The sequence below is a fragment of the Coenobita brevimanus genome, chromosome 94 (assembly GCF_032717465.1).
Source record: "Coenobita brevimanus isolate Jiangsu-jjx chromosome 94, ASM3271746v2, whole genome shotgun sequence".
NCBI classification, from domain to species: domain Eukaryota; kingdom Metazoa; phylum Arthropoda; class Malacostraca; order Decapoda; family Coenobitidae; genus Coenobita; species Coenobita brevimanus.
In genome coordinates, this window is record NC_137047.1 from 37,908,997 (window position 1) to 38,053,175 (window position 144,179).

At 45.8% G+C, this 144,179-nt stretch overlaps 2 protein-coding genes across 2 annotated transcripts in view; one reads left to right on the plus strand and one right to left on the minus strand.

The window, feature by feature from the left end:
- LOC145412792 (omega-amidase NIT2) overlaps positions 1-18,305 on the plus strand; it is a 144,327-nt gene extending 126,022 nt beyond the window's left edge. The window contains exon 7 of the mRNA XM_080282572.1: positions 18,167-18,305. Within this exon, the coding sequence (XP_080138698.1) occupies positions 18,167-18,252 (86 nt within the window). The 3' untranslated portion in view covers positions 18,253-18,305. The remainder of the gene's footprint in view (positions 1-18,166) is intronic.
- A 16,437-nt stretch (positions 18,306-34,742) lies between these two features.
- On the minus strand, positions 34,743-98,474 carry Fip1 (Factor interacting with poly(A) polymerase 1). The gene is made up of 9 exons (XM_080282780.1): positions 98,359-98,474; positions 92,195-92,315; positions 68,859-69,007; positions 63,746-63,858; positions 52,970-53,111; positions 47,374-47,547; positions 40,864-40,952; positions 37,196-37,450; positions 34,743-35,920 (listed from the first exon to the last, which is right to left on the minus strand). Exons 1-9 carry the CDS (start codon positions 98,470-98,472, stop codon positions 35,779-35,781), a joined length of 1,299 nt encoding a protein of 432 aa, XP_080138906.1. The 5' UTR covers positions 98,473-98,474; the 3' UTR covers positions 34,743-35,778.
- Positions 98,475-144,179: the final 45,705 nt, after the last annotated feature.

The window sequence follows — 144,179 nt, forward strand, 5'->3', positions numbered from 1 at the left end:
AAATGATGATTTCTACCAAGAACTGGTTGAAGTGGAGACTCACAATAGACTGGTTGAACGTGTAAACAAACTAGAAATGGCTTTCAAAAATGAAATTGATGAAATAAAGAAGCAGATGCACTTGCAAAAGGAAGAAATAGAAAAACTAGGAAGGGAGGCCAATAAGAAAGACACAACCATCAGTGAACTAACAGTGGAATTGAGTACGCTTAGGAAGAAAGTGAGTGAAATGGCAAGTACAGTAGTCAGTCACGAGTGTTATGGAAGATTTAAAAAAAGACACAGAGACAATTAGGCAAGTAAGCAGTCTTATTGACCAGAGCAGTGATACTGAGGAGAAGATAACACAGGTGAATGAAGCTGTGCAAAGCTACAAAAATGATGTGGAAACCACGTATGCTGAAATAGTGAAAGTAAAGAAAGACTTAGAAACAAGGGTGGAGGAAAAAAGCATTAAAAAGGAAGTCAAAAGAATAATCCAAAACAATCCAAAGTTAGTCAGAGATTCAGTAGATATAAACAAATCTATAGTAATCACTGGTATAGAAGAGGAAGATCTAAAAAACAAGATCACAAGAGACAAAAAGGAGATGGCAAATGTAATGAGCTTACTGGAGGAAGTATCAGAGGAAATCTGTAGTAAAGACACAGAGGAACACAAAAGGTTAGGGAAATATGAGAAAAGAAAGACAAGACCTCTAAAGGTGACTTTCCAAAGTGTAAACACTGTGGAAGAGATACTAAAAAAATGCAAAAAATCTTATAGAAAAAGAGGAGTTCAAAAATGTATGGATAAAAAGATGCCTAACACAAGAGGAACTGGAATTACTGAAAGAGAAAAGGGAGGAAGCGAAAACAAAAAATGAGGGAAGATCGGAAGAGGAGAAGAAGAAGTTTTTTTACAAAGTAATAGGATTGCAGGTATGAAAGTGGTACACAAACAGGATGGAATAAAAAGGAGGAAAGTAGTAGAACCACGTCATGACACGTATATAAACAAGAAGATAAAGTTGATGTACTCATATATGGATGGAATGGTATCTAAATTACTAGAGATGAATGATGATGTCAGAGAAAATGAACCACAAATAATATGCCTAACTGAAACAAAATTAACACCAAGGATATCCAATGACATACTAAACTTAGAGGAATACAATATATGGAGAAGAGACAGAAATTTAAAAAAAGGAGGAGGAACTATAATATTAACTAAGAAAAATCTAAAAGTCAAGGAAATAAAACTAGATATACCATTACAAGTAGAACTGATTGCAGTAGAGATCAACACATCTGAAGGTAAAGTAATTGTAGCCAATTTGTACATGCCACCCAGATCAAACACATGGGAAAGAGATGAATATGAGGACCTGGCAGAGAGTACAATTCAGAGTTTAAGATCATTACTACATAAAATGGAAGAGAAATCAGAAAGAATTATACTAACTGGGGATTTCAATACAAATATAAATTGGAATACTCTAGATATAATTAGCCAAGAAAGCTGTTGGGACCAAAAGCTCCTGGATCTCCTACAAGAGTTCTTCCTAACCCAACATGTGAGGGAAACCACCAGAAAAAGAGGACTTGATGTACATTCAGTGCTAGATCTAATATTTACTAGGCAAGAAAATGATATTGACAGTTTAATATATCACCCTCCACTCGGCAAAAGCGATCATGCAGTACTAAATTATAACTTCAGGATAGCATATGACATAGTAAACAGCAATGACAGTTACAAAAAGAGCCTAAACTATAAAAAGGGAAATTATCAAGACCTAAAGAAGTATTTCTTAGAAGTTGATTGGGAAAATGAGCTTAGAGGACAAGATTTAAATGCTGTATATAAAAAATTTTGTGAATTTTATGAAATAGGAGTCCAGAAGTACATCCCACAGCACAAAGAAGCAGATAAGAAAATACAGAAATGGTTCAATACAGAATGTAAAGAATCAAAAGAAAGAAGAGATTTGTTGTGGAATAGATATAGAAGACATAATAGTGAAAGAGCGTATAATAATTACAAACAGGCAAGAAACGATTATACAAGAATAAGGAGGGAAGCCCAAAAACAGTTTGAGGAGGATATAATAAATAAAAATAGTGATCAACCAAAGCTGTTTTACAGCTATATCAGAAGCAAATCCAAAGTAAAAGATATAATACAATCCATTACGGACGAGGGAATCACTTATACACAAGAGAAGGATATTTGTGAAGCACTAAATAAGAATTTCCAATTAGTTTTTACAGAAGAAAAAAATTTTGAGAGGGACTATGTGGAACATGCATGTCCACACATACTACCAGATATACAAATAGCAGAAAAAGTAATACAGGAGAAGTTAAGTAGATTAGACAGAGGAAAAGCAAGTGGTCCTGATGAAATTTCATGTTGGGTACTACAAGAATGTGCAAAGGAATTAAGTAAACCATTATTTTTAATTTTCAAGAAATCCTTGAGTCAAGGTAAACTACCTGATAATTGGAAAAAAGCAAATATAGTCCCCTTATTCAAGAAAGGAAATAGACAAAATCCACTCAACTACCGACCAGTATCACTGACCAGTGTTGTAAGCAAGGTATTAGAAAAGCTTATAAGAAAAGCTTGGGTAAACCATCTAGAAGAACACAGTATGATAACAGAAAGACAGTTTGGTTTCAGAAAAGGAAAATCATGTGTTACTAATCTGTTGAGCTACTATGACAGAGTAACAAACACAATACAGGAAAGGGAAGGATGGGTGGACAGTATCTATTTAGATTTCAAGAAAGCTTTTGACACAGTACCACACCAAAGACTTTTATGGAAACTGTACCATCAAGGAGGAATTTGAGGCAAACTTTTTTGTTGGATGCAAGAATTTCTCATAAAAAGAGAAATGAGAACAGTACTAAGAGGAAACTACTCATCATGGAAAGAAGTGACTAGTGGAGTACCACAGGGTTCAGTGCTGGCACCAATTTTTTTTTTTAGTGTATATAAATGATATAAACAGTAACACTGGAAATGAGAGCTATCTGAATATGTTTGCAGATGATGCAAAAATACAAAGGAGAATTACTAACACAGACTCTTGTAAAGAGCTACGAGAAGAATTAAATAAACTTCATGAATGGAGTAGTACATGGCAAATGGAATTCAATGTGGACAAGTGTCATGTAATCTATCTATCTATCTATCTATTGCCAGACGCCTCAGTCCCGTTTGGGGTGGCCACAAACAAATCGCCTCCAAGTCGCCCTGTCCCCCGCCATTTCACTGCCCTGCTCCCAACTCACACCCCCCTCTCTCATATACCTCTCCACCCCATCCCTCCATCTCATCCTCGGCCTCCCCCTCCCTCTTTCCCCCTCCACCTCACTCACATACACTCTCTTCATCAGTCTTTCACCCTCCATCCTCTCCACATGGCCAAACCACCTCAGTGTGTTCCTCATAACGCTTCCTATCACATCCACATCAACACCACAACGCTCCTTTATATCCTCATTCGTCAGCCTGTCTCTCCATGTGACTCCACAGGCTCCTCTTAAATAACTCATTTCCACTGCTCTCACTCTTGATTTGTGTCCTTCCAACAACGTCCAAGCTTCACTTCCGTACGTTAGAGTTGGTATCACAATACTGTCATGTAGTAACTTTTTCACTTCCATGCTCACTTCCCTGTTTCTTATCACTGCTTTCAAAGAACCAGCAACCTTTCTTCCCTGCTGTACCCTTTCAAGCACTTCACCCTCCAAACCTCCATCCTTACTCATCACACTACCCAAGTACTTAAACGTACTCACATTTTCCAATTCCTCACCATCCAACCTCGCTGTACATTCACTGACTTCACCTCTCTCAAAGACCATCACTTTACTCTTCCCTACATTCACCTTTAGATTCCGTTTCTTACACACTCTCCCAAACTCATCCACCAAGCCTTGCAGCTCCCCTTCGTCTTCACTCAACAACACAGTATCATCTGCAAACAACAACACAGGGAGTTTCCAAACACTATCCTCTCTCACCAGGGCCACTCCAACATCCACTACCCTACCTTGTACCTCTTTTATTACCCTATCCATGTACAGATTGAACAACCATGGAGACATGACATATCCCTGTTTCAACCCAACTTTCAAAGAGAAAAATTCACTTAGTTCACCATCCACACGCACTGCAGCCTTCGCACCATCGTACATACTCTTCACAGCATTCAACAACTTCCCATCTACTCCATATATTCTTAACACTTTCCACAATCCTAGTCTATCCACCCTGTCATATGCTTTCTCCAAATCCATGAAAGCCGCATACAACTTCTTTCCCTTCTCTAGAAACTTTTCCACTAAAGATCTGAGAATGAATATCTGATCTACACAACCTTTTCCCTTCCTAAAGCCTCCCTGTTCTTCTCCAACTAATTCCTCTGTTCTTTCTCTAACTCTGTAATCAAGTTTGGTAAAAGTGGAAAAAGACCTGATTGGGATTATAAGTTAGGAAATAAAACCCTATACACATCAGAAAGAGAGAAAGACCTAGGTGTGATCATCAATAACAGACTATCTCCGGCTGACCACATCAGCGAGAAGGTACGGAACATGTATACACGCTTGCAAATATGAGAATAGCATTCACATACATAAATGAAGACATGCTAAGAAGGATAATAACATCATTCATTAGACCAACCCTGGAATATGCATCAGTAGTCTGGAGTCCTCATCTCAAAAATCACATAGACAAGATTGAAAAAGTTCGAAGGGCCGCTACAAGATGGATACCAAGTTTAAGGGACCTAAGCTACGAAGAAAGACTAAATAAACTGAATCTACCAACACTACAGGAGCGAAGGAAAAGAGGTGACATGATAATGCTATATACTGTAAGTGCATATCAGGGAAGGAGAAAATAGACATAAATGATTATTTAACACATGGAGAAGCATCAGCAAGAGGACACTGCAAAAAACTGCATAAGAAGAGAGGTGATAAAGACGTAATGAAATTCAGTTTCCCAAACAGAGCAATTGACCAATGGAATGCACTACCGAATGAAATAGTGTGTGCCAAAACAATTCACAAATTTAAGGATATGTACGATAAATATGGTTTAAGACACGGGACAGTACGAGCTTGACTCATTCCTGTAAAGATACAATTAGGTAAGAACAATTAGGTAAGAACACACACACACACACACACACACACACACACACACACACACACACACACACACACACACACACACACAAGAAGTAAAGGAAAAAAATGATAAGAGGACAGAGGAAGAATGTAATACTTTTTTTTGGAGAGTATTGGATATGAAAGTAAGGAAATGGTATTTAATTAAATAGAAGTGAAGGAAACTAAGGGGGATGGTTGTGAAAGATCAGAAGTTGAGGAAGTGGTATGGACAGAGAGTAGGAGAGAAGAGGGTATTAATAATGTCAAAAATAATTTGAAGGTGATATATACTTATGTTGATGGTTTCATACCGACAAGGATCGAAATTAATGATTTCTTAAGAAAACATGAACCTGATGTCATGTGCTTTGTAGAGACCAAATTAAGAGAAGATATTGATGTTCATTTGGGAGATTTTAAATACAAACTGTGGAGAAAAGACAGAAAAGAAAAAAAGGGAGGAGGAGTGATGATAGCAGTGAAGAACAACATAAATGTAGATACTGTACTGTGGAAATGGGAGAAGGCAGGGCTGAAGTGATATATATGAAATTAGAAACTGGAGAGAATGTTTAGAGAGATATGGCGGTAGTGTATGTTCCCCCAAAGACGAGAGCATGGAAGGATGATGAATACCATGAGATGTTGTCAGATATGGCTAGCTACTTGCAAAAAATAATTGAGAAAAGCAATAATATAATTTTGGTGGGTGACTTTAATTGTAAAGAGGTGAACTGGGAGGAATGGTACTCGGGAGGCGGCGAGGATTCGTGGGGCACTATGTTATTAAATATAATAATGAATAATGTGATGACGCAATTGGTCAAAGAAGAGACACGGTTTCGAGGTGAGGACACACCAGCAAGGTTAGATTTACTGTTCACCAAAGTACCTGATGTAATAGAATCATTGGAATATCTCCGTCCATTGGGAAAAAGTGATCACGTGGTCATTGAGTTCCAGATGTTAATAGGAAATGTCGAGCCAAGAGACGAGCTTCATGGACAGGGAAGATACAACTTTGGGAAAGCAAATTTTACAGGATTGAGAAACTTTTTTGAAAATACGGATTGGAGAAAATTCAGACAAATAAGAGAGATACAGAGGAAGAGGGATATCTTTCTAGACCTCTATAATTTGGGAGTGGAAAAATTTTGGGAGGGACTATGTGGAACATGCATGTCCACACATACTATAATTTGGGAGTGGAAAAATTTTGAGAGGGACTATGTGGAACATGCATGTCCACACATACTACCAGATATACAAATAGCAGAAAAAGTAATACAGGAGAAGTTAAGTAGATTAGACAGAGGAAAAGCAAGTGGTCCTGATGAAATTTCATGTTGGGTACTACAAGAGTAAGAGGGAAAGAAAACAGGAAAAAGGAGTGGTTTAATAGAAGGTGTATGATAGCAAAAAAAGAGAGAGATAAGGCGTGGAACAATTGGAGAAAGAGAGATAACGACAGAACAAAGGAAGAATATAAAAGAACAAGAAATGAATACACAAGAATACGTAGAGATGAGGAAAGGAATTTTGAAAAAGGTATAATTGACAAATGCAAGGATGAACCCAAACTGTTTTATAGATTTGTTAATGGCAAACTGAAACAAAAGGAAGGAATCACCAAGTTGAAAGTAGAAGGAGAGGTCTTTAAGGATGCGGCAATGCAAGCAGAAATAATGAACAAACGTTTCCAGTCAGTTTTCACTAAAGAAAAGGAGCTTGTGGAAGGGGAGGGAGTGATTAGAAATGTTCCGGTGATGAAAGATATAAAAGTGGAGGTACAGGAAGTGTATAAATTACTGGAAACTCAAGCTGTAAGGAAAGCCCCAGGACCTGACGAAATTTCTAACTGGGTACTGAAGGAATGCAGAGAACAACTGGCGGATAAAATTCACAGCTTAATCGTATGCTCACTGGAAGAGGGGAAAGTGCCAAAAGAATGGAAGAGGGCAAATGTGGTACCAATTTACAAGGGAGGAAACAGGGAAGAACCCCTGAATTATAGACCAGTGTCTCTAACCAGCATGGTCGCAAAATTGTGTGAGAGAATCCTGAAAGACAGATGGATAAAATATCTGAAAGAGATGAATATTTTGGCTGAATGTCAGTTTGGATTCAGAAGTGGAAGGTCATGTGTTTCTAACTTGTTGAGCTTTTACTCAAGAACGATTGATGTGGTACAGGAGAGAGATGGTTGGGTGGATTGTGTGTACTTAGACTTAGAGAAGGCCTTTGACAAGGTACCTCATAAGAGACTAATGTGGAAACTAGAATATATAGGAGGACTAAAGGGGAAACTTCTGGAATGGATGAGAGACTTTTTGAGAGACAGACAAATGAGGACAGTAATAAAGGAAAAGATGTCTGGATGGAGGGAAGTAACAAGTGGAGTCCCTCAAGGCTCAGTGTTGGCGCCAGTAATGTTCCTGATTTACGTAAATGATATGGTAGATGGAGTGAACAGTTATGCAAGTCTGTTTGCTGATGATGTAAAGATCTTGAGGAAGATAGAGGTTGAGGAGGATTGTAAAATACTGCAGGAGGATCTGGATAGGATACACAATTGGAGCCGGATGTGGGAAATGAAATTTAATGTAAAGAAATGTAAAATATTGGAAATGGGTAAAAGTACCAGGGGACCATCACGGAATTATTTTTTGGGTAATGAATTAATCACAAAAAGGAGATAAGAGAAAGATTTGGGAGTGCTGGTCCAAGATAATTTGTCACCAGAAAAGCACATTAACAAGATAGTTGGAGAGACTTATAAACTCTTGAGTAACATAAGAGTAGCATTTCGTTATATGGATGAGGAAATGATGAAAAAATTGATATTGGCCATGATCCACCCCAGGTTAGAATATGCAACGGTAGCGTGGTCCCCACACAAAGAGAAAGATATAAACAAGATTGAGAGAATACAAAGAACAGCAACGAAGACGGTCCCCAGTCTGACAGACCTGTCATACAGAGAGAGGCTGGAAAAGCTGGATTTGCCTTCGTTAGAGGAAAGGAGAAAGAGGGGAGACATGATTGCGGTGTTCAGGACCATGGTGGGAGTAGATAAAATTGACAAAGAAGATCTGTTTGTATGGGATAAGAGAGCAACAAGAGGACATGGAATGAAATTGAAAAAGTCAAGCTGCTTGAAGGATATCAAGAAATATAGCTTTCCTTACAGAAGTATAGACTTATGGAATAGCCTGGACAAAGAGATCGTCCAGTCTAAAAACTTAAACGAGTTTAAGGTTAAATTCGACTTACTGAGAAACAGCGACGGAAACCCACGAGCATAGTACATTCCGTGTATATCACAATTAGGTATATTAGGTAAATGCTTAAATATTTGGAACGACTTAGACAAAGAGGTGGTGCATGAGAAAAACATTCATGTTTGTAAAGGTAGACATGATAAATGTGGATATGGAGACAGGACAACACGAGCATTGCTCAATTCCTGTATACTACAAATAGGTAAATACAAATAGGTAAATACACACACACACACACACACACACACACACACGTAGAAACAGCCGAAGAGAGCAGACGTCCCAGCAATCGCTGCTAACCTTAAGTAGTTTCAGGAATTTTATCTGTCCTGTCTCCTAAGGTCTTGTTTTAGATTTAAAATAATGAAAGTTAATAGACTACCAAAAATGTAAAGATTTATTGGCTAGACTATACATGAATGTTTGTAGATTTTTTCGGTAACAGCTGTTTTGCTACTTAATATCAAACATGGCCGAAAATGTAAACAATGAGGGACTAGAATTTCAAGGATTTGATGCAAATACCAATGTCATGGACCTGGTTAAAACATCAATTATGAGGATTAGTGAATTTGAAAAGAAAGTAGAGAATCTAGTGATAAAGGATGTGTCTGAAAATACGGAAACTACCATACAGAGTCCGATCCAATCCAATGAAACAGCGAATGAAGTGATTAGGAATTTGAAGCGGGAAAATGTTGAATTGAGGAGGAAACTAGAAGAGAGTACTAATAAAACGGAGAAGGTGAGTAATGTATTAGAAGAACATAAGGCAAAGTGGGCACACGTAGAAGAAGAACAGAAAGAAGTGGTCAACTTAAGAGAGATCATCCAGGAAGAAAGGGAAATGAACAAGAAAGAAACGGAAGAAAATGTAGTGAAAATACTGAAGAAAAAAGAGAAAATAGTGAGAGAAACTGTAGAAAGGAGCAGATGTGTGGTAGTATTTGGAAGCAGGGAAGAGGAAGAAAAGGTTAGGTTCGTAAGAATCGAGAGAGACACGAACATGGTGAGAGGAATATTAGGCAAGATTGACCCCAAAGGAGACAAATGGGTAAAAGAAATTGAGGAAGTAAGGAGGATAGGGCCTTATAAGAAAGGGGAAACAAGACCAATGAGAGTCAAGTTTACATCAGAAAGTGTAATAAATGAGATACTTAAAGTGACCTGGAAATTAAGTAAAGAGGTGGGGATGGAAAATATTATAATAAGAAAAGATCTGAATGAAGAAGAAAGAGAAGTTTTAAAATCATTAAAGGAAGAAGTAAAGGAAAAAAACGATAAGAGGACAGAGGAAAAATGTAATACTTTTTTTTTGGAGAGTATTGGATATGAAAGTAAGGAAATGGTATTTAAGGAAATAAAAGTGAAGGAAACTAAGGGGGATGGTTGTGAAAGATCAGAAGTTGAGGAAGGAGTACGGACAGAGAGTAGGAGAGAAGAGGGTATTAAAAATGTCAAAAATAATTTGAAGGTGATATATCTGTACTAATGTTGATGGTTTCATATCGACAAGGATCGAAATTAATGATTTCTTGAGAGAACATGAACCTGATGTCATGTGCTTTGTAGAGACCAAATTAAGAGAAGATATTGATGTTCATTTGGGAGATGGTAAATACAAACTGTGGAGAAAAGACAGAAAAGAAAAAAAGGGAGGAGGAGTGATGATAGCAGTGAAGAACAACATAAATGTAGATACAGTACAATCCCAGTTAACCGGGTGGCATGGGGAATTTACCTTCCCGGTTACAGATTTTTCCCGTATTTCTGATTTTCAAGTCAAATCTATACAAAGGCTATCACAGCAGTAAATACAGTTCAGGTACTCACCAGTCACATTAGGGGTTACACTAAGAGATTCCGCAAGAAAAACTGCCTTGTAAACACACACCATGGTCATAACGGATGTGCGTGCAATGTCTAGCAATTTGCAGTACTGCAAATTGCACCAGTCCATTGTTTACCGAATTACTGTATTCATTATATGTACTGTACTCATAAAAATTGAAAAATAAAATAAAGAAATAAAAGCTTGAACATTTATTAGTGAACTGATGATGCGTTAAGACTGTACTGTAGAATTATCACGACACCTGTGCCCCCACGTGAGTTTGTTTACGTTTCCGACTGTTCTTCTTCCCCACCTGACCTCCATCACTCCTCCCGTCACCCGCCACTCAGCTGTTTTGCAGAAAATAAAATAAATGATGTACGTATGAAATGCAGGCATATTATTTATTTATTTTTCTTCCAACAAAGTAAACTTTCATTCCTATTAACATTTATATTCAGCCATTAGTGTTTTATAATGTTCGCCTTTTTCAAGTCTGTTGCATATGTCCAGCTTCTGTTTCAAGGTAAGCACGATACGCTTACGTTTAGTTTGCACTGTAGGCATTTTGGAGTGTACAAATTACCGTCTATCAGAGGAACACTATAGCAAGAGAGCTTGTTTACTGTCTGGTGGCAAAATGCAGACTGGTGATTTTTGGAAGGTGTGGAGGATGACTGAATTCAAGTAGGGGAAAGAGGGGGAGAGGAGGGGTGGTTAAGAGGATTTGCTAGGGATTGACATTAGCCGGAAATGCCTTCACCTCGCTTTGTCTGACTTCACCCAGCCTCGCGTGACACGATCAAACGGCGGTTTGGCGGTCCATTCAAATTGGCGCACAGTTATAACTTAATGACGTTTTTACCAGCCCTTGAATTTTCCGCAACGTTGGGTCTGGTTAGTACTTGGATGGGTGACCACCTGGGAACACCAGATGCTGTTGGCATCCCTACATGTCAAGTGGGGTTGGTGGAGGATTAGTGCCCCTCCCTGTAAAACAATTAACTCTAAGCCATTGGCCACCCCGTCTGGGATACATGGCGTCTGGCAATGAATGAATGAATGAATGAATTTTCCCGTTGTTCTGAGTATTCCGTTTGTCTGGATACCGGATAGCTGGGATTGTACTCTACTGTGGAAATGGGAGAAGGCAGGGCTGAAGTGATATATATGAAATTAGAAACTGGAGAGAATGTTAAGAGAGATATGGCGGTAGTTTATGTTCCCCCAAAGACGAGAGCACGGAAGGATGATGAATACCATGAGATGTTGTCAGATATGGCTAGCTATTTGCAAAAAATAATTGAGAAAAGCAATAATATAATTTTGGTGGGTGACTTTAATTGTAAAGAGGTGAACTGGGAGGAATGGTACTTGGGAGGCAGCGAGGATTCGTGGGGCACTGTTATTAAATATAATAATGCATAATGTGATGACGCAATGGGTCAAAGAAGAGACACGGTTTTGAGGTGAGGACACACCAGCAAGGTTAGATTTACTGTTCACCAAAGAACCCGATGTAATAGAATCATTGGAATATCTCTGTCCTTCGGGAGAAAGTGAACACGTGGTCATTGAGTTCCAGATGTTAATAGGAAACGTCGAGCCAAGAGACGAGCTTCATAGACAGGGAAGATACAACTTTGGGAAAGCAAATTTTACAGGATTGAGAAACTTTTTTGAAAATGCGGATTGGAGAAAATTCAGAGAAACAAGAGAGATACAGAGGAAGTGGGATATCTTTCTAGACCTCTATAATTTGGGAGTGGAAAAATTTGTACCAAGAGTAAGAGGGAAAGAAAACAGGAAAAAGGAGTGGTTTAATAGAAGGTGTATGATAGCAAAAAAAGAGAGAGATAAGGCGTGGAACAATTGGAGAAAGAGAGGTAACAACAGAACAAAGGAAGAGTATAAAAGAACAAGAAATGAATACACAAGAATACGTAGAGAAGAAATAAGGAATTTTGAAAATGGTATAATTGACAAATGCAAGGATGAACCCAAACTGTTTTATAGATTTGTTAATGGCAAACTGAAACAAAAGGAAGGAATCACCAAGTTGAAAGTAGAAGGAGAGGTCTTTAAGGATGCGGCAATGCAAGCAGAAATAATGAACAAACGTTTCCAGTCAGTTTTCACTAAAGAAAAGGAGCTTGTGGAAGGGGAGGGAGTGATTAGAAATGTTCCGGTGATGAAAGATATAAAAGTGGAGGTACAGGAAGTGTGTAAATTACTGGAAACTCAAGATGTAAGGAAAGCCCCAGGACCTGACGAAATTTCTAATTGGGTACTGAAGGAATGCAGAGAACAACTGGCGGATAAAATTCACAGCTTAATCGTATGCTCACTGGAAGAGGGGAAAGTGCCAAAAGAATGGAAGAGGGCAAATGTGGTACCAATTTACAAGGGAGGAAACAGGGAAGAACCCCTGAATTATAGACCAGTGTCTCTAACCAGCATGGTCGCAAAATTGTGTGAGAGAATCCTGAAAGACAGATGGATAAAATATCTGGAAGAGATGAATATTTTGGCTGAATGTCAGTTTGGATTCAGAAGTGGAAGGTCATGTGTTTCTAACTTGTTGAGCTTTTACTCAAGAGCGATTGATGTGGTACAGGAGAGAGATGGTTGGGTGGATTGTGTGTACTTAGACTTAGAAAAGGCCCTTGACAAGGTACCTCATAAGAGACTAATGTGGAAACTAGAATATATAGGAGGACTAAAGGGGAAACTTCTGGAATGGATGAGAGACTTTTTGAGAGACAGACAAATGAGGACAGTAATAAAGGAAAAGATGTCTGGATGGAGGGAAGTAACAAGTGGAGTCCCTCAAGGCTCAGTGTTGGCGCCAGTAATGTTCCTGATTTACGTAAATGATATGGTAGATGGAGTGAACAGTTATGCAAGTCTGTTTGCTGGTGATGTAAAGATCTTGAGGAAGATAGAGGTTGAGGAGGATTGTAAAATACTGCAGGAGGATCTGGATAGGATACACAATTGGAGCCGGACGTGGGAAATGAAATTTAATGTAAAGAAATGTAAAATATTGGAAATGGGTAAAAGTACCAGGAGACCATCACTGAATTATTTTTTGGGTAATGAATTAATCACAAAAAGGAGAGAAGAGAAAGGTTTGGGAGTGCTGGCAAGCTGGTGATAGGGAGAGCTGGAGCTCCCGTTTCACCAGCCCTCAGGACTTGATCCTGACCATCTCCCTTTTCTGAACATTTTCAGTGCATTCATTTACACAGAGAGTAGGCCAGCATGCTCTCATAATACCTCTACCTTCAACTGTCTACACCACACTACATGCGCATAACATACCACACCTTCTATTCACATCTTTAGTAATGGCCGCTGCAATCTTACAATCAATGAGGTGGTACCTCGGATTGCCACCACCAGCAGGGTAGGGCTGGAGGCACAGGGTCCTCCCAGTCGCCATCAAGTGACTGTGCTGGCAGCGACTGTTGCTATTTCCGGGAATGCTTGTCGGCGAAGAGGTGACGGTGCGGCCTTATTCTTTACCAACATCCGCGGCCTTACCACAAATTTAAACTCAGTTCATTTTTTCCTTCAGTCCATATCCCCTTTGGCCCTTTTCCTCACAGAACCACAAATCTCACCCTCTACCGATATATCTCCATTTTGTTTTCCCGGTTACCATCTCCTTACAAACTTTCGAAACAAGGGCGGCACCTGTTGTTATATCAAATCCCAATATGCAGTTGATACTTTTTTAAACTTCACTTCATCCAGTTTTGATTATATACTCATTATATAAATTAAATTGCCAAAACATTACCAAATATATCTGTGTAGTTTATCGTTCCCCCAATGCTTCTTCGGAACCCAGTGTACAGTGTATTTGATTCCATATCCACTCAGTTGAGTAACCTTGACCTTGCCCTTGGCAATGAAATTACCATTTTGGGTGATTTTAACATACACAATGTTGAATGGTTATTGCATTCTGCCCGGACTGATGACGCTGGTCTGGAATGCAAGCTGTTTGCGGAATCGTTTAATCTCACCCAGTTGGTAAAGCAACCAACCAGAATACCTGATAATCCTGACCATAATGCCCATCTCTTGGATTTACTCTTGACAAATAATCCAGATCAATACAGGATAGAGGTACTGTCACCACTTGGATCCTCTGACCACAATCTCATCAAAGCCTCATTAGTTAACCCTCCTACACCTCCCCATTCCGAACCTGTCAGGGTGACCCGATGGCACTTTGACAGGGCAGACTGGGATGGATTTAGAAATTATCTTGCTGATGTTCCATGGCAGTCTTTCTTCTCTAGTGATCCCAATTCTACCCAGTCCCACATTTGCGACTTAATACTAGCTGGTATGGATTTATTCATACCAAGTCAACAATTCACTAAAAGATCAAACTCTCCAAAATGGTTTGATGGCAATTGTGCCAGAGCAACAGCCCAAAAGTCATTAGCATATAACTCTTACTTAAAATCAAAAACATCTGAATCACTCTCTCAATTTAAAATTGCTAGAAATCATGCAAAAGCTGTATTAAATCTATCTAAATCAAACTTTCTTCAAAAGCAAGCATCAAAACTACTTAACAACCCTAATGACAATAGAATATTCTGGTCAACTCTTAATTCTTTCAATAATAACTTTAACAAGTCATCTTCCAGTCCCCCACTAAAATCTTCAGATGGCAATATTACAAATGACCCACGTGGGAAAGCAGATATCTTTGCTAGTACCTTTGCAAGAAACTCTACCATAGATGATACCAGCCAGAATGTCTCGGTACTGGAACTTGATTCTCCCGAAATTGCCCCACTTAAAATACAGACAAGATTCGTAAAATCCATCCTAGACAATTTACCTACCAACAAAGCTCCAGGCCCAGATGGAATTCCGCCAATTGTTTTGAAAAAGTGTTCCCCTGAACTTGCCTCTGTCCTAGCTAAATTATTCAGACTATGCATACGTACTTCTTTATTCCCAAATTCATGGAAAGAAGCCAATATCCACCCAGTTCCGAAGAAAGGAAGTTCGTCTGACCCCTCCAATTACAGACCAATAGCTGTCACATCTTCTCTTGGTAAGGTATTTGAAACTTTAATTAATAAGCATATTGTTAAACATCTTGAATCCAACAACTTAATTAGTGATAGACAATACGTTTTTCGCCGCGAAAGATCCACCATTGACATACTCAATCTCTTAACTCATACCATCCATCAATCAACTGATCTTTTTGGAGAAACTCATGCAGTAGCTCTTGATATCTCTAAAGCTTTCGACAGAGTATGGCACCGTTCCCTGCTGTCCCAACTCCCTTGCTATGGACTAATGTCTTTTGTTCCTTTGATTTCTTCTTATCTTAGTGACAGGAAAATAAGAGTAAAAGTAGATGATGTATATTCGAATTTCCACTCAATTAATGCCGGCGTGCCGCAGGGATCAGTTCTGGTGCCAACCCTATTTCTGGTTCATATTAATGATCTCTTATCTGTCACTCACAATCCCATTCACTCATATGCAGATGACTCAACACTACATAGATCATTCACACTCGGACATCCAATTACAAAGTCTAATATCTCTACCTCTCAACTCAGTACAGCCATCTCCATAAATCAAGATCTATCTACAATCAGTGAATGGGGACAAAACAACATTGTCTCTTTTAATGCTAGTAAAACTAAATATATACAGTTTACTAATAGACAGATATTACCAGATTCGTACATTACCTTCAGTGCTACTAATATTCCCATCTCCAAAAGTATTGAAATTCTTGGTGTCTCACTTAACAGTGCCCTCAGCTGGACCTATCATGTCAGATCACTTGCTAAAACCGCCTCAAAGAAACTTGGATTATTGTACAGAGTCCGTAACTTCTTCGCCGATGAGCAGTTAGCTATAATTTATAAGAGTCATGTGCGCTCTCAGCTTGAATATTGCTCACCCTTTTGGAATGGTTGTGGAGAGGTTGCATTAAGACAACTAGACAAAATTCAGAATAAAGCTGTTAGAATCATTAACAACCCTGCCATTACATATAAACTACCTCCCCTGCAAGTAAGAAGGAATGTTGCCTCCCTTGCATTATTTTACAGATATTTTTTTGGCAAATGCTCAGACGAAGTTGCGTCCATGGTGCCACTTCTCCATGCCTTCCCTCGTGCTACACGGGCATCTGGTAGCGCTCATGACTGGAATGTCACTCAACCATATTGCAGAACTTCTGCCTATCAGAATTCTTTCATTCCCCGAACTGCATCTCTCTGGAACTCGCTTCCCCAGAGTTGTTTTCCTCCAAATTTCAACCTACAACTGTTCAAGTCTAACTGTTACAGATATTTTATGAACAGAGGACACCAGTAATCTGGTGTATGGATTATTTTTTTTCCCCCATTTGTTTTTCCTTCCTCCGTTTTGTATTAAAAAAAAAAAAAAAAAAAAAAAAAAAAAAGATAGTTTGGCACCAGAAAAGCACATTAACACGATAGTTGGAGAGACTTATAAACTCTTGACTAACATAAGAGTAGCATTTCATTATATGGATGAGGAAATGATGAAAAAATTGATAGTGGCCATGATCCGCCCCAGGTTAGAATATGCAGCAGTAGTGTGGTGCCCACACAAAAAGAAAGATATAAACAAGATTGAGAGAATACAAAGAACAGCAACCAAGATGGTCCCCAGTCTGGCAGACCTGTCATACAGAGAGAGGCTGGAAAAACTGGATTTGCCTTCGTTAGAGGAAAGGAGAAAGAGGGGAGACATGATTACGGTGTTCAGGACCATGGTGGGAGTAGATAAAATTGACAAAGAAGATCTGTTTGTATGGGATAAGAGAGCAACAAGAGGACACGGAATGAAATTGAAAAAGTCAAGCTGCTTGAAGGATATCAAGAAATATAGCTTTCCTTACAGAAGTATAGACTTATGGAATAGCCTGGACAAAGGGATGGTCCAGTCTAAAAACTTAAACGAGTTTATAGCTAAATTCGACTTATTGAGAAACAGCGACGGAAACCCACTAGCATAGTACATTCCGTGTATATCACAATTAGGTATATTAGGTAAATACTTAAATATTTGGAACGACTTAGACAGAGAGGTGGTGCATGAGAAAAACATTCATGTGTGTAAAGGTAGACTTGATAAATGTGGATATGGAGACAGGACAACACGAGCATTGCTCAATTCCTGTATACTACAAATAGGTAAATACAAATAGGTAAACACACACACACACACACACACACACACACGAGGCTCACTGGTAACACTCTCGCCTAGTATCTTTTGAAAAGATAGGGGTTTGCACCTTGCTCGGAATGCGAAAAAGTTTCACTGACGAAACGGGTGGTCACTGTTCTCCTTGAGCAAGAGGATGGGTGTGTGCGTGTGTGAAGGTCAAGGTTTTGCCCTTAGATCGGACTCTATGAACTCACAGCACTCTTCCGGGAGGGTAAAATGCTGATGATCACAACCATCATGTAATCCTGGCTGACCCAGTGTCACACACACACACACACACACACACACTCCAAACCTCTTTCACTGTTGTGCAGTGCAATAAATGCTTTGTCACTGTACATCACTGAGGGTGCATTCCATATAGATGGTATTCAGGTAAGTAAAGGTAAATGCCAGCTGTGTCCACATGAACCTGTGTAGTCACGTGCTGGTGCCTGCTACAATCGCTGGCAGTGCAGCCATGTGTATGAGTTAGAGTAATTTAATATCGCCTGCTTCAACATGCACTCGTTCAAACCCACCTGCCCACTCTCATTCAGGATACGCCCTTTGTCTGGTAATGAAATATACTATATATCATGGCACCCTAATTCCTGCTCTTTCTCTCTTACCACAGATCTAGCGTATGTGGATAAAGTACGGCAGATGGTTCCAATCCGAAAGCAGAAGAGGAATGACTTATATGAAGTAACCGCTAAGTAACATATGATTTTGTTGATGGTCCAAGCAGGGACAAAAGTTCATATACCATTCCACTGCACTTCACACTTAGGGCATGTGTGTCATGTGTTGCATTATGTCAGAGCAAATAATCTGTGAGCTGGTACCAAGCCTTGCACAGCTTGAAAAAATTAGCCTGCCTAGGAAACTGAGTAGTAGATGAAATGAACTTTTGTCACTGTCTGTACTTGCTGTATAATGATTTTAATGGTTGTTTTAGGACGGTACAGTATATTGACAAGACATAACAATTATTAATTAAGTGAGCAGTCATGGTTCCAGAAATGACTTAACGCATTGCTAGGATTTTGAGATTTAAACAGCACATCTTCCCAGTCATCATTCTCATCATTACCGCCACTGCCATGTACAGGCATATAATACCTACATTATTTAGCACTTTACAGCTTTAGTGACTTCAGTACACTATAGTGCATTAAGTACACCTGTAGCTAGTACATTAAAAATACTGTTTCTTGTAGTTCACATATGCCAGTCCCTTTAACAGTTTCCATCACATTATAACATTATTACATTAGTGCTATGCTCTGTTACAACTTAGTGTAGTAGTGAAGTACAGTACTATATTAGTGTTGGGATTTAAATGCAGTGCACAGTCAGGTACAAAAGTTCGCCTACTATTCCACTGCTTCCGCATATGTCTGCCACTTTCTTCCCTAATGAATTAGATCAAAGACATTCATCTGTGGGCAAAGAAACATAACAAGCCTCTCTGCTTCTAGAAATATTAGTCAGGAGAGGAAAGTGAGACGTTAAGGAGATGAAACACGGTAGCCTGTTAGGCAACTTTTGTCCCTGACTGTACAACCACCTACAGGTTTAATAAAGATTTTACCTGTGTAATATTTCAGTACAGTACATATTTATTGTTAAAAAGCAGGGAGTTAAAATTCACCCGGAGTTGTTTCGTTTTGTTTATAATGGCTCCAACGTGCTTGCATGTGTCGGTCTTGGTCACCTAGTGATGGCTGTCCATGCTGCTCGATCTCTGGCAGCCTCCCTATTCAGTCTCTTATTCCTGAGGTCACACTCTATGACTTCATCCCAGGTCTTTTTAGGTTTGCCTCTTGCAGCCTTACCCCCAAAAGTTTACACTTCTAGTCTTTTGCACCCAGATGTCATCCCCCATCCTCTCGACATGTCCAAACCATCTCAGTTTACCTCTCTTCATCACAGCACCAATACACTTCAGTCCCATCCTACCTCTTAACTCTTCCATCGCAAACCTAGCCCCCCCAGGCCACGCATTTAAGGAGGCACTGCATATCCACCTGATCATTGTCATTTCTGTACATTTGAGCCTACATATATCTTCTTCCTTTACTGCCCAGGTCTGACTACCATTCGTTACTCTTCACATGCTGCATGCAAAAATCCCGTAGCACAGAGAGAGAGCCCTATGAGTGTCAGGAGAGGCAACAGCTCCTTGAACTTCTTCCAACCACTCCCTCATTCTCACTCCACCTCCAACATTTAACATGTCTCCCAGATAACAAAACTTTTCCACACACCCAAGAGACTCTCCAGCAAGATCAATCTTTTCACACCTCACAACCTCCACATGCCCTCTCCGACACCACACATAGGAAAGTAGCAGCATCTTGCAGTCTGCCTCCAATACTGCTACTGTACATCTCTTATACACCCACTTGTCACAAACATTGCACAAAATGGAATTACTTCCCATGCCCTTGTGGCAAACTGGACATGGCCAGTCTCCCTCTTCTTTGACAGTACTATCACCAACCCTAGATACTGTCACCTTTGTTTTATCAGCATTTACTCTCAAGCTCTTGTGCCCCATATCATCTGGCCACTTCCTAGATCTTTCCTCTGCCTCCTTTTCATCAGAAAACTGTCAAGATGCTGCATATAATTTAAGCATATAGTATCCACGAGAAATGGTAGGCCTCATCTTTATATTTCAGTTATTTATATGGTTTGCCTTTATATGTATTTATTTTTGTAATTGAGCATAATGTGATGATTCAACTGGCCACTTATATGTTTGACAGTCAAGCAGTATGTGCAGGATTTCCTAATACTGCCTAGTACCACCTCAGTTTGCCTCAGACCATTTACTCGGAATGCTCCTAGACTATGACCCCTCACTGTGTGTATCCAGCAGACTGATGTTAGTTTTACTTTTCCATAGGATTAAGATGGTGGAAGTTATATAAAGGAAAAAAGCTTGTAATATTGCATGAATAGGTGAAAAGGTAAGCACCATAGTGTATTACTGAGATAGCTCAAAGCACAGGTCAGTTAACATTAACTGTTAGGTAGGTCTGTGCTGGCACCAGGGTTGTCCCCCTTAGATATGTTACTTCAGACAAATTAAGGCATGGTAGGCCGGGAAAAACCTTGTGAGTCGCAGACAACTCCTAAGGTGTAAGATTGTGAAATGGCTGATTTTGACTACTGCTAAGCTTAAGAAAACACATTGTGAGCCATTAGGAGATTTATCACAGTACATCTTTCAGTATTGTCACAAAATAGAACTGCAAAGTCCATGAAGGAAACCTGCTGCAATACTTCTCATAGACGATATGAAGCAAACATGGTTGATTTTGCCAAGAAATAATTATTTCACAGAAGAAACTCTCTCTCTCTCTCTCTCTCTCTCTCTCTCATTTGAATGTATACAGAGAATGCAATGAAGGGTGGACAGCCGGTGGGAGCTGGTCATTTTGTGTTGCCTGTCCAATATTCTGTTAGTGTCAGGGTGTGATTGGGGCACTTCATTGGTGTTGCAGGCTGAGGCGGACTTGATTTTTTATGCAGAAATCAAACAAAAATTAAAAGGAAGCATTTTGTAAAGGTGTTGGGAGACCATTTATTTCCTGCATTTAAGATTTATAGTTGCAGTTTTTGAGGCATGATGGGACCCTTTCCCATAAGACAAAAACAAAAATTGGCTGAAGGAAAAGAATATGCAGCACTGTAGAGGTTTTGGAGTAGCCTGTAAACTCTTCAGATCTCAGTCTGATTAAAAACTGTTGGTATTAAAAAAAAAAAAAAAAATATGATACAGCATCAGTGTCCACTCATGCATCCATCAGTCATGCAACTCAATATTGCCCCATCAGGTGTGTAGGGACCCAGGGCTAGGTGAGAGAGACCAGTAACAGCCTGTGAGCAGCATTAATTGAGCAGTAAACCCTAACCACCCACAGAAGTACACTCCTATGAGACACATCTGGCTGGAGTGCCTCAACTCATTAGACTACCAGGCATATAACAAATTATATGATGCAATGGAGCTAATGTGCTGCATTAGTACACAGCATGAAGGTTCACCTCAGATTCTACATGCATCAGAGAACTAGGCCAGCCTTGAAAATTCACTCAGGAGTCTTTGGACTCAGCATATGGAACTACAGTAATGCCATGATATCTGGATAAGGTAATGAGTTAATTGAGAGGATAAATAAACCATTTCATATCAGTGTAAAGGATGTGGTGAATACTGTACAGCATTGATTTCTACATTGTAGGTTATGACCCACATTAGGGTCTCAAGGATGTTCCTGGAATGAAAATTAAATGACTTCACTTCATTTATTTAGGTCTTGGGAGCAGAACAAAATCTTTATTAGTAATTACACTATGACCTAGGTAGTAGGTGTTGGCAACCTTCATCCACTCGCATGATGTAGTGCTGCCTCCTTCTTCCTTCAGCTTTTTCATTCAGTCTCTTTGCCGTTCTTTCTTTCCACTTGTTCCTTTCCTTCCTATCACATTTTATTATTCTTTTGCCTTCAGGTGACCTATACTGAGTTACAAGCCTAATGGTTTTCTGTAACCCAGGAAACTATTTACAGCACTGGATGGTAATCATATAACCAAATACCTGTAATAGGGGGATGTGGAGACTGCTATGGTGCCCCTGTTAACAGGATGGAGAGTTGCAAATGTTGCATCCATCCAGGAACCAAACCTCTACACTTTTATCCACTGTTAGCTGCAGAGAAGTATCAATTCACTGCACAGGATGGCCTTGCAGGGGCAGCAGCTTGCCTGTAGTTGATAGGTCTGGTCAGCCAGACAGACTGGGGTTGATCAACAACAACAACCTCATGGTTTTAATTTTTAAAATTGGAAATTAATGAAATTACCTTTTCAGTTATTAAGTAAATTAATTATATAACTAGTTGTATATCAGTATAACTGACAATTCATACTACAGTGCCTACACTAACATTCTTCATTGCCAGAGTTAGACATTTGCATTTATATAATTGAAAAATTTTGCCATGTTTCCTCATAAGGAATCACCATACATTTGGGCTGGCTGTGGTACAGCTGATGTTTTCTGTGGACTGGAAGTTAAAGCAGGTGCCAAAACCAACTAATAACTTTCCAGCAGTCAGTTGCTGGAAGCTGTTGGGCAAAAAGAAATCTGTAATGTGTAATAAGATTTGTAACACTGAGAGCCTCAGCTTAGACTTTGACTCTTTGTACAGTTACTCAGAAGAAAGGTCACCAAATGATTGTACATATGGCTGAATGTTTCCTGCCAAGGAGCAATGCTTGTGTGGCTGGTTACCATGCCTGCAGCCACGTTTCACTTTCTGGTAGTAACTCCTAGGGTTGATGGTAGCCACCCATCCACTGCCCAAAATTGTATTGAAGTTATGATTTTTAAAAATAAAATTTTATTTAGTCATTAAAAAAAAAAAAAAAAAAAAAGTTTGGGAAACACTGGTGTACAGTACAGTACGGTATGTCCAAGCTATGATTACGAAGATAAATGTGTATATGTGAAGTTATGCATGCAATAGCCTAGTGAGTGTCAGGTTACATTAATAAGTAGCAGTATTTTTTTACCCACAAAGAATATTGAACCAGCATCCAAATAGGCTGTGAGTGATGACAGAAATGTGATTAAGGTTTATTCATTGTGATTTTGGTAATGTTACTTTGACACATTTTTCAACGAGATCTACATACTGGCTGTAGAAAACTGTACCAGAGTAATTTCTTGTTTAACTGTCTTTAAAAACTAAGCATATTTTTCTTTATAAGGGTGTTCATCAGCAGGAAAATGCTTTCTATAACATGCTGTTGTTCACAGGTAAGTGATCAGGGTGTTTAGTGAAAGGTCAGAATTGATACAACTCACACTACCATTAATATGAAAATATCACTTTATTTCTTGAACTTGCTTATGGGGTTTAACACGTGATTAAAGTTTATTCAGTGTGATTTGGGTAGTGTCATTTTGCCACACCTTACATATAACACATATTGGCTTAGTACACTGTACTACAGTCCTTCCTTGTGTAATATTTTCATTAAATACCTATTTCATTGTGAAGATGTTAATCAGCATATTAACATTTTTCACAAACATATTGTTCCCAATTAAGCCTTCCCTTTTTCTTTTTCTCACACAATAATTTCATCTTTAGTATAATCAGGTGTTTCCCCAACAGATAATCTTGTTTAGGGCCAAGAAGTCTCCAGTTGTCTGTACTTCCTAAATACTCCTGTGTACCCTAAACATTTAAACCATACTGATACACCCAGGCGCAATATAAAATTGATTTTGATGCCTGATTACAGCTTTGAACTTTGAATATCATTTTGTATATTTATCTGAGAAGATCATCTTTATTGCAGGAACACAGCTCTCACTTAAAGCATTTTTCAGTTAATATTGTCATTTTTATAAACAAAATGTGTTTCAAGCACTAGTGAATTTCATAGGAGGACCTGGCACTTTTGAGAAACAAAAGATCAAATTATATTCTTATTATTATTATTATTAGTAGTAGTAGTAGTATTGTGCTGAGTGAGGAATTTCAGTACAACTTATTTCTTAATTTTTCATTACTTAAATTTGGGTTGTTTATAGCATGATTATTATCTATATTATCTCTTGATCCAGCAAATAGTTTGTTCTTTAAAAGTACAGTTAGTGTCGTGTTGAGTAATTTGTGTAGTTATGCATTCCTTAATTATAAATACTATATTGTATGGTTAACAGTAATTGCAGTGCTGTTTCTTGGGAGGAATTGCTTCCACATTACTGCTATTATAGATGTGTAGGTATTTTTCAGAATGCAGTTCCAATGGCGTTTGTTCATTTACAGTTGAAATAAACTGTTATTTTTGATGTTGCAATAGCTACTGTTATGATGTCTCACTATGTAAGTTTAATTCCTTGCAGTAAAACTTTGATAAATTTGGCATTCAGCAAGTTTTAATTTTTGGTTAAGCTGAATGGCTGTTCTCAGAATTCTTCAGAATATTCTAACACACATAAAGTACAGTAGACCCTTGCTGTATGGACCTCTGTATAGCGGTTATTGGATTTAATGGATGTTACGAAGCCCACCAAATTTTCTTTGGTCATAATGAAGTGTCTGTTAAATGGGTCTCATTGGGTTGCAATACATGTGTTTTCTACCCTTTTTACTTCAGCCTGACCTAAAATTGCCTTCTCCCCATTATAATTGCCAAGTTGTTAACAGACTATACTGTATTACTGTAATATAGTACGGTATTAGTCATGAAGAAATGCTATGACAAGAATGTGAAATAGGCTGCAAAAGAGCAAAATTATGGGCCAAGTTAGTGTAAAATGGGTATCGTTTAAATTTTTAGTGCTAGAATATGCTGTTGAACTCTTATTTTTAAACAGAAATCCCACCTTGGGGGGACCCTTGGATATTACAGACTATCAACTTTAATGGACCTGGCATCCCCCAAATTAGTCTGTTGTAGCAAGGGTTTGTTGTAAATGCAGAGCCATGTCACCAGTCATGCACTTCATTGACTACAGTGTCAGTGGAAGTGTAAATTCTTACTTTGTAGAGTACAGAAATACTTAGGAGAGTAGAATGAGAGTGATAACAATGGGGCAGTCATATAAAAAAATAGCCTACAGTATAATGAACAAGTAAATGCAATGAAGTACAGTTTACAGTATCTTGTATAAATAGAATTTATAAAGTTAAAAAATTAACTTTCTCTTGGGGTACAGTTTAAAGTATCTTGTATAAATAGAATTTATAAAGTTCAAAAATTAACTTTCTCTTCAGATTTGCATAGATTATGTGAGGACAGATGACATCAACACCACCCATGGCATGAAAAAATATTTTGGAAAAATGGAAGGTTTGGAAATTGGATTTTTGGATTCAGGAGGTTGTACTGTAAACACAGGTTTCCCTCCAATGGTGCCGTCAGTATGCAAAACCTGTGTATACTAATTTTTTTGGTGGACACCTTGATATACAGTGTTATATAATTCATATGCAACCACTCATACGTTAGGCTAACATAGTTTTAACAACGGTATTAAAATTGCATTTTCTTTATGCTAATCATTCCACAATGGGCCTGTCTCATCTGCACTAAATACTTGTTCAGTTACAGGCACACAAAATATTGTGTGTGGTTGGTGGGGGTGCTCACCATCCACTCATTCAGTGTAGTGTTGCCCTTGGGTGGCTGGTCTTTTCTTTCTTCCTTCCTTCTTTTCATCCTTCCTCTTCTGTCTTTCTTTCCTTCATTCTTCCCTCTCCCTTCTGTCTGCGGGTGACTCTACACTGAGTGACAAGCCAAATGGTTTCCTGTACACCAGGAAACCATTTACAGTGCACCCCCACACAATGTGAACTCACACAGTGCAAATCACCTACAATGCGAGGTCAACCCAGAAAATGCTTATTTTTATCGAATGCGAAATCTCTGAATCGAACTTCCCAACATGCGAATTGACTGTATGATTCCAAGGCAAAAATGGACTTCCTGCCGTTACTACAAGTGTCGGGCTGGACAATGAGAGTCATTCTTATGAAGGCAGGTGGCTGGCAGCCAGATTCAAAATGGCGGGCGGCTGGCCAGCTATCTGCATGCCATCTAACGACATTCCTGGGTAAACAGACACTTCTCCTCCATACTGCTGCGAGAACACGTGTTGTACCTTGCATCCTGTGGTCCGTTATAGTATCATAACAGTACCCACCTGTTCATCATGGTCTCAGCTGTCGACTTTGAAGGCTTTATGGCATCTCCAGGAGACCTCAGCAGTGACAGTGGGAGTGACAACGGGGCCCCTCGCCCCGCGGGGCAAGAGCCTCGGATACCCGCCCTCCTTCCTTCTCAGCAAGCCCAGAAGTCAAATAAAGGTACATGATGTTCTATTTGTTGTTTTACTTGTTGGTCCAACTAGAAGTACCGTTAGACAAAGTATTAGCAGGGTAGAGTAGGCTGGAAGGGGACCTGAAGACCAAGCCCCACATACCATTTTTCCCACAAGTTGTTTGGTTCACACAATGCAAAATCGTAGAATGTGAGGGTTTCTGCCGCCCATAAACTCGCATTGTGTGAGGGTGCACTGTACAAAGCTGCGTGGTACCCATGTAACCAAATTATGGTGCCTGGTGGTTTAGTGGGCAATTAAGGCATCCAATTGGATTGAGCCTGTGCAGGTTTTTATCCAAGGGGTGGTTGAGGTTTATTGCTCACATAATGCCATTCGGGGATGGGTGAGGCTGGTCACAGTTACAGACACTCAGAATATTGTTATTTACTAAAAGTGAAAGTAAGTTGCACATGTGGAATTGAATAGAGTCCAAAGCAGACAGTTAACTATGTAAATAACAGAAAGGAGACAGGCTGATGCTGCCTGCGTGCATATATGCTTAAATATTTTCTGCAGGAGGAGGTACAGGCACCAAGACTCATTTTGTTGTTTATTTAAAATGAGGGAGATGTGCAGGTGGAATTGAGAGGAGCCAAAAGCAGGCAACAAGTGGGCAGGGGGGAAAATGCAATTTCCTTTTCTTTCTTCTCCTGGTTATAAAAAGTCATAGAAACTCAAAAAAATATCCTGTCACTAATGAAGGAGTACTGTACCATATGTGGAAGCTAGTGTTATTTTATCATCACTGATTGTGGTAAGAAGCAACCAAGAGAAAAGTGTGTCAGTATGTCAGAATTAAGTCAGAAAGATCAGAATCCCATTGGTTCCCCATTATCAAGGTTGTACAGTACTTTTATACTGCTGAGATCTTCAGGGCTCAAATGTATTTTCAGCAACACACAGATGAGATCCTGGGACCTAAGAAAATTCTTAGACTCAAAATTTTTAATGATTATGGAGGAATTGAAATGATGATGTCAGGTATCATGTGAAGAGAGAAGCTTTTTGAAGAAGGAACATTAGTGTTTAAGCTTTTGAAGACCTTGGCCATGTATGCATGTGTAAGCCTTCTTTCCCGATTGATGGCAGTAGCAGCAATACTTTGTGCCTTGTAGCTCCAAGTGTGCCCTGTTGCCAACCTTTATGTAAGGCTTTGGGTTTGAATTCATTTTTTGTTGACAAAGTGCAGCTGCCAAAGTATAATCAAGAAATAGATGAAAATGAAGTGCAATCACCTGAATTAAAAAGCAGTATTGGACCTAAGTGGTCAGATATTTGTAGAATAGGTAACAAGTTAAACGTCCAGGATAACAGAGGTAATCCAGAGACAAAGTGAAATTAAAAGAGCAGGGATGCCTAACTAGTGGCCCACTAGCAACTTTTGTCTGGCTTCTTCCAGAAATCTAGCACATACCTCTGTTGACACCAGTCCAAAGTTAAACCGTTAATCGTTCACATCTCAACATTCTGGTCAGTGAAACAGAGATGATGATTTGGTTCCAGACTAGTAATGTAATGAATTGAGAAATACTGTCCTTGGACAAGTTTAAGTGCAATTGTCTCTTTATATGCATACATTGTAGGAAGGATAAGGCCTTCCTGGTCTCGCTGAATTTAAAGTTCAGCCCCTCAGCAGAAAAGGTTGAGCACCTCTAGTGTTTATTTAAAAAAAAAAAAAAAAAAAAAAAAAAAAAAAAAAAAATGGAAGAATGAACTCTGAAACTATGGAAGCTGGAATGGAAGATATTAACTGGAAGGTCTCTGTAAAGAAACTTTTTTTTTTTCTTTGTCTTTCTTTCCCACCAAGATACTCTTGACACTTGCTGTAATAAAGAAGATTCCAACGCATTACTGAAACACATCAGATATTCGAAAATATGTACACGTAAAAGAACATTTTGCTGCTACCACCAGATTTTCAACTGTGTGTTGGTTGGGTACACATAGAACATATACAGTACACAGGATTTACTAGGAGCTGCTTAAGATAACAGTGCTGCAAGACTGTATGTGAATATATCAAGAACAATTCTGTTAATTTTGTTTTATTTGCCTACAGCTGTGGCATGCTTCAGTGTGATAATAATATTATGTCATGAAATCCAAGTCTGACTGTAGCATGTTTATTCTAACCTGTTGGAGATCTCTAACCCCTTTCAGCTCAGGTGATGGCCAGGTGTAGCCAGACTGTGGTCAGTTTAACCAGTCAGGGATACTCTGACCTGCTCCATAACTTTGGCTCATAATATTTCTTGCAACCACAACATGGTATTCAAGCTGTTGAAGTGGCCCAGTTTTGTCAGGTAAAACAAACTTATTTTACTGAGATCTCTCTTGCTGGATGGATTGCTGGTGAAGGGCTTGACAAAGGACCTTATTTTTGTTGGTGAAGGAGACTTCCTGGTAAAGTCCTTGTTTTAAGTTGTTTTTAATATATATTATTTATTCATTTTTTTCTTTTTTTTATGGTAGCAATACATCAGAAGGACTGGTGACAAACAGGGTGGCATTAGGAACGGTAGGGAATGTGTTGGTCAAATATTTGCACAGACAGAGCAGAAAGTTTGTGAAAGGACTGTTAGATGTTTATGACATTTATGGATCTGGAAAAAGCATACAAGGTAAACAGAGAGGACTATGGAAAGTGTGGGTACATGTGATGTGGATGAAAAGTTGTAGAATGTTACTAAAAGTTATGATGTTCATGAAACCTATGGAAAGGTAGATGGGTATCTGAGTGAGTGGTTTAAGATAGGTTTGGAGTGAGATAAGGGTACGTGATGTCCCAATGGACTGGTGTTGGAGTGAGATAAGGTTATGTTATGTCCCAGTGGCTGTGTTGCTGATAGTTAACAAGATTTTTGCAGATTGGTGCAGAATTTTATTGATGTCTATGAGTGTTGGGTTTTGAAAAATGCTGATAATAGCAGTGATGGTAGTTGAGAAAGAAGGTGACTCCCAGTATGAAGTGATGGTGAATGGAGACCAATTGGTAAGGGAGTTTAATCACCTGAGTGCAATGACAAGTATATGTGCTGAGGAAGTGGAAATTAGAGTGGCGCAGGGAAGGAAAGTGGTTGATGCAATGAAGATATGAAATAGAGGAGTGGGTGTGGTGGCTGCAAGAGGCTTGTGTGAAGGGTTTTTAGTGCCCATATTAACTTAGGGATGTGAGACTGGTGTGGCATGAAAATGAAAACTCAAAAGTGCAGTGGGAGTGTAGTTGGTGAGCAGTGCTATGTGGCATGCAAAGAGTGGATAGGATAAAGAATAACATGATTTGTGTAAGGTGTGGATTACATAAGTTGTGGACACTACTGTAGAGTTTAAGAGTGTGCATTTAAATGGTATGGTCACGTGGAGATGATTGGCGTGAATTGGGTGTTGAAAAGGATGCATATGAGTGAGTTTGAAGGTGGGAGGCGACATGTTAGGCCAAGAAGAAGGTGGATAGATGCAGTAAATGAGGGTGTGAGCAATAGCAGTTGATGTAACCCCAGGCTCATATAAATATATAATAGGTGTACTGTAGGCCAAAGTTGTCAGTCTTCCTCAGTCCACCATCCTCTTTTGGTGGGATTGGGAGATGACTGAGGGACATTTATATAATTGGGCAGGTCCATTACTTGGTCATATTGGTGCTATCACATGAAGGTGTTACTCTCAAGATGTGTGTGTGGGAGCACGGTATGAGGCTAGGTAACTGACCGAAGACTGAGCTGGTTGGAAGAGTTTCGTACTGTATATGACAAGCTTGACACCACTGTTTATTGCCTGGTGCTGTACCAGACGAAGCACATCATTAACAACCTCAAGCACTCATCTGCCTTTGGACCAGACAACATAAGCAACATTCACCTTAAACACCTAGGACCACAAGGCATACAAGCACTCGCCAACATATCAAACTACAGCTACTCACACAACATAATACCCAACATCTGGAAGCATGGCAATATCATCACTATCCCTAAACCCAACAAAGACCTCACGTTACCCTCCTCACATCGCCCCATCACACTCCTCTGCACCCCCTCTAAAGTCACTGAACGACTGATACAACAACTAGTCACACCTCACATTCCCCTAGCCCAGTCACAACATGGTTTTAGGCCACTACACTCTACAAACACCCTTCTTACAGACCTTACACAGAGAGTTTTAGATGGCATGAATTCAGCTAGGCCACCACACAGAACACTCCTAATCACACTAGACATTAGCAAAGCTTTTGATGCCATCCCCCGCCACAACCTCACAAACAAAATACTCAACACAAACATGCACAATAACACAAAAAGATGGCTGGCAAACTACTTAGCAGGCAGATGTGCACACGTAACATTTGCCGGTCAGTCTTCTAACATCAGAAACTTCACAAACGGCGTCCCCCAAGGATCTGTTTTGTCCCCTACACTCTTTAACCTATACATGCACGACATACCCACACCCCACACACCACAGATACACATAGCTTCCTATGCAGATGATATAACACTTACATGTACGCACCAAAACGCAGACACAGCTGCACAGATCATTCAACCTTACCTCAACACACTACATGAATGGTTCACCACAATCAGGCTCAAAATAGCCCCATCCAAATCTACAGTGACTCTTCTCTCAAACTGGACAGCAGAACACAGTCACATCCCACACCTCACCATAAACAACACTCCCCTACCACACACACACATCCCCAAAATCCTTGGTGTAACATACAGTACATCAATGTCATTTAAACAACACATCACAAACATTAAAAATAAAATAACACCAAGACTCAATGCTTTGAGGTCACTTGCCCATACAACATTCAGACACAACAAAGAAACTACCACCACAGTATACAAACAATACATACGTTCAGTGATGAATTATGCAAGCCCTGCCTGGGCTAATAACCTCACCAAAACACACTGCAACACTCTACAAACCATACAGAACAAGGCCCTAATAATAATCACAGGCTGCACAGCTACTACACCCACAGACCACCTACATCAAGAAACCAAAGTCCTCAAAGTCAAGGATCACCTAGACATGAGAGGCACCCAGTTTCTTGCTGCAGCCTCCACAAACCTACAACATCCACTACAGTACATGGCAGCACATCCACCCACACCAAGGAACATCAAAACAACACCCAGCACACGATACCATACACAAATACTGTCAGCTCTCCCCCCTCGCTCACCTCAGACCAGCCTCCAGAAGCATATCCACACTCAGATCACTCGCCGCTCCATTCAGTCACTTAAAGACAACACACAGCTGCATGCACGGCCTCCTGACATCCACCCTTCTGAATCCTATCTTCCTCGTGAGGACAGGGTCCACCTGGCCAGGCTGAGATGTGGGCACCATCCAGCCCTCTTAAGCTACCAGAAGAGGCTGGATGACTCCGTTGCTGATGCCTGTCCTGGATGCAACACAGCACCCCATACTATTAAGCACATTATGGAAGACTGCGTTGCACACAATCACCTATGCCAACAACACAACATACACTCTTTGAGAGCGCTGTGGGAAAGCCCGGTCTCGGCCATGGCCTTCCTAAGGGACTCGGGGCTGTTCGGCCAGACTGCCTAGGGAACAACTACTACTACTACTACCTGGTGCTGTAACAGCCATCAGATTGATGCTGACATGTAATGTGAAGCAAGTGTGGATGAAGCAAGTGTGGATGATTATATTGATAAGAGGAAGTTAGGATTGTCAAAGCTTGAATGGTGTGTGAATGAGAATATGGTCCACTGGGGCATGCTCTTGAAAGTTCTCCCTCTGTCAGGTTTTTCTTGTTCTCTGGACTTGGCCCCATTTTTGAGGGGGGAGGGGGGGAGTTGGGAGGATGGAGATGGTGATTTTGTTTTTTTACTAGTCTGTTGTAAATTAGAGAATTTGCCTGTTAGTTTTGTTGCTACCTGTGAAGCTGTTTTGCCAGTCTTTTCCAAATTTTTAGCTGTAGAGAAAAGTTACAATGTTTTAGAACTTGTCATTAAGTTTTAATGCAGACTGCTTGTACAGTTTCTCTACCTTATCGGTTCATTACTGTATGTGGCATGTTAATATTCTCTTGGCTTGTTAATTATACAATATGTACCAGTAGAGTGGAAAGGCAGTGATTATACCCCTGTACAAAAATAATGGTGAGCGAAGTGAGTGCAAGAATTATCATGGAATAAGTCTATTAAGTGTGGTAGGGAATGTATATGTAAGAATTATTATAGAGAAAGTATGAGAGAGAGATCAGAAGTCCTAGTGACCGATGAACAAAGTGGCTTTAGGAGTGGCAGAGGATGTGCGGATCAAATATTTGCGGTGAGACAGATAACAGAGAAGGCTTGTGAGAAAGGCCATTAGATGTATATGGCATTCATGGATCTGGAAAAAGCACATGACGAAGTGGACAGAGGATTGTGGAAAGTTTTGCACATTTACAGTCTAGATGGTAAGCTGCTAGGTGCAGTCAAGAGTTTTTATAACGGTAGTGAAGCATATGTAAGGGTTAATGGGCATCTAAGTGAATGGTTCACGATTGGTGTGGGCGTGCGACAAGGTTGTGTGATGTCCTCATGGTTGTTAAATATATGTATGGATGGGGTGATGAGAGAGGTAAAAACACAAGTAATGGAGAGGGGGATGGCGTTGGTAATGAATACTGCTTGGAAATACTGGACAAGAACTTGGTAGGCTAGTGCAGAGTTTTACTGATATCTGTGAGCATCGTGCCCTGAGAGTAAATGCAGAAAAGAGTAAAGTGATGGTTATTGAAAGAGAAGGTGACTCCCAGTGCAATGTCAGTAAATGAAGAGAGACTGGAATTGGTGAGAGACTTCAAAAGCTGGGTACAGTGATAGAAAAAGAGAGGAAAATGTGCAAAAGAAGTGGAAAGTAGAGTGACACAAGGAAGGAAAGTAGCTGGTGCAATGAAGGCCTTGATAAGAAATAGAGGCTTGAGTGTTGCAGCTGCACAAGGCTTACATGAAGAGTGTTAGTGCCAACTTGAACATATGGATGTGAGATTATGGTGTGGCATGAAAATGAAAAGTCAAGAGTAAGAACAGTGGAGATGGGACTGCCGAGGAATGTGTTTGGAGTACAGAGGGTGGATAGGATACGAAATAATTCGTGGAAGATGTGGAGTGAGAAAGTCGGTGGACACCAAGTCGAAGAGAGTGTACTGAGATGGTATGGTCATATGGAGAGAATAGATAACAATAGAGTGGTGAAAAAGGTATATCTGAGCAAATTTGAAGGAGGGAGGGTAGGCCTAGGAGAAGGTGGAGAGACATGGTGGATGAGTGTGTGAGGAAGAGAGGTTTGGAAATTGGTAAGGCTAGGAAACTGACAAGTGATTGAGCTGGCTGGATGAATGTTATGAGGAGAAGTGCATGATCAGGGATTTGGCACCCCTTTATAATGTGGCAGCGTCCGGATTGTCTCTGTCGGATACATTTATGTGAAGCTACAGAACGTGGTGTATGTTTTTGGGTATCCCATAGAGCCAGGATTCTGGGGGCTTGAATGTTGAGTGAATGGAGGTGTGGCTTATTGGACTGGGCAAATTTGGGCTGTCTGGACATTGCTACTCCTCACCCTGTCCTAGGGTGGGAAAGGAGGTCCGAATAATAATAAGTGAATGATGATGAACTCCAGACCAGTTATATACATGATCCCTTCAGTCCAGTTATGTAATCTCATTTCATTCTTGCTAATACCAAAATATTTTTAACTTAGGGGAGACATATATAGGCTAATGAAGTCTATCTCACCCCCACACCTCAGTCTTTCCAAAGCTAAATATTACATATAGCATGGTGGTAGGTGGTGGCGACCATCATCCACTCACCTCATCAGCTGCCTGCTTCTTCCATCACCTTTATACTTTTTCTGTGTCTGTCCCCTTTTTCTATTTCTCCCATCTTTCCTGTCACTTTGTATTACTCTTCTTTCCTTCTTAGATGGCTTTACACTGAGTGACAAGCCTAATGGTTTCTGTAAGCCAGAAAATCATTTACAACTCTGGGTGGTAACCATATAACCAACCCATATGTGTTCCCTAAGTGTCAGCAAGTGAGTTGGTGGAGGGTTAGTGTCCCTCCCCATAAAATAACTAACCCAAAGACAAACAGCCACCCCTTGCAGGATTATGGCATCTGTCTATAGATAAATAGAATAAAATACAAAATACATCACCATGAAGTGGATAAATTCAATCTTCAAAGACAAGCTCTGATTGCACGCACTTGCATGCCATTTTAATAGGTTTTTAAAGTAATCAGTGGTGAAATATTTATTAATTTAAGCCAATAACCAAAGTGTGCATTATCTACAATTAAATATTACAGTACAGGTAGTCCTACTCATGCAAAGGATGTGTTCCAAAATGCTACAACTTGTTTCATACAACTGGTATTATACCATAATTGGTGTAAAACTAGCAAACTGGCTTTACAATTAGTAGTGGGAAGTTACCATCTAATCTTTTGGCAATTTATTCTGGACAGCATTAGAAAAAGAAATGCATGAGGACTTTCTGTGCTATACAGTATACTGTACAAGTACAGTACTAGTACAATGAAAATACTGTAATACATAAGCTTAACTGATACCATAAACACTTTCCTGTTCCACTACTGGCTGGCAGATGGCTTAAGTTGTGAAATGCCATCATCATACAGATTTTCACTGCAACTGATGCAGAAACAGATTTACAATAAATACTTTTCGCCTGGACATGAGTCCGAGGAACCGTCATGCAAAACCATCTTGAATGCAATCAGGCATCCAAGGAATGGAAAGTGTTACAATGACAAAGGTATAGGTTCCATAAACTCTCTGCGACACATTCATGTACACTATCAACCCCTTCAGCCAAAGTTCATTTTTATTTTATTCTTGCTACTTACACAATTTGATTCAGTTTTACCGACTTTTCAAAATTATGGAATTTATGTTAGCCTTAACACTTCACTATTAAAGATCCTCTGATATTTCAACAGAACTGGTGGTACTGTGAGTCAAATGAATAATATGACAGTAGTGAAATGGATAAGGATGTATGCCAACAAAGTTTGTACCATGTATGTGGCATTAACCTCTTCACTCCAAGGATGTGTTACTTGGGTTTATTTCAGCTACAAACAAATGATTGTATTCATTTTAGAGATTTCTTGTGAATAATTAATATTCAACCCGTCTAATTTGAAAAACCTAAACTGAGCTGACAAAAATTGTCTGGAAACAGCAAGAATACACCAACAGAATACATCACCAGAATCGTGGGGTTTAATACAGTGACTGAGTATTTGTACTGAACTAATTCAGTCGGCATCACGCTCTCTTTTGGACTTCTTGCGCTTGTGTCTGTGGGAGGGCGAGCGTGATCGAGACCGAGCATGTCTGCTACTTGAGTGCCGGGAGTGTCGTGAGGGAGAGCGACTTCTTGATCTGTGACGCCGTGACCTGTTGAAGAAATTTTAAGCTTATTGACTACAATGGTGATGCTTTTGTTATGAGGATCTAGACAGTGGATGATTCATGTTAAAACCATCGGCACAGTGACACCTTTTTGTAATTTATTCCCACTACCTCCAGATGATTGTTCAACTTAAGACAGACTTCTAGTAAGGTATAGCAAACTTCTCCAATTACAAGTCTCTCCAGAGTTGAATAAAACAGTCTGATGACAGCAATAATAGAATATAAAATATATCAGCACAGTGAAAGGGTTAAAATCAATGTGAACAAATACATACAATGGATGATTAAATATGTGGAAGATCACTACACATGGACGCAATCTTTCAAGAAACTGAAAATGGCCTGTACTGTTCTACAAACATATCTTTGAATTTTGACAATCATATTTCTCCAACTGTATGACTTAGCTGGGTATTATTTTTAAAGTGCTTGAAAACACAGAGACCTGCAAGACTTCTACTCAAATAACAGTTATCTTTGGTTTCTTATTCTTCAATAACTGTTGTTCTGAAAACAGCATTAAGTCTATCAAACACAAAATTATACAAAAATTACATTAATACGGTAAATGATAAAAATATACACAATACTTGTAATGCAGTTTAATTTTACTAATACAAAATTACAAAATACTGCATATAATATAAACTATAAAGCAATAACAACCAATTTTTTATTGCAATTTTCAAGGGTTCCACAGTCTTGTGCAGGAAGACTCCAGTATATGCTATTGTAGTCCAGATCATGTATGCAGTGGAAGATTATCCTACACCACTGGCAGTGTTACATAACAGAAAAATCTCAGGCCATCTGTTTCATTTGAATCATGATGGGTCAACGCATGCTCTCCTCTAGCCCATGACCTCTATCAATCATGCATGCAGAGTTCAACAAATTCATATCTGAGAGTCAGCTAAACACTTAAGATATTTTGTTAGGTTAATGTTTAAGGAATGTGTCTGAAGTGAGGTTTATGTCTTGTGGTGTGAGGGGTTGCATTACAGAGAGGGCATGGTGGATTGTCTGTAGGTTATATTTTGTGCTGGTAATGAAGCAATGGGTGATGGCCACATCACAGCCTGGCTAGGTACTTGCATCTCCTAAGAACGACTACTGATGAGGGATGAATGTCTGCTGGGGGTTCATGAAGCTGTCTGGCTTGAGGTCTTGGATGGCTGTGTATGCGTATATGCTTGTTAAGTTTAATGCAGATTGCTACTTTTGTACACGGGAGATGCAGCAGCCTTAAAGTGTTACCTGTGCCTGTCCTCCTCTGGTTCCGATGATGCAGGAGCACCACTCATGGAATCATCCTCAAAGTAGCCTGGTGCACTCGAGACTGGGGTTACTGCAGGAGGGGGAACTGGTTGTGGACCCTCACCCCAGTTGGTCTGATCCACTGATGGTGGTGGAACTCCTCCAGCCCACGGTGGATTATCAAAACCACCCCCAGTCCCATAAAACTGTCCTTCGCCTGGGTAGTATGATTCACCGTACGGGTTTCCACCAAATCTGATGAATTTACACAGACTTAACCCCTTGAATCCAGTGACATGTTTATTCTTGCTAACATCATGCTATTCAGCTTCTAAAATCCCGTCAGTGAAGGATTTAATGACGCTAAAGTCTTACTCCTTTGGTTTGATCTCCAGAGAACAAAACTGTCTGCAGCTATCAATAATAACTTAAGAAGTGTGTCATCAGATTCAAAAAGTTTGCAAAACATTTCTATAACAGTCCTTTCAAAATAAGCCATGGACTTAAACATCAGGCATCATTAAGCAATAAGGTTGTCACCAAATCTATGGAATTTGGACAAGAACAATTGAAAAATATATTCTGTCGTTCTTAACCTCTTCAATATAATGAAGAATTTTCTTTCTTTCTTGATGCTATCAAACAAGTGGACTCATGCTCAGGAGTGTCCCCTTGTACTTAAGGGCTAATTTAGATTGTATCTAGGCATTCTAGTTTGCAAAATCTTCCTAATAGGAAGTATATATGTCTGGTGGCAGCAAGAATCTACTGGTAGGACATCATCATGCTGACAGCATTATTGAACTTCATCTTGTAAAATGCAGACATCATTAATTAACTCTCTACTTTTCCTTATTTGAGTTAAAATCTTTTACTGCAATCTACTGGACCAAGCATGGCTGGGGCTAAGCCATAACAACTACAACTGTAATCTACTGTAATTAACTTATTACAGCAATAAAATCATAAAACCGTATAAACACTTTTTGTCATGTACAGGCGCCAAACTTTCCACCTGGGCCACCTAGCCGCGAAAGGTGGGTAACGGGTGCTGGCAACAATGTATTTGTTTGCTCGTGTGTACGTGCTCCGTCACAGTTCATTCCATAGATGGCTGGGTGGGGAGAAAAACGTCTCGGGAGTAAGGTGGCTCTTCCATCGGCTCAACCAGTTGCATGAAACTGTTTGCACGGAAAATTATGTGCCACAGGTCGCCCTGACCAAGGTCAAATAAATATAACTATTAAATTTATAATAAGGTAATATATATAATATTATGATATAAATACAGTATATACTATTATATATAACAATCTCAGGGGTGGATACATCACATCAGTCGACTCACGACTAGCTGACTCGAGGCAGTATTCTGCCTCAATGAACAAGTTTCAACCTCCGACATCTACGGTTCATGTCTCTCCTATTTACACTCCCAATGAGTAATCCTGTAATAATTAATGAACTAATTTATCTAAACATGTTTCGGATCAAGAATGGTATTTCAACAGGTTTAATCGAGACCGGTGCAGGACCGGCGAAAGCAAAACGAACAGACACTGATAGCTATTTTTTTACCGTAAAGGCCAGTCTCACGACGGTTCTTCTCCCCAATATTCAGTAGACAATTTTTAGCCATGGGTTTTCATGTAACAATGAAAAAGAACACATATAATATACAGTGCTCGTCAGAAGTATGGAGCGCCCTGCGTCCCTCCTAAGAAACAAACCTTTCAACATTGAAAAATATATAAATAATGCATTTTATTTACCTTTAGTGCATCGTAGGGTAGCCTTTACGTTTCTTCACGGACCTGAGACATCTTGGAAGTGAAAGGGCGAGGCTCCTGAGGTGCTGGAGGGGTATTTTGTCCCAGGAGTCACGAATGGCGGCTTCCAGCTTAGGCAGAGAGCTCACGTCCTTCCCTTGGAGACTCTTCTTTACGAGGTACCAGAGGTTTTCAATCGGGTTGAGGTCTGGGCTATTTCCTGGCCAGTCTTTCATGAATGATACCTCGCAGCCACGAAGCCAATTGGTGACCGATTTGGCCTTGTGAGCAGGTGCACCGTCCTGCTGAAACACTCGTGCACCTGTTAGCTCGAAGGAGTCTGGTAAATGATCACACAGAAGCTCCAGGTAAACATCCTGATTCACTCTGAGGTTCTTTGGAGGAACAACAAGCTTCCCCAAACCCTTCCCTGAGAAACAACCCCATACCATGAGTGAATCAGGATGTTTCACTGTGCTTTCCACATACCGTGGGTCAAGTGGGTCACTACCTTTGCGTTGATACACACGTGCTTCTCTTGTACAGGTAACACTAAACGTTGCCTCATCAGACCACAACACTGACAACCATTGCTCCTCACCCCAGTTTAGATATTTATTAGCAAAGGCAAGCCTACGAATTCTCTGGCTCTTGGTGAGAAGAGACTTTTTCACAGGCCTATGACTTGTGTAACCAAGCTCATGCACCCTACGAGACACTGTTCTCACTGACACCTCACCAAACACTTCCGGGTTGCTCTCCTTAATTTTCCTTGCACTCACATGAGGATTAAACTCCACTGCATGTTTTAAAACATTAACAGACCTTGGGGAAGTTTTCCTAGGCCTACCAGACCTCGGTTTCTTTGTGGGAACTTCACCACTGTTTTCCACCCGAAACCGCGCACACCAACGATGCACTGTCGATCGTGCCACACCAACCAATTCGCTAATTTCCTTTGTCTGGTGGCCTGCCTCCTTTAGAGCAATGGTCTGGGATATGATTTCACTCAATAGTTCACAGGTAGGTGCCATAACAAAGTTGTGAAGGCCAAAACACTGCGGGACACTTGGTAAAAAAGGCGCAATTTGAGAGGGACACTCAGCGGAGTTCCTCTCTCTCAGGCAGCCCGTGGGCGACTGAGGCGGGAACCAACCAGCGCGTCGGAACGCCTCAGGCTACCGTGACGTCATGCTCGGAGCTCAAACTTGTGGCTCAATTTTTACCCCCCAAAATGGGTGATTCTTTTTGGGCCATAAGTATAGCGCGCCCGGCGGACAATGCTGAATACTTTTGACGAGTACTGTATGTAAAGATCCGGTCTTTTGGACTATTTTACTTATTGTTTTCAATACTCACATTATCCAGTACTTTGAAGAAGTTACTTTGAAATTCTATTGGCTAAAAATTGTCGACTGAATATTGGGATACACTCTGAGGTTCACTACAGAACACGAGAGTTGATGATCCAAACTTTCGTCTAGCATGTACACACGAACAAACACATACACTGTTGCCAGCACCTGTTACCCACCTCTCGAGGCTAGGTGGCCCAGGTGGAAAGTTTAGCGATTGTACAATAAAAACATTCAAAAGTTTTATATCCAAACATTAAACATTACGGCTCCTTGATGAACAACTCCAGACAATAATATCAATTCACTTTAGGTAAAACATACTGTACTGGGTTTTGAATGTCAATGCTCACAGTCTCAAACAACTACATTCAAATGCTGATTCCCTTCATACTATAAATGACAACACAGTAGGCAACAACTTTAAAAACTGTGATGCCATCTCTGGAATTCAAGTAAATTTTCAGAATACTGAATAAAGTTTTATAATTATTCAACTAAAATGAGAAACAATATTACTGTCCACAACTGTAAAACATCTTACTCCATATCATCATATCCTGGTCCTGAAGAAGATGGTGGTGGTCCATTCATCACCTTGTTGGAATACTCTCGGCGGTCGGCTGTCATCACCTGTTAAAAGAATTAATAAATTACCTGCAATTCAAAGTACTGTACAGCCAAGGATAAAAGTTTACCCAATACTTTACTGCGCCTACTTCATACATACAGCACAGCCTTGACGCATCATCTCTTTGAAATAGCACGTCCTTCAAACACTTTTTTCCTGGCTATCAATCCATGCCTTTCTTAACTTACAATTATTAGCCAACTAACAAAAGTCAAAAACATCATCCATCCATCCAGCCAACATCCAATCCTTTACTGCCTCATCAGGTGAGTAGGATCCCAGAGCTAGGCTACTTGTTTCGTTTAGTTTTTGAAGGTTCCGACACGCTTGCTTGCATCGACCTTGGTCACCTAATGATGACACTTCAAGCTGCTCGATCTCTGGCAGCCTCCCTATTCAGTCCCTTATCCCTGAGGTCACACTCAGTGACCTTGTCCCAGGTCCTTTTTGGTCTACCTCTAACAACCCTACCCCTAACACTAACACTTCTCACTTTCTGCACCCCATTATCATCCCCCATCCCCTCCACATGCCCAAACCACCTCAACCTACCTCTCCTTATCACAACACCGATACACTCCAGTCCCATCCTACCCCTCAACTCTTCCATCGTAAACCTAGCCCCCCCCCCCCACACTCCTCCCGGTCCTTGCACTCAGGAATGCACTGTACATTCACCTAATCACTGTTATTTCTGTATATTTGAGCCTGCACATATCATCTTCCTTGACTGGCCAGGTCTCACTACCATACAGCATTACACTCCTAACATGTACCACATACAAAGATCTCTTAGCACAGAGGAAGAGCCGTCTCAATGTCAGGTGAGGCAACAGCTCTCTCAAATTCTTCCAGCCACTCCTCACTCTAGCCACAGAGCTAACTCCAGCCCCACCTCTGGCATATAACTTGTCTCCCAAATAACAAAACTTCCACACACTCAAAGAGACCCACCAGCAAGTTAATCCTTCAAAGACTGACAGTCTCCACAAGCTCTCCCCAACACACTGCACACATGAAATCTGCATTATCTCACAGTCTACCTCTAATACCACTGTCTCTTATGCACTCACTTATCACAAACACTGCACAAGATGGAATTACTTCCAATGCCCTTACGGCAAATTGCACACGCCCACTCTCCCTTTTCTTTGATAGTACTGCCACCAGCCCTACATACCATCACTTTTGTTTTATCTGGATCAGTTACTAAGCCCTTGTGCCCCATACCATCTCTCCACTTCCTAAATCTCAGTTCAAATATTTAATGAAAGAATGACCAGTCACTTCCTTTTGGGTGGCATTATATGGGGAATAAACCCCAACCACTCATCAGATTTAAATCTTGCATGTGACACACCTGGTTTAAGATGTGATATATTTGGTGAATTTTTGTCTGTGATTTTAAAGTTTAAGCTAACCGATGGTGAACGGAACTTGAGATGGTAAGTTGCATTGTTGCTTTGCCAGCTCTCGTGCTCTGCTTCTCTTGTTTTTTTTTTTTTTTGGTCCTTTCTTATTGTGATTTACTTGTTGATTGCTGAAGACTGCCACTACTTGTAGGTGCATGTAGAAGATTATAGAGTTGTCTCATGGACCTGTTACTTGTAGTTAATTGTAGAGCTTGTTTTTCCTCACTTATAACTTGTTTCTTCTTATTGTTTACTCACTTGTGGTTACTTGGTCATAGAACTGTGGGCTTCTTGAGATGCTTGTGGTTTCTTTTACAGTGTTTAATTGTAGTTTCTTGCTGTATGGTGCAAACTTCTAGCAAATGCTCAGACGAAGTTGCGTCCATGGTGCCACCTCTCCATGCCTTCCCTCGTGCTACACGGGCATCTGGTAGCGCTCATGACTGGAATGTCACTCAACCATATTGCAGAGCTTCTGCCTATCAGAGTTCTTTCATTCCCCGAACTGCATCTCTCTGGAACTCACTTCCCCAGAGTTGTTTTCCTCCAAATTTCAACCTACAACTGTTCAAGTCTAACTGTTACAGATATTTTATGAACAGAGGACACCAGTAATCTGGTGTATGGATTATTTTTTTTTCCCTATTTGTTTTTCCTTCCTCCGTTCTGTTATTTATAAAAAAAAAAAAAAAAAAAAAAAAAAAAAAAAAACCTGCTTGTAGTTTACTTGTATATTCCTAATATCTTGTTTTGACTGTACAGTTGATTCTCAATTTGTTCGCTGAATGTTGATAGAGACATTAATTGGCTTCATTTACCACTGTTGTTTATCGTTGCAGCAGTTAACTTCAGGGTAGTCAGCTGCTGCATACAAAGTTGTAAAACATCGTATGGTGGGAAGCAGAATGTTGATTGTCAATAAAATCTTGAGGCGTTAATCAACTGTAGTTGTGGTTTGTAAAACTGCTGCCACCAAAAATCTCGTAGCTGTCGCCGAGCCGTTTCCAAAAATGTCTGAGTACTGTATAGGGTTGTAAGAGGAGAGAATTTTCAAGCTGGTCTTGTCGTGGATGGGAGGAGAAAGATGAAGATGAATCTGGGGTTTGATTGCATTTTTATTCTCAAAGGGAGCTATCTTGATGAGCAGTACTAAGGTGAGAGCGGTTTATGCTACCTAATGCTATGCTCTCTACTCCTGGCTTTTCCACAGTGCCTCTCCTGTTTCTTATCGTGTCCCAACCCCTTCTAACCTGTCTCTCCAATTTCACCTGTACAAGACTCACTGGGTCATGTGTCTGGGCACATGTATAAATCTGTGGTGATTTCCATCATGTGTGTGGTGTGGCTTTCCAAGACATTGCATTGCGCTGTGTGCCACATTCCTTAACCAGAATACTCACTGCTGTTTCCTCCAGCTCTCGAATTTAGGCACAACTTTCCTCAAACCTCAATACTACATATTAAGAGCATATATGTCACTAGCTATTATGCTGTGTGTTATATCTTAGTGCCTTGACAATGAAAATATTACTATTATAATGCTATCATAAACTTCCCCTCCCCTCCATGGACGAGGGGAGGTGTTAATGAAATTTGTGTTTAAGACTGATTTTATAAACTGTACTGTACATATGCCTTCCACCATACAGTTAACAAATCTTCACTATCGACCCAGAATGAATATTAACATATGCCTTCCACAGTACAATTAACATAAACTTTACAAGCAACCTGGAATGAATATTAAAGTGAAAAAACGCAAAATACATAACAATTTGTGACAACAGGTAACTATTATGGAGACATTACAAAAACTGGTGAGATGCTTTTACACATATGAACCAAGTTTGGAGAAAGAGGTTGAGGAAAGCCCTATCACAGAGACCTAACTCTTTGCTTACTCCCAGTACGCTTTGGTTACAGCTGACACCGTCTCCAATTTTGTGGCCGTCAACGTAACGACTTTCAATCCTTGGAGACAATGGCTTGTACAAACAATGGAAAAGTTGTACTGCAATGAAAGAGTATCAGGAAAACAGTGCTGAAAATCGGCAGGCAAAAGCAGAGTTTCGTCACAGCAGTACTCTGACGATAAAGGAAGTCTGATTGTACTGGAATAGACAAGTGTACAGTATATGCTTGACATCACCACTGAAACCTGCATCCTACTTAGAAGCCATTGCTAGGGTTAAATATATCTATCTATCTATCTATAGCCCGATGCTCTAATCCCGCAAAGGGTGGCCGCAGACAAAACGCCTCCAAGTCACACTGTCACCCACCATTTGACTACCCCCCCCCCTCCCTCACATACCTCTCAACTCCATCCCTCCACCTCATCCTCTATCTACCCCTCCCTCTCCCTCCCTCCACCTCACCTACATACACCCTCATAGTCAGTCTTTCATTCTCCATTCTCTCCACATGTCCAAACCACCACAGTGTATTTCTCCTAATCTTCTCAACCACATCCACATCCACATCCACCCCATAATGTTCCTTCACTTCTTCATTTGTCAACCTGTCCCTCCACGTCACTCCACATGCTCCTCTCAAGTAACTCATTTCCACTGCTCTCACTCTTGACTTGTTCCCCTCTTGCAAGGTCCACGCCTCGCTTCCATACGTCAGGGTAGGGATCACAATACTATCATGCAGTGACTTCTGAACTTCCATACTCACCTCCCTATTTCTCATCACTGCTTTCAGTGTACCAACAACCTTCCTTCCCTGCTGTACCCTTTCATGCACTTCATCCCCCAAGATTCCATCCTTACTCATCACACTCCCCAAGTACTTGAATGCACTCACATTCTCCATATCCTCAACATCCAACCTCACTGCACACTCTGTGACTTCATTCCTCTCACACACCATAACTTTACTTTAGTTTACATTAACTTTCAGATTCCTCCTCCTACACACTGTCCCAAATTCATTCACCAAACCTTGCAACTCCCATTCATCTTCACTCAACAATACTGTATCATCAGCAAACAGCAACACCGGAATCTTCCAAATCTCACCCTCATTCATTAAAGCCATCCCCACATCCACTGCCCTACCCTGCACCTCCTTTACAACCCCATCCATGTATATATTAAACAGCCATGGAGATATCACACAACCCCGTTTCAGTCCCACACTGAGATCAAAGAACTCACTCAGCTCTCCATCCATTCGCACCGTAGCCCTAGCTCCCTCGTACATACTCTTCACAGCACTCAACAATTTCCCCTCCACTACATATGTTCTTAATACCTTCCACATACCTTACCTATCTATTCTGTCATAAGCTTTCTCCAAGTCCATGAAGGCAGCATACACTTTCCTTCCCTTCTCTAGATACTTCCACTAAACATCTTAGAACAAATATCTGATCTACACACCCTTTTCCCTTCCTAAATCCCCCTTGTTCTTCTCCAACTAGCTCCTCTGTCATATGCCTAACCCTATCAATGAGTATTCTACCATATATTTTACCAGTCACACTAAGAAGGCAAATACCCCTATGGTTACCACATATTCTCTCTCCTCTTTTCCTTTGTATAAAGGAACAATTATACCTGATTTCCAGTCCTCTGGAACCCTTCCCTCTTCCCAAGCCAATCTACACAACTTCCATATCCACTCCACAACAATCTCACCCCCATACCTCAGCATTTCACCACACACTCCATCAATTCCTTGGGCCTTTCCCAACTTAATCTTCATCGCTTCCACTACTTCCGCCCTACTGATCTCTTCCTCCCTCCTCTCATCTCTTCTTCTCCCAGCCATTCCCCAACCACTTATACTCACACTGCTCTCACTCTCTACATTCAAAAAATCCTCAAAGTGCTCCTTCCATCTCCTCAATTTCTCTCTCTTCTCCACCAAAAATCTATTATTCCTATCTTTCACTCCCCTACTATTTCCCCTTTCACACTGCCTTACTTTCTTTACCTCCTTCCAAAACAATTTCTTACTCTCCCTCCATTTCACACTCAGATTCCTCCCAAACTCTTCATCCACTTTCTTCTTATTCTCCCTCACCAGTCTCTTCACCTCCCTTCTCCTGCTTACATATACCTCTCTCTTCTCTCTCTCATCTTCTCCCCTATCTCTGCTCGTTAACCATTCACTATATGCCTTCTTCTTTTGTTCCACAGCTTGTTTCACCTCATCATTCCACCATGCTGTCCCTTGCACACCCTTGCATCTCCTCCTCACTCCACAAACCAACTCACACGCTGCACCTATCTCTTCCGTGAATATCTTACATATGTCTTCCACCCCTTCCATCTGCTCTAGCTCATACCTTCCCAATCTTTCTTCCACTATGCTCTTATACTCTGCCATTTTCTCACTATCTTGCAATTTCTCCAATCTTCTCACAGGAGCTGCTTCCTCCTGTCTTCCCCTTCGTCTCCTCACCCACTTTCTTTGCAGCTCTACCTTGGCCATCACTAAGTGATGGTCCGAGACTCCATTCCCCCACCCTCTCCACACTCTTGCATCCAACACTTGTCTTCTCATTTGCTCATCCACACACACGTAGTCTATCATTGCCTTTCGTTCAACATGTTCACCATCCATCCTCCTCATTACTCTCCATGTATACCGGTGGATCATCTTATGACGAAAGTAGGTGTTGGCTATTGCCAACCCCTTACTAACACAGATGTCCACCAAAGCACTACCATTCCCACCTACTTCAGCTGGCACACCCAACTGACCAACCACTCCATCCATATATGCAAACTGAAATAAGAATTAATCAGACACTATACAGTGCTCACCAGCAGGACATGCAGTGAAAGCAATCCAAGTGATCACATACTACTCTCAACACTATCTGTGGCCATCCATTACACAAGTCTGGCAGGCGCAGGAATTTCAAGTGCCATCTTGTAATTTTGTCAGGATTACAAGAGGTGCCGATTATTCAATGCTGGAAAATTGGTAATTTACCTGTATATGTACTGTACATATGGAATATAATATTATGCTTTAAGTAGGCCTACAATACCTGGATAGTGCTGGTTTTGGTAGCTGAGTTTGCTGCTCCTCCTATGACATCAATATGTCCCATACCCCTGTTGCGTGGAGGTGGTCCAGCCTTCCTCTGGGTCCCAGCTCCTCCATACTTGCTGTTGTCATTCACTATTGTTACAGGGATGCTGCTCGACACATGACCAAATGGCTGAAAATTGGCAAACATTGTTATCATTATCATCATCCTGACCTTTCTTCCCACCCAAGGATGGAGCAAGTTTGGGTCCACAAAATAGGAAATAACAAAGCACAATGGATGAAAAGACAAGAAAATTCCTCATTATATGTCATCCTGTTATTTTATATATACAGTATATATATATATATATATATATATATACAGTAACCCCTCCAATATCCGGATCAATAGAGCCATAGGCAGGTCCGGATAGTGGTCCTGTTCGGATATTGGGCCCCAGCTTATGGACTTGTACTTACGGACCCTAACTCTGAAAAACACCTATACAACTCCCTCTGGACATGCATTGCACCTATTTAAGACCCAAATCACACCAATAAGGGACATAAAAGACTGAAATAAATGCAAAAGAACCATAAAATGAGGTTTTAGAGGTGAGTTTATACAATATTAAACATTCTGGGTACTTACAAGTCCCTTGCTCTTGGACTGGTTTGAACCGCCAGTTTGCAGTCCACAGTTAATCCTCTGCACTCTAAATTCTAATTTCTTAACACTGCACAACACTGTAAATTCCTGTGTGTTCTAGTGGCAAGGTATTGAAGTTTATTCACTGTTTATTCACAAAAAACAAGCACCTGTGGCTTGCACTGTTATGAGTATCTGCTCTCCATCGGAGTTAAGCTGTGACTGTTGATGTTGGTGGGGTAACAGAGTTGCCAGATCACAACAGCCACATTACCAATCTCCTCAACTTTCATTGTCAAATATAACTTTTCATTACCAAATTCGTAAAGCTAGCATATATTCTTCACTAATTATATATACAAGTGGAAATACATGTAATCACTCTCCTTATAACTAACACCATGTTGATTATTTTCACACTACAGTATGTAGGGTAGCAGATTAATCAGAGAGAGCAAACAATCCACCATCTCCATCCTGTGTATCCTCATACATGTGAAAAATCCATTTGGTAATGCATTATTCTAATGCATTACCAAACGAATTTTTCATTATCAAATTGGCCCACACTTGGTAATGAAAAATACCAAATGGCAACCTGACAGGGGAGGGGGAGGGGAGGAAGGAAGGGGTGAAGGCACCATGGTGTAACAGCTGTTTGGCGCCAGGCGGGAATTTCAAATTATGGGAGGGAAAAAAGTCAGATTTTTCGAATTTTTTGCGGTTTTTGGTCCATTTTGGGAATATTGGATCCCAGGAGGATTATGTCCGGTTAGTGGGGATGTTCGGATATTGGGCGTTCGGATATTAGAGGGATTACTGTATATATATATATATATATATATATATATATATATATATATATATATATATATATATATACAAATATATATATATATATATATATATATATATATATATATATATCTCATCATCATCTGGACCTCCTTTCCCACCCAAGGGCAGGGTGAGGAGTAGCAATGTCCAGACAGCCCAAATCTGTCCAATCCGATGGGCCATGCTTCCATTCACTCATCATTCAAGCCCCCGGAATCCTGGCTCTATTGGGTACACCAAAAACATTCACCAAGTTCAGTAGCTTCACATAAACGTATCCAACTGAGTCAATCCGGACGCTGCCATGTTAAAAAGGGGCGCCAAAATCCCTGATCATGCATTTCTTCTCACAACATTCATCTAACCAGCTCGATCTCATCAGTTCCCTAGCCTCACTGACTTCCAAACCTCTCTTCCTCACAAGCTCACCCACCATATCTCTACACCTTCTCCTTGGCCTACCTTGCCTCCTCCTCCTTTCAAATTTGCTCAGATATACTGTATCTTTATCCATTCTCTCCATCTCAGTACACCGACTTCCTCACTCCACACCTTTCATGTATCACATTATTTCGTATCCTATCCACCCTCTGTATTCCACATACATTCCTCGGCAGTCCCATCTCCACTGCGCTTACTCCTGACTTTTCATTTTCATGCCACACCATAGTCTCACATCCATATGTTAAAGTTGGCACTAACACTCCCTCATGTAAGCCTCGTGCAGCTGCAACACTCAAGCCTCTGTTTCTCATCAAGGCCTTCATTGCACCAGCTACTTTTCTTGCTTGTGTAACTCTACTTTCAACTTCTTTTGCACATTTTCCTCTTTTCTATCACTGTACCCAGGTATTTGAACTCTCTCACCAATTCCAGTCTCTCTCCATTCACTGTAACATCACACTGGGAGTCACCTTCTCTTTCAACAACCATCACTTTACTATTTTCTACATTTACCCTCAAGGCACGACATTAACAGACACCAGCAAAACTCTGCAATAGCCTACCAAGTTCTTGTCTGGTACTTGCAAGCAGTACTGCATCATCAGCATACAACAAATTTGAGACATTCCATCTATCACCATTCATTGCCAATGCCATCCCTCTCTCCATTCCTTGTGTTTTTACTTCTCTCATCACCCCATCCATACATATATTGAACAACCATGGGGGCATCACACAACCTTGTCGCACGACCACACCGATTGTGAACCATTCACTTAGATGCCCATTAACCTTTACACATGCTTCACTACCATCATAAAAACTATTGTCAGCACCTAGCAGTTTACCATCTACACCATACTTTCACAAAACTTTCCACAATCCCTCTCTGTCTACTTTGTCGTATGCTTTTTCCAGATCCATGAATGCCATAAACACCTTATGGTCCTTCTCACAAGCCTTCTCTACTATCTGTCTCACTGCAAATACTTGATCCAACTAACCTCTGCCACTCCTAAAGGCACCCTGTTTTCATCACTCACTAGGACTTCTGATATCTCTTACTTTCTCTATAATAATTCTTCCATATACCTTCCCTACCACACTCAATGAACTTATGCCACTGTAATTCTTGCACTCACTTCGCTCACCTTTATTTTTGTACAGGGGTGCAATTACAGCCTTTTTCCACTCTGCAGGCACAGTTCACTCATCCATGCCTTCTTACATATCTCGAACAAGCACTTCATTCCACCCTCTCCACTACACTTAAGCATCTCTGCATACACCTCATCAACCCCAGCTGCTTTCCAATTTTTCAGCCTCTTCACAGCACTCTTCACCTATGAGAGTGTCATGTCTCCTGGCACTGCATTCCTTCTCTGCACACCCCCAATCCCAATCATGATTACAGCTGCTTTGCTCTCTCTATTCCCATTCATCAGGCTTTCAAAATATTCTTTCCATCTGGTCCTTACTTCATCTCCATGGGTTAATAATCTACCACCTGCATCCATCACACCATCACATTTCTTTCTGCTTTCACTTCTACATTTCCGCAACTCTTTCCAGAATAACTTTCTATTTGCAGAGTAGTTCGCATTCATTTTTCTCCCCAGATCATCATTTACCTCCTTTTTCCTCTTCACTAGTCTCTTTACGTGCTTCTTGCTCTCAATATACTCAGTTCTTATTTCAACTAAACCCCTATCCTGTAACCACTTTAGCCATTTCTTCCTCTTTTCCTCCAACACTCTCTTAACCTCCTCATCCCACCATGCCATACCTTTCTTCTTTGTTGTTACTCTTGCCACACCACACACCCCTTCAGCATTCCTAACTAGGCAATCCCTATATCCATTCCACAGGCTGTCCAGATCCAATTCATTCCAGTTCACTGATTCTGACTCCTCCTCTACTTTGGTCCTGTAATCATCAGCCATTTTTTTAATCCTGAGCTTTTCAACTTTCAGTCTTTCTCCCTGATTGCTCCTCTCTTTCCTGATCCACCTCATTTATCTCAGCTTGATCTTGCATACCACAATCATATGAACTGACAGAACTCCACATCGTCCTCTCATGGCCCTCGTATCAGCATCCATTCCCATCATTGACCTCTACGAGTACGTAATCAATCAGGCTTCTTTCAACACGATCCCCGTTTCCTCTATACCATGTATATTTATATTTGTGTTTGAAATACGAATTACAAATGCACAATCTCCTCTCCTGACACATATCCTTTAGTCGATTCCCATTATCATTTTTTCCTGGTACTCCATAACAACCCATTATGTCATCCTCTGGACCAGTGCCTACTCTTCCATTCATATCCCCCATTATGATCACTTTATAGCTCTTGGGCATTTCTCCCACTACTTCACCCAGCTCATCCCAAAACCTGTCTTTCTCTCTCTCACTCCTGTCCTCTCATGGTGCATATGCTACAATAACTGCCACTTTCACCTTCTCAAACTTGAACTTGACATACATACATCTCGAGCTAACACATTTGTAGTCTCTCATTCCCCTCTGCCACACCTCATTCATCAACAAAGCAACTCCTTCCCTACATCTTCCTCGCCCATTCATTCCCGATCTTACACACTGCGCACCCTCCCACTCCTCCACTTCGCACCCCTTTATCTTCATTTCACACAAAGCCATTACAGCATATCTCGCACTCTTAAACACATTCACCACTTCCACCTTCTTGCTCTCCTCATTCACACCTCTCACACTTCACATGGCCATACGAGTCTGCCCATTTGGTTGGGGCCCTGGCCAGGTATTGGGCCCTCCGAGGCTCTCTGAAACAACTGCCATGATTAAGTGATTTTGGATACGGGAATCTGGGGGACACTTAACCCTACCAGAAACCCCGGTTATATGGTTACCACCCAGCATAGTAAATGGTTTCTTGGGTCGGGAAACCATTTGGGTTGTCACTCAGTGTAGAGCTCATATGGCATCACTCTACACTGAGTGAGTGGATGATGGGTGCCCCCATCCACCACACCTCAAGCTGACAATGTAGGATTAGATGATGAATGAATATATATACTGTATACATATACATATATATATATATATATATATATATATATATATATATATTTTCATCATCCAAACCTACATTGCCCCATGAGGAGCATAGAAGCCCAGGGCTAGGCAAGTTGGTCCTGGCATTTAAGATGAGACTGACAGGCCTCACTCATCCCCGATTGATACATACATAATACATAAACAAACACAGCTACCACAGCCATCCAAAACTTACAACAACCAAATAGTATTTTTCACATGCCACCACCAAACATACCCTTCAGAAATTACCCTACCCACAGAGTCACAAGTATACCTAGTCAGACTGTGATGGTGTCACCACCCTTCCCTACTACAAACTACAACCAATCCATTATGGCAACACAGCAATGCACCCCTACACTACACTCAAAATGCAGGCAATCCTTCAACATATAAGAAAATCTCAGGGAGCGATTAAATAAAGTGGTCAAATTGCTGCAGTCCACTGGGTTCACATCTGGATGATCCTGGAGCTGCAACAACAACAACCTTTCCATCTCTCCATCTGGTCTCAATCAGTACACATAACTCTTTCATATATTCAAATATGTGCACACTCTCCCTGCTTTCTATTTAATCTGAATCTATACATTACCTTTGTGACGCTGATACCAAGACCCCCAAGACCGGCGCCAGACTCATTGATCCGCATCCTCTTCTGACGTTCACAGTATTTGTACCAGGTCTCCTCATTGAACCCGTAGTTAAAATAGTCGGAGATATCAGCACCAGGCTTCCTGTATTCAAATGGCAACATTATCACATACTTAAGTTATTAAGATGGTGAAGTGGACTGAAACCAATGAGGCTAACAGTGAATGTGAATAAAACACAAATGATGATCACTCATACGGATGATGGCAATATGGTACTCAAAGGTGTACAGCCATGTGCTTTGTTTACGACGAGTTGGGAGTAATTCAGTCACACATAATTACCGCAAGAAATGGGTACACATGAGGTGCAGTGATGTCAGCAGTAGGTTGCAGGATGAGGGAGACTTTGAGTTTCTATGTGCTGTTTGTAGTGGTGAACAAAGAGAGAGGGCTAGATGTGTCATGGTGGAACTGGGAGAGATGTTTTTGGAGTGTGTACAGAGCCATAGTCAGGGCAGCACCGGCCATCCCAGAAATGGGCTTGGCCACCTCGAAATTCCAGAACACCCCATACCCCCCTAAAAGAGTTCTTAGCCCACTTCATAACACTTGGCCACCCCTCTATAATCCCACTTATTAAATCCTGGCTATGCCTGACAGTATGAGAAATTTTGTTTTCTGGGTTATACTACCTGTGCTGGGGGCAGGGAGGGAATCTGAAGCTACCTCCACTGGCAAGGGTTAGGAATGGATGGAGGAATATTACCTCTCTTGACAATGAGGGGACTTTTTCTTTACATGAAAGAGAATACTGTACTCTGCATGCGTGACATGTGTTATGCATTTTTAGCAAAACCTGGGCAGTGATGATGAAGGCCATGCATAGGTGAGACTGTACAAGGATAAGAATGACCAAATGGATGTTATGTATTTCCCTGAATGACAAAACTTTCAGCACCAGAATAATAAGCCAGCAGCTAGGAGATTTGCTGGGAATTAAAGGCACTGTTTATGTGCTGTGATGTTAGGGGGACTGATGTGGTTTAAACACGTCAAGAGAGCTAAGTATGACTGGATGAAGATTTATGCATAAATGTGGAGGGTAGAACACCAAGTAGATCTACAAAGACTTGGAATGAATACAGTAGAAGTCCGAATTTTCGGCATCTATGGGACCAGGCAAGTGCCGAAATATCAAAATTGCCGAATTATCGAAAACCCTACCCACTCAGTACCTTATATGTTTCGGTGAACACTATCATCATTACTCACATCATTACAAATGTGTTTGGAGAGAGTACTGTATTTTGTTTGATACTGTACAATACTGTAATGAATACAGTACTATACATGAATATGAAAAATAAAGAAATTAGTGAACATACTGTATATAAATGTAATGGGACAGTAGGCCTACAAGTTCACATGCACTTACCTAAACTTATAGTAGGTTCCTTATTTACATATGTACAATAGAAGGGGTTGATTGGAGTCTGCTACTGCTGGAAGAAGTCCCCAGCAGTAGAGGGTCCTGCAACAGGCTCTAAGGACTCTTCTCCCTGTTGCTGCGGCAGTAGAGCTTGAGGTTCAGAGACTGCTGTTGGTGATGGAGAGAAGGGAGCAGAGGAGCTTACGTTAAACTCATCCATAATCTGTTTCCTACTCATGCCAGCCTCTAATTTTTTCAACAGCTCAATTTTCCGAGCAATAGTCAACATCTTATGTGTACGCTTCTTGCTAACACCAGTTAACTTTCCACACGTGGAGGCCATTTTCAAAGCACGCAGAAGATGTTTATAATGTTCACAACACACGGCTGGTCCACTCAGGTGTTACAAAGCTCCTGTCTGATGTTACGGTGCTTACAGCACACTCGAATAGTAATTTCAGAGGTATTTCGGTACGAAGTTCACAAAGCACACAGAAAAATCAAGAGAAGTCAGCAGCAGCACGGCAACAACTCGGAAGAATGGCGGAAGAATGGCGAAACAGATTCTCTTTCCCATGCTAGACTCACTACATGTTTGTCCTCTCTTTATGCTATAGGAGAAAGAGCTAGCCTCTGAGCTTCATGGCAGTGGTAGACTCGTTTCATCACTTTCACTATCTCACTCACTAAGGCGGGTAAAGGCGGGTAGCTAGCTGGCGAGCCTCATGGAGAATTTCAAGACTGATGAAAAAAATCGGAGAATCTGCCGAACGATCGGAGATTTTCGTAAATGGGACTATTTCTCAAAACTGCCGAAATGTCAGATTTGCCGGGGATTTGGATGACGAAATATTGGACTTTTACTGTACTGAGAGCCACCACCGAGTCAACAAGGTTGACACATGCAGTCATGTACAAAGTCTTTAAAATGAAACTGAATTAAATTATAATTTTATAAGGTACAGTTCCAGACACAGTTTATGTGAGAAATCACAGACAACCTAGCCTCACCTGAGCTGAAATTTTAACAGGTACGGGAACTATATTACTGAGCAATAGGTGTGGTAAAGTACTGTATAGAAGGTCCCTGACTTGTGTGTTCACAGTATGGTGTGGGCAGCTTGCATTACTTGACTCGGGTGCCATCCACTCTGTGTGGGTTGGTAGGTAAAATAAGTACCTAGGGTATCGCCTAGGGCAGGTAACTGTGGCAACCTGGATGCTGCAGTGGCCTTGTATCCCAAGGTATTGGGTTAATAACCCATCACAGGCTCATGGTGTCTGACCCCACTTTTTTCTGATAAACAGCTGACAAAAAGTAGTCATTTTCCAGTTACATGACATTGTCCCCTATTCAACATTATACTATGGTACTATGGTACAGTGTAGAGCCAGAAAGGAGGTATATCAAGGCAAAGTCTGAGCCTCAGAGACTTTTACTCGATAGCCTAAACAATGCTGAATGGATCGTGATTTTTAAGTTGCCTAAACAGATGACGAGAGAAAACAGAGATATCATAGGTGAACAGTCAGTGAACAACGATGATGGAAGAGTATTCGTGGATAATAGGGATATTGAGGATACTTGGAGGGAGCATAACAACCAGCTGCTAAATATGGAGCCTGACTGGAACAGTGAAAGTTTGGGGATGGCAGATCCAGGATTTGGCCCATGGCCTTTGGTTGATAATGGTATCATGGCCATGGCAACTGACAGAATGCAGTTGGGGAAGGGATGGGGTGTCTGAGCTAGTGTTCAGATGTTAAAGGCCTCTGGAGATATAGCAGTGGTGTCACAAGTCGGTGCGATTTGTATTTGAATAAACTCGTGACATCAACTTTGGTGGGAAACAGCGAATTCTAGTGGAATCCCAGTATTTATCGCTCAGTTTAACCGCTATGCATTCACCCGGTCGGGAGTGTTTTCTGAACAATTTTTCACTGTGTCATGAGTGATCGTCTTTGTGCGAGACATTAGCACTTCTGCTGAGCGATTTATTATGGGCGTGTTTCACTCATTCTAGCCGTTAGCAATGCGGCCACGACACTCGCCTCTTTTTCACGATTTGAAGTCAGTAAAGATTTGTATGCCGCGGAAGCAGGTAGTGTGTGTGGCAGTGTCCTTCCTCAACGACGCCTAGTTCCCACCGCCGCCATATTCCCACCTAGCGTGATTGGCGAGAGACTTAGCGTGTGCAGTGTCCTTCCAGTAACGACGCCCAGTCATCCGCTTTGTCCACTTTTCTGACCAGTATTTTCTTTTCTTTTTTCTTTCCCTAGGTTTAAGAGTTAGCTTTTGAGTGAGCGAGTGAGTGCGATCTCCTTATTTTGAATTCATTTTGAAATGTAACGTAAGTTAATTATATTGTAATCAATAAATTTAACAGTTCTTTTCCTTGAGCTTAATGTAATGTAAACTCGTGTTTTATTTTCCATATTAAGCTTATTTCACTTACAGCTCCTAGTTTGCATAAACACTTTGCTATTCATAACTGGTACTTAGGCCAGTCTTTTTGTATTAAGCTTAAAATCTGTTGTGCAACCAGGAGTTAATGCATCAACAAGAACCTGTTATCATTAATAGCATTAGTTATTGACTGTCAGGGGTGAAGTCACTTTCTCCAAAGGCTAACAGTACTAACAAACAGCAATTGTGAGGAATTAGTCTCTGGTGTGTACTGTTGAGAAAGTTCATAAATTCTCGTCCTTAGAGAATCGGCAAAGTAAGCTGGCATAAAGTAATCATTGCTTGATTTTCACAAGACAATTCATTGTCCTGTTCTCAGTATTACTGAATAATTATTCTTTAATAATTAATATTCTTTAAAAACTCTGTGACAAGTTGGTGTAATTACCATTCTCATTCATTCATTCATCACCTAATCCTGTGTTGCCCCATGAGAAGCGTAGGAGCCCGGGGTTAGGCAAACTGGTCCTGACATTTAAGATGAAAGTGACCAGCCTCACTCATCCCTGACTGGCATTATGTGAGCAATAATCCCCAACAACCCCTTGGATATAAACCTGCACTGGCTCAATCTGACTAGAGCGCCTTAATTACGCACTAAACCACCAGATGCCATAATTTGGTTATGTGGCTACCACCCAGCATAGTAAATGGCTTCATGGTGTACAAGAAAAAATTTGGCTTGCACTCAGTGTAGAGTCACCCGTAGACAGAAGAAAGAGGAAAGAACGAAGGAAAGAAAGACAGAAGAGGAAGGAAAGATGAGGGGAGGAAGACAGAGAAGGGCAGGAACCAGAAAGCAGCACTACATCAAGTGAGTGGATGATGAGAGCCCTCACCTACCACAAGGGTTTAATTACCAATTTAATAAATTCTATTACATGTATACAGGACTGTGTTGTTCCAGATGACTGGCTGAAAAGCATGACTGTAAATGTTTGTAAGGGAAAGGGTGAAGCCCTGGAATGATGAAATTATTGAGGCACAAAGCTTTTTGGACCAGATAGCTAATGGGAATAATGGAGAGTCCTAGAGAGGAGGATAATGGAAAGAATGAAAACTGATGAGATGCAGTTTGGGTTTATGCCAGGCAAAGGGGCTTCTAATGTAATATGATGCAGTTTGGGTTTATGCCAGGCAAAGGGGCTTCTAATGTAATATGATGCAGTTTGGGTTTATGCCAGGCAAAAGGGCTTCTAATATAATATGATGCAGTTTGGGTTTATGCCAGGCAAAAGGGCTTCTAATATAATATGATGCAGTTTGGGTTTATGCCAGGCAAAGGGGCTTCTAATATAATATGATGCAGTTTGGGTTTATGCCAGGCAAAGGGGCTTCTAATGTAATATGATGCAGTTTGGGTTTATGCCAGGCACAGAGACCACTGATGCAATATTCATTATCCAACAGTTTCAAGAAAAAAATTTAGGAAGGAAGACAGTTGTACTGTACTTTGTTTTTGTTGATTTGGAAAAGGCTTTTGACAAAGTACCCTGAGAGGTGTGAAGTGGGCAATGAGAGAGCCTGGGATTGAGGAATGGTTGGTTCAAGTGGATGTGACCATGTAAAATGCCTGTACAAGGGTGCTCGCATCCAGCTGAGAGTAAACGGGGGTTCAAGTAATGGTCGCCAGGGTCCAGCTTTAAGTTTCTTATTGTTTACTGTGGTGCTTGAAGCTCTCTCATGCGACATCAGAACCGAACTCCCATGGGAGGTGTTTTATGCTAACTGTGGAGAATGAGGGGGTAACAGGGGAAATGGAGAAATGGAATAGGGCACAAGAATTTGAGAGTAAATGCAGATAAAAGTGATGATATCTTGGGCAGTGTGGTCATGGAAGTTTACTACATGGATGTACTACAACTAGTCACACCTCACATTCCCCTAGCCCAGTCACAACATGGCTTTAGACCACTACACTCCACAAACACCCTTCTTACAGACCTTACACAGAGAGTTTTCGATGGCATGAATTCAGCTAGGCCACCACACAGAACAATCCTAATCACACTAGACATTAGCAAAGCTTTTGATGCCATCCCCTGCCACAACCTCACAAACAAAATACTCAACACAAACATGCACAATAACACAAAAAGATGGCTGGCAAACTACTTAGCAGGCTGATATGCACAAGTAACCTTTGCCGGTCGGTCTTCTAACATCAGAAACTTCACAAACGGCGTCCCCCAAGGATCTGTTTTGTCCCCTACACCCTTTAACCCATACATGCATGACATACCCACACCTTACACACCACAGATACACATAGCTTCCTATGCAGATGATATAACAATTACATGTACGCACCAATATGCAAACACAGCTGCACACATCATTCAACTTTACCTCAACACACTACATGAATGGTTCACCACAAACAGGCTCAAAATAGCCCCAGCCAAATCTACAGTGACCCTTCTCACAAACTGAACACCAGAACACATTCACATTCCACACCTCACCATAAACAACACTCCCCTACCACACACACACATCCATCCATCCATCATCCAATCCTACGTTGCCCCATGAGGAGCGTAGAAGCCCAGGGCTAGGCAGATGGTCCTGACATTTAAGATGAGAGTGACAGGCACACACCCAAAATCCTTGGTGTAACATACAATACATCAATGTCATTTAAACAACACAAAGACTCAAAAAATAAAATAACACAAAGACTCAATGCTTTGAGGTCACTTGCCCATACAACATTCGGACACAACAAAGAAACCACCACCAGTATACAAACAATACATACGTTCAGTGATGAATTATGCAAGCCCTGCCTGGGCTTCTAACCTCACCAAAACACACAACACCACTCTACAGACCATACAGAACAAGGCCCTAATAATAATCACAGGCTGCACAGCTACTACACCCACAGACCACCTACATCAAGAAACCAAAGTCCTCAAAGTCAGGGATCACCTAGACATGAAAGGCACCCAGTTTCTTGCTGCAGCCTCCACAAACCTACAACATCCACTACAGTACATGGCAGCACATCCACCCACACCAAGGAACATCAAAACAGCATCCAGCACACGATACCATACACAAATACTGTCATCTCTCCCCCCTCGCTCACCTCAGACCAGTTTCCAGAAGCATATCCACACTCAGATCACTCGCCGCTCCATTTAGTCACTTAAAGACAACACACAGCTGCATGCACAGCCTCCTGACATCCACCCTTCTGAATCCTGTCTCCTTCGTGAGGACAGGGTCCACCTGGCCAGGCTGAGATGTGGGCACCATCCAGCCCTCTTAAGCTACCAGAAGAGGCTGGATGACCCTGTCGCTGATGCCTGTCCAAGATGTAACACAGCACCCCATACTATTAAGCACATTATGGACGACTGCATTGCACACAATCACCTATGCCAACAGCACAACATATACTCTTTGAGAGCTCTGTGGGAAAGCCTGGTCTCGGCCATGGCCTTCCTAAGGGACTTGGGGCTGTTCGGCCAGACTGCTTAGGGAACAACTACTACTACTACTACTACAAGGATGTCAGAAGGATGGAAGGTATAATGAAGAACTAGCATCTGGCCATAATATGGTTATATGGCACCAAGACTGGCATTGAAGTGGTCTTTGCATGAAAGTGATATACAGGAGAAGAGGTCAGCATCAACTGGAAGTTCTTAAGCTATTTATGTCATGATAACAAATGTCCAACCTGATTGGATTAGAGCAGTGGTTCCCAACCTTTTTGGTCCTGTGGCCCCCCGAGAAAATTACGAGAAGCTCCATGGCCCCTATATAACTCAGATCGTATATTTATATAGTTTTAATATTTGATATTGTGCAGAAAACGGTAATTACCCCAATATACTTAAGGCTAAACTAGCACAGTAAGGTATATTTCATACTTGATTTCTGTCAGGTTTTACCCAGACCAAATACCTTATACTATAAGGCCCATGGCTCCCAGGTTGGGAACCGCTGGATTAGAGAGAAAATAAAGGCCAGAGTAAACAGAGTTCTCAACAGGAAGGGTTGGACAGAAGAGGGGGAGAGTAAGGAGAAAAATGGGAGACAAAAAGGCCTCAACTGTTGCCTCTTATGACAAACTGGGATACTGGGGAAGTATTCTTTCCCCTCTCCCCAGGATGAAAGGGTATCCAACTCCCTTTTGTGCAGTGTGTATGGCAACTAAGTGCATAAAAGATGTAGTGGTATTAGAGGCAGGCTGAAAAATAATGCTAATTTTGAGTGTATGGTATGTAAAGGAGAGCATACAAAAGCAGGAAGGTGGCAATACATTAATCTTGCAGGAAAGTCTCCTCTGTGTGTGAAGGAGTTTTGTTGTTTCGGTGTTATGATAGCCTATGTGCTGGAGGTGGGGCTGAAGCTAGTTTGGCAGCAAGGATAAGGAGTGGTTTGAAGGAGTTTAGGGAGTTGTTGCCCTTCCTGACACTGAGAGAACTCTCCCTCCATGATAAGGGGTCCTTGTATGCACATGTGTCATGTAATGCTGTATGATGGTGAGACCTGGGCAGTAAAGGAAGGGGATATTTACAGGCTCAAATGTACAGAGATGAGAATGATCAGATGATTGTGTAATGCATCCTTCAAAGACAGGCCAGGAGTAGCTATGATTGTAAATGAAGAGTTGAGGGAAAAGATGGGACCTGAATGTATTATTGCGGTGATGAAAAAGGGTAGACAGATGGTTTGGGCATGTAGAGACGATAAAGGGATGACAACTGGGTGTAGTGGGTGATAGGTGTGAATGCTGAGGATAGGGCTGCAAAAGGTACACTGAAAAAGACTTCTGGCGTGGTCCCATTGTGTGACCTCAAAGTTCAGAAACTAAGTAGAAAGACAATTAGACACCAAGCAGCACGGAGAACCACCATTAGGTGACCGAGGCTGACACATGCAATCAAGTCTGAGCCTTCATAAATGAAGCAAGAGAGCAATAGTACTGTGCAAAGGTGGTGCCTAGATGTGGTGGCGCTGTGCATCCTGGGAGCAGTAGCTTCGGCATCTATCTTGGAGCCTCACCTCCTCACCTTCCCTGCACTGCACTGTGAGAAGGGCCCTGGTGAGCTGCTGTCTACCACAAGGGGGTGTTGGATACCTATATGGCATACGTACGGTACTGTATTTATTGGCTGGTTCTACAAAACTAGCTAATAACCAGTGGTTGATGGATCTGACTGGTCAGACAGCCCAGGGTTAAGATAAAGCAATGCTATGACTTGCAACAGAAAACCCCCAAAGCATGAGAATTTTTCCAGTTACATGACACTGTCCTGATGTAAATAACATGATTAAAAAAAAAAAAAAGTAGTGGGTGTTATCATTATTGTGATGTTCGGGGTTGGAAAAAAAACATTTTTTTTTTTTTTTTTTTTAACCTAACCCACTGTTTTTTTGTTTGTTTTTTAATTGAGTTTTATTGTTTTTTTCTTATTCCTCATATTTACATGTACATCAGTTAAAATAAGCAATTAAAAAGGAATTTTGAGTGAAACGGAAGGTTTTCAGTGTTAACTGAAGAACAGACACTTGTTTAAAGACATGTTTTTGTTACAAGGTGGTCCGGTTGGATAAAGCCTCTGTTAACTTGTACTGTACAGGAAATGGACGGGTGAGGTAGGCTTGACCACTCCTGACTCAGAAGTAGTACTCAGTGTCTCAGTCTCAGTTTCTCCTTGGTAGTGAGAGGACAACAGCAACAAAATGCCTGCTGGTAGCAGCAGAAAAAAAGGCAACAGAATGGGATGAAGCTGATGTTTTAGAAAATGATAAACAGAAAGCAGCCTGGAAATACTGCCACCAAATAATCAGTGCTAAAATTGAAAGAGTGAGAACTCACATCCAAAAATGCCCCAAGAGGAAAGTTCATTATAGGGAAAAGGCAAGTGAGTTACTGAGTAAGGCAATTAGAAAGACTAAATACTTAATTATAAAGCTATATTTTTAAATTAAAATTTAACTATATTAAAAAAAAAAAAAAAAATTAGGGGGGGGGGGGGGGTGTTAATGCCACCCCTGGTGGTGTTGGAAGTGAGGGCAGTTGCAGTGATGGAACATGTAACAGTAGTAGTGTCAATGACAGTGTTACAGAAGTAGTACTAGTGACTGGAGTTGGTAATGATGGGAGCTGTAGCACTGGTTGTGATGGCAGGTGTAGTAGTAGTGGTAGTAATGGTGGCTTTGGTTGTGGTAGTGATTGTAGAAGTGGTAATGATGGTACTGCAGACTGGAAGTGCAGTTAGTTGTAGTTTTGGTAGTGACAGTTTTTATAGTAGTGACAGTAATGGCTGATATACAGTAGTTGTGGTAGCAATGGTTGTTTCTGTAATGGTAATGATGGTTCTTATAACAGTAGCACAGATGTTAATTTTCATAGTGGTAATGAAGGCAGCTAACAGTAATGATAGTGAGAGGAGCTGCCATTACATTATTTGTTACTCTAAACCTTTTCACTGTCACTGTATTTTGCCTCTTCCATCTTAGTTCAGTAGGGAACCAATATGTCTCCAGAAAGCTTATTATGAGTTGAAAATGCCAAGATATATGGATTTACAATATACTGAGAACCTGGTTAACATATTAACCATGTAATCAGGAGGCCCCTGTACTCTGTTATTTTAGTACATTATATATAAAAAATTCCTTCAACCAATACAGCATTTACTCTAATATATCAGAGAAACACTATTCAGTTTATTGCAAGTCATGAATTATTAACTTTTTTTTTTTTTAATACAGTAATCAATAACCATATTAACTACTTCAGATAAGAGTCTCTTACACTGAATAAAATTTTCTTTTCTCTGAATTAACAAGATACTCACATGCTGATTACTGAGAAAAATTATAGGATACAAATGATAGAGAATGGTACTGTACCTCCAAGGTTTATCCTCTAATTCTGCCATGTTATATTCTGTAACTGGAACCCCATTGACTTTTCCTGGAGAGGTGAAATCTTCATCCTTTAACCCTGCCGTCGGAGTTGCTTGCTAGATAAGAATAATGAGATAAATAGTTCATAAACTATCCAAAATTTGAACATATAAAGCTGCTCTCTAAAATTACACACACACACACACACACACACATGCATGCATGCATACACGCTATGGTGAAAGGTTCAGAGGGTAAGGTGAAGCATTACTTATTACTTAATACAACAAGGCGGTGGCTCAATCGGCAGAGAGGTGGCCTGCAGTCCTAACGGACCCAGGTTCGAATCCCGGCTGGGGCAGGGAACAATTTAAGGATTTGAATTTCATTAAATCAGGCTTTATTGATCTACCAGAAGACTTGCCGACATGTCGTAAAAATACCCCCGCTAATAGCAATACACCAGTCCTGTATGAGACAGCCCTAGCATGTATTCAATATGGATGGTGGGTGTTAGCGCCGAAGTGGTGACATGTAGAGCTGTATGGTATGTAGGAGGACTGCTGGGCCTTGATAGCAGGCTGTGAAGCCTATGCACTGAGTCGGACACATTATATATATATATACAGTAATCACTCCAATATCCGACGTAATAGAGCCATTGGTAGGTCCGGTTATTGGTTTTGTCTGGATATTGGGCCTCAGCTTATGGACTTGTACTTATGGACCCTAACTCAGAGAAACACCTATACAACTCCCTCTGGACATGCATAGCACTTATTTAACACCCAAATCACATCAATAAGGCACATAAATGACTGAAATAAATGCAAAAGAAACATAAAATGAGGGTTTAGAAGTATGTTCATACATTAATAAACATTCTGGTACTTATGGACCCTAACCTAGCCTAACTCAGAAAAACACATTCCTACTGCACATGCATGAGGTAAGTATAGTATGGAAAAAGTACAGTATGAAACATTCTGGTAAGTATAGTATGGAAAAAAGTACAGTATGAAACATTCTGGCTACTTACAGCAAGTCCCTGGCCACCTCGATGAATAACCGCCTCCTCTCGGACTCTGACAGTAAGAACGATTTCCTGAAGCACTTGCAGTACACTCTTCCTGAAGTCTTGCACTGAACTTAGTCAATAACACACAGAAGTCCGTTCTCTTCACAGTGTTCACTTTAGTCCAAATAATGCTCCATTTCAATTTTGTGTTGCACATTAACTTTTCCCAATCTTTTCAAAATTTCCCAAGCCAAAACAAAGAAGTCTATTTACGTTAAATTTAGTTTCCACTGAGTCTTTTCTCTCAACTCGAAAACCTTAACACAACACACCGTTTTTTTCACTGCACAACACTCAAAATTCCCGTGTGGTCTAGTGGAGAAGTTCTTGCTGTTTATTCACTGTCAGAGTCCGAGAGTATCACTGGCAGGCGACCAAGGGGTGCATCGCTGGGTCGTGGTGATGGCGTACCCACTGCAGAGGACTCTGAGGAAAGCCGCAAACTCACGTCGAGCGGCGACTCCACCGTGGCTGATGTGCTGGGCTGTGGCTCGGAGCATGAGGGCCTGTCTTGGGGAGGCAACGGAGTGGAGCCAGGGCTGGGCACAGCGGGGCTCACGGGCCTGAAAAAACTGTCAATCATTGACTGACGCAAGGACCGACGATTCTGGCGATTGATGATGCGCTGCCTGAAAGCACGCACTTCCTCCACGAATCCCAAGGGCCCCATCTCCCTATCACAGTCCGGGTGTTCCAGGTAGTCTAGGACGAACTCTAGATGTTCCCGGAGTGCGCTCAGCTTGGGGATGGCTGGAGTAGTGTCCTGCTGAGAGGAGTCCGCATCATCGTCGCCTTCGTCGTCGGAATCTTCAAGTTCGGGACTGACACCAGCAACTGAAGACGCGATCTCGATATCAGACAACGTCTGATACCCAGGATCCCCCTCGTCGTCGTCCAACCACTCACGAACATCGTCCACATCAACATCGTCGCCGTGCGTACGTAGCCGTGCATGGAAGTCATCCACGTCAAACCCTAGAAAATCGTACTCCACATCCGTTCCGAGAAGCAGAAGAGACCAACCATTTTCAAGAGTTTTCACAGGGACTTCCTTCCATGCACTCGCCCAGTTGTACAGCGCAGACTTGATGTTGTGGCAGCGAAGGTTTTCCAAAGTCCACTTACCTCGTGTGTCACGTCCTTCCCTGCGCTCGTCCTCGTCCTCGAGAACAACCATCACCTCGTCCAGGAACTTCCGACAGTACAGGCGCTTTGTTGCCACGATCACTCCTTGGTCCATGGGTTGAATGAGAGCAGTCGTATTAGGTGGCAGAAACATGCACCTAATACGGCCATTCTCAGCAACCAAGTCCTTGTCGCATGGGTGGGCAGGTGCATTGTCGAGCAGGAGGAGAGCCTTTACCTGGTCGCGAGGGATTCCCAGTGTCTTCGTCTGGTAATGGATGACCTCCTTGACGAAGTGACGGTGAAACCGGTCTTTGAAAATCACAGCTGTGAACCATGCTTTCAAAGAATGGTACCAGACGACAGGAAGGACATCCATCACCCCATGAAGGCACCGAGGCTGCTTTGCACGGCCAACAACAACGGGCTTAAGCCGGTGCATGCCGTTAGCAATGGCACAACACAAAGCAGATATCCGTTCCTTGGAAAGCTTGCGGCCAGGTACACGCTTCTCCGTCTCCTCGGCTAGAGTGTTCGTTGGCAGCGAGCAATAGAATAGGCCAGTTTCGTCAGCATTGTAGACTTGATCGAGAGTTAGGCCCTCCCTGTCGATCAAGCCTTTCACCTTGTGCCGAAACTTGTCAACTCCATCCTTGTTAGTGTCCAATGCTTTGCCAGGTGCTTTACGGTTAGTAAGGCCATGTCGCAACTTGAACGCGAAGAGCCAACCCTCGGATGCCTTGAAGTCTAGGGCGTCGTGAAGCCTTGCGAACTTCTCAGCAGCAGCCTTCATCTCTGTTCCACATACCATCACACCAGCTGCACGCTGCTGTCGGTACCAAATCAACGTGGATCGGTCGATTTCTGCAAACTTGGGGGTAAACATAACCTTCCTTTCCACGTTGCGTTTGCTTCGCGACGAGAAGTCAGCCGTGTACTGCATGAGTTTGTCTCGGGAACGTTTGATATCGAACAAAGTCGACCGGGCCAGGTTGTACTCGCGGAGAATGGGGGAAGAAGACCAACCCGCATCAACTTTCTCCAATATCTCCCTCTTCTTTTCCAGAGTCAACACCACTCTCTTCCTTTTCTCAGGTGGCGGGGCCATCATCACACACACTAAGAGGAGGCCCGAGAGCAGCAGGAGGCCCTGCAGCAGGTACGGCACCACCACAAAAGCGAGCACGTGGGCAGCCATTGCGAAGAGCGTAGGTCCAGTCGCAGTGAGAGACAGGCGGGAAGTAGGGAGGATGCAGCGGCGCTCTATCGGACGTCGGAGGAATGACGCACCAAAACAATGCTCTCCCGCGGCGCGCACGGCAAGTTCAAATTACGGATGGGAAAAAATCGTTTTATTTTTTTTATTTTTTTGGGTTTTCGGACCATTTTGGGAATGTTGGATCCCAGGAAGATAAGGTCCGGGTAGTGGGGATGTTCGGTTATTGGGCGTCCGGATATTAGAGTGATTACTGTATACATATATATATATATATATATATATATATATATATATATACATATATATAATACTGCATATTTACTAACAAACGTCCTTGGTGTGAACATGAAAAGTATTAACGAACATTATAAAGTTGGTATTGTGTCTAAAATCTTTACAAAGGCTTATTCTACACATTGTCCTCAGATCACTGTTTCAACTGCATGAAGTGCTCTTTCATTACAAAAAATTTTTGTAAAATACCACAGATACACTAAGCACAATTTTTTCCATCACTTGAGCACAGTAAATTCTCATATCTTGCACTATAGGTTAGTTGTTTCATGAAGAGTCACTAACCCTCTGCCAACCCCGTTTTTGACATGTACGGAACATATATGAGTTGATTACAGTATATGGTTAAAACCCAGTGTTGTAAACAGTTTTCTGATTTACAGGAAGCCATTAGGCTTGTCACTCACTGTAAAGCCACCTGAAAAAGAAAGATGAGTAATAAAAAGTGACAGGAAAGATGGGAGAAATAGGAAGAGAGGAAGGTTGACAGAAAAAGAATGATAACGGTGATGGAAGAAGCAGGCGGCAATGCAAGTGATTGGATGATGGTCGCCACCACCTATGACTAACAAAATTTTTTATGCTATCCACTCTCCACACTCCACACACAATCCTCAACAGTCCCATCTCCACTGATCGTACTTTTGACTTTTCATTTTCATGCCCCAACAGAGTCTCACACCCATATGTTGTAGGCACGAAAACTCCTTCATGCAAGCCACTTGCGGCCACCACACTCAGCCCTCTGCTTCTACATTAACCCGAGAATTGCGAGCCACAGCTCAGGCTGGGTAGCTTCGAGTTGCGAGCCACAGCTCAGGCTGTGCTGGCTGTGAATCACTGTAAACAACTTGACCCCTAGCAAAATTATACACATGACGCTATGCAAAGACAGAGAGAAAGAGATTTTTTTCTTTTCACCAGATGATGCCCTGTATGTTTAAGTTTATAATTAAAAAAAAAAAAAAAATTTCCCTTCGTTTTTTGGGCACCACGGGGTGGGGAAAAAAAAAAAAAAAAAAGGGTAATTGTGCAATCCATGGGTTAAATATAATATACCGGAGTGTAAATATACATATTCACAATCTTGTTATAATGCCCTCACAAAAACAGTTACAGTACATCTCTCATGCAGTCCTCATTTACAGTTTACAGTGTGTGCAGCCGGAATGTTATTTCATGCAAAACAACTTCAAATATGACAGGCTTTTGGTTCATGATTAAAGAGGTTAGTTAATTCAAAACAACTTTATGAGTCATGAACAGCTACTGTGAAAAATTGGGGGTTAAATTATCAGCAACTAAATTATGAAATGACCAAGTGAGGACTGCCTGCAATTACAATATATAACTACTGTAATGAGAAATAAGTATTCAAGTAAACCTGGTGAAATTCTTACCTTGGGCTGAAATCTTGCTTGATGTGGTGCTGTAGGAGCCTGTATAATGTCAGGCTGTGTCTTGAGAACACCGATAGTGATGGTCAGGTCATCTTCATCACTACTGTCATCATCACCTTTCTCATTTCCATCCTTTTCTCCTTCCTTATCTGGAAATCATCATCATCATCATCATCACATTCCTGACCTCTTTTTTTTTTTTTTTCATCAACAGATAGGGTGAAATAGAGTCCAGAGAGCAAGGAAAAGGACACTAAAATAACTTTAAATGGGGACTAAATATGTATCACCCAAGTAACAAAGCTTATCAACACACTCAAGAGCCATATCTCCATGACACTCTCTCCTGTGCCATGGAAAACTGTCTGATGGTACCAAGCACAGCGGCAAAACTACCTCAGGTTAAGTGCCCACTTGCCACAGACACCATATGATAAAAGAGAACCGCCAGTTCTTACTGAACAGGCCTAATGCTAGACTACCATAGTTCAGTACATTTATGGGTAGATGATGAGGCCACTTCCCTTGATGGCATTACACTACTGAAAAACCTCCACCTTCTAGTGGTGAATCTAACCTGGGAAGGTTGTCAGTCTGACTGGGTCACTCTATCTATCTATCCATCTATTGCCAGACGCCTCAATCCTGTTTGAGGTGGCCACAAACAAATCGCCTCCAAGTCGCCCTGTCCCCCGCAATTTCACTGCCCTGCTCCCAACTCACACCCCTCTCTCTCATATACCTCTCCACCCCATCCCTCCATCTCATCCTCAGCCTCCCCCTCCCTCTTCCCCCCTCCACCTCACTCACATACACTCTCTTCGTCAGTCTTTCACCCTCCATCCTCTCCACATGGCCAAACCACCTCAGTGTGTTCCTCATAACGCTTCCTATCACATCCACATCAACACCACAACGCTCCTTTATATCCTCATTCGTCAGCCTGTCTCTCCATTTGACTCCACAGGCTCCTCTTAAATAACTCATTTCCACTGCTCTCACTCTTGACTTGTGTCCTTCCAACAACGTCCAAGCTTCACTTCCATACGTTAGAGTTGGTATCACAATACTGTCATGTAGTAACTTTTTCACTTCCATGCTCACTTCCCTGTTTCTTATCACTGCTTTCAAAGAACCAGCAACCTTTCTTCCCTGCTGTACCCTTTCAAGCACTTCATCCTCCAAACCTCCATCCTTACTCATCACACTACCCAAGTACTTAAACGTACTCACATTTTCCAATTCCTCACCATCCAACCTCGCTGTACATTCATTGACTTCACCTCTCACAAAGACCATCACACTACTCTTCCCTACATTCACCTTTAGATTCCGTTTCTTACACACTCTCCCAAACTCATCCACCAAGCCTTGCAGCTCCCCTTCGTCTTCACTCAACAACACAGTATCATCTGCAAACAACAGTACAGGGAGTTTCCAAACACTATCCTTTCTCACCAGGGCCACTCCAACATCCACTACTCTACCTTGTACCTCTTTTATTACCCCATCCATGTACAGATTGAACAACCATGGAGACATGACACATCCCTGTTTCAACCCAACATTCAAAGAGAAAAATTCACTTAGTTCACCATCCACACGCACTGCAGCCTTCGCACCATCGTACATACTCTTCACAGCATTCAACAACTTCCCATCTACTCCATATATTCTTAACACTTTCCACAATCCTTGTCTATCCACCCTGTCATATGCTTTCTCCAAATCCATGAAAGCCGCATACAACTTCTTTCCCTTCTCTAGAAACTTTTCCACTAAAGATCTAAGAATGAATATCTGATCTACACAACCTCATCCCTTCCTAAAGCCTCCCTGTTCTTCTCCAACTAATTTCTCTGTTCTTTCTCTAACTCTGTCAATAAGTATCCTACCATACACTTTTCCTATTATACTAAGAAGACAAATGCCCCATGATTACCACACACTTCTTTTTCCCCTTTTCCTTTGTTCATTTCATTCATTGCCAGACACCATGTATCCCAAATGGGGTGGTCAAGGGCTTAGAGTTAATTGTTTTACAGGGAGGGGCACTAATCCTCCACCAACCCCACTTGACACGCAGGGAGAACGTTATGCCAACTGCATCTGGTGTTCCCAGGCGGTCACCCATCCAAGTACTAACCAGTTCCTTTGTACAAGGGAATAATTATACCTGACTTCCAATCCTCCAAGACTCTACCTTCCTCCCAGGCCAATCTGCACATCTTCCACATCCATTCTACTACTATCTCTCCCCCATGCTTCAGCATTTCACCACACACTCCATCAATTCCTGGGGCTTTCCCCGATTTAAGTTTCTTCATTGCTTCCACAACTTCTATCCTACTGACTTCTTCCTGTCTTCTCACCTCCCTCCTTCTCCCAGCCATTCCCCAGCCACTTATACTCGCATTACTTCCATCCTCTATGTTCAACAATTGCTTAAAGTGTTCTCTCCATCTGCTCACTTTTTCTCCCTTCTCCACTAGCAATCTACCATTTTTATCTTTCACTCCCCTGCTAACTTCACTTCCACCCTGTCTTACTCTTTTCACCTCTTTCCAGAACATTTTCTTACAGTCCCTCCACTTTACACTCAAATTCCTTCCAAATTCCTCATCCACTCTCTTCTTACTCTCTCTTACTAATCTTTTCACCTCTCTCTTTCTTTCTAAATATAACTCTCTCTTCCGCCTCTCAACTTCTTCTACACCCTTATTTCTCATCCATTCATTGTATGTTTTCTTCTTTTGTGCCACAGCCTGTCTCACCTCTTCAGTCCACCACGCTGTTCCTTCCACCCCTCTCTGTCTTCTCTTCCTTCCACACACCACATCACATGCTGCACATATTTCTTCTGTAAATATCCTACACACACCTTCCACGTCTCCCATCTGCTCCACTTCATATTGCCCAATCGTTCCTCCACTTCTCTCTTATACTCTGCCTTTTTCTCATCCTCTTGTAACCTTTCCACTCTCCTTGCAACTACTCCTTCCTCTCGTCTTTCCCTTCTTCTATTCCTCCATCTTACTTGAATCCTAATTCTGGCCACCACCAAGTAGTGGTCAGAAAGTCCACTCCCTCAACCTCTATAAGCTCTTGCATCCATTACACATCTTCGCATCCTTTCATCCACACACACATAATCAATCATTGCCTTCCTTTCATTCAGTTCACCATCCACCCTTCTCACCACTCACCATGTATACCTGTGGATCGTTTTATGCCTGAAGAGGGTATTGGCTATCACTAACCCCCTCCCAGCACAAATGTCCACTAACGCACTCCCATTCTCATCTCTCTCAGCAGGCACACCCCACTCACCAACTATTCCATCCACCTTCACATTCCCAACTTTACCATTCATATCACCGATCAAAAACACTCTCTCATTCCTTCCAAACTTTTCCATGCACACTTCTACATTTGTCCAGAACTCTTCTCTCACTCTTCTAGCACAATCTTGCATTGGCACATACACACACACAATCGCCCACTCAATTCACCCAATCCCTATCCTGCAGAGAGCTTTAGGTCATTGACCATTCTCTACCAATATGCCTCTGTCTGTCTCACTAACCCAAAACCTTTGTCTTTCCCACATTCACTTTCAAATTGCAAGATTGCATACCCTCCTTTCACTTCCAGAATTCTCCACAACACCCTCCTTGCCATCAACAGTGAGTAAAAAATGAGAAGGACCAGACCCATTTTGTCACCTCTGAGGTGTTGTGGTTCATGGCTTGGATACCAGAGTCCAGTACAATTAGCAGAAGACTATGGTACGTTACTTCCCTTAGTGGTAATACATGTCTGAAGTCTCCAGCCACCTATTGGAAACTGAAGCTATATAACACCATTACTTTGACTGGGGTATTTATATCACTAAATCACATGTCCCACAGTAATCCAGACCTTTACTCCAAACTCTTCACTTCTCGCTTTAGCATATGTTCTTGAAGAATAAGATGTACTGAAAAAAGATCAGCCACCAAAATATGTTCTTGAGAATAAGAAATATGATAAAAAGATTAGTAGAGTTGTTATAATGTTGATTAACCCCACTCTGTCTGGTTGATCAGACCTATCAACCACAGGTAAGCATTGTGCCTGCAGGCCAATCCAATGCAATGAAATGATGTTCCCTTGTGGCTGACAACATCTCCTGACAGCAGGGCACAGGGAATGGTGTTGAGGTTTGGTTGCCGGATGGACACTGCATTTGCATCTCTCAATCCAGCTGATATACCGTATATAGTTATTACCCAGAGTTGTAATGGTTTCTTGACTTACAGGAAACCATTAGCCTTGTCACTCTGTGCAGAACCAACTTATGTGGAAAGAAGGGTAATAAGAAGAGACACGATGAAAAGAGAAAAGTAGAAAGAGTGAAGGGCAGAGACAAATAGAATGATAAAGGTGAAGGAAGAAGTAGGCAGCACTACATCAAAAAGTGAGTGGATGATGGTCGCCACCACCTACTACCAGATTAGTACAGTAGAGGGGCTAATAAGAGTTTGGAAAAGGAAATAACTGCTCTCTTCTCGGAATTTCAGGGAATTGTTGCAAAACACAGAAAAAAATATGAAAAAGAAGTTGAGTAATTATGAGGGATGAAAATGAAAGAATGTTTACAAACAAAGGAGAAGTAACTGGTTACATCAAAGTCAAAAACCTTGTGAGAATCTGAAAGCACCCTGAAGAGGATTCAAGTCACTTACACCACACCCCACATACTTTAAATGACAGAAAAGAGAATCATCCCACATGAGACAGCTATGGAAAAATTGCAAGTGCTTCTGTCTCCAGTTAATCCTTCAATTTAATGTTTTTCATTTTTTACTTTCTTGCAATGTCCTGATGAATACAGTATACTGTATTCAGCTTGAGAAAGACTTTTTCAAATGGTGAGATAACAAACAGATTTCATTAATCCCTCCTATATGCGAAGTCTTTCCTAAGCTAAACTGTTCAGGAATAGTAGGGCAAAATTCTGGGAACGTGTGGAAGCATGCATGGAAAAGTTTGGGGGGAGTGAGGGAGTGTTTTTGGTTAGAGATATGGATGGAAAACTAGGGAATGTGAAGGTGAATGGAGCAGTTGGTGAGGGGAGTGTGCCTGCAGAAGTGGGTGAGAATGGTAGTGCTCTTGTGGACATTTGTGCAGGGAGGGGATTGGTGATGGCCAATACCTTCTTTAGGTACAAACTGATCCACAGGTATACATGGTAAGTGATGAGAATGGTGTGTGGTGAGCTGAATCAATTGAAGGCAATGACTGAGTAAGTGTGTGTGGATTAGAGAATGAGAAGATATGTGAGAGATAAGAGAGCATACAGAGGTCATGGAAGTGGGCTCTCTGACCACCACTTGGTGGTGGTGAGAGTCAAAGTACAAATGCAATGGATGATAAAAGAGAAGGGCAGGAGGAAGCAGTCCATACAAAGAGGGTAGAAACTTTGCAAGAGGGTGAGAAAAATAAAAAAAAAATATAAAAAAAAATGAGAGAAGTGGAGGAGCAACTGAGTAAATATGATTTGGCGCAGATGGGGGAGATGGAAGGTGTGTGCCAAGTATTCACAGAAGATTTCTGTGCAGCATGTTAGGTGGTGTGTATGGGGTGAAGAGAAGATGAAAAGGAGTGCAAGGAACAGCGTGGTGGAATGAAGGGGTGAGACAAGCTTTTGCGAAAAGAAAGAATTTAATGAGCAGATGGGAGGCTGAGCCACTGAGGAAGCTGAGACAAAATAGAAAGCTTTATGTTGAGGAGAGAGGTGAAAGGTGTAGTAAGAGTGAGTAAAAAGAGAGTAGATGAGGAGTTTGGAAGGAATTTGAGTATAAAATGGAGGGAATGTAAGAAAATGTTCTGGAAGGAGGTTAAGAGAGTAAGACTGGGTGATAAAGAAGGTAATACGGTAGGGTAGCGTCTCTATCTATCTGCAGCCAAACACTATAATCCCATAATGGGTTGCTGTTTGTCTAGGAGTTAGGTGTTTTATGAAAAGGGATACTAACCCTCTGCCAACCCACTTGGTGATATGTAGGGAACACATATAGGTTTGTTATATGGTTATCACCCAGCACTGTAAATGCTTTCCTGGTTTACAGGAAACCATTAGGCTTGTCACTAAATGTAAAGCCACCTGAGAAGGAAAGTTGAGGAAAAAGAATTAAAACTGACAGGAATGATGGGAGAAACAGGAAGAAAGAAGAGCAGACACAGAAAAAGAATGAGAAAGGTGAAGGCCAAAGTAGGCAGCGCTACATCAGTTAGTGGATGATGGTCATCATCACATATAAAATAAGAAGAAGGCTGAAAATGTGAGCAGATGGAGAGAACACTTTATGGAATTATTAAACACAGAAAATGAATGTAATGTGAGAGTAAGTGGCTGGGGAATGGCTGGGTGGAGGAGGAAGAAGAAGAGATGGGAGGAAGCGATCAGTAGGATGAAAGCAACGGAAGCAATGAAGAAAGTCAAAATGGGGAAAGCCCCAGGAATCGATGGAGTGTGTGGTGAAATGCTGAAGGACGGGGGAGAGATATGGTAGATGTGCAGATTGGCCTGCAAGGAAGGTAGAGCTCTGGGGAATTAGAATTCAGGTATAATTATTCCCCTGTACATAGGAAAAAGGGAAAAAGAAGTGTGTGGTAATCAAAGGGGCATTTGTCTTCTTAGTGTAAAAGGAAAAGTATATGGTAGAATATTTACTGACAGAGTGAGGGCAATAACAGAGGAATTAGATGGAGATGAACAGGGATGTTTCAGGAAGGGAAAAGGTTATGCAGATCAGATATTCATCCTACAGTGTTTAGTGGAAATATTTCTTGAGATGGGAAAGAAGTTGTTTGTGGCCTTCACAGATTTGGAGAATGCATATGACAGAATGGATAGACAAGGAATGTGGAAAGTATTAAAAATACATGGAGTAAATGGGAAGCTGTCGAATGCCGTGAAGAGTATGTGTGAGGGTCTTAGGGCTGCAGTGCATGTGGATGGTGAACTGAATGAAATTTTCCATCTGAATGTTGGACTGAAACAGCGATGTGTCATGTCTCCATGGTTGTTCAATTTATACATGGATGGAGTTATAAGAAATACAGTACAAAGTATGGCAGTCAATGATGAAGCAGTCCTAATGAGAGGGGGCAGTGTTTGGAAACTTCCTATTCTGTTGTTTGCAGACAATACTGTACAGTAAAAGAAAACGAAGGGGAGTTGGAAGGCTTGGTGAATAAGTCTGGGACACTGTAAAAAAACGGAATCTAAAAATGAATGTAGAGAAGTGTACAGTGGTGGTTTTCGAGAGAAATGAAGCCACTGAATGTGCAGTCAGGCTGGATGATGAGGAAATGGAAAGTGTGAGTCCACTTAAGTATTTGGGTAGAGCATTGATGAATAAGGATGGAAGTTTAGATTAGGTGCTTTAAAGAGTAAAACAGGTAATAAGAGCTGCTGGTTCACTGAAAGCAGTGATAAGAAAAACAGAAGTGAGCTTGGAAGTTAAACAGTCACAGCATGATAGTACTGTGATACCCACTGTAAAATATGGAAGCAAAGCTTGGGCCTTGTTGGATGAACATGTCAAGAGTGAACGCAGTGGAAATGAGTAATCTGAGAGGAGCATGTGGAGTTACACAGAGAGACAGACTGACAAATGAGGAAGTGAAGGAGCATTATGGTGTGGATGTGGATATGACAAAAAGCGTAAGAAGTACACTGAGGTGGTTTGGCCATGTGAAGAGGATGGAGAGTGAGGGACTAATGAGGAGAGTGTATGTGAGGTGGAGGGGGATACTGGGAGGGGGAGATCGAAAATGAGTTGGGAAGATGGAGTAGAAACGAAAGATGGGGCCATAAGCTGGGAGGGGGGCAACATAATGGCAGGGGACAGGACGACAAGGTGGTGATTTGTTCGTGACCACCCCTAATGGGATTGAGGTGTCTGGCTATAGACAGACAGAGATAGAATAGCAGGTATAAATTTGTCTGCATCACTGGGTTGAACATGTTACAGTAACTGATATAGTTTCCCCAGGGTCACTGGTGATTATGGCTTGATCCTATCTTCAGGGAATACCTCAAGATGAGCATAGAAGTGCCCACTGCCCAATGACCTGCCACTGACTAAATTAGTGTCAACAACTGTAACCATCAAAGCTGACACTCCTTCAGGGTGGAGGATCAAGGCCTGGCCTGCCTGGACAACAGGCCATGGAAGTTATACTACCCATACCATCCTGTGACTTCAGTTGCTTTGTATCACCGGATGGAATAATGCCACATACTAAGTTGTGGTTACAAGAAAACTGAAGAACCTTACTTATGAGGTAGGAATGATTCTCCTCGGTAATAAAAGCAGGTTTCTTTCAGTTAACAAAACTAGGCCACCTTATTACATTTAGTATGCCTTAGCTGAGGTAGCACCTTGTCTCTTTAATAAGAGTACTGCACTAATTAAATCAAACCTCCAACCTGACTACACTTGGCCATCAACTGAACTGAAATACATCATCGATATTTGTCAGGTTAGAAAAAAAATACTGGTCCATACCACTGACAAGAGTTCAACTTAGCAGCAATTCCTATTAAAAGATTTACTGATATACCACGGCTAGTGCTTACTGCATGGTGCTGTAAATATAGAAGCTAACTAGAGGGAACACACCATCATATTCCTGCAGTAATAATACAGACTCCACAGTGTATGCATAACCAACATTCTGGTACAAACATGGTGGTCAAAACTACATACCGTAAAACACCCTAACTTTGGACACTTTTCATGTGTTTTAATGAATAACTCTGTGTAAAATGGTGCAGTTTTATCCCTGTTGGTGTCCTGTGGTAGCCAGGGACAGCACCCACTGAGTCCATATAATAAAAAAAAATAGCCACGCTAAACTCGTGTTTATTTTTCATTTTCAAGTGTTCGAAGTTAGGAACAAATTTCCTAACTTTGGACAGCTCTTCCAAACTTCGGACATCCAAGTATTTGGCCTTTAAACATGAGAAAGGTTAATAGCACCTGTCTCCGGACACACTGGCCAAACTTCGGACACTTTAAAAGTTTTTAAAAAAGTCTAAAAAAAATTATTGTGCACTTGTGGCCCAAGTTATACAAATATAAAGAGAAATATCCAAAAATATCTTCTTTTTTGAGCTCATAATTTGAGATCACATTAAGATGCATCATATCACATTGTAGTGAGGTATTCTGGCCATAAATATAACTAAGAACTCTTCAGAAACTTTTCCAGATGAAAAAAATATATAAAAATGCATTGCATACATTCCAAACTGTAAGGGGAACTGATCTCTTTTTCCTAAACAACACTTCACGTAATTATCAAGTAGATACCTCACTGACTCAACAAATGCATACTTAAATAACATAATATGATGTTAAACACTTCTTACTGGTTCTGATGACACCCACACACCCACTAACATGCACACAAATCAACAGACACACGCACACACAGGCACATGTTATGACAGCACTATGGAATGTATTAACGAGCTACACACTTTGGTCTTAAACACACACACACACACACACATACATACATAGAAACACACCACACACACACACACACACACACACACACTTTCCTAATAGGCCTGTGCTTGTAAAACACACAGACACAGACACACACACACACACACACACAACTATAGTCTGCATTTTTCCAGTAATTTGTCTGTCCGAATTTAGGAATTTTTTCTGAAAAATACAGAGATATTCATTAAAAGAGTTACAGCAAGATTTTGCATGTATATATTTTAAAACAGTTTACTGCCCAGTACTTACAACACTTTTCCACATATAATCGTACTAATCACGTTCTTACAAATGATCCTGTTTGTTCTGTGTGAACAAAGTTTTGCAGGGTTAGAAATTGTCGATTTTTTTCCATTTGATTCATAAACTTTTTTTCACCCACACATATTCAAGCTAGTTTAACAGGAGTTATACATAATAATCTTTAACCCTTAAAACGCGGCTGTGTACTCGCGATCCCCCCCCTGTGGCGGGGTTGTAGCGGGGTCTGAGTACCTGTGGAAAAATATTAGCCAAAAATCATAGATTAACCCTAGAGCATTAAAATTTTTATGGCATATATTACTTACATTCAGCTATCTCCTGAGCCACATGTTGAGCCTTCGTTGACTACCCAAGGACTTGTGAAGACTTGCAAAGTTGGGTAACAAAGTCTTCACTCTCACACCTCCAGAAACCCGGTTTTCTTTCTACCACAGCCTCAATCTGTCACAGTACACTTTATACAACAACGTACAGGTTGTTTGGAATCCGTATTTGTAAATAAGAACTGAAAATAAGGCTAAAATGGACGGAGCGCACGGCCGACATGCAGCGCGGTGGCGATCTTCCCGTCAATATTGTCACATTTGCCTTTTCTCGGCAAAAAACACGTATCAGTAATCCCTCTAATATCCGAACGCCCAATATCCGAACATCCCCACTAACCGGACATAATCCTCCTGGGATCCATTATTCCCAAAATGGGCCAAAAACCGCAAAAAATTCGAAAAAAATCTGACTTTTTTCCCTCCCATAATTTGAAATTCCCGCCTGGCGCCAAACAGCTGTTACACCATGGTCCCTTCACCCCTTCCTTCCTCCCCCTCCCCCCTCCCCTGTCAGGTTGCCATTTGGTATTTTTCATTACCAAGTGTGGGACAATTTGGTAATGAAAAATTCGTTTGGTAATGAATTAGAATAATGCATTACCAAATGGATTTTTCACATGTATGAGGATACACAGGATGGAGATGGTGGATTGTTTGCTCTCTCTGATTAATCTGCTACCCTACATAGTGTGAAAATAATCAACATGGTGTTAATTATAAGGAGAGTGATTACATGTATTTCCACTTGTATATATAATTAGTGAAGAATATATGCTAGCTTTACGAATTTGGTAATGAAAAGTTATATTTGACAATGAAAGTTGAGGAGATTGGTAATGTGGCTGTTGCGATCTGGCAACTCTGTTACCCCACCAACATCAACAGTCACAGCTGAACTCCGATGGAGAGCAGATACTCATAACAGTGCAAGCCACAGGTGCTTGTTTTTTGTGAATAAACAGTGAATAAACTGCAATACCTTGCCACTAGAACACACGGGAATTTACAGTGTTGTGCAGTGTTAAGAAATTAGAATTTAGAGTGCAGAGGATTAACTGTGGACTGCAAACTGGCGGTTCAAACCAGTCCAAGAGCAAGGGACTTGTAAGTACCCAGAATGTTTAATATTGTATAAACTCACCTCTAAAACCTCATTTTATGGTTCTTTTGCATTTATTTCAGTCTTTTATGTCCCTTATTGGTGTGATTTGGGTCTTAAATAGGTGCAATGCATGTCCAGAGGGAGTTGTATAGGTGTTTTTCAGAGTTAGGGTCCATAAGTACAAGTCCATAAGCTGGGGCCCAATATCCGGACAGGACCACTATCCGGACCTGCCTATGGCTCTATTGATCCGGATATTGGAGGGGTTACTGTATACTCCTTTTTTTTCCATCATAGGACTTCGCAAACGTTTGCCTGTCACTATTACGGTAATAAAAATCAATGTCACTGCCAGTATTGTGGACTGGGACTGAGGAAGACCACCGCGGCGCGAGTTTATTCAGCCTTACGGCAGGCACTTTATTCTCGCTCCTGTCGGCCACTCGCACTTCATTTCTATCGCTCACTTTCACTGTATCTTTTTTTTTTTTTGCCTTATTCATCAGTATCACTGTCCAGTGTTATAAAAATAATATTTTATACACAAAAAACTTTTACTTTCAGAACATAGAATAGGAAAATATGCTTTTATCTTTTTACACTGGAGTGACTGTCACTCGCAATACTTATATGATTACTATGTACAATTATTTACAACAAAAAACACTGTAACTGTCAGTGCTTTTACAAGTACATACACTAATTTACACTCATCAGGCTGTCACTGTCAGCACGTAAAAGAAAACTAAACAATATTATCACTGTCACTCTCAGTATTTTTCCCAATATTTTTACCCTTATTTTCAAAATCTACTTAGGCTGTGGTAGTCGAAAAAACACGGGTAAGCACAGAGGGGAACTTTGCACTCTTTGCACTGCAAGGAGGTGTGCCTAAAAGTTCTTTCCTGCCTGGTAGTGTGGCTGCACACATGACACCTCCTCAGTGCTTTCCCCCTCTTTGCAGTGGCTCCAGGCGGTGTCGCTGAAGGTAGGCCATACACTGTAGGCGGTCTGGAGGTGTGTGAGGGTGGCGTTTGGGACCTGTTGAAAGCACCTGGCCATAACGCTGAAGCAGCTGGTAGACACAAGTCTTGGAGAATCTTCTGAGAGAGTAGTTGGCTGGCTTCCTGTTCTTGATTTTATACAGGATGAAGGCGTTCAACATGCACATGTCAATCAAGTGCAAGAACACCTTCCTGTACCAAAGACGATTTTTCCTCAGACAGTCAATCTCTCCAATCATCATATCCGACTTGTCCACCAGCCGCATATTGACATTATAGTCAATTACAGCATCAGGCTTCATCACAGGCTCGCCAGTCCTTCTGTCGACCTTCCCTGTTGCCAGCATTTCACCCTTGTGTACTGTGGTGAGCATGTTCACGACTCTCTTATCATGCCACCTGATCGCAAGCATCTTGTCAGATTTCTTCAGGTGCACGTCTCCCCGCTTTGACTTTTCAGCCTCTGGGAAGGCAGGGTAATGTGCCCTGTTACTTCTGACAGTGCCACAGGAGCCGACGCCGTGTTCAGAAAGGTACTTGGCGAGTTTTGGAGCTGTATAGTAATTGTCCGTATACAGGACATGATTCTCGCCAAAGTACTTTTCCAAAAGCACTTTCACCACAGAACCAGAGAATCCAAGGGGGTCAGTCTTATCCAAGTCGACATTGCTGGCGGTGTAGATGACGAAGTCAAGGATGAACCCCGTCTTGCAGTCGCACAGCACGAAAAACTTGATTCCAAAGCGGTGGCGTTTGCTTGGAATGTACTGGACGAACCGAAGACGGCCCCTGAACAATACCAAAGACTCGTCAATCACGACTTTCTTGAAAGGGCGCAAGAACCTCGTAAACTTATCTTTGATCATGTTCAGGATTCCCCTCACTTTCCATAATGGGTCAGTATGGGAAGGCTCATCATTATTCGCGAAGTGAAGATAAGTCATCAGCTGCCTAAAACGATCACGGCTCATGTATTTATTGAATATTGGTGTTGGGCACAGCTCGTCGGAACCCCAGTACTCTTCCAACTTATGCTTCCAGTTGTGCGGCATAAGCAACATCAAGGCAATAAATACAAAAAGCTCGTGGATCGTCAAAGGCACCCATGATGCCATCCGCGACGTGGATGGCGTCGCAGCCTCACCTTCTTCTTCGCGAATTGGCGCACATTGCCCCTCGTACCTGTTGGTCTCGGTACAGATGTGCTCCATAACCTCGTCGTCAAGGAAGGCCAACAGGTAGTCAACACATTCACCATCGTCGTCCACAGGGAAGTCAGCCTGAAGTCCACACTCACTTTCGTCAAAGGGCAGATCTTCAGGCACAAAATCTGATCCCTCTGACCACACAAAAGCATCTAAAGTTCCCTGCCTAGGCTGGGAGGTGCTTGGGGCGGCGGGGGGTGAGGCAGGTCGTGTGGGAGTGGGTGAGGCAGGCTGGGCAATAGTAGGTAAGGGAGAGGTTATCCCAGGCCATGTTGGTGTTGTGGTGGTGGTGGTGGTGGTTGGAGGGAGATTATCGCTTGGGTCAAGGTCACCCGCGGTGGCGTGACTCCTGAGTTGCCTAGTGGGAGTTAGCCTAGGGGACTTAACTTTACTGACACGAACACTAGGCCTACGATAACCTCTCATACGTAACATTGCTCGTCTACTTCCCTTTCTCGGTGGTGATGGAGACTCCGATGACTCAGGAGACAGGACAGCAGACGAGGAGGACGAGAGAAGAGGGCTGGGAGAACGTGGCGGGCTTGCGGTGGTGTGGCGTGGCGTAGTGGACAATGGCGGTGCACTGCTGTCTCCGCTCCTCTTCCTTTTTTCTCCCTTTCCATATTCGAGGCCCCTTTTCACCGGGGCCTTCCCTGTAGAGGTGCTGGGCACAGTCACAGTTTCCTCCGGCACAGAAATCATCACTTCAGGGCCTGAATCAGCACTCGATTGTGTCTCTGATTCAGCCAGGCTAGACTCACTGCCGTAGTCCATAGAGGCTTTCAACAGTTCAGATGCTATGGCCGAGTCACTTAGCCCCTTGGTAGTCACTTGAAAAGTTTTGAAGGGCGTAGAGGTAACAAAACCCTTTTTCGGAGGGCTAGAAGGCACGGAACTAGAAGAGCTAGAGCCTGACATGGTGTCACCGTGGCAGATTTGCGTGGACTGACGCTAATCTGGGGCAAACCGCGCGAAAAAATGACAGTGTGACAACTGGGGAAACAAGCGTTTCCCAATAGCAAAAAGTGCTTGCGAGATGACGGCGCAGATTGACACGTATCAGCCATCCGCGCGTTGCCATACCGCACGACGAGGGAGGGCCGCGCATCGGTGCGTCCGTGGGTAAAAAAAATGAGATTTGGCAACAACCGAGGTCAGTAGTACAAAGGTCAAGTGTGCTAAAAGTAGCTCACGGGTGGCGGGACTGATAGACAATACCAGCTTGAGCCTGCTTGCCCGCGGTTATTCAAAATTAACTCAAATCGCAAACGCGACGACCCGCCGTTTTGCCCTTTGGGCCGACCGTCGCAAAAGCGACGATCCGCGTTTTAGGGGTTAAAGATTACCGTACCTACCCATATCATTATTTTTTGCAAATATCGCACTCTTTTCCAGTAAACTTCAATTATTACATTTTTTCGCAAAATGTCCGAAATTTGGGCGCTATCCGAAATTACGGTGTTTTACGGTACCGTAACATCTCCATCAAGCCATAAGAATGATGATATAATAACAGAAGTAAAACCCAGTATAATTCACAAGAAAACAAAGGAAATGGTCATAATGCACTGACAAATCTTAATATCATGTACAAATACTACACAGATAAAAATAAAAAAAACTGAGTAAGCAGACCCAACAAGCTTACTGCTATACAACAAAAGAACAATTTTGGGATTCTTGAGTGTAAAGAATGAAACGAAACAAAAATATTAGCTACTCTGGAAAAACAAAGTTGCTAACTAACAAATCAAGCAAGCATTCTCAATAGTTATATTCAGTTCCATAATGGTAGCTTTGCGCAGTGGCAGTATCGTAACCAATAAGGTCTTGCCTACTGTAAGTGACGTATTTGCTGCTGCTATAAAGCTCGAATTGGGAAAAGTTTCAATACCATCTCAGCACTTTTGCGGCACCTCGGTTTGGGTTACCTTTCCTAGAAGGGTAGTCAAGTCGTGCCCAACCAGCTTGTGGTGACCTTGCAGACACCCTGTTTTTTTATTTTTTTTCTCCATTTCTGTTTTTTGTGCTTTTTTTTTTTTTCGGTTTTCTTTTTTTTCTCCTAAATTAGGGTGACACAAACGGGGGCAGCGCTACCCGGGTTTATCCCCGGTAGTATTGTATATAAATTTTGCTGTTGTTGTCATTTTGTTTTGTTTTTTTTGTTCTCTCTTACCATGAGTAAACAACACCAGTGCCCTCGCTGCAGTAGGTCTGTAGCAAAAAGTGCACAAGCACTGAAGTGCGCCTACTGCAGCGAGTGGATTCATATAGCTTGTGAAAATTTGGATGCAGGCGACTGTCCATTCATGAAGAAGAGCCACCAACTGGGCTTTCGCTGGCTGTGTAGCCAGTGTGTTGCACCAGCAGATGAGGTCTTGGCTGGTGGAGGAAGTAGTACCAAGAAGATAAAGTTATTGGGCCAATCTTTCAAGCAATCAAAGACGTATCAAATTGACTGGAAGCACTAGAGACCAAGGTCTCATCACCCATGGCGGTCACAAAAGATCAGGCCAAGTCATTTGCGGATGCTGTTCGCGGGTCTCTCGTGGGGGGAGGGAAGGATCTGCCTGGGGGCGTGATTGAGATCAGTGCTCATGGCCAGAAAAAAGCTACTCATAGTCAGCATGTACTGATTGTGAAATCAGAGAGTGGCGCTGGTGCCCTGACAAATCAGATGGGACCAGAAGACATCAGAGGCGAACTTAACTCGGTACCGGTCGACAGCTGCCTTAAGACCAAGGCTGCTGGGCTGGTAATGAAGTTTCCGTCAGCTGAGGCCAACGGTGAAGCAACTGGGGTGCTGACTGATCATTTTGGCTCTGAGGGCACTTTTTGCATATCAGAGCCAAAGAAAATGTTGCCTAAAATGACCGTGACAGGCCTTTCCTCTTCCTTGGATAACTCTGACATCATCCCAAATATTCTGAGAAAAAACAATAAAATTAAGATGCTCGTTGATCGAGGTTGTACCCTCAACCTTCTCTTCACAAGGACAAGGAATGACACCAAAACTGCTGTCTTGAAGATGTCGCCAGAGGTGAGATCCTCCATTGTAGAACAGGGCAATTACATCTATGTGGATCTTACAAGATGCCGTGCTTTCGATAGATTCTGGGTTACGTAGTGTCATCACTGTCAAGGCTTTGGTCATACATTTGAGAGATGTTCTAGGAAAAGTGTTGAACCTAAATGTGTCTTTTGTGCTGGAGCTCATAAATCTAAGGACTGTGGTAACAGAAATTCTCCCAAATGCATCAACTGCTCCTCTTTAAGACATCAAGATGCTAATTCAAAGTCACAGTTGGCTGCCCATTTTGCATCAAGTAGAGAATATCCGATTATGATTTCTCATAGGAATAGATTGATTGAAAACACCAATTTTGACCATTCAAAAAACTGACTACGTCCCTCTTGAACCAGTTAAGGATGGGTCTTTTAAATATTCGTTCTATCCGTAATAATCTATCTATCTATAGCCCGACGCCCTAATCCCACAAAGGGTGGCCGCAGACAAAACGCCTCCAAGTCACTCTGTCACCCACCATTTGACTCCCCTCCCCCCAACTCACCCCCCCTCCCTCATATACCTCTCAACTCCATCCCTCCACCTCATCCTTGGTCTACCCCTCCCTCTCCCTCCCTCCACCTCACCCACATACACCCTCTTAGTCAGTCTTTCATTCTCCATTCTCTCCACATGTCCAAACCACCTCAGTGTATTTCTCCTAATCTTTTCAACCGCATCCACATCTACCCCACAACGTTCCTTCACTTCTTCATTCGTCAACCTGTCCCTCCACGTCACTCCACATGCTCCTCTCAAGTAACTCATTTCCACTGCTCTCACTCTCGACTTGTTCCCCTCTTGCAAGGTCCACGCTTCGCTTCCATACGTCAGGGTAGGGATCACAATACCATCATGCAGTGACTTCTTAACTTCCATACTCACCTCCCTATTTGTCATCACTGCTTTCAGCGTACCAACAACCTTTCTTCCCTGCTGTACCCTTTCACGCACTTCATCCCCCAAAGTTCCATCCTTACTCATCACACTACCCAAGTACTTGAATGCACTCACATTCTCCATATCCTCACCATCCAACCTCACTGCACACTCTGTGACTTCATTCCTCTCAAACACCATAACTTTACTTTTGTTTACATTAACTTTCAGCTTCCTCCTCCTACACACTGTCCCAAATTCATTCACCAAACCTTGCAACTCCCATTCATCTTCACTCAACAATACTGTATCATCAGCAAACAGCAACACCGGAAGCTTCCAAATCTCACCCTCATTCATTAGGGCCACCCCTACATCCACTGCCCTACCTTGCACCTCCTTTACAACCCCATCCATATATATATTAAACAGCCATGGAGACATCACACACCCCTGTTTCAGTCCCACATTGAGATCAAAGAACTCACTCAGCTCACTATCCACTCGCACCATAGCCCTAGCTCCCTCGTACATACTCTTCACAGCACTCAACAATTTCCCCTCCACTCCATATATTCTTAATACCTTCCACATACCTTGCCTATCTATTCTGTCATAAGCTTTCTCCAAGTCCATGAAGGCAGCATACACTTTCCTTCCCTTCTCTAGATACTTCTCCACTAAACATCTTAGAACAAATATCTGATCTACACACCCTTTTCCCTTCCTAAATCCCCCTTGTTCTTCTCCAACTAGCTCCTCTGTCATATGCCTAACCCTATCAATGAGTATTCTACCATATATTTTACCAGTCACACTAAGAAGGCAAATACCCCTATGGTTACCACATACTTCTCTCTCCCCTTTTCCTTTGTACAGAGGAACAATTATACCTGATTTCCAGTCCTCTGGAACCCTTCCCTCTTCCCAAGCCAATCTACACAACTTCCATATCCACTCCACAACAATCTCACCCCCATACCTAAGCATTTCACCACGCACTCCATCAATTCCTGGGGCCTTTCCCAGCTTAATCTTCTTCATCGCTTCCACTACTTCCGCCCTACTGATCTCTTCCTCCCTCCTCTCATCTCTTCTTCTCCCAGCCATTCCCCAACCACTTATACTCACACTGCTCTCACTCTCTACATTCAACAAATCCTCAAAGTGCTCCTTCCATCTCCTCAATTTCTCTCTCTTCTCCACCAACAATCTATTATTCCTATCTTTCACTCCCCTACTATTTCCCCTTTCACACTGCCTTACTTTCTTTACCTCCTTCCAAAACAATTTCTTACTCTCCCTCCATTTCACACTCAGATTCCTCCCAAACTCTTCATCCACTTTCTTCTTACTCTCCTTCACCAGTCTCTTAACCTCCCTTCTCCTGCTCACATATACCTCTCTCCGTAATAAGATAGACTATATTAATGAAACTCTAAATCAGCACGAGCTTGACATTTTGTGCTTGACTGAAATCTGGTTGTATGAGTCTGATATCGATATTATTCGTAATGCTTTGCCTAAGACACATTCTATTATTAGTATTCCCAGGCCTGCTGCTGACTATCCGGGAAGAGGCGTAGCACTCATCTACTCAGCAGCACTTGCAAACGTTTCTCTCATTGACTCAGACCTGACCCCATCATCATTTGAATTTATGGAAGTCTTAATAAATTTCCATCAGAATACCATTAGAATTGCAATTGTCTATCGACCAGGTCATCCGGGCAGAGATTGAGGTTTTATGGAGGAGTTTGGGCAGTTTATTGAAGGGTTTTCTCTTAAACCTGGAGGACTTCTTGTTTGTGGTGATTTCAATTATTGGGTTGACAGTCCATTTTCTTCAGAATTCCTTGACTTGATCACCCAGAACAATTTTTTCAATCATGTGAGTAATCCAACTCATGTCTCAGGTCATGTCCTTGACTTGATCTTGTCCCCTCTTGGTTGCAGGCATGTATCAGATGTGCAGGTTGACTCATTTGACCCCCTCATCTCTGATCACTCTTAGTTTTGATGTCCCGAAAGCCCCTTCATATAAAAAGGTCATCAGTTTCAGAAATTACAACAATGTTGACCGCCAGTTGATGTGTTTTGAAACTGATCAACGTTTAAACTCCATCGGTTCTTCAAGTCTTTCTTCTGGTGAATTGGTTGATATTTACAACAACGAGCTCAGGTCAAGTTTTGACCATTATTGTCCTGAGGCAGTAAAAACAATCACTGTACGTGATAATTCTCCGTGGTATGGTCCATCCATTAATTCTTTGCGTAGACAGCGTAGAAGGGCAGAACATGAGTGGCGCTTGCAGCGGACCGAAGTAACTCGTTTGTGTTATGTTTTTGCAAGAAGAGCAGTCGTTCACACTGTAAAAGCCCAAAAGGCTAGGTATTATCAAAATAAAGTTGATTCATGTGGTGGTGATTAAAAAAAAACTCTGCAGTTGTGAACAATTTGGTTGGTCGGAGGAATGTAATTGTTAAACCAACTTCTGTATCTGATGCCCAATTGGCTTCTGATTTTGCTTCATTTTTTACAAGTAAGATATCTCGCATAAGAATTGACTTAGACAGCAGTTCTCCTAGTGAAGCGTACTCAGTTGACTTCCAGCCACGGTGCATCGGGGATCATATGCTTTCAACATTTCATCCGCTGGATGTAAACAAAGTCAAATGTTACATCAGAGAACTTAATAAAACATTTTGTTCACTCGATCCGTGTAACATGTCACAACTGCCTGATGTGTATGAGCACGCTGCAGACTTTATCTGCAACATAATAAATAGATGCTTCATAGAAAGTAATTTTGTGCAGTCTGAGAAACGTGCTTTGCTTAGGCCCCTAATTAAGAAACCTGGCCTTGATGTCGAAAGCATGACAAATTATCGTCCCGTCTCTAACCTGTCTTTTTTATACAGGATTATTGAGAGGGCCATACTCGATCAACTCTTACCACTACTGGAACACAACAGAGTTGTTCCTGTTGTTCAATCAGCATACAGAAAACACCATTCAACTGAAACTGCACTAACAAGGATTCAGAGTGACTTGGTGGCAAACACTTGTAGTGGGATGTCCTCTCTCCTAGTTCTGTTGGATCTGTCTGCAGCTTTTGATACAGTAGATCATAAACTATCGTTGGATGATCTGTATTTTTATGGCGTTCGTGATAGTGCCCTTTTGCTCAAGTCGTATCTGTCGGACAGATCTCAGAGAGTGGTTGTTGATTACGCTAACTCTGATTCTGCTCCCCTTCTATTTGGAGTCCCTCAAGGATCAGTTTTGGGTCCAATTCTATTTACTATCTACAGTACACAAGTAGTTTATCGTCTCTACTTGATGCTCATGATGTCCTATCATTTTTATGCTGATAACACCCAACTCTATGTTAAGATGTCAGATATAAATGATACTAAGACAAAGTTTGAATCTCTAATGTCTGATATTAAGATTTGGATGGCTAAGAGAACATTTAAGCTGAATGATGGTAAAACTGAGATCATCATCATCAGAGGAAACAGAAGGGGTGATGACACTGATAATGCCCTGGCTTTGAACATTGGTGTGTCACAGCTGCATCCAGTCAGTTCTGTTCGAAATCTGGGTGTTTATTTTAATTCTAAGTTAAATTACCAAGAACATATTAATCAGGTTGTAAGAGGGTGTAACTTGCATATCAGAAATCTGTACGTTGAGAAAATTCCTGAATAGACAGTGCCTCTTAACATTGATCCATGCAGTGGTCTTGTCTCGTGTTGATTATTGTAATTCACTGTGGGTTGGTCTTCCAAATAATATACTAACAAAAGTTCAGTCTGTGTTGAACAGGGCGGCACGGCTTATCTTTGGTCTCCCCCCGAGAACCTCAACTACCCCTTTTCTGATTGAGTTGCACTGGCTACCAGTAAAGGCTAGAATTGAATTTAAACTGTCTTATTACATTCAAGGTTCTTAAGTTTGGTGAACTGAAGTATCTTGCTGAATTGTTAAAACTCCCATCAGCACGCCCGGGTGTGATGTTACGCAGTGAAGATGATTCCCTGCGTCTTGATGAGCCAGGAGCCATTCACCAGTCATCTTTCTCTGATCGTTCTTTTGCATATAGAGCCCTAGATTATATAACAGATTGCCAGTGTCCATAAGACAACTCTCTACTGTTGAATCCTTTAAGAGACAGCTGAAAGCCTTTCTTTTTTCAAAATGCTATGACCTGGAGAGAGGTACTATGACGGATGATTATAGGGTTTAATTATTGCCACTTTCATGTATATATGATGTAGCTTGTATTATATACATGAAAAGTCACAATTCTTGTAATTGTAAAAATAATGTATGTGTCGAGCGCTAGTGAATTCCCAAAAGGAAGAACTGGCGCTTTTGAGAAACAAAAGGCCAGATTATTATTATTATTTAATTGGATTTTGCAGTTCCCACACATACTGGACCTACTAAATACTGACAGTTACTCAAAGAGCTGGAAGGTACCCAACAGAAAAGGATGCAAATGAGCAGAGAGCTAAAGAATGCAAGAAGAGAGTTATGGCAGCACAACATCATACATGATGGAAGAGATGCACTGCTGTAAACACACACTAAATGAATGGACAAGACTTTGATGACATGGGAGGAAGGTCACTAAACCTTACACAGCATTTAAACTGACAAGAAGTAATGCAACCTCTTCCCAGTCTGGAATATTACCTCTTATCACCATTTAACCCCTTGAATCAGGTGACATACTGCATTTCACTGGTTTGTTCTGTCTACCTCCTGATGATTTTAGTCACATTAGAAAAGATCACCCAAGATGAAGAGCTTAATGAAAACTATACCCAACCCAGTTCAAAAAGGTTCCTGAACTCACTAACATCTGATGTAGTACAATTAATAAAAAGCATGTCCATGTAATAATGTTGTTGAAATGTCTGGATACTGTAGTCATATGATGACAGAAAGCCTCCTTCCTCTGGGTCCATTCACAGTGAGTACAGTATATTGTGAAAAATACAATTAGTTCTCAGATGAAACTGTTTCATTTAATGAAGTTTCGTTACCAATTTGATGACAAATTACGATCTATTTTTACTATAAGAAAAATATGTCTCCCTTACAGCTACTCCACTTAAAAGCTGCATTTTGCAAACACGCACTCTAGATTTTAAGTAAGGACTAACTGTAGGCAGTGGTTGCTAACGTTACTGTAGTGTAGATTAACCCCAATCTGTCTGGCTGTGCAGACCCATCAACTGCAGGCAAGCAACTGCCCTTGCAGGGCCATCCCATGCAGTGAACTGATGTTCTCTAGCAGGTGATGGCTCCTCTTCATGGCACGGTGCAGGGAAATGTGTGGAGGACTGACTCCTGGATGGGCACCACATTTGCGTCCCTCCACCCAGTTAACTTTGCCACCATAGTTGTTGTTGATCAACTTCAGTCTCTCTGACTGAGCAGACCCATCAACTGCAGGAAAGCAGCTGCCCCTGAAGGGCCATTTCATGCAATGAACTTTTGTTTCCTTGTGGCTGACAGTGCCTAGCAGGGCACCGGGGGAAAAGTGTGTAGGTTTGGCTCCTGGATGGGCACTGCATTTGCGTCTCTCCACCAAGTTAACGTTGGCACCATAGCTCCACATCACTTAGCTGGTTATGATTACCATTCAGTGGTGTAAAAGGTTTCCTGAGTTACAGGAAACCATTAGGTTTGTCATTCAATACTGAGCCACCTGAAGTGAAAAGAGGAGTAATAAAAGTGACAGGATGGAAAGGGAGAAGCAGGAAGTGAGGATGGCAACACAGAAATATAAACAACAAAAGGTGAAGGCAGCAGTAGCAGCAGTGCAGCAAGTGAGTGGATGATGGTTACCACCAACTACCAGCTGTAGGCAGTGGTAAACAGGCTTAGCAGGAAACATACCTTTGTTTCCTTTATCTCCTTCATTCTCCTTTTCCCTCTCCTTGTCATTTTCTTTATCCTTCTCTGGGTCACCACCTCCACTCTCCTCCATACGAGCTTCTGAGTTGCCCACATGATTTTGCTAGAAAATAAACAAAATTAAATATATGCATAACTATACAGTACAAGAATGTATATATGATCTATCTACTGAGGGCACATAAAAAAAAATAAAAATAAAAAATAAGTAGCTACAATACAGTCAGGTAAACAAGGTTGACAATGGTAATGCATCAGTCTATCAATTTCATGTGCCTAATTCCTCATTTAATACAATTTCACTTACAGTGTTGGAAAATAGCATGCTATATATTATTTTTGACAAGACAATGATTTAAATGTCAGGAAAAAAAAAAAATTATAAATTTAATAAGCCACTATCTATCTCTCTATAGCCCAACGCCTTAATCCCGCAAAGGGTGGCCACAGACAAAACGCCTCCAAGTCGCTCTGTCACCCACCATTTGACTACCCTCCCCCCAACTTACCCCCCCCCTCCCTCATATACCTCTCAACTCCATCCCTCCACCTCATCCTCGGTCTACCCCTCCCTCTCCCTCCCTCCACCTCACCTACATACACCCTCTTAGTCAGTCTTTCATTCTCCATCCTCTCCACATGTCCACTAATGTACAAAAATAAAAATCACATGATACTGTTGAAAAAAAAAAAAAAAAAAAAAAAAAAAAAAAAATTACATAAAGTCTATTCTAAGCCATGCCCCAAAATACTGTACACTGTATATATATACAGTATTAAATCATGACTAATAAGACCAAAATGTATTACATTTACTTATGTAATACCCGGTACCAAGAATTCACAACCATTTGACAGGACAAAATTTAAGAATTATGAATAAAATATTTTTCTTATTGATTTTTCTTTGCAAAATATGCAGTATAAGTAATCAATAAAATTATTATGGTAGGTGGGGGCACTCATCATCCACTCACTTGATGTAGTGGTGCTCTCGGATGTCTGCCCTTTCCTCTCCTCCATCCTATTCTGTCTTTCTTTCCTTCATTCTTTCCTCATCCTTCTGCCTACGGGTGACTTTACACTCCCTTTTCTGTCTTTCTTTCCTTCATTCTTTCCCCCTCCTCCAGCTTGTGGGTGACTCTACACTGAGTGACAAGCCAAATGATTTTCTGTACACCAGTAAACCATTTACTACGCTGGGTGGTAACCATATAGCCAAATTTTGGCACCTGGTGGTTTAGTGGGTAATTATTGCGCTCCAGTCGGATTGAGCCAGCGAAGGTTTATATCCAAGGGTGGCTGGGGTTTACTGCTCATGTAATGCCACTCAGGGATGAGTGAGGCCGGTCACTCTCATCTTAAATGTCAGGACCAATTGCCTAGCCCCGGGATGCTACGCTCCTCATGGGGCAACGTAGGATTGGATGATGAATGAACGACCTTTGTGAAATTATGCATTTTTTACATCTATAGCATGTTAAATATGTCAAAAGTTGATGATTTAACGCATGTTTTACATCACTGTTTTAAATTACAGTACTTAAATCATGCTAACCCTGTTCACTTAACCCATTTTCACTATAAAGCCATTAATTAACACAGGAATACTTTTCGCTTAACAAACTATTATTCACTATTAACCACAGTTCTATGTCAACTTTCTTCAGTGTTATTTCTTCTGCTACCGGTAATTAAATACCACTGAGATATTGTGGGGTCTTTAATATACGACTGTGCTGACTGTTTTAAGTTTCATCCAATAAATGCAATGCATTTTTGTTTCTTGGTGGTGCACTATGGTCGCAGGTGGTGTGCTTTTGTTTCTGCTAGTGCATTAGTGTCCTAATTCAGCCATTCAGAGGGCCAGAATTGGGTCTGTCTCATGTTTACAAGTTTGAAATTAGCCACTATGGACTCATGGATTTGGAGAAAGCATATGACAGGGTGGATAGACAAGGATTGTGGAAAGAGTTAAGAATATATGGAGTAGATGGGATGTTGTTGAATGCTGTGAAGAGTATGTACAATGGTGCAAAGGCTGCAGTGAGTGTGGATGGTGAACTAAGTGAATTTTTCTCTTTGAAAGTTGGTTTGAAACAGGGATGTGTCATGTCTCCATGGTTGTTGTTCAATCTGTACATGGATGGGGTAATAAAAGAGGTACAAGGTAGGGTAGTGGATGTTGGAGTGGCCCTGGTGAGAGAGGATAGTGTTTGGAAACTCCCTGTACTGTTGTTTGCAGATGATACTGTGTTGTTGAGTGAAAACGAAGGGGAGCTGCAAGGTTTGGTGGATGAGTTTGAGAAAGTGTGTAAGAAACGGAATCTAAAGGTGAATATAGGGAAGAGTAAAGTGATGGTCTTTGAGAGAGGTGAAGTCAGTGAATGTACAGCGAGGTTGGATGGTGAGGAATTGGAAAATGTGAGTACGTTTAAGTACTTGGGTAGTGTGATGAGTAAGGATGGAGGTTTGGAGGGTGAAGTGCTTGAAAGGGTACAGCAAGGAAGAAAGGTTGCTGGTTCTTTGAAAGCAGTGATAAGAAACAGGGAAGTGAGCATGGAAGTGAAAAAGTTACTACATGACAGTATTGTGATACCAACTCTAACGTACGGAAGTGAAGCTTGGACGTTGTTGGAAGGACACAAGTCAAGAGTGAGAGCAGTGGAAATGAGTTATTTAAGAGGAGCCTGTGGAGTCACATGGAGAGACAGGCTGACGAATGAGGATATAAAGGAGCGTTGTGGTGTTGATGTGGATGTGATAGGAAGCGTTATGAGGAACACACTGAGGTGGTTTGGCCATGTGGAGAGGATGGAGCATGAAAGACTGACGAAGAGAGTGTATGTGAGTGAGGTGGAGGGGGGAAGAGGGAGGGGGAGGCCGAGGATGAGATGGAGGGATGGGGTGGAGAGGTATATGAGAGAGGGGGGTGTGAGTTGGGAGCAGGGCAGTGAAATGGCAGGGGACAGGGCGACTTGGAGGCGATTTGTTTGAGGCCACCCCAAACAGGATTGAGGCGTCTGGCAATAGATGGACAGACTCTGCTAATGATTAAGGATGATTGGAAATTGGTCTCGGTTCGGCTCAAATGACACGGATTTAGGTGCCAAGTAGTGTTTCGGTAGGTTAATGACTAAAATGGCTTGAAAGATCATTCATCTGTTTATTCTAACCAGTAAGAAAAAAGAAATGTTGAGATATATAAATGTTTAAAATGCCATACTACTACTTTAAGGACCCTAAAATATGTCACTCATTTTTTATTTACGGAAGAAATGTTGCCGAGGAAAATCTGACTTAGAAATGTGCAACGTATTGATTCCCGTTCTTTTGTAGGAATCCGTGTTATGGTTCTATAAACATTCACCAAAAGTATACCCAATTCACAGGTTGATTTTAAAAAAAGGTAAACATACACTTTAGTTTATGCAGCAGAGGCATCTTACCAAATCAGTTCTTCTTCCTGATAGTCTTTTATATTTTTCTGGTTATTTCTGGGGTGGCAAATGAGCATTTCCCATTAAATTTCATTCTATGTTGTTTTTAGCGACATCCCTTCTGCAGTAACATCTGTTTCTCAACTGTACTGGCAGTCACCTCCAACATACGTCCCAGTCACTTTTTAGCATTTCAAAGCAATAAATTTCAACCTTATCTAACCTAACATCACCTAACAATCTGACCTAGCCCAACTTAACCAAGATTTGAGTAAGTTTTGGGAAGTTCGCCATTAAAATGTCATTGAGGCATATGGAACATGATGATAAAAACAGAAAAAAGTCAACAGAAAACATTTATTTACAACCATACGAAGTAGGAAAAACACAGAAAACAAACTGGGATAATAGTGATTGAACTGGTGAAGTCTTTTGCTGCTTAAAGTAAAATGTTCATTTACACCCCCCCCCAAAAAAAAATGCAGTGTCCTAAATTCTATCTATCTATCTATCTATTGCCAGACGCCTCAATCCCGTTTGGGGTGGCCACAAACAAAACGCCTCCACGTTGCCCTGTCCCCCGCCATTTCACTGCCCTGCTCCCAACTCACACCCCCCTCTCTCATATACCTCTCCACCCCGTCCCTCCATCTCATCCTCGGCCTCCCCCTCCCTCTTACCCCCTCCACCTCACTCACATACACTCTCTTCGTCAGTTTTTCACCCTCCATCCTCTCCACATGGCCAAACCACCTCAGTGTGTTCCTCATAACACTTCCTATCACATCCACATCCACACCACAACGCTCCTTTATATCCTCATTCGTCAGCCTGTCTCTCCATGTGACTCCACAGGCTCCTCTTAAATAACTCATTTCCACTGCTCTCACTCTTGACTTGTGTCCTTCCAACAACGTCCAAGCTTCACTTCCATACGTTAGAGTTGGTATCACAATACTGTCATGTAGTAACTTTTTCACTTCCATACTCACTTCCCTGTTTCTTATCACTGCTTTCAAAGAACCAGCAACCTTTCTTCCCTGCTGTACCCTTTCAAGCACTTCACCTTCCAAACCTCCATCCTTACTCATCACACTACCCAAGTACTTAAATGTATTCACATTTTCCAATTCCTCACCATCCAACCTCGCTGTACATTCACTGACTTCACCTCTCTCAAAGACCATCACTTTACTCTTCCCTATATTCACCTTTAGATTCCGTTTCTTACACACTCTCCCAAAGTCATCCACCATGCCTTGCAGCTCCCCTTCGTCTTCACTCAACAACACAGTATCATCTGCAAACAACAGTACAGGGAATTTCCAAACACTATCCTCTCTCACCAGGGCCACTCCAACATCCACTACCCTACCTTGTACCTTTTTTATTACCCCATCCATGTACAGATTGAACAACCATGGAGACATGACACATCCCTGTTTCAACCCAACCTTCAAAGAGAAAAATTCACTTAGTTCACCATCCACACGCACTGCAGCCTTAGCACCATCATACATACTCTTCACAGCATTCAACAACTTCCCATCTACTCCATATATTGTTAATACTTTCCACAATCCTTGTCTATCCACCCTGTCATATGCTTTCTCCAAATCCATGAAAGCCAAATACAACTTCTTTCCCTTCTCTAGAAACTTTTCCACTAAAGATCTAAGAATGAATATCTGATCTACACAACCTCTTCCCTTCCTAAAGCCTCCCTGTTCTTCAACTAATTCCTCTGTTCTTTCTGTCAATAAGTATCCTACCATACACTTTTCCTATTATACTAAGAAGACAAATGCCCCTATGATTACCACACACTTCTTTTTCCCCTTTCCCTTTATACAAGGGAATAATTATACCTGACTTCCAATCCTCCGGGACTCTACCTTCCTCCCAGGCCAATCTGCACATCTTCCACATCCATTCTACTACTATCTCTCCCCCATGCTTCAGCATTTCACCACACACTCCATCAATTCCTGGGGCTTTCCCCAATTTAACTTTCTTCATTGTTTCCACAACTTCTATCCTACTGATTTCTTCCTGTCTTCTCACCTCCCTCCTTGTCTCAGCCACTTATACTTGCATTACTTCCATCCTGTATGTTCAACAATTCCTTAAAGTGTTCTCTCCATCTGCTCACTTTTTCTCCCTTCTCCACTAGTAATCTACCATTTTTATCTTTCACTCCCCTGCTAACCTCACTTCCACCCTGTCTTACTCTCTTCACCTCTTTGCAGAACATTTTCTGGAATTACATAAAGTTATTTGTACTAGACTATAGTCAAATACATGAGAACTCTTGAAAGGCCAAAATGAATTAACCAACCTGCCTACAGTAACAATTAACCTGAAATGCTACCAAATAAGCGTTGTCTTCCGTCATTACGACCTTTCAGCAGCCAAAATCAACCCCGTAACAATACTTATGACTGACGCGAAACGACCTGGAGAAGGACCAACAACTTGACATTTGCCTATGTCAGCAAGTAAACATCTACTTCCTTGTTTTACCTAACCAGTAATCAAGTAGCTCTGTCAATTTACATGTGATAAGGTTAGTTTGCTATTAGGGACGAAATAAACCGACTAATTTCTGAAAACAAATCACTGTTTACATGCAGTTTGAACGAAGCTTCTTTCTTCAAGGTGCAAGATTATGTGAAAACTTTAACGCTAACATTTGTGCTGTGTTACCTCTGCCGATTTGTCCTTTGATTCCTTAGACTTTTCGTTTATCTCTCCGTCTTCTTTGGTTTCATCCTTTTCGTCGCCGTAGAGCCACTGGTCATCGTCCTGTACGTCAGCCATGTTTGCTGCTTCTCAGCGGGTTTGTCAAGGGATCATCTCTATAAATATTTACCTCATCCGCCCAGAGGTAAATACATTAATTTACTCAAAATTCGAAAAAACACATTATTTTTCACTTAAAGTGAAAGTATATGGGAGCATTTTCTGAGAAATCAAAACTGTCCTGCCACGGCAAAGCATGGCGGTAGGTATGAAATGAAATGATTTGGAATCCTCTTGTAAAATAACTATGGGCCATTACTAAGTGTTTATTCAGCTGTCCCTCAAACCAACTCATGATCTTTAGTTCTTGATCTGCATAGGGCTGCACATAGGGCTGCTCTGCGCATAAGAAGCAATGAACCCAGGGTAAGAATACAATGACTGGTGATCCTAGTTTCTAGATGTTATTCCATTCTTGGATTGACAAGGAAAAGAAAGACGATGTCAGTACTTGCCTGGTGTATGTAGCATTTTAGGCTGTGGTTGTCTCTCATAGGACCTACGTACATGCTCAGGCTAAAAACGTGTGTCTTTTTGTCGACAAAGTTGTGCGATTTTGTTTTAGCAGTTTATTTTTTTTTCTTTTCCTCCACGACCTTCCCACCCCTCTTATAGCAACACTACTGTCGGAAATTTAGGAATAATTCTTCCCATTTTTCTATTTTAGTTGGTGATGGGCAGTCGTATTTTGGAAGTATAATGTATTATACGTAACCCAGGGTGATGGGTATATAGGATTACGTATATTTATATTATGGTTCATAATTTAGTCTTTTTCCCAGCCATGGATGGAATGTGCACATATGCATTTTTAGTTATCTGATTGGTGGCTCGCCTCTGTTCTTCTCTCCAGTTTTAGTCTCGGCTAGGCCTCGGTCAATTACGAGTCTCGAGACCTCAGTTGCTCGGGCTCTCGCCCACGCTCTCAGTCCTAATTCATTGAGTCTTAGATGATCTCGAGTCGAGTCAGAGGCAGTCCCAGTCATGCTTTAGTCACGCTTGGAATCAGTCTAACCACTCTCGTGGTATTGAGAGAGAATTCGGTTGGGACAGACTGGACTGATTAATTAATTTACGACAGTGCTTCCTCCTAGATGGGAATGAACATTATCAATTCACTTTAATTTATAAATAGTGTAAATAGTAATGCTTACGTAAAAGTACGTATTTGGTCCAGGCCGTAACCTCCAGTAATCCGCCAAGCACTAGCAACAAGCAACATCTTCAACAACTCCGACCATATGGCAACAACCCACAAGCCTCTCCATTGCTACTCTTAAGCTAAGTAACTAAATGACCCTTAGTGGCGAAAGACTGGGCGAATAATATTTCACCAGGGTTTCCAGCTTTTATTTGAGGATCCTTAAATAGATCGTTTAGTTGCTTGGTAGGGAACACAATCTACACGTCATTACGATCCAGGTGAGTCCTGGGAGTAAGACATATATATCCGGACAAATTATGTAGTGTTGTAGGCCTATTTTTGTCTTGTTTAGTGCAGGTGATTAGCCAGTTAAATATTTACGACACTACCGGGGGTATATTCTAAATTTTTCTAATTTTTCCCCCACAACTACTCTGATTTACCAGTCACCTAAATTACCTTCGCAACACTCCAGCACTCAGTGAGAATTAAATGGGCCAGCTCCAACAGTACCTACATTCACTAAGAACACTGACTGAAATTAGATTTTCAATAACCAAATCGAACACCGCCATCTCTCCTCATTTCAGTTCAGTTGAATGTCGGGGGTAATGCCTGTACGGCACCCCCTGATGTATCTTCTTACAGTCTGGGTCTTATTTAAACTTGTTTAGTTCTTTCAGTTTCTTGGCTCCTATCTGCCAAAATTTATATAATACTGATTTACTTTCTTCTATTGTAGGCTACTTCTGTTGAAGAGCAGATTTCCTACTATTGAGTCTTCATCCTCTTGGTATGGTTGCTGAAGTACTGTGCTTCTTCGTTCCTCGCTGTATGCTGGGCAGTGTAATACAAAGTGGTTCAAGTCTTCCATGGCATCTCCACACATCAGGCACTCCATTAATTGATTACAAAATCTCTTTCTCTTCCTCAAGTTCAAATTATTGCTTCTACACATAAACAGGATCATGGAAGCCTCCCTGTTGTCATACACTTGCTCCTGTCCTCTCAGTTCTTTTTGCCATGCTTTATACAACTTCAAACTTGATTTTTCTTCCATTTCTTTCAGTGGCGTATTAGAGATCTAATCCATTGTTGTTGGCAAGGTATGTTAAGGGTATTGATAGTGATGATGAATAATACAGTTATTGTGATGCGGGGTGTTTTTAGCTTGACCTCTCGTCCTAAAAACGCCCGTGACTGAGCGGGGTCCTCTTTCCGGACCGGAAGTAAAGCATCCGCAAAGGAACAGGGCATAAAAACTCGGCAGTACACCTTAACACATCTATTGTCTTAGCTCAAGACTCCTTACAATATAAGAACAAAGAGACACTGGATATGGAATAGACAGAATAACAGAGTTGGCTTCCCAATACAAACGTACACAAATACATCAAGGGCAGAGCATGGTGATATTCAGATATACACAGACTGTTAGTCACTAGAGCACAAGAGCAGTATTATAGTTTGGGCATAATTGTCATTTAATATTCTGGACCGGATGTACTATAGGCGGATGTAATAAAGGGTCAGGTTGGTTAATATTACTGTACACTTGTTATGGCGCGAGTCGTCACTTAACCGCGGCGATACTGTTTCACTGGTTTCTGTCTCTTCTCGGCGCGCCACCGGTATAGACACAGTGTTTCCTTATATCCGATCGTCTTGATGCCCGTACTTACTAATCTTTACTTTCTGCCTGGGCATTGATGTATCTGTGTGTCACTTTATATTATTATTGCCCTCACTGTTCCACTGTCACTTTCACTCCTGTCTCATAGGCGCGACGTATAAGAGAGGCGTTGAAGTCGCCACTATGCCCTTGGTTCCTGGGCTAACAGAGGTGGCGCCCGGGAGTGGGAGGGGGCCCTACTGGGGAGCCCTCCTGCAGGAGGCAATGAACCACCCGCAGGGGCGTCATTGCCTGGGGCTGCTTCGTTTGGGGGGGTGCAGGGAGGCTCTCCCGTCTGGGGGCCTCGACCTGATGGGTGGCCCTCGTGTTGGGGCCTCGTCGGTGGGGCGCAGGGAGGCCCTTCGGTCTGGGGACCTTGACCTGATAGCTGGCCCTCGGGGCTGGGGCCAAACAACTCCAGGAGACAGGCCTGCCGCCTCTTACTCCGGGCGGAGGGCTGTGGGGGAGTGGGTCCCAAGCGGCCCTGCTCTGGGGCCTGCTGGCCAGTCCTGGGAGTCTGGGTGCTGCGGCCGCCTACAGGGCGGGGTGACATCAGGAGTAGACTGCATCACCTCTGCCGGGCGTCCGTCAGAGGCCAGGGCCGTCCAGGGGTAGGTTGCAGGACCGGGACAGGACCACGCCACCACTCTTGGAACGGCAGCACCTCCGGGGAACCACACCTGGAGGGAGAGAGAGAAGGGCGTCCCACGCAGCCAAGAGGTGGAGGGCCGGCCGCACAAGGAACCTTCTCCTCTGGGAGAACCCCAGGAACCATGGATGAAGGGCGTACAGTGGCCGCTCCTTCCCCCACACGTACAATGGCCATTGTGGTGGTTCCGCAGTTCCTAAGGGCAGCAGTTGAAGGGCGTACAGTGGCCGCTCCTTCCCCCACACATACAATGGCCATTGTGGTGGTTCCACAGTTCCTAAGGGCAGCAGTTGAAGGGCGTACAGTGGCCGCTCCTTCCCCCATACGTACAGTGGCTGTTGTGGCAGTGCTGCTCCCGAAGGAGGAAGAGGCAGATGAGGGGTGTACAGTGGCCGCTCCCTCCCTGGTACATACAGCGGCCATTACTGCAGCTCTGCCTGCCCAACAGGAAGTAACTGAAGGGCGTACAGTGGCCGCTCCTTCCCCGGCACGTACAGTGGCCGTTACCATGGTGTTACTCCTGTAGGAGGAGGAGGAAGTGGATGAGGGGTGTACAGTGGCCGCTCCCTCCCCAACACGTACAGTGGCCATTATCGTGGCTACACTTCTTCCTTTGCCAGTTGGAGCGCACTCAATAGCTAACGCTCCGAGGCTATCTCCAGATGTGGCTGTAGCTGAAGGGCGTACAGTGGCCGCTCCTTCCCCCACAAGTACAGTGGCCGTTGTGGCGGCGCTACAGGGGGAACAACTGAGGGGCGTACAGTGGCCGCTCCCTCCCCGGCACGTACAGTGGCCGTTACCGCGGTGTTGTTTGGGACTGAATCTGGAGCAGTCCCACCCCGAACATGGTGAGGGCTGCTCCGCTGGTAAGGTCGTCTCTCATTCCTACGTTGTTGTTGGGTCGGTTGAGAGAAAGAGGGACTCAAGGTAGGGGCGCCCCGGGGCCCTTCTCGCTCTGGGTCAGTCCCACACTGACCTGGCCCGCCGTGGTGTCCTCCTGGGGTGGTGGTGGGGCTGCGGCTCGGCAGCGGGGTGGGGGGTGGCGGGGTGCGTGGTCCGGCGGTGGCGGAGGTGTGTATTTTAGTTATCTTGGCCTATTTAATCCTATTACCTATAAAAGGACTCTAAATCGATTCCTAAGTCATGTAAATGCCTTGTTATGGTGAGAGCTGTATTGGTTGCACCTATGTTTGTCTGTTTGGTATGTGACCGCAATTTATTCCGATGTGTTGATTGCTTTAGGCTTATTTTCACCGTGTGTACTAGGGTTTTCGGTCGTTTCTGGTGTTTTATAGTTGCAAGCTAAATTTCTTGAGACCTTTTTTAAGTGATCAATATGTGTTTCTTTTTCTTCGTCACTCGATAGTGACTTCATCACTACCTTATTGCCTCTTCTCTTGATTACCCTGTATGGGCCTTCAAATTTAGGCGACAGTTTATTTCTAGTGTGCATGAGGCTATAGAAAATATCACCTATGCTGATATTTAATTCTTTTGCCATCTTATTAAATGATTCTGTCATATCTTCCTTGGACATCGCTAACTGTTTCTTTACCTTTGTGTGTATTTCTTGAAATTCACGTAAGCGAAGTTTAGGATAATCGTCATAATTATATATGGGAATTTGCTCTCCCTCTAACGTATCATAAGGGAGACATTTGTCTGACCCATAAATGATGAAATGTGGTGTATCTCCTATTGATTTGTTAATTGCACAGTTAAGTGATGCTTCAACTCTGGGGATCCAGTCATCCCAGTTTGCGTAATTTTCATTGAGAATGTTCCGTAGTACATCTAATATTTTTTTTAATTCTGCCTTTCCACCGATCCATTGGAAGCTGGATGGTAGGCCACGATGTTAACTTTCTTTATCTTGTATTTGAAATACAACATAGTGTCCCCGGGAGTGCTCAATCCCCCACACCAGAGATTCAGCGTAGTGCCCCTGGAAACTCACCGACACCCCCACAAGGACCCCATGGAGGAGCAGCAGCAGAACACCGAGGCTCGGCGTGACAACGGCACAAGCCAGCCCAGACCGTATGCCCCTATGATCCAGAGCCGCCCCGCCGTCGCCATAGCAGGAATCCAGCACTACCTTCCAGGGGAGGTTCCACCAAACCATCTCGGGGAGGAGCTGTCTGTCCGGCTCCGATCAGCGCCCCTCAGGAGTTGGCCTGTAGCCACTCCCGCCTTCTACAGGAGTGTGCCAGTAGCCTCTCTGAAGGTGTCTTCCCTCTTGGGACAGCCAGTAGCAGCCCGCCCCTCGTAAAGGAATCGGCCCAACGCTGACCTGAGGGTAATCAGGAGACGGCCGGTAGCCGCTCCACACCCCCTCCTGAAGGAGATGGCCTGTAGCCACTCCCACTTTCGTCAGACGGCCGGTAGCCGCTCTGAAGGCATTGCCCCCGGATTGGCCTGTAGCTGCTTCTCACCCCTCCTACAGGAGTCGGCCTGTAGCCGCTCCCACCTTCATCAGATGGCCGGTAGCCTCTCCGAAGGTCTTGTCCCCTAGTCGGCATGTAGCTGCTCCCCACCCCTCCTGCAGGAGTCGGCCTGTAGCTGCTCCCACCTTTGTCAGACGGCTGGTAGCCGCTCTGAAGGTGACCCAAGGTGCGCTGGTTCCTATTCCCCCTCTCAGGCCATGGCCAGTAGCTGGGCCTCGGCGCCTTATAGTCACGCCCCTGGGAAGCCATGGCCAGTAGCTTGGCTCCACGGCCGGAAACAGTCAGGAGCAGTCCTGCCGCCCCAGCATGAGACGAGTGTCCTGTCCCCTGATGCAGTGGACGTGGGAGAGCACTGGAGAGGCCCTATTGCTTCCCCAGGCCTCTGCTTCCTACGCCTGACCCATAAATGATGAAATGTGGTGTATCTCCTATTGATTTGTTAATTGCACAGTTAAGTGATGCTTCAACTCTGGGGATCCAGTCATCCCAGTTTGCGTAATTTTCATTGAGAATGTTCCGTAGTACATCTAATATTTTTTTTAATTCTGCCTTTCCACCGATCCATTGGAAGCTAGATGGTAGGCCACGATGTTAACTTTCTTTATCTTGTATTTGAAATACAACATAGTGTCCCCGGGAGTGCTCAATCCCCCACACCAGAGATTCAGCGTAGTGCCCCTAGAAACTCACCGACACCCCCACAAGGACCCCACGGAGGAGCAGCAGCAGAACACCGAGGCTCGGCGTGACAACGGCACAAGCCAGCCCAGGCCGTATGCCCCTATGATCCAGAGCCGCCCCGCCGTCGCCATAGCAGGAATCCAGCACTACCTTCCAGGGGAGGTTCCACCAAACCATCTCGGGGAGGAGCTGTCTGTCCGGCTCCGATCAGCGCCCCTCAGGAGTTGGCCTGTAGCCACTCCCGCCTTCTACAGGAGTGTGCCAGTAGCCTCTCTGAAGGTGTCTTCCCTCTTGGGACAGCCAGTAGCAGCCCGCCCCTCGTAAAGGAATCGGCCCAACGCTGACCTGAGGGTAATCAGGAGACGGCCGGTAGCCGCTCCACACCCCCTCCTGAAGGAGATGGCCTGTAGCCACTCCCACTTTCGTCAGACGGCCGGTAGCCGCTCTGAAGGCATTGCCCCCGGATTGGCCTGTAGCTGCTTCTCACCCCTCCTACAGGAGTCGGCCTGTAGCCGCTCCCACCTTCATCAGATGGCCGGTAGCCTCTCCGAAGGTCTTGTCCCCTAGTCGGCATGTAGCTGCTCCCCACCCCTCCTGCAGGAGTCGGCCTGTAGCTGCTCCCACCTTTGTCAGACGGCTGGTAGCCGCTCTGAAGGTGACCCAAGGTGCGCTGGTTCCTATTCCCCCTCTCAGGCCATGGCCAGTAGCTGGGCCTCGGCGCCTTATAGTCACGCCCCTGGGAAGCCATGGCCAGTAGCTTGGCTCCACGGCCGGAAACAGTCAGGAGCAGTCCTGCCGCCCCAGCATGAGACGAGTGTCCTGTCCCCTGATGCAGTGGACGTGGGAGAGCACTGGAGAGGCCCTATTGCTTCCCCAGGCCTCTGCTTCCTACGCCTGACCCTGGAGAAAACCCACCTGGTGGAACCTGACGCAGACTGGTGCTGCAGCCCCTCCCTGACAGCGCCACCTGGCTCTGGGGGCTGCAGCCCTCGGGAACTCCAGGCCCTCCCCAGAACTCCTGGGCGGGACCTCCCTATGCCCTGACGGCGGAAGACCTCCAATTCCGGCCGAGACCTGACCACAAGGTTCAGGGAGTTGTTCGGCCCCAGTCCTGAGGGCCATACTCCTGTTCTCGGCTTGGAGAAATCGGGCCCCTTCGCCACCTGCAGCCCCGGACGAGAGAAGACTCCCCTGCGCGCAATCCCGTGCCCTCTCGGCACGACCTCCCCTGGCAGTGCCCCTGCCCCGATGGAACTGTCGCCGGCTTGTCTCCCCGCCGCACTCGCCCCCAGTAACTTGTGAGACAGTGATTGTGCCCTAAGTACAGAGAAACAGTGACGAGGTGATAGTGTACTTTCCCAGCACCAGGCCAAGTGTTCATGTGACAGGAAAATAATGGCCTAATGTATAACAGGACAGAATAGTGAACAATTCCTGTGAAATCCAAGTGATAGTGATAAGACTCATGTATGACTCCCTTCAGGTTATGATCGGTGTAACGTCCAAGCCGGGAACTCGCATTAGTAATTTATTCAAATGTCCCTTGCTCTTAGAAAATAATAAATCGAACACTCTATCAATACCCTCCACTTCATATTACTATAAACATAATTAGACCCCAGTGCCTTGCACCCTCCCCTAGTGAGCATTACCCTAAACTCCCCCCCACACGCGCAACAACCTTGGACCTTATTGTGGTAATTAACAAACAACCCTTTGCACTTAGAAGATATAAATTGAATGCGCTATCATTAACCTCTGCTTCATACTACCAAAAATACAATTAGACCTTACACCCTCCCCTGGTGAGCCCTATCACTCACTCCTCCACGTGCACCGAGACCCTGGACTATACTAATTCTGTACACTACGCCTTGAGTGTTATCCCACGTACATACTACTGTAGTATCCTGTGAGATGCTGAGAATCTAGATATGAGAGTTTGTAATTGACCAAATATTGTGCTGTATCATCTGTTGTTGTCCCTTGTCTGACTAAGTAAAACACGTGTAAAGGTTACTGCCTGAAGTTTTTGTGTCCTGCATTTCTCTTATTTGTCCTAAGCCCCGGTCTTGAAGTTTTTGTGTCCTGCATTTCTCTTATTTGTCCTAAGCCCCGGTCTCGAAAGAGGATCCCGCTACACGTTAGGTGTTCTAGGAGCGAGAAGTCGAGCCTTAAACACCTAGCATTACACTGGTGGACAGCGGTGGTTCTTGACCCGGGCGTACGAGAGAGGTAGTGAAGAAATATCGGCAAAATGGCAACAAAACCACAAGTGCAATTGCCCCAGTTTGACCCCGACCAGTATGATGTACACACATATCTGGCGATTATCAAGCCCTTACTAGACATTGGTTTTGATAATGACGAACAAAAAATCGCAGTCACACTCCCACTACTAGGCAAAGCGGCGGCGAACATAGCACCAAAAATCGTCCCGGAGCTCACCTGGCAGAACTTCACAAAGTTTGCATTTGAGGCCATCACCCCATCACTAGGGAAAGTGGTGGCACTATCCCCGCTGGATAGTCTTACATTTGACGGGTATTTGCATAATACCCCAATTCAGGCAAGACGCCTAGTGACCACTGCCTACCCGGAGGCAGATGAGGAAAACCGGGATCAACACACTTTTAACACTCTTCTGGGAGTGCTTCCCAGTGTCGTAAAACAACACTTTACTATCCATGACTCGACTGGAGACATAGATAGAGATATCCAGCTTATTCGACGCCTCCTGACTGCCCGGCCGACACCCCAGCAGATCAATGTGGTGAAAAAGTTTCCCACACAGACTCCGGCTCCCCCAGTCAAGCCACGTCCACCCATGCCTCACACCAGCCCCACCCCGGCACCGAGCCCGCCTAGAGCACACCCCATGTGCCGGCGCCCCGCCTTCCCAGGGAAAATCCTAACCTGATTCTGGTGAATCCTTGGGAATTCACAGCCTGCAGCTCCTGGTGTCCCCTGCATGACATACGGGACCAGCTAAAGGCTGCACGCCGCAAGCCCATTACCCAAGTTCATGCAAAGTGTCCTCGCTGGAGGATGAGGCCCTCGAGGACGAACTGGCAACCATAGAGGAGACCGACCCTGGGGAACAGGAGCAGGAGCAGGAAGGAGGAGGCCTCTGGCAGCTGGATTTTTAGGCCCACCCCTGCACCAACCCACGATGACGGGGGCCATTACCCCCAAATATCGTTCCCCAGTGTACCACAAGATGAAATTAAACGGCGAGAAGGCCAGACTGCTAGTCGATACGGGAGCAGCCAGATCCTGCCTTTACAGCCACTACTTCTCCCGCCATAGATCGACCTTTGGCCCGCTCCGCCCGACAGCCACTTACCTTGTGGACACGGGAGATGGCCCCCTGCCCAACTGTGGGGAGACACGGGCCGTACGAGTCAATACCCACCAACCGGTGTCGACCCAGCACCAGTTCATAGTTTCTGACTCCTCCTGCCGGAGCTACGACAGGTACTTGGGACTAGACTTACTCTAGAAGCTGGGAGCTGCTACAGACTGCCGCTACCAGCAGCTCCAGCTCTGCGTCCCGCCCAACCCCACCCAGGCCATCTGCACCTGTACGCCACGGCCCCGGCCGGAAGACTCACCAGCTCCCTCCCTCCCCCACCCCCTCCTCCTCCCTCCCCCCATGCCCCCCCCACCACCCCTCCTCCCTCGTTCCCCGCCCCAGTTTCTGCCGCCGTTATCATTCCCCCCCATCATGAGGCCTGTGTGCCCCTCAACCAGCCCTCTGGCCCCTCTGTCTTATTCTCCCCCCTCCTGCCACCGGGAGCCCTTTCGGCCTGCCTCTTGTCTCCCACTTTCCTTCCTCCGCACCACACAGCAGTCCGCATCGCCAACCTCGCCCCTTCCCCCCTCATCCTCCCGAAAGGGCTCATAATCGGAGAGATGGAAGAAGCTGAGCCCTGTGCCCCGTCCCTCTCCCATTCCCCCACCCCCCTGCCACCCATCCCTGACCATCTCACTGCTCAGCAGTCGGACACCCTACACTGCCTTCTCCTGGATTTCCAGGATTTGTTCGCAGCAGGACCAGCAGACATAGGGCACATCACTTACCTGTCGCACAAAATTCATGCGACGGACCCCCCAATTTGACAACCCTTCCGGCGGAAGAACCCCAGACAACAGGAAGAAGGGGACCGTCAAGTGCAGGAAATGATAGAGGCCGACGTTATTTCCCCCTCCACCAGCCCCTGGTCCTCCCTCATCATCCTAGTGAAGAAGAAGGATGGCACGATGCGATTCTGCATTGACTATCGCCACCTTAACAATGTAACCATCAAGGACACCTCTTCCCTCCCCCAAATTGACGATTCCTTAGATTCCCTTTACAGAGCATCCTGGTTCTCCACTCTGGATATTAGCAAGTCCCTGTGCACCAAGAAGACCGAGGCAAAACTGCCTTCTCAACAAGTAACGGCAAGCATTATGAATTTAATGTCTTGCCGTTCGGACTTTGCAACCCCCCCCCCACCTTCTCCAGTCTGATAGAATCTGTCCTCAGCAGCCTGACGTGGAAAATATGCTTAGCATATTTAGACGATGTCATTGTCTTTATCCGGGCCTGGGTCGACCACCTGCAGTGCCTCCGCCGAGTTTTCACCAGAATTCGCCAGGCAGGCCTCAAACTCCGCCCCTCTAAGTGTGTCCTAGCTGCTCGGACCGTCTCGTTCTTGGGGCACGTTATCTTGCAGGAAGGAATCTCCCCTTACTCTGACAAGCTACGCACCATTGCGGACATACCTGTGCCACAGGATGTTCACGGTATCCGTGCCTTCCTAGGATTGACATCCTACTACCGCCGGTTCGTAAAGGGGTTTGCCCACATTGCCAAACCTTTCCATGACCTGACCCGAAAAGGAAAACCATTCATCTGGACGGAGGAAAGACGAGTTGCTTTTCAGTAGTTGAAAGACAAACTCGTCTCTGCCTGCATTGTAGCCTTCTCTGATTATACCCTCCCTTTCCACCTCTACACCAATGTTTCCCTCTCCGTCATAGGTGCCGTATTAGCACAAGTTCAGGAGGGCCGCAACCACATCATTGCCTGCACCAGCTGTACCCTGAACCAGGCAGAAAAGAGCTATGCCGCCACTAAACGGGAATACCTAGGGATAGTATGGGCCCTCCAGCATTTCAGGACATATCTATCTCAGGTCACCATCATCACGGACCACCAGTCCCTTCAATGGTTACATCAATCGGATTCCCACAATGCCCAACTCATCAGGTGGCGCGAGACCTTAGAAGAATTCAATTATGAAATCTCCTACAGACCAGGCAAGCTCCACACCAATGCAGACGCACTTTCCCGGCTCCCCATCCACACCATCCAGCCCGAAACCGACCTCCTGCAGCAGTGGCACCTCAAGGAGTGACTCCCATGGATTCTCCTCCACTTATTCAAAAAGCTTCTCTGGCAGGGTGACCACCTCCTAACCCCCTCCGGTCATATAATCCTGGCCCCTGACACCGCCCTCGACGCCTTACGCCACCCCCACGCCCATAATGGCATCCACCTGGGTACCAAAAAGCTGCTACAGTGTTCAATGACACATACTGGGCACCAAACCCCTCCACCCTCGCCAAGGAAATTATTCAAAGTTGCCGCGCCTGTGTGCTCGGAAAAGACAACACACGGACGGCAGGACCTTCAGGTCGCATCACCACCCACAAACCCTGGCAACTTTTAGCAATCGACGTAGTGGGGCCTCTTCCCCCAAAATCGGGTTACAAGTACGTGATCACGTTTGTGGACACTTATTCCAAATTCGTCGTAGCCTGCCCAGCCAAGGAACATCACGCCGTCGCCGTAGCAGACACCCTACTCCAACACATCTTCCCCTACTTTGGCATTCCCCAGGCCATCCATTCAGACAACGCCCCCGAGTTCACAGGCAAAGTCTGAACTTGCAAAAATTTTTGGATACGGTATCTCCCACTCATCCCCCTACTGGCCACAGGGAAAAGCAGTGTGCGAGCGCAGTCGTCGCTCCCTCATGAACCAACTCCACACACGTATTGAGGCCACTAGAAACGACGACTGGCCTGCTCCTGTCAAAATTGTCCAATGAGGCATCAATTCCTGCCCCAGAGAAGACAGAGTTTTGTCCTATAAGCGGATCTTCGGTGAGGCACCCGTCCTACAACCCCTTCGGCAGCACCTGCAACCACCCACCTCCGCTCCAACTACAGACCTCTTAGACCACCTTAAGAGCCGGTTGGTGCACCTGCAGAGTAACTTGGACCTCAGCCCTGACACAGCATCCAACCCCTACCATCCTGGCAACACCGTCGTGGTCGCTCAACTCCCCACCCTTCACAAACACCCCCCCCGCTTCACGGGGCCCCACACTATCACCTGCGTCCCCAACACTTACCAAGTTACCGTGGATTACCACGGCGCCCCTCGCACTCTCTGAAATCGCCACATACATCCCTTCTGTGCACAGGCCCCTGCTGCCCCAGACCCACGCCCCATCCCTCCTCCTGCCCTGGCGCCACCCCCACCTTCCACATACGAGTGCTATATTCTCCTCCCCCTCTCCCTCCCCCTCCACTCTCCCTACCACCTCCACCTCCTCGGCCGCTACCCCACCTCACACCTCACCTGGCAGCTCACCTGCACTGCCACCCTCCCACCACTCTCCTTCACCACCTCCTCCCGCCACCCTCTCCACGCCCAGGTCCATGTGTCCCACCCATGCCAGCACACCACCACTGCCCCCAACCACCACCACCCCCTCCCACCGACCACCCCTACACACACCCACGCCCACCTCCTCACACCACACCTCACCAACACCACGCCCAACGGCACGCATCTCCCACCCCCGCCCACCATGCACACCCACCTCCCCGCCCACACCTACCCTCAAAACTACCACCACCTGCTCTGGCCGCCTTTCATGCCCACCCGTCTGATACACTCATTCTCCCACCCCACCTGCTTCCCCGCAACTTCACACTGTCATGATACACCAGGCCCAAATCCCAGCCAACTATACTCCACAGAGACCCTATGCCGCATTACCCCGGCACAAAACCCAGCTCCTGCCTTCAGTCACTAGCATGCAGCACCACACCACACCACCAGCAACAACCACGACGATGTGTATCAGACTAGCTGTATGGTCACCTGCCCTCGGTAGGAATTGCAGGCTCCGAGGGCCGCACCACCTACTCCACATCCTCTGCTCCTCCCCCACCACCTCCACCCTCTTCCTCACATGTGATGTGGAACAGGAGGAAAACCTCGCCACCACTACCTGGCAAGCCCTCCTCAAGCACCTCCAACTTGCCTGTGACAACCATGACACTCACATTTACCACCTCTAGTCACGGGGACGTGAATTTTTCCAGGTGGACGGTGGTGAAATACAGCATAGTGTCCCCGGGAGTGCTCAATCCTCCACACCAGAGATTCAGCGTAGTGCCCCCAGAAACTCGCTGACACCCCCACAAAGACCCCACGGAGGAGCAGCAGCAGAACACCGAGACTCGGCGTGACAATGGCACAAGCCAGCCCAGGCCGTATGCCCCTATGATCCGGAGGCGCCCCGCTGTCGCCATAGCAGGAATCCAGCACTACCTTCCAGGCGAGGTTCCACCAAACCATCTCGGGGTGGAGCTGTCTGTCCGGCTCCGATCAGTGCCCCTCAGGAGTTGGCCTGTAGCCACTCCTGCCTTCTACAGGAGTGTGCCAGTAGCCTCTCCGAAGGTGTCTTCCCTCTTGGGACGGCCAGTAGCCGCCCGCCCCTCGTAAAGGAATCGGCCCAACGCTGACCTGAGGGTAATCAGGAGACTGCCGGTAGCCGCTCCACACTCCCTCCTGAAGGAGATGGCCTGTAGCCACTCCCACTTTTGTCAGACGGCCGGTAGCCGCTCCGAAGGCATTGCCCCCGAGTCGGCCTGTAGCTGCTCCTGACCCCTCCTACAGGAGTCGGCCTGTAGCCGCTCCCACCTTCATCAGATGGCTGGGAGCCTCTCTGAAGGTCTTGTCCCCGAGTCGGCATGTAGCTGCTCCCCACCCCTTCTGCAGGAGTTGGCCTGTCGCCGCTCCCGCCTTCGTCAGACGGCTGGTAGCCGCTCTGAAGGTGACCCGATGTGCGCTAGTTCCTATTCCCCCTCTCAGGTCATGGCCAGTAGCTGGGCCTTGGCGCCTTATAGTCGAGCCCCAGGGAAGCCACGGCCAGTAGCTTGGCTCCACGGCCGGAAACAGTCGAGAGCAGTCCTGCCGCCCCAGCGTGAGACGAGTGTCCTGTCCCCTGACGCAGTGGACGTGGGAGAGTACTGGAGAGGCCCTATTGCTTCCCCAGGCCTCTGCTTCCTATGCCTGGCCCTGGAGAAAACCCACTTGATGGACCCTGACGCAGACTGGTGCCGCAGCCCCTCCCTGACAGCGCCGCCTGGCTCTGAGGGCTGCAACCCTCGGGAACTCCAGGCCCTCCCCAGAACTCCTGGGCGGGACCTCCCTATGCCCCTGCGACGGAAGACCTTCAATTCCGGCTGAGACCTGACCGCAAAGTTCAGGGAGTTGTTCGGACCCAGTCCTGAGGGCCATACTCCTGTTCCTGGTCCTGAGAAATCGGGCCCCTTCGCCGCCTGCAGTCCCGGACGAGAGAAGACGCCCCTGTGCGCCATCCCATGCCCTCTCGGCACGACTTCCCCTGGCGGTGCCCCTGCCCCAACAGAACTGTCGCCGGCTTGTCTCCCTGCCGCACCCGCCCCCAGTAACTTGTGAGACAGTGATTGTGCCCTAAGTACAGAGAAACAGTGACGAGGTGATAGTGTACTTTCCCAGCACCAGACCAAGTGTTTACGTGACAGGGACATAATGGCCTAATGTACAACAGGGGAGAATAGTGAACAATTCCTGTGAAATCCAAGTGATAGTGCATAAGACTCATGTATGACTCCCTTCATGTTATGATCAGTGTAACGTCCAAGCCGGGAGCTCACTAAAATATCCGCCACCGCCGGACCCCCCACCCCGCCACCCCCCACCCCACCACCAAGCCACTACCACACCGCCACCCCAGGAGGACACCACGGCGGGGCTATTGACCCAGAACAAGAGGGTCACCGGGACACTCCAGTCCTGAGTCCCTCTTCCCCACAACTGTCCCAACACCAAGTAAGCGGGAAGAGACAACGACCCTACGAGTGGGACAGCCTTCACCAGAATCGGGGTGGGACTGAACTAGAGTCAGTCCCAGGTGACACCACGTTCACGGCCACTGTACGTGATGGGGAAGGAGCGGCCACTGTACACCCTCCAGTTACCTCCCGAAGGGCAGGCAGGCCCAAGGCTATGGCCAAAGTACGTACCAGGGTAGACAGACCCACCACTACGGCCTCTGTACATACCGGAGAGGGCGCGGACTCCGTGTACCCCTCTCCTGCCTTTCTCTCCTACGGGAGCAACACTGCGTTCATGGCCAATGTATGTGACAGGGAAGGAGCGGCCACTGTACGCCCTTCAGTTGCTTCTCAAAGGGCAGTCAGGCTCACGGCTATGGCCGAAGTACGTACCAGGGTAAACAGACCCACGGCTATGGCCTCTGTATGTACCAGAGAGGGCGCGGCCTCTGTGCACCTTTCTCCTGCTTTTCTCCCCTACGGGAGCAACACCGCGTTCACGGCCACTGTACGTGATGGGGAAGGAGCGACCACTGTACGCCTTTCAGTTGCTTCCCAAAGGGTGGATAGGCCCACGGGTATGGCCGCTGTACATACCAGGGTAGATAGACACACAGCTACGGCCTCTGTACGTACCGGAGAGGGCGCGTACTCCGTGTACCCCTCTCCTGCCTTTTCCTCATTCGGGAGCAGCACCGCCAGCACGGCCACTGTACATGCGGGGAAAGGAGCGGCCACTGTACGCCCTTCAGCTGCGGGCCCTAGGAGTCACGAAACCGCGCTCACGGCCACTGTACGTGACGGGGAAGGAGCGGCCACTGTACGCCCTTCATTCGTGGTTCCGAAGGCCCTCCCAACGCAGGAAGTCCCTCGCACAGCCAATCCTTTTCCTCTCGGCTGTGTGAGACGCCCTTTGTCCCCTTCCAGGAGTGTTCCCCTGGTGGTGCTGCCAGAGTGGTGGTGTGGCCCGATCCTGGCCATACCACCTACCCTTGGGAGATCCCTGCCCCTGCCGGACACCCGACAGAGATGGTGCTGCAGCTCACCCCTGTCGGCACCTCCCCCTACAGGCGGCCACAGCCCCAGGACCCCCAGGCCCGACCAGCAGCCCCCAGGGCCGGGTAACCTAGGCCCCCAGACCGGAGGGCCTCCCTGCATCCCACCGACGAGGCTACAGTATGAGGGCCTCCTCCCAGGTCGAGGCCCCCAGACAGGAGGGCCTCCCTGCTTTCCACCGATGACCGAGACCCGGGCAGTGACTCCCCTGCGGGCAGTGCATTGCACCCTGCAGGAAGGCTCGCCGTAGGGCCTCCCCCTCACGCCCGGACACCGTAGCAGATTATACCTAGGAACCATGGGTAAATAGTGACATTAACGCCTCTTGTGTCGTGAATAGTCGAGACGGGAATATAACAGTGACCAGTGACAAAGTAAGGACCAGAACAATACAAGTGACAAAGTTACCAATAACCTATTAAGGCCCGATACCCGGCAGAATAGGAAATGTCCTAAATCCCAGACAAAAGAACTTATAGAAATCGTGGACCAAGATCAGGGTGCACGGAAGAATCAAAAGCCTGTGAATAAGTGTCGTCGCGACTAAGTGACTCCATCAAGTGTCGCGACCCGCACCCTATCAATTTATAGTAATATTCACCCCACTAACTCTTGGCCCTGTCCACCCCTAGTGCATCGGACTCAATATATATGATACCCGTATTTCGTTTATAGGCAGATTTGGTATCACGATATTGTAATTTACTATCTAAGTGTAAATGAAGAATCCTGTGTCTTAAGTGTAACTGTAAACCTTGATGTTAAAGGCTAACTCTGTGTCCCTGTCCACAGCATATCCAATACCTCTCTGTTTTATAATGTAACAATGTAAGAATTAAGACAATAGATGTGTTAAGGTGTACTGCCTGGTTTTTATATCTTGTTCCTTTGTGGGTGCTTTACTTCCGGTCTGGAAAGAGTACCCCGCTCAGTCGCTGGTGTTCTTAGGACGAGAGGTCGGCCTAAAAACTCTAAGCATAACACTCACATTAGTAATTTATTCAAATGTCTCTTGCTCTTAGAAAATAATAAATCGAACATGCTATCAATACCCTCCACTTCATATTACTATAAACATAATTAGACCCCAATGCCTTACACCCTCCCCTAGTGAGCATTACCCTAAACTCCCCCCCACACGCGCAACAACCTTGGACCTTATTGTGATAATTAACAAACAACCCTTTGCACTTAGAAGATATAAATTGAATGCGCTATCATTAACCTCTGCCTCATACTACCATAAATACAATTAGACCTTACACCCTCCCCTAGTGAGCCCTATCACTGACTCCTCCACGTGCACCGAGACCCTGGACTATACTAATTCTGTACACTACGCCTTGAGTGTTATCCCACGTACATACTACTGTAGTATCCTGTGAGATACTGAGAATCTAGATATGAGAGTTTGTAATTGACCAAATATTGTGCTGTATCATCTGTTGTTGTCCCTTGTCTGACTTAAGTAAAACACGTGTAAAGGTTATTGCCTGAAGTTTTTGTGTCCTGCATTTCTCTTATTTGTCCTAAGCCCCGGTCTCGAAAGAGGATCCTGCTACACGTTAGGTGTTCTAGGAGCGAGAAGTCGAGCCCTAAACACCTAGCATTACACTGGTGGACAGCGGTGGTTCTTGACCCGGGCGTACGAGAGAGGTAGTGAAGAAATATCGGCAAAATGGCAACAAAACCACACGTGCAATTGCCCCAGTTTGACCCCGACCAGTATGATGTACACACATATCTGGCGATTATCAAGCCCTTACTAGACATTGGTTTTGATAATGACCAACAAAAAATCACAGTCACACTCCCACTACTGGGCAAAGCGGCGTCGAACATAGCACCAAAAATCGTCCCGGAGCTCACCTGGCAGAACTTCACAAAGTTTGCATTTGAGGCCATCACCCCATCACTAGGGAAAGTGGTGGCGCTATCCGCACTGGATAGTCTTACATTTGACGGGTATTTGCATAATACCCCAATTCAGGCAAGACGCCTAGTGACCACTGCCTACCCGGAGGCAGATGAGGAAAACCGGGATCAACACACTTTTAACACTCTTCTGGGAGTGCTTCCCAGTGTCGTAAAACAACACTTTACTATCCATGACTCGACTGGAGACATAGAGATATCCAGCTTATTCGATGCCTCCTGACTGCCCGGCCGACACCCCAGCAGATCAATGTGGTGAAAAAGTTTCCCACACAGACTCCGGCTCCCTCAGTCAAGCCACGTCCACCCATGCCTCACACCAGCCCCACCCCAGCGCCGATCCCGCCTAGAGCACACCCCATGCGCTAGCGCCCCGCCCCCCCCAGGGAAAATCCTAACCTGATTCTGGTGAATCCTTGGGAATTCACAGCCTGCAGCTCCTGGTGTCCCCTGCATGACATACGGGACCAGCTAAAGGCTGCACGCCGCAAGCCCATTACCTAAATTCATGCAAAGTGTCCTCGCTGGAGGACGAGGCCCTCGAGGACGAACTGGCAACCATAGAGGAGACCGACCCTGGGGAACAGGAGCAGGAGCAGGAAGGAGGAGGCCTCTGGCAGCTGGATTTTTAGGCCCACCCCTGCACCAACCCACGATGACGGGGGCCATTACCCCCAAATATCGTTCCCCAGTGTACCACAAGATGAAACTAAACAGCGTGAAGGCTAGACTGCTAGTCGATACAGGAGCAGCCAGATCCTGCCTTTACAGCCACTACTTCTCCCACCACAGATCGACCTTTGGCCCACTCCGCCTGACAGCCACTTACCTTGTGGACACGGGGGATGGCCCCCTGCCCATCTGTGGGGAGACACGGGCCGTACGGGTCAATACCCACCAACCGGTGTCGACCCAGCACCAGTTCATAGTTTCTGACTCCTCCTGCCAGAGCTACGACAGGTACTTGGGACTAGACTTATTCTAGAAGCTGGGAGCTGCTACAGACTGCCGCTACCAGCAGCTCCAGTTCGGCGTCCCGCCCAACCCCGCCCGGGCCGTCTGCACCTGTACGCCACGGCCCCGGCTGGAAGACTCACCAGCTCGCTCCCTCCCTCCCCCATCCCCCTCTTTCTTCCTCCCCCCATGCCCCCCACCACCCCTCCTCCCTCATTCCCCGCCCCAGTTTCTGCCGCCGTTATCATTCCCCCCCATCATGAGGCCTGGGTGCCCCTCAACTGGCCCTCTGGCCCCTCTGTCTTATTCTCCCCCCTCCTGCCACGGGGAGCCCTTTTGGCCTGCCTCTTGTCTCCCACTTTCCTTCCTCCACACCACACGGCAGTCCGCATCGCCAACCTCGCCCCTTCCCCCCTCACCCTCCCGAAAGGGCTCATAATCGGAGAGATGGAAGAAGCTGAGCCATTTGCCCCGTCCCTCTCCCATTCCCTCACCCCCCTGCCACCCATCCCTGACCATCTCACTGCTCAGCAGTCAGACACCCTACACCGCCTTCTCCTGGATTTCCAGGATTTGTTCGCAGCAGGACCAGCAGACATAGGGCACATCACTTACCTGTCGCACGAAATTCATACGACGGGCCCCCCAATTTGACAACCCTCCCGGCGGAAGAACCCCATACAACGGGAAGAAGAGGACCGTCAAGTGCAGGAAATGATAGAGGCCGGTGTCATTTCCCCCTCCACCAGCCCCTGGTCCTCCCTTATCGTCCTAGTGAAAAAGAAGGCTGGCACGATGCGATTTTGCATTGACTATCGCCGCCTTAACAATGTCACCATCAAGGACGCCTCACCCCTACCCCAAATCGACGATTCCTTAGATTCCCTTTACAGAACGTCCTGGTTCTTCACTCTGGACCTCCAGTCTGGATATTGGCAAGTCCCCATGCGCCAAGAAGACCGAGTCAAAACGGCCTTCTCAACAAGTAACGGCAAGCATTATGAATTTAATGTCTTGCCGTTCGGACTTTGCAACCACCCCGCCACCTTCTCCAGTCTGATAGAATCTGTCCTCAGCGGCCCGACGTGGAAAATATGCTTAGCATATTTAGACGACGTCATTGTCTTTAGCCGGGCCTGGGCCGACCACCTGCAGTGCCCCCGCCGAGTTTTCACCAGAATTCGCCAGGCAGGCCTTAAACTCCGCCCCTCTAAGTGTGTCCTGGCCGCTCAGACCGTCTTGTTCTTGGGACACGTTATCTCTCAGGCAGGAATCACCCCTGACCCCGACAAGCTACGCACCATTGTGGACATACCCCCGCCACAGGACGTCCATGGCATCCGTGCCTTCCTAGGATTGACATCCTACTACCGCCGGTTCGTAAAGGGGTTGGCCCACATCGCCAAACCTTTCCATGACCTGACCCGAAAAGGAAAACCATTCATCTGGACGGAGGAAAGACGAGCTGCTTTTCAGCAGTTGAAAGACAAACTCGTCTCTGCCCCCATTATAGCCTTCCCTGATTATGCCCTCCTTTTCCGCCTCTACATCAATGTTTCCCTCTCTGCCATAGGCGCCGTATTAGCACAAGTTCAGGAGGGCCGCAACCACATCATCGCCTGCACCAGCTGTACCCTGAACCAGGCAGAAAAGAACTATGCCGCCACTAAACGGGAATACCTAGGGATAGTATGGGCCCTCCAGCATTTCAGGGCATATCTATCTCAGGTCACCATCATCACGGACCACAAGTCCCTTCAGTGGTTACGTCAATCGGATTCCCACAATGCCCAACTCATCAGGTGGTGCGAGACCTTAGAAGAATTCAATTATGAAATCTCCTACAGACCAGGCAAGCTCCACACCAACGCAGACGCACTTTCCTGGTTCCCCATCCACACTATCCAGCCCGAAACCGACCTCCTGCAGCAGTGGCACTGTAAGGAGCGACTCCTGTGGATTCCCCCCCACTTATTCAAAAAGCTACTCCGGCAGGGTGACCACCTCCTTACCCCCTCCGGTCATATAATCCTGGCCCCTGACACCGCCCTCGACGCCTTACGCCACCCCCACGCCCATAATGGCATCCACCTGGGTACCAAAAAGCTGCTACAGTGTTCAATGACATGTACTGGGCACCAAACCCCTCCACTCTCGCCAAGGAAATTATTCAAAGTTGCCGCGCCTGTGGGCTCAGAAAAGACATCAAACGGACGGCAGGACATTCGGGTCGCATCACTGCCCACAAACCCTGGCAACTTTTAGCAATCGACGTAGTGGGGCCTCTTCCCCCAAAATCGGGTTACAAGTACGTGATCACGTTTGTGGACACTTATTCCAAATTCGTCGTAGCCTGCCCAGCCAAGGAACATCATGGCGTCATCATAGCAGACGCCCTACTCCAACACATCTTCCCCTACTTTGGCATTCCCCAGGCCATCCATTCAGACAACGCCCCCGAGTTCACAGGCAAAGTCTAGGAGGAACTCACAAAAATTTTTGGATACAGTATCTCCCACTCATCCCCCTACTGGCCACAAGGAAAAGCAGTGTGCGAGCGCAGCCATCGCTCCCTCATGAACCAACTCCACGCACGTATTGAGGCCGCTAGAAATGACGACTGGCCTGCTCACGTCAAAATTGTCCAATGAGGCTTCAATTCGTGCCCCAGAGAAGACAGAGTTTCGCCCTATGAGGGGATCTTCGGTGAGGCACCCCTCCTACTACCCCTTCGGCAGCACCTGCAACCACCCACCTCCGCTCCAACTACAGACCTGCTACACCACCTTAAGAGCTGCTTGGTGCACCTGCAGAGTAACCTGGACCTCAGCCCTGACACAGCATCCAACCCCTACCGTCCTGGCGACACCGTCGTGGTTGCTCAACTCCCCACCCTGCACAAAGACGCCCCCTGCTTCACGGGGCCCCACACTATCACCTGCGTCCCCAACCCTTACCAAGTTACTGTGGATTACCACGGTGCCCCTTGCACTCTCCGGAATCGCCACATACATCCCTTCTGTGCCCAGGCCCCTGCTGCCCCAGACCCACGCCCCATCCCTCCTCCTGCCCTGGCGCCACTCCCACCTTCCACATACGAGTGCTATATTCTCCTCCCCCTCTCCCTCCCCCTCCACTCCCCCTACCATCTCTGCCTCCCCGGCCGCTACCCCACCTCGCATCTCACCTGACAGCTCACCTGCACTGCCACCCTCCCACCACTCTCCTTCACCACCTCCTCCCGTCACCCCCTCCACGCCCAGGTCCACGTGTCCCGCCCATGCCAGCACACCACCACTGCCCCCGACCACCACCACCCCCGACCACCACCACCCCCGACCACCACCACCCCCGACCACCGAGCACCCCCTCCCACCAACCATCCCTACACACACCCACGCCCACCTTCTCACACCACACCTCACCAACACCACGCCCAACGGCACACATCTCCCACCCCCGCCCACCATTCACACCCACCTCCCCGCCCACACCTACCCTCAAAACTACCACCACCTGCTCTGGCCGCCTTTCATGCCCACCCGTCTGATACACTCATTCTCCCACCCCACCTGCTTCCCCGCAACTTCACACTGTCATGATACACCAGGCCCAAATCCCAGCCAACTATACTCCACAGAGACCCTACGCCGCATTACCCCGGCACAAAACCCAGCTCCTGCCTTCAGTCACTAGCATGCAGCACCACACCACACCACCAGCAACAACCACGACGATGTGTATCAGACGAGCTGTATGGTCACCTGCCCTCGGTAGGAATTGCAGGCTCCGAGGGCCGCACCACCTACTCCACATCCTCTGCTCCTCCCCCACTGCCTTCACCCTCTTCCTCACATGTGATGTGGAACAGGAGGAGAACCTCACCACCACTACCTGGCAAGCCCTCCTCAAGCACCTCCAACTTGCCTGTGACAACCATGACACTCACATTTACCACCTCTAGTCACGGGGACGTGAATTTTTCCAGGTGGACGGTGGTGAAATACAGCATAGTGTCCCCGGGAGTGCTCAATCCCTCACACCAGAGATTCAGCGTAGTGCCCCCAGAAACTCACTGACACCCCCACGAGGACCCCACGGAGGAGCGGCAGCAGCACACTGAGACTCAGTGTGATAACGGCACAAGCCAGCCCAGGCCGTATGCCCCTATAATCCAGAGCCGCCTCGCCATCACCATAGCAGGAATCCAGCACTACCTTCCGGGCGAGGTTCCACCAAACCATCTCGGGGTGGAGCTGTCTGTCCAGCTCCGATCAGTGCCCCTCAGGAGTTGGCCTGTAGCCACTCCCGCCTTCTACAGGAGTGTGCCAGTAGCCTCTCCGAAGGTGTCTTCCCTCTTGGGACAGCCAATAGCCGCCCGCCCCTCGTAAAGGAATCGGCCCAACGCCGACCTGAGGGTAATCAGGAGACGGCCGGTAGCCACTCCCGCCTTTGTCAGAAGGTGTCCTTCCGGAGTCGGCCTGTAGCCACTCCCCACCCCTCCTGTAGGAGTCGGCCTGTAGCCACTCCCGCCTTCATCAGACGGCCGGTAGCCGCTCCGAAGGTGTTCCGAGGTGCGCTGGTTCCTATTCCCCCTTTCAGGCCACGGGCAGTAGCCGGGCCTCGGTGCCTTATAGTCGCGCCCCTGGGAAGCCATGGCCAGTAGCCGGGCCCCACAACCGGAAACAGTCGAGAGCAGTCCTGCTGCCCCAGCTTGAGACAAGTGTCCTGTCCCCCGACGCAGTGGACGTGGGAGAGTACTGGAGAGGCCCTATTGCTTCCCGTGGCATCTGCTCCCTACGCCTGGCCCTGGAGAAAACCCACCTGACGGACCCTGACGTAGACTGGTGCCGCAGCCCCTCCCTGACAGCGCCACCTGGCTCTGGGGGCCGCAGCCCTTGGGAACTCCAGGCCCTCCCCAGAACTCCCGGGCGGGACCTCCCTATGCCCCGACGGTGGAAGACCTCCAATTCCGGCCGAGACTTGACTACGAGGTTCAGGGAGTTGTTCCGCCCCAGTCCTGAGGGCCATACCCCCGTTCCCAGCCCAGAGAAATCGGGCCCCTTCGCCACCTACAGCCCCGGACGAGAGAAGACGCCCCTGCGCGCCTTCCAGTGCCCTCTCGGCACGACCTCCTTTGTCGGTGCCCCTGGCCCGACGGAACTGTCACCAGCTTATCTCCCCGCCGCACCCACCGCCAGTAACTTGTGAGACAGTGATTGTGCCCTAAGTACAGAGAAACAGTGACAAAGTGATAGTGTACTTTCCCAGCACCAGACCAAGTGTTTACGTGATAGGGAAATAATGGCCTAATGTACAACAGGGCAGAATAGTTAACAATTCCTGTGAAATCCAAGTGATAGTGCATAAGACTCATGTATGATTCCCTTCACGTTATGATCAGTGTAACGTCCAAGCCAGGAACTCACATTAGTAATTTATTCAAATGTCCCTTGCTCTTAGAAAGTAATAAATCGAAAATGCTATCAATACCCTCCACTTCATATTACTATAAACATAATTAGACCCCAGTGCCTTACACCGTCCCCTAGTGTGCATTACCCTAAACTCCCCCCCACACGCCCAACAACCTTGGACCACATTGTGATAATTAACAAACAACCCTTTGCACTTAGAAGATATAAATTGAACGCGCTATCATTAACCTCTGCCTCATACTACTATAAATATAATTAGACCTTACACCCTCCCCTAGTGAGCCCTATCACTCACTCGTCCACTTGCACCGAGACTCTGGACTATACTAATTCTGTACACTACGCCTTGAGTATTATCCCACGTACATACTACTGTAGTATCCTGTGAGATACTGAGAATCTAGATATAAGAGTTTGTAACTGACCAAGTATTGTCCTGTATCATCTGCTGTTGTCCCTTGTCTGACTAAGTAATACACGTGTAAAGGTTATTACCTGAAGTTTTTGTGCCCTGCCTCTCTCTTATAAGTCCTAAGCCCTGGTGTCAAAAGAGGACCCCGCTACATGTTAGGTGTTCTAGGAGCGAGAAGTCAAGCCCTAAACACCTAGCATTACAGTGTTGTTTACATATTTCTTGTAAAATTTCAGAGTTAAATTCACCACCATTGTTGCTTATTAGCACCTTTGGTATGTTAAACCTAGAGATTACACTGTAATGCAAGGTGTTTTAAGTTCAGCTTCCCGCACTTAAAGCATCTAACGTGTAGCGGGGTCCTCTTTCGAGACCGAGGCTTAGACAAATAGGAGAGAGGCAAGACACAAAAACTCAGGCAATAATCTTACACGTGTATTACTCAGTCAGAGAAGGAAAACAGCAGATGTTACAGACATGATATTCTGGGTGATCATAAACTCTTATAACTAGATAGTAAAATACGTGCCTCCGCCGCCGGGCCCTCCACCCCTCCACCCCCCACCCTGCTGCGGAGGCGCAGCCCTACCCCCACCCCAGGAGGACACCACGGCGGGCCAGGTCAGTGCAAGACTGGCCCAAAGTGAGAAGGGTGCTGGGGCCCCCCTACCTTGAGCCCCTCTTCCCCTCAACCTACCCAACTGCGACAACGCAGGAATGAGAGACGACCTCACGGACGGAGCAGCCCTCACCAGCATTGGGGTGGGACTGCTCCAGATACTGTCCCAAGCAACACTGTGGTAACGGCCACCATATGTACTGGAGAGGGAGCAGCCACCGTACACCCCTCAGTTGCTTCCCCCTGTAGCGCCACGGTAATGGCCACCGTACGTACTGGGAAGGGAGCGGCCACCGTATGCCCCTAAGCTACAGCCACATCTGGAGACCGCCTTGGTGTGCTAGCTATTGAGCACGCACTGACTGGCAAAGGCAGGAGGAGTGGAACCGCGACAACGGCCACCGTATGTGTTGGGGAGGGAACGGCCACCATACATTCCTCATCTGCCTCTTCCTCCTTCGGGAGCAACACCGCGGTAATAGCCACAGTACATACCGTGGAAGGAACGGCCACCGTATGTCCTTCTGCTGCTGCCCTTAGAGACTGTGGAACCGCAACAATGGCCACCATACGTGTTGGGGAAGGAGCGGCCACTGTACGCCCTTCGTCTGCAGTCTCGAGGGTTCTCCCGGAGGGGAAGGTCCCTTGCATGGCCAGCTTACTACCCCTCGGCTACATGGGACGCCCTTTGTTCTCTCCCTCCAGGTGTGGTTCCCTGGAGTGCTGCCATTCCAGGAGTGGTGGTGAGGTCCAGTTCCTGCCTTGCAGCTGACCCCTGACTGACACCCCGCAGAAGAGGTGCCGCAGTCTGTTCCTGATGGCATCCCACTCTGTAGGCGACCGCAGCACCAGGCCTCCCAGGGCCAGCCAGCGGACCCTAAGGCGGGACCGCTCAGGCCCCACTCCCTGTCAGCCCTCCTCCTGGACTAAGAGGCGGCAGGCCCGACTCCTGAAGCTGTTTGGCCCCAGTCCCGAGGGCCAGCTATCAGGTCAAGGTCCCCAGACAGAAGGGCCTTCCAGCACCCCAGCTAAGAAATACGCCCGGGCAGTGACGCCCCCGAGAGCTGTGCATTGTCTCCTGCAGGAGAGCTCTCCCGAGGGGCCCCCCCTCCCAAGCCCGGGCGCCACCTCCGCTAACCACAGGAATAAAGCGGCCTAGTGACGACGTCTCCCACCTCTCAAGTCGTGTCAGGAACTAGGTGAATGTGACGGTAGTGAAACAGTAATAATATACTAGAAAGTGACGATCAGTGCATATAAACACAAGGGCAGAAACCTATGGTCAGTGAATACGAATAGCGAGATGAATGTGGTATACCAAAGTACTGTGCCTATACCCAGGCCCTACGGAACCAGGGAGACGTATCAGTGGCGCCCTGAGATTAACCAAAGACCAGCCAGTGAAGACAGAACCAGTAAACAGTGTCGCATCGGCTAAGTGACAACATTCCCGTGTGCCACGACTTGGGTACAGACAGGGCGCCCATGTAATGTGTATAGTAATACTGACCAACCTGGCACTTCACTCCACCCACGTATAGTATATCCTGTCGAGCATATTAAGTGACAATTGTGCCTTAGCTCCAACACCTACATTGTGCCCTAGTGACTTGTAATATCTATGTATGCTGATGTGATTGTACTTTGCCCCTGACATCATTACTGTGCTTGTGGGCACATTATACTTGTAATAACAACTCTGTCACCCCGTCCATTCTATATCCAGTGTATCTTTTTTTTTGTATTGTGAGGAGTTCGAATTAAGACAATAGATGTGCTAAGGTATACTGCCGAGTTTTTATGCCCTGTTCCTTTGTAAGTGCTTTACTTCCGGTCTAGAAAGAGGACCCTGCTCAGTTGCGGGCGTTTTTAGGACGAGAGGTCGGACTTAAAACACCCAGCATAACACTGGTGGCAAGCGGAGGTTCTGGATCCGATTAAAGCACTGAGGAACAGAAAGGGAAACATTGCACAATGGCAGCCAAACCTCACATCGAATTGCCAAGGTTCAGCCCTGAACAATCGACATTGATGTCTACTTGGATATGGTTAAACCTCTACTAGACATTGGGTTTGACAGCGACAGAGAGAAAATTGCCATCACACTACCTAACCTGGGCAAAATTGTTGCTGCTATAGCCACAAAAATCGTCCCCGAATTGACATGGGACCAATTCTCACATATTGTGAAACAGGCTGTCACGCCTTCACGGGGTAGAGTTGTCGCCCTTTCACAACTCGACGCCCTAACACACGACGGCAGCCTGGACGACACTTTCGTCCAGGTACGGGGACTCGTCACCGCCGCCTATCCCGAAGCAACCACAGCCATTCGGGACCAACATACCCTTCAACACCCTACTGAGAATCCTCCCGAGCACCAGTCAGGGAACATTTCACTATATATGACCCCTCGGGAGACATGGACCGCGACCTGTAACTAGTACGACGCCTCCTTGCCGCCTGCCCCACAACCCAGCCTATCCATGCTGTAAGCAAATTCCCCACGACCAAGGCAGCGCCACCCAAGCCACAGCCGGCCCTCGCACAACCTACTTTGGAGCCGTCACCTGCCATACCTAGGGCCCACCCCCAGAAGAAACGCCCTAACCCCAGGGAAAACTTCAATCTCATTTCTATCAACCACTGGAATGTACAGCCTGCAGTCACAGCTGCCCGCTACATGACATCCGAGAGCAGCTGAAAGCAAATCGATGCAAGGCGTCCACACAAGGGCGCTGCAAGGTGTCCTCCCTGGAAGACAACGCCCCACAAGACGATGCTCCACCCATAATGAACCCAGACCCAGGGGATGAGGAACCCGACGAGGAAAGTAACGTACAGCAGATGGATTTTTAGGCCCGCCCCTGCATCTCCCCACGGTGGCGGGAGCCACTTCACATAAGTACAGACCCCCAGTCTACAAAAAAATACGGCTGAATGGGGTCAAGGTTACTGGTGGACACAGGAGCTGCCAGATCCTGCCTCTTCTCACATTTTTATTCCCGCCACAGCTCCGCCTCCAGCCTCATTCTCTCCACCTCAGCCAACCTCGTAGACACGGGGGATGGCTCCCTCCCTATCCGTGAAGAAACCCGGGACCTGCGGACTGAAACCCACCAGCAAGTCACCACAAGACATCCCTTCATCATTTTCGATTCTACCTGCCATGCGTATGACGGCTACCTGGGGCTGGACCTCCTGCAAAAGCTGCATGCAAACATCGACTGCTACAAGCCCCGCCTTCACTTCCGTCCAGCCCCTATCCCCTCCAAAATCTCCCTAACCATTCACGCACCGTGTGCACACCCTCAGCTCATACACCATCCACCACTGACCACCCTCTACCTCTCTGCACATGCATCACACCCCTCCCATCACCCACCACCTCACCTTCTCACCTCCACCCCTCATGCTCTCCCTCACCTATACCACCTACCCCCCCGACGTTTTCTGGCACCATTGCTTCCGCTGTTACCATTCCACCCCACCATGAGGCTTTGTTACAACTAAACAGACCCTCTGGTACCACCGTCCTCTTTCCCCCACCCTACCACCCGGACCCCTTTTGTCGTGTTTAGTTTCTCCCACGTTCCTTCCTCCCCATGTCCGAGTGGTACAAATCGCCAACCTCACTGCCACACCACTTACCCCTCCACGAGGACTAATAATAGGTGACATGAAGGAGGCCGAGCCCTGTGAAACACCACCATCTTCCCACCCCACTCTGCCTACTCTACCTTCTCACCTCTCCACCTCCCAAACTAACAGCGTCCAACAACTGCTCCTGGACTTCCAAGACCTCTTCTCATCCGGCCCAGCAGACATCGGCCACACCACCTACCTCAACCACGAAATCCACACCACAGGACCACCCACCCGCCAACCCTCATGACGCAAGAACCCTAAACAACGGGCAGAGGAAGACCGGCTGGTCCAGGACATGCTCAATGCCAGCGTTATTTCCAACTCCACCAGCCCCTGGTCCTCCCCCATCGTACTGGTTAGAAAAAAGGATGGCACCATGCGGTTCTGTGTTGATTACCGTAAACTAAATGATGTCACCACCAACGACGCCATGCCCCTACCCAGAATTGACGATTCCCTCGACTCACTACATGGTTTGTCATGGTTTTCCACCCTCGACCTGCAATCGGGGTACTTGCAAGTCCCCGTCCACCCAGAGGACAAAGAAAAAACTGCTTTCATCTCCAATGGCAAGCACTATAAATTTAACGTCCTCCCCTTCGGACTATGCAATGCCCCAGCCACATTCTCCTGCCTCATGAAGTCGGTCCTAAGCGGCCTGACCTGGGAGATCTGCCTGGCGTATCTCGATGACGTAATAGTATTCAGCCGTACCTGGGCTGACCACCTCCACTGCCTCAAACAGGTCTTCATACGAATACGCTAGGCCGGACTTAAACTAAAACCCCCTAAATGCGTCTTAGCAGAAAGATCCGTCTCCTTCCTAGGACATGTGATCGGAGCCGAGGGCATCTTCCTTGCTCCTGACAAACTGCGTGCCATAGCCGATCTCCTCCTACCTAAGGACGTCACGAAACGTGCGCCTTCCTCGGAATGACCTCGTACTACTGGCATTTCATCATAGGCTTCGCCGACATCGCCAAACCATTACAAGACCTAACAAAGAATGGCGAACCTTTTGTGTGGACAGACACCAGAATAGCAGCGTTCAACACCCTCAAAACCAAACTCATCTCAGCCCCGACTGTAGCTTTCCCAGACTACAACCTCCCGCTCCGTCTTTACACCGACGTCTCCCTCATTGCCATAGGGGCTGTACTTGCTCAGGTGCAGGACGGGCGTGAACATATTATCGCCTGCACCAGCCGCACCCTCAATCAAGCAGAAAGGAATTACGCTACCACCAAGCGCGAGTGCCTGGGAATTTTTTGGGCGTTGGATTGCTTCCACTCCTACATTTCAAGCACCCATCTAGTCGTCATTACAGACCATCAATCGCTTCAATGGCTACGGCAGTCCAACACCACCAACGCCTGATTGATTCGATGGCGAGAGGCACTGGAAGAATTCGATTTCGAAATCTCTTACTGACCCGGGAAATTACACATTAATGCCAATGCCCTTTCTCGCCTCCCCATCAATTCAGTTCGCACCAAACCAGACCTCCTACAAATGTGGCACGACAAACAATGCCCCACCTGGATCCCGCCACGCACCTTCACCAAACTACACCAACACGGCGACCATCTGTTCAACTCAGATTACCACATTGTCCTCGATCCCAGCACTGCACACGATGCCATGCTCCACCTTCACGCTGACAATGACATCCACCTCGGCACAAAGAAGCTACTGCAAGTCTTCAATGACATGTATTGGATGTCGAACCCCTACATCATTGCCAAAAACATCTTTCTAATGTGCCGAGCCTGTTCCTTGGGCAAAGACATCACGTGCACACCCGGACCAGCTGGGAAGATCTCTGCACAAAAACCCTGGCAACTACTTTCGGTTGATGTGGTTGGACCCCTCACACCTAAAGCGGGTTATAAATACATCATCAACTTCGTTGGTGTATATTCCAAATTCATCATCGTCTGCCCTGCTAAAGACCATAACACCATGACAGTCGCAGATGCCTTAGTCCACCACATCTTCCCCTACTTTGGGATCCCCTAGGCCCTACATTGAGATGACACCCCGGAATTCACGGGCAAGGTCTGGGAAGAACTCGCAACATTATGCGGTTACCATATTTCACATTCCTCTCCATACTGGCCGCAGGGAAATAATTTCTGCGAGAGAAGCCATAGATCCCTCCTTAACCAGGTACGAACCCGAATCGTGCAAACAGGCAACAACGACTGGCCAGCCCATGTCAAAATTGTGCAGTGGGGCCTTAACACATGTCCCAGAGACGATGGAATAACCCCCCATGAGCGAGTCTTCGGGGGAAGCCCCGCTCCTGCTGCCCCTCTGCCAACACCTCCAACCCCCTCCCCTATCCTCCATGACCGACCCCCTACACCACCTCAAAAGGCGCCTGCACCACCTTCAATCGCAATAAGACCTACAGCCCGACACGATCCCCTCCAACCCCTACAAACCGGGAGATTCTGTTGTAGTGGCACGCCTACCAACCCCCAGCAAAACCTCTTCCCGATTCGACGGCCCTTCGATCATCATCAAAGTCCCTAACCCTTACCAAGTCATTATCCAACAGCAGGGACAGACATGCATGTACCACAACCGACACGAGCGCCCCTTCCAACCCACCAACAATAACCCTCCTCTCAACCGAGCGTCACACACCTCCCACCGTGCACAACCCACCTCAGTGCCTTCCAAGAATCACCCTCCTGATTCATACACCTACCCCTTCTCACCCCCCCCTTCTAACTCACCTACCATCACACCTCCTCCTACTACACCCTCACCTGACCAACCACCACCTTCCTCCGACCCTGATCCCACACCAACCTCACCTCTGCCTGCATCTCTTATGCCCACCCCACCTCCTCCAACCCACCACTCTCAATCACTGCCCACTACGTCCACCACCAACACCGCACCATGCCACTCGGCACCAACTCCCGCCTTCACCACCATGGAAACAACCACTACCACCGCACAGCCACGACTCCCACCACACCCCACCCGCACCCCCCCAAGCACCACCCCACGCACCACCCCACACCCCACACCACCTGCTACCTCCCCACATGCACCAACTCCACCTGCCACCCACGCCACTCATTCGTCCGCCCCTGTCCGCCCTCTACCCACTGACCATGCCCACTACACACACCATCCCATACCACCATCAACCACCGCCCACAGTCACAACAGGACGCCCACACCACCACGTGCCTCCACAGCTTCACCCCGAACACCAACCCTTACTACCATTACCACAAGATCCAGTCACCTCTCACGCCTACCGACTAGGTACACTCCTACACCCACTCCTACATCCCCTTCTTCCCCACCATCACCCACACATACCACCCATACCCCCAACACCATCCCCATCACACTCACCCTATTTCAAGCATGGTGGAAATTTCCCCATACCCAATTCCCTAGGGGGAGACCTCCTTCCCACCCAGCCCTCCCCCATAAAAAGCCCAGGACCTCACCCCTAGCCAGCATTCAGCCTTCGCCCCTGCACCAAGCACCACCACCAGAGATGAGGATCCAAAGGATAGTTTGGTGTCCCCCACACCGTCCGGCCCTCAGAATACGAGGAACCCACCAGCTCCTCCACAACCTCCGCCACACCTCACAACCTTCTACACTCCATCTCACCCTCAACCCACACCAAGAACCGAACCACGCAACACACCACTGGACCACCCTCCTCCAACACATCACACCTGCCCACCAGACATCCACCACCAGCACCCACCACCTCCAGTCACTGGGCCATGACTTTTGGACCACGGACGGTGGTAAAATATGCGCCTCCGCCGCCGGGCCCCCCACCCCGCTGCGGTGCTGCAGCCCTACCCCCACCCCAGGTGGACACCACAGCGGGCCAGGTCAATGCGAGTCTGGCCCAGAGTGAGAAGGGTGCCGGGGCGCCCCTATCTTGAGCCCCTCTTCTCCTCAACCTATCCAACTGCGACAACGCAGGAATGAGAGACGACCTCGCGGACGGAGCAGCCCTCACCAGGATCGGGGTGGGACTGCTCCAGATACAGTCCCAAGCAACACCGTGGTAATGGCCGCCGTAGATACCGGGGAGGGAGAGGCCACTGTATGCCCCTCAGTTGCTTCCCCCTGTAGTGCTGCGGTAACGGCCACCGTACGTACCGGGGAGGGAGTGGCCACCATACGTCCCTCAGCTACAGCCACATCTGGAGACCGCCTCGGTGTGCTATCTATTGAGCACACTCCTACTGGCAAAGGCAGGAGGAGTGGAACCGTGACAACGGCCACGTACGTGTCGGGGAGGGAACGGCCACCATACGTTCCTTATCTGCCTCTTCCTCCTCGGGAAGCAGCACCGTGGTAACGGCCACCGTACTTACCGGGGAAGGAACAGCCACCGTACATCCTTCTGCTGCCCTTAGAGACTGTCGAACTGCAACAACGGCCAACGTACGTGTTGAGCAATGAGCGGCCACTGTACGCCCTTCGTCTGCAGTCTCAAGGGTTCTCCCGGAGGGGAAGGTCCCTTGCGCGGCCGGCTCACTACCTCTCGGCTGCATGGGACGCCCTTTGTTCTCTCCCTCCAGGTGTGGTTCCCCGGAGGTGCTGCCATTCCAGGAGTGGTAGTGAGGTCCTGTTCCTGCCTTGCAGCCGGCCCCTGGACGACGCCGGCCCCTGACGGACGCCCTGCAGAAGAGGTGCCGCAATCTTTTCCTGATGGCGCCCCGCTCTGTAGGCGACTGCAGGACCAGGCCTCCCAGGGCCAGCCAGCGGACTCAAAGGCGGGACCACTCAGGCCCCATTCTCCATCGGCCCTGTGCCCAGAGTAAGAGGCGGCAGGCCCGACTCCTGAAGCTGTATGGCCCTAGTCCCGAGGGCCACCTATCAGGTCGAGACCCCCAGATGCAAGGGCCTTCCTGCACCCCAGCTACGAAACATGCCCAGGCAGTGACGCCCCCGAGAACTGTGCATTGTCTCCTGCAGGAGAGCTCTCCTGAGGGGCCCCCCCTCCCACGCCCGGGCTCCATTTCCGCTAACCCCAGGAATAAAGCGGCCTAGTGACGACGTCTCCCACCTCTCAAGTCATGTCAGGAACTAGGTGAATGTGACAGTGAAACAGTAATAATATACTAGAAAGTGATGATCAGTGCATATAAACACAAGGGGAGAAACCTATGGTCAGTGAACACGAATAGCAAGGCAAATGTGATATACCAAAGTACTGTGGCTATGCCCAGGCCCTACGGACCCAGGGAGACGTATCAGTGGCGCCCTGAGATTAACCAAAGACCAGCCAGTAAAGACAGAATCAGTAAACAGTGTCGCATCGGCTAAGTGACAACATTCCCGTGTGCCACGACTCGGGTACAGACAGGGCGCCCATGTAATGTGTATAGTAATACTGACCAACCTGGCACTTCACTCCACCCACGTATAGCATATCCTGTCGAGCATATTAAATGACAATTATACCTAAGCTCCAACACCTACATTGTGCCCTAGTGACTTGTAATATCTATGTATGTTGATGGGATTGTACTTTGCCCCGACATCATTACTGTGCTCGTGGGCACATTATACCTGTAATAACAACTCTGTCACCCTGTCCATTCTGTATCCAGTGTATCTTTGTTTTTGTATTGTAAGGAGTTCGAAATAAGACAATAGATGTGCTAAGGTATACTGCCGAGGTTTTATGCTCTGTTCCTTTGTGAGTGCTTTACTTCCGGTCTAGAAAGAGGACCCCACTCAGTCGCAGGCGTTTTTAGAATGAGAGGTTGGACTAAAAACACCCAGCATAACAGATAGGATGAATAGTATCTCGCAGCATGCTGTCTGGAAATATATTGAAATCAATACTCGAGGCGGAATGTTCTAAAATAGTATAGTCCAGGGTCTTTATGTGCATGGAGATGCTGGGGCTTTTTCTCACAAGAGGGGGGGGGGTGTAAGGCACTGGGGTCTAATTGTGATTATGGTAATATGAGGCAGAGTCTAATGGTAGCCTGTTCACTTTGTTATTTTCTGCTTGAGGGTCACTTTTGGTCAATTACCATCACTTGCTCCATGGCCCTGGTATTTATCTTATCACTGTATAGCCTTTCACTGTGTCTCTTTCTTTCTAACTTTTGGTCTATTACTGTAAGTTCACTATTCTGCCTCGTCACTACTGGATCACTATTATTACACAGTCACAGTCACTATGGTTCCTCTGGCGCCAAGGGTGCGGCTGAGGGGCCATGCAGCTCTGCTACTGACGGGGCTGGGTACCACCAGTAGTCTCCGTGCTCAGGGGTGTACAGGATCACACGCAGGGGCATCTGCTCTCGTCCGGGGCTATTGGTGGCGAAGGGGCCCGAACTCTCAGGGCTGGGGACAGGAGTGCGGCCCTCAAGATGGGCCGAACAATTGCCTGAATCAGTCGTTCAGGCTCCTGATGGAGGGGGAGGTATTCCGCCGTCAAGGTGTAGGGAGTTCCCGCCCAGGCGTTCTGGGGAGGGTCTGGGGTTCCCGAGGACTGCGGTCCCCAGGGCTGGGCGGCGTCGACAGGAGGGGGCTGCAGCACCGGTCTGCGTCAGGATCCGTCAGGTGGGTCTCTCCAGAGCCAGTCATAGGGAGTGGAGGCCAGGGGAGACTATAGGGCCTCTCCAATACTCCTCTACACCCTCTGTGCTGGGGGTAGGGGAACAGGCGTCAAGCTTAGGCGGCAGGGTGGCTCTTGGCCACTTCCTGCCGTAGGGCCTGGCTACTGGCCGTGGCTTCCTAGAGGCGTGGCTACTGGCCGCCAAGGCCCGGCTACTGGCCGTGGCCTGAGAGGGTGAATGCCAGCAAACCCAGGTACACCTTCGGATCGGCTACAGCCTGTCTGACGAAGGCAGGAGCTGCTACAGGCCGACTCTTGCAGGAGGAGTGTAAAGCGGCTACAGACCGTCTCAAGGGGAACACCTTCAGAGCAGCTACAGGCCGTCTCAAGGGGAACACCTTCAGAGCAGCTACAGGCCGTCTCAAGGGGAACACCTTCAGAGCAGCTACAGGCCGTCTCAAGGGGAACACCTTCAGAGCAGCTACAGGCCGTCTCAAGGGGAACACCTTCAGAGCAGCTACAGGCCGTCTGACGAAGGCAGGAGTGGCTACAGGCTGTCTCAAGGGGAACACCTTCAGAGCAGCTACAGGCCGTCTCAAGGGGAACACCTTCAGAGCAGCTACAGGCCGTCTGACGAAGGCAGGAGTGGCTACAGGCTGTCTCAAGGGGAACACCTTCAGAGCAGCTACAGGCCATCTGATGAAGGCGGAAGCGGCTACAGGCCGTCTCCTCATTATCCTCAGAGTGGCTACAGGCCGTCTCCTCATTACCCTCAGAGCGGCTACAGGCCGTCCCTGGGGGAATGCCTTTGGAGCGGCTACCAGCCGGCTGACGAAAGTGGGAGCGGCTACAGGCCGACTCCTTCAGGAGGGGTTTGGAGCAGCTACAGGATTCTCAAGGGGAACACCTTCGGAGCGGCTACAGGCCGCCTGATGAAGGTGGGAGCGGCTACAGGCCGTCTCCTCAATACCCTCAGAGCGGCTACAGGCTGTCTGATGAAGGCAGGAGTGGCTACAGGCCGTCTCTGGGGGAATGCCTTCGGAGCAGCTTCAGGCCATCTGACGAAGGTGGGAGTGGCTACAGGCCGACTCCTGCAGGAGGGGTTTGGAGCGGCTACAGGCCGTCTCCGGAAGAACACCTTCAGAGCGACCACAGGTCGTCTCTTGGTGAAGGTGGAAGCGGCTACAGGTTGTCTCCTTATTACCCTTAGGATGGTTACTGGCCGCTTCCTTAGCGAGGGGCAAGCGGCTGCTGGCCGTCTCAAAGAGGAAGACACCTTCAGAGCGGCTACAGGCCGTCTCCTGAGGAAGGCAGAAGCGGCTACAGGCCGTCTCCTTTGGGGTGCTGGCAGGAGCTGGATAGGCAGCTCTACCCCTTAGCTGGTTGGTGAAAGCTCGCCCGTAAGGTGGTGCAGTATTCCTGCTATGGCGATGGCAGGGTCATAGGGGCACGCGGCCCGGGCTGACTTAGGCCGTTGTCGCACTGACTACTGGTGTGCTGCTGCTGCTCCTCCGTGGGCTCCTTGTGGGGCTGTCCAGGAGTTCCTCGGGGCACTGTGCTGTATTCCTTGTGGGGGTGGCTGGGTGCTCCAGGGGACACTGTGCTCCATATTACCACCGTCCGCTGGGAAAAAGTCACGTCCCCGTGACTGGAGGTGGTAGATTTGCGTATCGTGGGTGGCGTAGATTGGCTGTAGATGTTGGAGGAGGGCGTGTCAGGCTGTGCTGGTGGTGTTCTCGTCCTGCTCTGCGTCACAGGTGAGGAAGAGGGTGGACGTGGCAGTGGAGGAGTAGAGGAGCTGGAGGAGGTGGTGTGGTCCTCGGACTCGGTTGTGCCCGAGTGATGGCGCCCATACAGCTCGTCGTATCCTCATGTTGGAAGTTGTTGCCCGTGGTGTGGTGTGGTGCTGAATGCTTGAGACGGAAGGTAGGAGTCGGGTTTTGTGCTGGGGTAATGCGGCGTAGTGTCTCTGGGGAGTATAGATGGCTGGGATTTGGGCTTGATGTAGCATGAGGGTGAGATGGTTTAGGGCAGGGGTGGGAGTGTGCTTTTGCGGCGAAGCGGATGGGGTGGGGGAGTCTGCGTATCGGACGGGTGGGTGGGAGAGGCGGCCGGAATGGGTGGTGGTTGTTTTGAGAGTTGGTGTAGGTGGTGATGTGGGTGTGCGGGGTTGGCATTGGCGTGAGGCACGTGGGGCACTTGTAATTGGGTAGGGGGTGGTTGAGGTTGGGCGTGGGGAGTTAGGAGTGGGGGTGTGGAGGTGCGGTGGGTCAGAGGGGGTGGGGGCAGCGGTGGGTAAGGGCGGAGGTGGAGGTGTGGGGGTGAGGGTGGGACACATGGTGCAGGGTGCGGGACAGGGGGTGGTGGGTAGGGAGGGGGTGGAGGAGCGGCCAGGTGTTGGTGGTACCGGTGAGCTGTCAGGTGAAGTGTGAAGCGGTGTGGCAGCTATGGAGGCAGAAGTGGTAGGGGAGGGGGACGGGGAGGGAGATGGGGAGGAGGAGATGTAGCATTCGTAGGTAGGAAGGGGGGTGGCGCCGGGCTAGGGGGTGGAACGGGGTGTGGGGGTGGGGCAGTGGGGGTAGGAGCACAGAAGGGGCGTATGTGCAGGTTTCAAAGGGTGCGAGGGGCGCCGTGGTAGTCAACAGTGACTTGATAGGGGTTGGGGACGCACGTGATGGTGTGGGGTCCTGTGAAGTGGGGTGCGAGGTTGTGAGGGGTGGGGAGCTAGGTGATCATGACAGTGTTGCCTGGCTTGTAGGGGTTAGATGCTGTGTTGGGGCCGAGGTCTAAGGTGTGTTGGAGGTGGGTCAGACGGCACTTGAGGTGGTGTAGGGGGTCCGTCGTGGGAGCAGAAGTGGGCAGTTGCAGATGCTGCTGAAGGGGCAGCAGGAGGGGCGTCTCTCCGAATATTCGCTCATATAGTGAAATTCCATCCTCACAGGACCAGGAGTTGATGCCCCATTGTACGATTTTTACGTGGGTGGGCCAGTCATCGTCCTTAGTGGCTACTATTCATGTGCGGAGCTGGTTCATGAGGGTACGATGGCTGTGCTCGCACACTGCATTTCCCTGTGGCCAGTAGGGGGAGGATTGGGAGATGTTGTACCCGAAAATATTGGCTAGCTTCTCGCAGGTCTTACTGGTGAATTTGGGCACGTTGTCCAAGTGGATCGCTTGGGGAATGCCAAAGTAGGGGAAACGTGCCAAAGAAGGGCGTCGGCTACTGCGACGGCGTGGTGTTCCTTTGCTGGGCAGGCCACGACGAACTTGGAATACGTGTCTATGAACGTGATGACGTATCTATAGCCCAATTTTGGAGGCAGAGGCCCTACTACATCAATTGCTATCAGCTGCCAGGGTTTGTGGGCGGTGATACGGCCCGAGGGTCCTGCAGTAAGTGTGATGTCTTTACCAAGGGTGCAAGTGCGAAAGCTTTGGATGATTTCTTTGGTGAGGGCAGAAGGGTTTGGTGCCCAGTAGGCATCGTTGAAAACTTGCAGCAGTTTTTTTGTACCCAGGTTAATACCATTGTGGGTGTGAAGGTGTCATAGGGCATCGAGGGCGGTGTCAGGGGCCAGGAGAATATGACCGGAGGGGGTCAGAAGGTGGTCGCCCTGCCAATACAGCTTTTTGAAAAGGTGGTGAGGAATCCATGGGAGACGCTCCTTGCGGTGCCACTGTTGAAGGAGGTCAGGTTCCGGTTGGGCAGCATGGATGGGGAGCTGAGAGAGGGCATCCGCGTTGATACGGAGTTTGCTGGGTTGGTATGAGATTTCGTAATTGAATTCCTCCAGGGTTTCTCGCCATCTGATGAGTCGGGTGTTGTGGGTGTCGGACTGTCATAACCACTAGAGGGACTGCTGGTCAGTAATGATGGTGACTTGGGTCCTGGAGAGATATGCTGGGAAGTGTTCGAGTGTCCAAATTATGCCCAAGCATTCTCACTTGATGGCAGCATAATTTTTCCCCGCCTGATTCAGGGTACGGCTGGCACAGGCGATGATGTGCTCACAGCCCTCTTGGACTTGGGCTCATACCGCGCCTATGGCAAGGAGAGAGACGTCAGTGTAGAGGTGGAAGGGGAGGGCGTAGTTGGGAAAAGCCATGATGGGGGCGGAAACGAGCTTGTCTTTGAGCTGCTGGAATGCTGCTTGTCTCTCGTCCGTCCAATGGAACGGTTCCCCCTTACGGTCCAGGTCGTGGAGGGGTTTGGCGATGTGGGCAAACCCTTTCACGAAACTGCGGTAATAGGACGTTAAGTCGAGGAAAGCTCGGATGCCGTGAACGTCCTGTGGTGGGGGTATGTCTGTGATAGCGCGGAGCTTGTCAGGGTCGGGAGATATTCCTGCCTGGGAGATGATGTATCCCAGGAATGAGACGGTTCTGGCGGCTAGAACGCATTTGGTGGGCCGGGGTTTGAGGCCTACCTGTTGGATCCTGGTAAAAACCTGGCGGAGGTGCTGCAGGTGGTCGGCCCAAGTTTGGCTGAAAACAATAACATCATCGAAGTACGCAAGGCATATTTCCCATGTGAGACTGCTGAGAACGGACTCCATCAGCCTGGAGAAGGTGGCGGGGGCATTGCAGAAACCGGATGGCAGGACGTTGAACTTGTAGTGTTTCCTGTTACTATTTGAGAAAGCAGTTTTTCCTCTATCTTCCAGGTGCACGGGAACCTGCCAATACCCCGACTGGAGATCCAGGGTAGAGAACCAGGATGCTCCATACAGGGAATCCAGGGAATTGTCTATGCATGGGAGTGAAGTGGCGTCTTTGGTAGTTACGTCGTTCAGTTGGCAGTAGTCGACGCAGAAACGCATCGTGCCATCTTTCTTTTTCACGAGGATGACAGGGGAGGACCAGTGGCTGGTGGAGGGGGAGACAACTCCAGCTTCTATCATCTCCTGCACCTGGCAGTCTTCCTCTTCCCGCTGCTTAGGATTCTTCCCGCTGCTTAGGATTCTTCCATCTGGAGGGCTGTCGGATCAGCGGGCCTGTCGTATGAATTTTGTGGGCCAGGTAGGTGGTGTGTCCGATGTCTGCTGGCCCTGCAGCAAACAGATCCTGGAAATCCAGGAGAAGGCAGCGTAGGGTGTCTGACTGATGGGCGGAGAGATGGTCGGGAATGGGGGGCAGGAGGGCGGGGGAGGAGGAGGAGGAAGGGGCACAGGGCTCGGCTTCCTCCATCTCTCCGATTATGAGCCCTTTAGGGAGGGTGAGGGGTGAAGGGGCAAGGTTGGTGATTCGGACCGCCATACGATGTGGGGGGAGGAAAGTCGGAGGCAAAAGGCAGGCTGAGAGGGTTCCCGGCGGCAGGAGTGGGGAGAATAGGATAGAGGGACCAGAGGGCCGGTTGAGGGGCACCGAAGCTTCATGATACGGGGGAATGGTGACAGCAGCAGAAACAGTGGCAGGAAAAGAGGGAGGGGTGGTGGGGGGAGAAGGGGGGAGGGGGAGAGAAGAGAAGGGAGGGGATGAGTCTTCCGGCCGGGGCTGTGGCGTGCAGGTGCAAACGGCCTGGGGGGGAGGTTGGGTTGTGCACGGAACTGGAGCTGTCAGTTGCGGCAGTCTATGGTGGCTCCCAGCTTCTGCAGCAGGTCCAGCCCCAGGTACCCGTCGTAATTCCGGCAGGAAGAGTCGACGATTATAAACTGGTGCTGGGTTGACACTGGTTGGTGGGTGTCGACTCTTAAGGCCCGTGTCTCCCCACGGATGGGCAGGGGGCCATCCTCCACGTCCAGAAGGTGAGTAGCTGTGGGGCGGAGTGGGCCAAAGGTCGATCTGTGGCGGGAGAAGTAGTGGCTATAAAGGCAGGATCTGGCCGCTCGCGTATCGACCAGAAGTCTGGCTTTCACCCTGTCCAGCTTCATCTTGTGGTAAACTGGGGAACGATATTTGGGGGAAATGGCCCCCACCACCATGGAATGGTGCGGGGGCGGGCCTAAAAATCCAGCTGTCTGGGGCCTCCTCCTTCTTGCTCCAGCTCCTGTTCCCCAGGGTTGGGCTCCTCCACAGGTGCAGGTTCGTCCTCTGTTGCCTCGTTCTCCGGAGAGGAGACTTTGCGTTGGCCTGGGGTGGTAGTTTTCTGATGTGCATCCTTCAACTGGTCCCGGATATTGTGCAGTGGGCACCTGGAGCTGCATGCTGAGAATTCCCAGGAATTCACTAGGATCAGGTTGGGGTTCTCCCTGTGGGCAATGCGCCGGTGTGTAGGGTGTGCCCTGGGTGAGCTAGGCACTAGGGTGGGGCTGGTACGGGGCATGGCCGGACCTGGCTTGACTGGGGGAGCTGGAATCTTGGTGGGAAACTTTTTCACTATGTTGATCTCCTGGGGTGTAGGGCGGGAGGTCAGGAGGCGCTGTATAAGTTGGATGTCTCCAGTTGGGTCATGGATCGTAAAGTGTTCTTTTACAACACTGGGGAGCACTCTCAGGCGAGTGTTAAAGGTATGTTGTTCCCGGGTTTCGTCACGTGCAGTTTGGTTGCCATTTTTCCGGTATTTCGTGACTACCTCTCTCGTATGCCCGGGTCAAGAACCACCGCTGTCCACCAGTGCAATGCTAGGTGTTTTAAATTCGGCTTCCCGCATTTAAAGCACCTAAAGTGTAGCGGGGTCCTCTTTCGAGACCGGGGCTTAGACAAATAAGAGAGAGGCAGGACACAAAAACTCAGGTAATAACCTTACACATGTATTACTCAGTCAGACAAGGGAAACAGCAGATGTTAAAGACATGATATTCTGAGTGATCATAAACTCTTATAACTAGATAGGATGAATAGTATCTCGCAGGATACTGTCTGGAAATATATTGAAAACAATACTCGAGATGGAATGTTCTAAATTAGTATAGTCCAGGGTCTTTATGCGCATGGACATGCTAGGGCTTTTTCTCAAAAGAGGGGAGGGAGTGTAAGGCACTGGGGTCTAATTGTGATTATGGTAATATGAGGCAGAGTCTAATGGTAGCATGTTCACTTCGTTATTTTCTGCTTGAAGGTCACTTTTGGTCAATTACTGTCACTTGCTCCACGGCCCTGGTATTTATCTTATCACTGTATAGCCTTTCACTGTGTCTATCTTTCTTTCCAACTTTTGGTATATTGCTGTAAGTTCACTATTCAGCCTCATCACTACTGGATCACTGTTATTACACAGTCACAGTCACTGTGGTTCCTCTGGTGCCAAGGGTGCGGCTGAGGGGCCACGCAGCTCCGCTACTGACGGGGCTGGGTACCACCAGTAGTCTCTGTGCTCAGGGGGACACGGGATCATGCACAGGGGCATCTGCTCTCCTCCGGGGCTATTGGTGGCGAAGGGGCTCGAACTCTCAGGGCTGGGGACAGGAGTGCAGCCCTCAGGACTGGGGCTGAACAAGTGCCTGAATCGGTCATTCAGGCTCCTGATGGAGTGGGAGGTCTTCCACTGTTGAAGTGTAGGGAGTTCCCGCCCAGGCGTTTTGGGGAGGGTCTGGGGTTCCCGAGGACTGCGGTCCCAAGGACTGGGTGGCCCCGACAGGATGGGGCTGCTGCACCGGTCTGCGTCATGGTCCGTCAGGTGGGTCTCCTCCAGAGCCAGTCGTAGGGAGCAGAGGCCAGGGGAGACTATAGGGCCTCTCCAATACTCCTCTACACCCTCTGTGCTGGGGTTGGGGAACAGGTGTCAAGCTTTGGCTGCGGGGCAGCTCTTGGCCACTTCCTGCCGTAGGGCCTGGCTACTGGCCGTGGCTTCCTAGAGGCGTGGCTACTGGCCGCCAAGGCCCGGCTACTGGCCGTGGCCTGAGAGGGTGAATGCTAGCAAACCCAGGTACACCTTCGGATCGGCTACAGCCTGTCTGACGAAAGCAGGAGCGGCTACAGGCCGACTCCTGCAGGAGGGGTGTAGAGCGGCTACAGGCCGTCTCAAGGGGAACACCTTTGGAACAGCTACAGGCCGTCTGACGAAGGCGGGAGTGGCTACAGGCCGTCTCCTCATTACCCTTAGAGCGGCTGCAGGCCGTCTCCTTAGTGAGGGGTGAGCGGCTACAGGCCGTCTCTGGGGGAATGCCTTCAGAGCGGCTACAGGCCGTCTGATGAAGGTGGGAGCGGCTACAGGCCGACTCCTGCAGGAGGGATTTGGAGCAGCTACAGGCCGTCTCTGGAAGAACACCTTCAGAGCTACCACAGATTGTCTCTTGGCGAAGGCAGGAGTGGCTACAGGCTGTCTCCTTATTACCCTTAGGATGGCTACTGGCCGCTTCCTTAGCGAGGGGCGAGCGGCTGCAGGCAGTCTCAAAGAGGAAGACACCTTCAGAGCGGCTACAGGCTGTCTCCTGAGGAAGGCGGGAGCAGCTACAGGCCGTCTTCTTTAGGGTGCTGGCAGTAGCTGGTTAGGCAGGTCCACCCCTTAGCTGGTTCGTGAAAGCTCACCCGGAAGGTAGTGCAGTATTCCTGCTATGGCGACAGTGGGCGGGCTCTGGGTCATAGGGGTGCGTGGCCCGGGCTGACTTAGGCCGTTGTCGCACTGAATCCCGGCGCACTGCTGCTCCTCCTCCGTGGGCTCCTTGTGGGGGTGTCCGGGAGTTCCTGGGGGCACTATGCTGTATTCCTTGTGGGGGTGGCTGGGTGCTCCAGGAGGCACTGTGCTGCATTTTATACATTATCAATGAATACCTGTGCGACTGTTTCTGCTGTTTTATCCTTACTTGGAACGAAGATCACAAATCGTGAGAAGTGATCAGTTGACTGTGATTGGTAGTTAAGGATAATTTAAGTAAATCAACTGCGACAGTGTCCCACGTTGTCTAGGTAAAGGATATTGTCCTATAGGTACATGTGATAACGTGTAACCTTTATGTTTCGCACATGACTCGCATCTGTCTATGTGATTATGTATGTCTTTGTGTAACGTTGGCCAATAATGACATCCGGGTTTGCCTGACTGTCCTGTCCTTGTCAGGATGCCCTGCATGTGGACTATCGTGTATTACCCATAAAATGTGAGATATCATTGTACTAGGAATAACTAACTGCCTAATATATTTTCTATGATTTGTTTTGTCCTGGATTTACCCTATATAAGGCATGGTTTACCACTGTGAATTGTTCACGTGGTACCTGTAACTTGGGTAATGGTACTTCATCGCCTGACTCGAGATGATATACTAGTTCAGACCATACTGGGTCCTGTCTTTGTGCCTGTGAGATTTCTTGATTTGTGGGGATCGTTTTATCGTTGTTGGAAAGTGATTCCCGTGGACTTATTGTAGCAACATTGGCTAACGAGTTTCGTGATAAGGCATCCGCCGCTAAATTTACCTTACCTTTTATGTAGTGAATATTTACATTG

Excerpts from the sequence above, each read along its gene's own strand:
- Fip1 (XM_080282780.1), bottom strand. The coding sequence starts at position 98,472 with ATGGCTGACGTACAGGACGATGACCAGTGGCTCTACGGCGACGAAAAG. Across the intron at positions 69,008-92,194 it reads AGGAGATAAAGGAAACAAAG|ATAAGGAAGGAGAAAAGGAT; the intron begins GTATGTTTCCTG and ends GATGATTTCCAG. Across the intron at positions 37,451-40,863 it reads CCAGGATATGATGATATGGA|ATTTGGTGGAAACCCGTACG; the intron begins GTAAGATGTTTT and ends TAAATTCATCAG.